Raw genomic sequence first — 126,122 nt, forward strand, 5'->3', positions numbered from 1 at the left:
CTAGGGCACCCTACGCAAGCCCATGCCTCCACTGTATCCCAGTAACCCCACCTAAACTTTTGGACATTAAGGAGCAATTTATCACGGCCAATCCACCTAACCTGCACACCATTGGGCTGTTGGAGGAGACCAGAGCACCCGGAGGAAACCCACACAATCACCCGAGGCTGGAATTGAACCTAGGACCCTGGAGCTTTCAGGCAGTAGTGATAACCACTGTGCCACAGTGCTGCCGCTAATGATTGTCAGAAAAACCCACCTGGTTCACTGATGTCCTTGCGAGAAGGAAATCTGCCGTCCTTACCTGGTCTGGCCTACATGTGACTCCAGACCCACAGCAATGTGGGTGACTCTTAACTGTTCCCCTCTGAAATGGCCCAGCAAGACTCACAGTTCAAGCGCAATTAGAGATGGGCAATGACGCCCATATCTCATTTCTTCCATCGGGCAGGAGATATAAAAGTCTGTGAGCACGCACGAAGAGATTCAAAAACAGTTTCTTCCCCATTGTTACCAACTCCTGAATGACCTCTTATGGTCTGAACTGATCTCTTCACACATCTTCTCTATTGAGTAGTACTACACTCCGATGCTTCACCCGATGTCTGTGTTTATGTATTTACATTGTGCATCTATTGTATGTTTTTCAAGTATGGAATGGTCTGTCTGGACTGTACACAGAACAATACTTTTCACTGTACCTTGGTACACGTGACAATAAATTAAATCCAAATCCAAATCAAAGAATTTAAAAAAACTATCCATTCTTTTATCTTTTTGTGTTCTCTTCTCCTCTGGTAAAGCTTGTTTCAATGTTTTCTACATAAAAGGCACTAAAAGAAAAACCCTAGGACCTTTACACTGCACATGCTACAATCATTAGAAACTGCCGTATGGTCGCCATACCAAAGTTGTCTTTGGTATAACTGGGACTGCTGGTCTTCACACCTGGTTGGAAACAACAATGGATTAAAAATTAAACCTAAAATATTTGGTTGGTGATTGCATTTCGAATCTGTTCAGGCAGATGTCCAGAAACAGTTTCTATATAAGCTGCCTGAAATTCAATTCGAACTGAAGAGATTTTGGAAATGAAAAGGTTAAATTGGACGAACCTGGCTTGAGGCATTACCATGACGACACCTCATCACATGACTGCTTTTAAACCCTGATAACTCCATGTAAGTAGATTAGAACTGTCACATGGTCCATCCCCTCAGGCATCAGATATTATTTCTCAAGAAGACTGAATGTCTCACTTCATGAGAAAGTAATACATTGAAGACAGGAACATGAGGCTATTTATGAGTTACTGATGTAACGTTTTGTTCCTTTATTTTTACTTACTGTTGAATCTCTTTGGTGCATTTAGACAGAGAGCCCTTCTGTGCACGTCTGGACATTGGGCAAAGATTCATGATCATTGAGGCCTCATGGTCAAGCAGTCGACCTACATTTATTGCTGATCCTTGGAACCAATTCGTAAAGAATCAGGATAAGAAATGGAATGCCGGACCACTGCTACCATCTGAACATAGATAATAGAAAAATACAGCACAGAACAGGCCCTTCAGCCCACGATGTTGTGCCGAACCTTTGTCCTAGATTAATCATAGATTATCATAGAATTTACAGTGCAGAAGGAGGCCACTCGGCCCATCAAGTCTGCACCAGCTCTTGGAAAGAGAACCCTACCCAAGGTCAACACCTCCACCCTATCCCCATAACCCAGTAACCCCACCCAACACTAAGGGCAATTTTAGACACTAAGGGGCAATTTATCATGGCCAATCCACCTAACCCGCACATCTTTGGACTGTGGGAGGAAACCGGAGCACCCGGAGGAAACCCACGCACACACGGGGAGGATGTGCAGACTCCTCACAGACAGTGACCCAAGCCGGGAATCGTACCTGGGAGCCTGGAGCTGTGAAGTGACAGTGCTAACCATTGTGCTACTATGCCGCCCCGAGGCTCAGAAATGGGTTCTCGCTACACTCCCCTGGTGCTGACAGATCCCAACATGTGGGTCTTCTGTAGCTGGTCTCAACTCCCAACCTAAGCTTCGCAAATCTGTTAAAGCCATTTGGTCCTTCCAGCAGCCACCAGTTCATCCAATGTTTCAACCCACACACAGTTCCCCTTTAATCACTCCAACTAGGTGATGTCAGCATGTCGTTCCATACTGTGACCAGTTACATCACTGCAGCATGAAATACGGGAGAGAGACGCACTTGGGTCATTCCTTCAGGACCTGAGCAGTCAGACACAAGCAATTCTGACCACCTGTTTGCTCCGGAATATTGTCCCAGCCCCACCTGCCCAGTGCCTCAATCCTGAAGATATTGGACCAGGAAATTCCCAGAACCAGGAGGGTATTAGAATTGAGGGCAAGATTTTATGGCCATGAAGAACTGCAGGCGCCCAATGTCCTGGCCAACATTATTCCAGCGATTAGCTCCATAATTCCTCACAGTGCTGTTTGTCACATCTCGCCGTGATCACATCCCCCTGCGACCCCCCCCCCCCCCCCCCCCCGCCCCCCCCCCCCCCCCCCCACGAGGAACCCGCCAGCTGCCCTCAAAGCCAGGTCCCGCCGGTTTGGACCTTGTCTAATCCACGCCGGCGGGACTGGCCGAAAACGGGTGGCCGCTCGGCCCATCGGGGCCCGGAGAATCGCTGGGGTGGGGGGGGGGGGGGGCACTGCAAACGGCCCCCGACCGGCGCGGTGCGATCTCCGCCCCGCCCAAAAACCGGCGCCAGAGAATTCGGCAGCCGGCGTCGGAGCATAGGGGCGGGATTCATGCCCCCCCCCCTCCCCCCCACTCGATTCTCCGACCCAGCGGGGGGGGGGGGGGGGGGGTCGGAGAATCTCGCCCATAGTCTCAATAATGGAGAATCCAACCCGCTGTCTGCCTGGCTGAGTATATACAGCTCTTTTGTTTTGTGTGATAGATTTCCTGCATCTGAGGTATTTTGTTTTTGATTGCAAAGTTGATTGGGATGTCCTGAGGATGCCATAAGGGGCTGAATCAATGTAAATCCTTCCTTTCTTATCACGGCGAGATGTGACAAACAGCACTGTGAGGAATTATGGAGCTAATAGCTGGAATAATGTTGGCCAGGACATTGGGCGCCTGCATTTCTTCAAATAGTATCATGAGGTACAGCACCTGTATCTACCGAGAATGTTGCTTAGAATCACAGAACGTAAAGGGCAGCACAGTGGCTCAGTGGTTAGCACTGCTGCCTCGCGGCGCCGAGGTCCCAGGATCAATCCCGGCTCTGGGTGACTGACCGTGTGGAGTCTGCACATTCTCCCCGTCTCTGTCAGTGGGACCAGAAGCTCCCGGCAGCAGGAATGGCCATAAAATCTTGCCCTTAATTCTAATACCCTCCTGGTTCTGGGAATTTCCTGGTCCAATATCTTCAGGATTGAGGCACTGGGCAGGTGGGGCTGGGACAATATTCCGGAGCAAACAGGTGGTCAGAATTGCTTGTGTCTGACTGCTCAGGTCCTGAAGGAATGACCCAAGTGCGTCTCTCTCCCGTATTTCATGCTGCAGTGATGTAACTGGTCACAGTATGGAACGACATGCTGACATCACCTAGTTGGAGTGATTAAAGGGGAACTGTGTGTGGGTTGAAACATTGGATGAACTGGTGGCTGCTGGAAGGACCAAATGGCTTTAACAGATTTGCGAAGCTTAGGTTGGGAGTTGAGACCAGCTACAGAAGACCCACATGTTGGGATCTGTCAGCACCAGGGGAGTGTAGCGAGAACCCATTTCTGAGCCTCAGGGCGGCATAGTAGCACAATGGTTAGCACTGTCACTTCACAGCTCCAGGGTCCCAGGTACGATTCCCGGCTTGGGTCACTGTCTGTGAGGAGTCTGCACGTTCTCCCCGTGTGTGCGTGGGTTTCCTCCGGGTGCTCCGGTTTCCTCCCACAGTCCAAAGATGTGCAGGTTAGGTGGATTGGACATTCGGAATTATCCCTCTTTGAACCCGAACAGGCGCCGGAATGTGGCGACTAGGGGATTTTCACAGTAACTTCATTGCAGTGTTAATGTAAGCCTACTTGTGACAATAAAGATTATTTTTTTTAAACTGTGTTGTTGGAAACTTGTTAATTCAGTATCGGAGCCCTGCCACGCTATCCTGTTGCGGAAATAGACCGCAATCAATTTCTTATCATGCAAGAGTTTAAAAATTGCTTTTGGGAAAATAAACAATGGGATCAGCATTTCCTTTACTTGCTGCTGTGGTTCGTGTTCCAACAAAAGGGTAAGGATTTTAGAATGGTTCCCATCTGATCACCCCAGGTTCCAAAGTAGATCGTGGCCTGTGAATTTCTGACTTTCTCCAAATTGCAGAGATCTGACACATCCCTCTTCTGCTTCACCTCCATCGAACTACGAAACACCCCAGGGTATTGTGGATAGACTCCAGAGATTGTTCTCCACTCAGCAGTGAAGGTTAAGAGGAGATTTCATAGAGGTGTTCAAATTCTTGAACACTTTGAAAGCATAAATGAAGAAAAGGGATCAGTTTATTCAATGGTTGGATAGCTAAAGTGGGTGCAGGAAAATATCAACAGCATAGGTTCAAACACTGGATTGGTGGGGAGGGGTACCTCGTGGGGTTTCTCTCCTTCCTCTGACACACGGCGATATCAAGGCAGAATTCCCGATTAGTAACAAGGGGCAAAATTCTCCGACCCCCAGCAGGGTCGGAGAATCGCCTGGGGCCGCCGAAAATCCGGCCCCCGCCGTGGCAGAGATTCTATACCACCCGGGAAGTGGCGGTGGCGGGAATCTCGCCAGTCCAATCGGTGAGGCCCCTGCGGTGATTCTCCGGCCCGGATGGGCCGAAGTCCCGCCGCTGGGAGGCCTCTCCCGCCGCCGAGGTTTGAACCACCTCTGGAACGGCGGGATCAGCGGCGCGAGCGGGCCCCCGGGGTCCGGGGGGGGGGGCGATTGGAACCCGGGGGATGCTCCCACGGTGGCCTGGCCCACGATCGGGGCCCCCCGCTCAGACTCCGGCCCAGTGCCCTGGGGGCACTCTTTCTCCTTCCGCCATGGCGGCCGCGGAAAAGAAACCCACATCGCGCATGCGCCGGTGGTGACGTCAGCGGCAGCTGGCCGCTGACGTCACTGCCGGCACATGCGCAGACCGGTGAAAGCCTTTCGGCCAGCCCCGCTGCCGGGGGCGCCGGTTTTTTGCGCCGGTCTTCTGGTGCCAACCGCTCCGGCGCGGGGCTGGCCCCCAAAGATGGGGAGAATTCACCACCTTTGGGGAGGCCCGACCCCTGAGTGGTTAGCGCCACTCCCCTACTCCGGGACCCTCCGTCACGCCGGGTAGGGGAGAATCCCGCCCAAGGGCAGTACATGAGGAGAGAGAAATACCAAAAACTGTTTCCTGTGGCATAAAAACAAATTCAATTCTGGCCAAAGAAGCAGAGATTGAAAATACAGAGATTATTTTTTACCCAGTGAGTTATTGTGATTTGAAATGTACGACCTGGGAGGGTGAAGGAAGCAGATTCAATAGTAACATTCAAAATGGAATTCGATAAACATATGAAGGGGAAAAAACACTAGGATAATTGGATCACGCTTTCAAAGTGCTGGCGCAAGTTACTTCGAAAATTGGTGGTGCGGTAAATAGTGTGGAGGGTAGCCTGTGATTACAGGGTCAAATGGGCTGATCAATGGCAAATGGAATTCAATTGGGATAAGTGTGAGGTGATGCACTGGGGCAGGACAAACATGATAAACGGCAGGACCCTGGGAAGCACTGAGGATCAGAGAGACCTTGATTTGCATTTACAGCCTTCCCTTATGGTAGCAGAGCAGATGTATAAAATGGTTAAGAAGGCATATGGGGCATGATTCACTGGCCCCCTTGCGTCTGGCGTGGTTGCAGGCACAACGGGTAAATCACGCGAGAGTCCCAAATTGGGTTCCGTGCCAGGTCAATCACTAATCACTCAACTCGCTCCACCGGGCGTGATCAGTCTCCCATGTGGAACTTTATCAAAAGCTTTGCTGAAGTCCAAGTAGACGACGTCAAAGGCATTTCTCTAATCTACACACCTGGTCACCTCTTCAAAAAATTCAATCAAGTTGATCAGACATGACCTCCCCTTCACAAAACCGTGCTGACTGTTCCTGATTAATCCCGGCCTCTCCAAATACAGATTAATTCTGTCTCTCAGAATTGCTTCCAATAGTTTCCCCACCATTGAGGTCAGACTGACTGCACTGTAGTTTCCTGGTTTATCCCTTCCTCCCTTCTTTACAAAAAAAAAATTAGAGTACCAATTTCTTTGCAAGAAAGGGGCAATTTAGCATGGCCAATCCACCTACCTTGCATATGTTTGGGTTGTGGGGGTGAAACCCACGCAGACACGAGGAGAATGTGCAAACTCCACATGGACAGTGACCCAAAGCCGGGATCGAACCTGGGGCCTCGGCGCCGTGAGGCAGCAGTGCTAACCACTGTGCCACCATGCTGCGACACAAAGTATTCATTTAGACCTCTTCCCATATCCTGCGGCTCCACACAAATTACCACTGTGGTCCTTAATGGGCCCTTTTGTTTCCCTAGTTATCCTTTTAGCCTTAATGCCCTTGTACAGCAATTTAATATTTTCCTTTATTTTACCTGCCAATATCCTTTCATTTCCCCTTTTTTCTCTCCCACTTTCATTTTTAAGTTCCCTCTTGCACATTCTACACACCTTTAAGGCGTCTGCTGCTTTGAGTCCTCGATATCTGCGATAAGTCTCCCTTTCTCTCCTGATCCAGTGCTGCATATCCAGGGTTCACGGGATTTATTGGTCGCACACTTTTTTCCTGATTGGAACATGTTGGCCCTGTACTCTCCCTACTTCCTTCTTGACTGTGTCTCACTCTTCCATCATAGATTTACCTAAAAGTGTCTGCCCTCAGTCCACTCTGGCCAAATCATATCTGATCATATTACGCTCTCAGTAACAGCCACCATCAGTTTCCCATACCCAGCTGGATTCTCTTTTGGAGGTTGAGCCTATGATCACTGCCTGCCTTTAACAATGGAATTGCCAAAGGATGCAATTCCTGATACATTGGTTAATTACCCTGGTTCTGGACCACTCCAGTGGCAATACCACTGTGCTATCACCTTCCCAAATTGAACCATTGAAGGGATCGGTCAATGAGGCAGCTGTCAGTGGTTTCCGAGGGACTTCAGAGGGTAGAGGCACGGTTCAGCCACTGCTTTGGGCGCATCGGGTGAATCCCATGAGAGCCCCAAATCGGACTTGGTGCCAGGCACTGGGCCGATTGCGAGTCACAATTGGGCGGAGAATAGTGCGTCAGCCGAAAATCGAGGCTGGAGCTGGGCTCCCACGGAATGCCGCGTCTGGTGCCTCAACAGTGGCTACAACCATTCCACACTATGGAGTGGTTATGCAAATTGCACAGTTAAGGCTGTTGGTTCATCATTAACGGGCCCAACCTGGCATTCTCTGGGTCTCCTGCGAAGGTACTTGAAATTGGGAAATGGGTGCCTTGGCTGCTGGGTGGGGGGGGGGGGGGGGGGGGGGGGGGGGAGGTCAGACATGTTCCCAAAGGGGCAGCCATGAGCTGCCAGTCCTGCCACTGGCTGGGAGGAGGGGGGCGGTTTGTATGCCACGGCCGGGGGAATAATGGAGGGGGGGGGGGCTACGTGGGGTCGAGGCTTCCTCCCACTCTAGGGAGCAGGGTGCGCTACCTCTCCTCCGCGGCACCCAATAGCGTCTCCAGCTCTGCCTCAGCGAACCTCGGTGCCATCCTTCGGGGTGGCATCTTCTTGGCTGGGATGAGAGTGTGTGGGGAGCGGGGTGTTTATCTGTGACTGCAACTTGTCAGACTCTCTTGTGCCAATCCCGACCCCATCGAATCACACACCAGCGTTCGTTGGAATTGCACAAGTTCCACGTGGCCCCGGTGCTGACCATTAGAATGTCCTGAATCACCGCGGAACCGACTGCACTCTGGGGGCTAGAGACACCATTCAGTGCCGGCATCAGCACGTAGTCTCCGAAACGGAGAATTCAGCCCATCATCTTGAAAAAGAAGTTTAGCTCCAACATCGATATGTTGGGATCAGCAGATACCTGCAGTAAATTAGTGATGTAAATGTTACATTATTGCTGTCATATTCATTATACAAACCTTTTTTCTAATAACTTTAGATTACCCAATCCATTTTTTCCAATTAAGGGGCAATTTAGCATGGCCAATCCACCTACCCTGCACATCTTTGGGTTGTGGGGGCGAAACCCACGCAGACACGGGGAGAATGTGCAAACTCCACACGGACAGTGACCCAGAGCCGGGATCGGACCTGGGACCTCGGCACGGTGAGGCAGCATTGCTAACCACTGCGTCACCATGCTAGGTAAGATGATTTCTAAACAGAATTTTAAAATAAACCTTGTCTAAAGATAAACTCAATTTCAAAGAAGGGCATTGTTAGACTCAAATCGTTCACTCTGTTATTGTCTCCGCAGATGCTGCCTGACTAGCTGTCTTTTCCAGCACTTTCTGTTTGTATTAAAGATAAAGCTGGGTATTTATGACGTGGCCACATCAAGCCAGAAAGGCGGTTTGCCAAATAAATTCATCAAAATCCCTCACAGCTGGATGATGTCCTGGCAAAGTTAATTTATCCATCGTACAGCTGGTAAATAACAGGAAAGATTATGCCACTCCTTGGGATATTTTTCCGTATTGGGGACCCTCTGGGCACAATCCAATGGCCATGCTGTGCTGGAAAAGCAGCATGCCCCTGCAATGTGGCTGATAAAGGCCAGGGGACCTCGCCCGCGAGATCGACCCGGCTCGCAATGCCTCGCGAGAGCCAACGTGATCTCGTGAGACGTTGCAATGTAAATGCCGCCATTGAGGCTGGGGTAACTTTTTGCAAAATCTGCACATTCGAACGAGACAGCGAGTCTCACTTTGTGCAAATCCCTGAGGCTTTGGAATTCACCCCTTTGCCTCGGAAACCTTGGCAAGTGCCATTCAGCACTGGTCTCCACATAGGGGGGGGGGGGCAGGCGGGCTCTCAGCTGCATGCCCTTTGAGCAGGGTGGTGCCCTGGCACTGCTCATGCCACCTGGGCACCCTGGCAGTGCCACCTGGCACCAGGGTGCCCTGTTGGCATTTTTTGCAAGCATACAATTGGGCTGGGGGTGCCCTGTGTGGGTGTTGGCATGGTGCGGGGGGGGGGGCTGTGGACCCTCCCATAGTACATTCGGGCGGGGGGGGTTAGGGGTCACGTCAGGGGCCTCGGATAATTTAAAAATGGCGCCCCAATCCCTCGCTACGGTGAGCAGAGCCTCCCAGAGTACAAATGGGCCTTGGCTGTGTGTTCCCTGTTGAGGTCCCTTATTCACTAGGAAGCGCTGTGAGCCGTGAGAAACACATGGTTCAATGCGCTGCCCAGGGGACATTGTTACCAATTCGTTGAGTCGAGCCCTATATGACTGTGAATGATTGTTTTTCTTCTTTTTTCTCAATTTAGGGTCCCCAATTCTTTTGTTTTCCAAAGGGACAATTTAGCGTGACCAATCCACCTACCCTGCACATCTTTGGGTTGTGGGGGTGAGACCCACGCAGACACGGGGAGAATGTGCAAACTCCACACGGACAGTGACCCAGAGCTGGGATCGAACCTGGGACCTCAGCGCCGTGAGGCTGCAGTGCTAACCACTGCGCCACTGTGTCACCCGTGAATGGTTGTCATCCTGTGCTCCTTGTTAAATTTACAATGCAATATAAAATAATTTTGATATTGTACATAGGGAAGATCGATTTTCACTGGTCCATGAAGATGTGACAAGGGGGTGTAGATTTAAGAAGAAAACCAAAACAGCAAAGGCAAAGGTTTGGAGAACTTGTTTTTACCAGATAACCTATCAGAAGCAGCGGTGGGAACAGAATCCTTTAAGATGGAGGGCAGCAACTTTTTGAAAAGGAAAATGTTGCAAAAGGTTTGTGGAAGGGGCAGGGGACTGAGACTAAACTAATAACCCTTTAAGGTAAGTGATATAGGTGCAACGGGCCGAATGGACTCTTCGGCCCTGCGAAGCCCTGTGATTGTAGGAGTCATTCTGGAATACTGCACTCTGTGGGAATGAAAACAGTCTCGTCTTTTCCCGGGATTGAGGCAGATTCAGTACCCAACGGACTGAAGGAAAATACAAAAACACAGAACCCTTTCTATTCTATAAATGAACACATTTATCTGACAGTAAACAACGCTCGTGACTTGAGCCCAAACTAGTCTGCACTCAACACACCAAAAGCCTGCAAATCCAGTCTCAGAAAATTAATAGCTTTGTTGGAAATGTATTTAGTGCGAACCTTGAAATGGCCTCACAGGATTACCCCACAGCAGCTGCCAGATGGGAAAGACATTTCCTAATCTACAGAGGGACCAGTGGGTGAGAGTTCAGTATTTGCGTTGTCACTGTGATTACAGCACAAAGATAATGAGAGTGTTTTTGTGGCAGCTGATTGCTCAGCCCATCTGCCAGTTATAAGGCAGGTTGCAGACGTCAGGGTTGTTTGACTAGGCAATCAAATTCACTTCCAATTAATGTGATTCCAATTAGGGTCGTCCTGTCCCACAGTCCGTCCCTCAAACCATTCACAATGTATATTGGAAATAATCTGATTGGGGGAAAAAAAACAGGATGGAATCTTTTTGTTGGAACAGATAGGATTTAAAGAAACAGTAAACATGTTATAAGCTGCAGTTAAGAAGTCCGTTTGCACACAGAAGATCCATGGACTGAGTCTATCTTAATGATGGCAAGCAGCGAAGGATAAAGCCCTGATTGAACAGCCTTGACCTGATGCAGATCTGATCAAATAATTCTCTGCGAGCTGTCTGTTAACAACATTTGGGGGCCTAATCAGAAAAGGCAAATAAAAACAATTTCAATATGTTTGATTTCACTTTGGGTAAATGTTTGCATTTATTTGACTTGTTTTATCAGAGTGTGGATAGAGATACAAGGTTATACGATTCTGTGTGTCTCTGAAATCAGAGGTTAGCCAATTACATCCTCACCAGCTTCTCTGTTGCTTATATGTCCCAATGTGAGCAAAATCTGGACCAGCAGCAAAATGCACACCTCCAATTGTGTCATTAGGATGGCCTTGCTGCTTTTATAGAGAGAGGGGGGTCGGATCCATGACGGTAAGTAGGGAATGGGCGTGGGGGACTCTAGTGGGAAAAGGCAATGGAGTCGTTGATGTCAGGTCAGGAGACATACTCCTGCTCCTGCCAGCCCCACACTCAGGGAAGTCACTTTCTTTTTTTGATGCAGGTGGTCCCCACACCTGGTTTCTCCTGGGATAAACCACCTCACAAAAGAGAGCCCCCAACAGCTGCTAATTCCTCTATCTGCGTGTGCCAAGGTTGTACCGCCTGTCTCCAGTTGGGTTGAAGGATATTTCTTGTTTGTCCACATCCAATGTGCTGAAGGATGTGCTTCCGCTGGAATTGTCTGCACACTTGCTGCACACAATCGTCTGAGCAGCAGGGGTCCGGGCTGAACTTTCAGCTCGGGGTGGGGGCCAGGATGAATGTGAGTTGACACGGATTTCACGCTGCTTTGCCCGTGCCGAGGAGGTGCCGTCTCTCTCACTTACTGCTGCTTCTTTCACACTGGAGAGTTTCCGAATGGCTCTTCAGCTTTGGGAGTCGGGACGTATGCAAATGTAAAACTTTTGCTTTGTTCTAAGTGTAAAAGGACAACTCATTTTTAAAACGTGGCTTTGTAAATGGCTTCATTTATCCTTGGGAACCTGGTGGGGTAGACGTATTGTCGCTGGACAAATAATCCAGAGATCCAGGATAGTGGCCAGCATGGTAGCACAGTGGTTAGCACAGTTGCTTCACAGCTCTAGGGTCTCAGGTTCGATTCCCGGCTTGGGTCACTGTCTGTGTGGAGTCTGCACGTTCTCCCCGTGTCTGCGTGGGTTTCCTCCGGGTGCTCCGGTTTCCTCCCACAGTCCAAAGATGTGCAGGTTAGGTGGATTGGCCATGCTAAATTGTCCAAAAAGGTTAGTTGGGGTTACTGGGTGACGGGGCTAGAAGAGGTGCTCTTTCCAAGGGCTGGTGCGGACTGGATGGGCCGAATGGCCTCCTTCTGCACTGTAAATTCTATGATTCTGTAATGATCTGGGGACCTGGGTTCAAATCCCACCACGGCAGCTGGTGGAATTTAAACTCAATAAAATATCCGGAATTAAAAGTCTAATGATGACCATGAAACCATTGTAGATTGTTGTCTGGTTTACTAATGTCCTTCAGGGATGGAAATCTGCCATCCTTACCTGATCCAGTCTCACAACAATGTGGTTGACTATTAATGTCCCAGCAAGCCGCTACGAAAACACAAAAAAGAACTGAAACCAGGCGGCCACCCAGCATCGAACCAGGCACCGGAAACGACAACGGTAAACCCAGCCCTGCCGACCCTGCAAAGTCCTCCTTACAACATCTGGGGGCTTGGGCCAAAGCTGGGAGAGCAACAGCCTGACATAGTCACACTCACAGAATCATACCTTACAGACAATGTCCCAGATCCCACTATCACCATCCCTGGGTCCTGTCTCACCGACAGGACAGACCCAGCAGAGCTGTGTACAGTGGTACATAGTTGGGAGGGAGTTGCCCTGGGAGTCCTGAACATCAACTCTGTATCCCATGATGTCTTCATGGCTTCAAGTTTATTGGCAAGGAAACTTCCTGCTGATGACCACATAACGTCCAACATCATCCTCCATGTTACACACCACTTGGAGGAAGCACTGAGGGTGGCCAGGGTATAGAATATACTCTGGGTGGGGACTTCAATGGAACTTTTCATTCCAGATTTTTACTGAATTCAAATTTCACTGTCTCCAGTGGTGGGATTTGAACCCGGGACCCCAGCGCATTACCCTGGGTCTCTGGATTACTAGTCCAGTGACAATAGCACTACATAACCTCCTCCCCATATTGAGTGTGCCTATCACCGGTTTGTGTGGCTCTGCCACCTTGCTAAGACTTCAAACACATCTAGTAACTCAAGACGGGGCATCCATGAGGTGCTGTGGGCCATCCGCAGCAGCAGAATTGTATTCAACCACAACCTGTAACCTCGTGGTCTGACATTTCCCCCACTCTACCATTCCCACCAAGCCAGGGAATCAACCCTGGGTCAATGAAGAGTGCAGGAGAGCATGCCGGGAGCAACATCAGGCATACCGAAAAATGAGGTGTCAGCCTGGTGAAACTACAACACAGGGCTACGTGTGAGCCAAACAGCATAAACAGGAAGTAATAGACAGAGCCAAGCGATCCCACAACAAACACATCAGATTCAAGCTCTGTAGTCCTGCCACATCCGGCCGTGAGTGCTGGTGGACAATTAAACAACTCACTGGAGGAGGAGGCTCCACAAATATCCCCATCCTCAATGATGGAGGAGCCCAGCACATCTGTGCTAAAGACACGGCTGAGGCATTCGCAACAATCTTCAGCCAGAAATGCCGAGTGGATGATCCATCTCGGTCTCCTCCGGAGGTCCCCAGCATCATAGATGTCAGTCTTCAGCCAATACGATTCACTCCATGTGATATCAAGAAATGGCTGGAGGCCCTGAATACTGCAAAGGCCATGGGCCCTGATAATATTCCAGCAATAGTACTGAAGACTTGTGCTCCAGAGCTTGCCAAACCCCTAGGAAGGAGTCATTAACGGTGCTATCAAGCAGCACTGACTCAGCAATAACTGCTCACAGACGCTCAGTTTGGGTTCCGCCAGGGTCACTCAGCTCCTGACCTCATTACAGCTTTGGTTCAAGGACTGTAGCAGTTCAAGAAGGCAGCTCACCACCATCTTCTGAAGGGCACTAGGGATGGGCAATAAATGCTGACCTAACCGGCCACGCCCACATCCTGTGAACATGATTTAATAAAAAGTATAAAAAAATCCTGCACCTGGTGGATGAGCTCTGCAGGTCGGTCACCCGGAGCCCATCCAATTCTCTTCCCGTAACTACTGATGCACTAAGGAAAAGTTTTGTCTGTTTCCATAGCAATTTCCAAATCAAATCCCCGGCCTGTCGCCAGAGGCTTATAGTTTGAGGGATGCCACTCTGCATTCAGAGTGGCTGGCCAGGAGTCTCTCCCGCTCACACCGCCAGGAGTCTCTCCCGCTCACACCGCCAGGAGTCTCTCCCGCTCACACCGCCAGGAGTCTCTCCCGCTCACACCGCCAGGAGTCTCTCCCGCTCACACCGCCAGGAGTCTCTCCCGCTCACACCGCCAGGAGTCTCTCCCGCTCACACCGCCAGGAGTCTCTCCCGCTCACACCGCCAGGAGTCTCTCCCGCTCACACCGCCAGGAGTCTCTCCCGCTCACACCGCCAGGAGTCTCTCCCGCTCACACCGCCAGGAGTCTCTCCCGCTCACACCGCCAGGAGTCTCTCCCGCTCATACCGCCAGGAGTCTCTCCCGCTCACACCGCCAGGAGTCTCTCCCGCTCACACCGCCAGGAGTCTCTCCCGCTCACACCGCCAGGAGTCTCTCCCGCTCACACCGCCAGGAGTCTCTCCCGCTCACACCGCCAGGAGTCTCTCCCGCTCATACCGCCAGGAGTCTCTCCCGCTCATACCCAGAATCCTCCCGCTCATACCGCCAGGAGTCTCTCCCGCTCACACCGCCAGGAGTCTCTCCCGCTAACACCGCCAGGAGTCTCTCCCGCTCACCACCGCCATGGAGTCTCTCCCGCTCACACCGCCAGGAGTCTCTCCCGCTCATACCGCCAGGAGTCTCTCCCGCTCACACCGCCAGGAGTCTCTCCCGCTCACACCGCCAGGAGTCTCTCCCGCTCACTGCCGCCAGGAGTCTCTCCCGCTCACACCGCCAGGAGTCTCTCCCGCTCACACCGCCAGGAGTCTCTCCCGCTCACACCGCCAGGAGTCTCTCCCGTCATACCGCCAGGAGTCTCTCCCGCTCACACCGCCAGGAGTCTCTCCCGCTCCACCGCCAGGAGTCTCTCCGCTCATACCGCCAGGAGTCTCTCCCGCTCACACCGCCCAGGAGTCTCTCCCGCTCACACCGCCAGGAATCTCCTCCCGCTCACACCGCCAGGAGTCTCTCCCGCTCACACCGCCAGGAGGTCTCTCCCGCTCACACCGCCAGGGAGTCTCTCCCGCTCACACCGCCAGGAATCCCTCCCGCTCACACCGCCAGGAAGTCTCTCCCGCTCACACCGCCAGGAGGTCTCCTCCCGCTCACTACCGCCAGGAGTCTCTCCCGCTCACACCGCCAGGAGTCTCTTACCGCTCACGACCGCCAGGAGTCTCTCACGGCTCACACCGCCAGGAGTCTCTCCCGCTCACACCGCCAGGAGTCTCTCCCGGCTCACACCGCCAGGAGGTCTCTCCCGCTCCCAACGCCAGGCGTCTCTCCCGCTCACACACGACAGGAAGTCTCTCCCCGCTCACACGCCAGGAAGTCTCTCCATGCTCCTACACGCCAGGAGTCTCTCCCGCTCACACCGCCAGGAGTCTCTCCCGCTCAGCACCGCCAGGAGGTCTCTCCCGCTCACACCGCCAGGAGTCTCTCCTGCTCACACCGCCAGGAGTCTCTTCCCGCTCACACCGGAGTCTAACCGCCAGGAGTCTCTCACGCTTCACTACCGCCAGGAGTCTCTCACGCTCATCCACCGCCAGGAGTCTCTCCCGCCTCACTACCGCAGGACGTCTCTCCCGCTCTACACCGCCAGGAGTCTCTCCCGCTCACACCGCCAGGAGTCTCTCCCGCTCATACCGCCAGGAGTCTCTCCCGCTCACACCGCCAGGAGTCTCTCCCGCTCATACCGCCAGGAGTCTCTCCCGCTCACACCGCCAGGAGTCTCTCCTGCTCATACCGCCAGTCACTGGTGTGTTACGAAGGATTTGCAGGTTTGGCTGTGTTATATTGGCCGTCAAATCCTGGGTGGAACTTGAACACCAGCTTTATGGCTTAGAGGTAGAGACACGACCCACTGCGCCTCAGGTCCTCCAGATTTCAGACATGGCTACTTAATTCTCATGTAGATTTCCATGTCGCTCATATTGAAGAGAGTCCCCAACAGTAAATTAGCAATGGGGCTGATTCGAGGCACAGAAATCAGTAAATCTAAAAGCTGGCCAGTGGGAAGGAGAGAGGTGTGGGGAGGGTGCGGCACGGTGGCACAGTGGTTAGCACTGCTCTCTCACAGCGCCACGACCCGGGTTTAATTCTGGCCGTGGGTGATTGTGGAGTCTGCATGTTCTCCCTGTGTCTGTGTGTGTTTTCTCCGAGTTCTCCTCGATTAAGAAGCTGCCTCTCCATCGAACAGTTTGAATTGTGGATTTTCCAGACACAATATACAATTGAGAAAGTGAGGAGAGAGATTAGGAGAAATTTAATTCCACAGGTTTTTAACTGGAGGGCTAAATGCTTTAGTTGAGGCAGAGATTATTGCATCTTTTCAGGGAATGGGAGAGATTGGAGGCTGAAGTGCTGTTTACTGTAAACATTGAACCCAAAAGCCAAACTGTCAAAAGGAAATCAGAAGGTGCGTCTACAGATCTGAACATCCTCATGGCCTCTGCTCCAGAACATTGCTTACAACTCAAACAGGCTAACCACAGTCTGATTCACGTTTACTTGACAAGACCATGTTCAGCTCACAGCAGGATGGTCCTAAAATGTCACAATTCCAGCTGTGTTTGCGCTCTCTGGCCAGACAGCAGCAGTATTAAATTACCAAACCCGCGAGCTATTGAAAGCTGAGTGAAGAGAAGAGATTTTTCCAAAGTGGTGAGTTTCCCAGAATTGCCCGATTTATTTCTGAAATAGGATTACAAACATGCAGTTGTTCACTGCCAGAATTACAGATGTTGTACAGCTGTTAAACACTCCAGACAACTGCAGTGTGGAAATAGGCGAGCAACACTGTGTAAGGCTGACCATTCACACTGCAGCCCAGAATTAGGACAACACTCACAATTTGAAACTTGTTAAAAGAGAATCAGTCAGCCTGTCTTTACCCTTTCTGCCAGTAAACAGTCTATCCTGATCTCCTAATATTATCCTGGGCAGCACGGTAGCACAGTGGTTAGCACAGTCGCTTCACAGCTCCAGGGACCCAGGTTCGATTCCCCGCTGGGTAACTGGCTGTGTGGAATCTGCACGTTCTCCCCATGTCTGCGTGGGTTTCCTCCGGGGGCTCCGGTTTCCTCCTGCAGTCCAAAGATGTGCAGATTTGATGGATTGGCCATGCTAACTTGCCCTTAGTCTCGAACAAATGTTGGGTGGGGCTACGGGGATAGAGTGGGCTTAAGTGGGGTGCTCTTTCCAAGGGCCGTTGCAGACTCGATGGGTCGAATGGCCTCCTTCTGCACTGTAAATTCTATGATTCTATAATCCTCTCTTAATCCTGATGCCTGCTGCATCTGGTACCCTGGGCCGATTTAAAACTTCACAAACGGTTAACCCCCACCCTCACTCCCCCACCCCCACCCCCACCCTCCTCCCCCCACCCCCACCCTCCTCCCCCAATCTAATAATAGGTCTGATTGCAAACATGTGTTTTGATAATTGATGGTGTTTTGGGGTTGATCAACTCAATGTATAATCCTAAATAATCTGCAGGACAAGCTGAAGGAGGTTTAATAATTGACAGCTGCTACATTTGGGAGAGTGAGGCAAAATTAACTTTAGGAACCAAGCTCTCCATTTACTAAACGTCAGCACGGAGTTTATAAGATATGATATAGGAGCAGAATGAGGCCATCGGTCCCAGAGACTAAGTTGGGGTTCAGTCATTCAGTCCTTCCAGCCTGCTCTGCTGATCAGGACTGACAGAGTGCTGCATTGTTAGAGGGAGTGTCGATAAAACTGGCCTCGAGCTAAATGCAATACTTTCTTTCTAAAGGCATCTTGATATCCTGTAAAGACAGTAGATATTTTCAAACTACCGATGGGGCTGAATCTTCTGAACATTGGCTCTCACTGTTGGGTTGCCATTCCCGCTATTTACCAACCTTCCCATGGAGCTCCGTATTTCCCAGCCGCACTTCCCAAACTGGCCTCCTGACAAATGTGAAGCAGACCTTCCTGGAGTCCTTCCCTCAAAATGTAGGCGGGTTGAGGAAAACCAAGCCACAGTCCCTTGTTCATGGCACTGGTTAGCATATTGGCTGGATGAGGGCAGCACGGTAGCACAGTGAGTAGCACAGTTGCTTCACAGCTCCAGGGTCCCAGGTTCGATTCCCGGCTGGGTCACTGTCTGTGCGGAGTCTGCACGTCCTCCCCGTGTGTGCGTGGGTTTCCTCCGGGTGCTCCGGATTCCTCCCACAGTCCAAAGTTGTGCAGGTTAGGTGGATTGGCCATGATAAATTGCCCTTAGTGTCCAAAAAAGGTTGGGTGCGGTAGCTGGGTTACAGGGATGGGGTGGGGTGAAGGCTTGGGTAGGGCGCTCTTTCCAAAGGCCAGTGCAGACTTGATGGGCCGAATGGCCTCCTTCTCCACTGTAAAATCTGTGATTTCAACAAAGCTGTAGTGAGAAGCAGGTATGTAAAATTCTGACCCAAATCATTAATCCCTCTCAGGCCAGAGGACTGGCCAGGTGCCAGAGGACTGGCCAGCTGCCAGAGGACTGGCCAGGTGCCAGAGGACTGGCCAGCTGCCAGAGGACTGGCCAGCTGCCAGAGGACTGGCCAGGTGCCAGAGGACTGGAGGAAGCTAATGTGGTCCCACTATTTAAGAAAGGTTGTAGGGATAAGTCCAGGAATCACAGACCAGTGAAACTCACATCAGTGGGAGGGAAACTATTGGAGAAAATTCTGAAGGAGAGAATCTATCTCCACTTGGAGAGGCAAGGTCTGATCAGGAATCGTCAGCATGGCTTTGTCAGAGGGAGGTCATGCCTAACACATTTGATTGAATTTTTTGAGGCGGTGACCAGGTGTGTAGATGAGAGTAGTGCAGTTGATGTCATTTATATGGATTTCAGCAAAGCCTTTGACAAGATCCTACATGGGAGACTTATAATAATAATCTTTATTATTATCACAAGTAGGCTAACATTAACACTGCAATGAAGTTACTGTGAACATCCCCTAGTCGCCACACTCCGTCGCCTGTTCGGGTACACAGAGGGAGAATTCAGAATGTCCAATTCACCTAACAGCACGTCTTTCAGGACTTGTGGGAGGAAACCGGAGAACCCGGAGGAAACCCACGCAGACACAGGGAGGATGTGCAGACTCCGCACAGACAGTGACCCAAGCCGGGAATCGAACCTGGGATCCTGGCGCTGTGAGCAACAGTGCTAACCACTGTGCTACCGCAGACAAGTGGCAGATGGAATTTAATCCTGAAAAGTGTGAGGTGATACATTTTGGAAGGAGCAATTTGACAAGGAAATATTCAATGAATGGCCTGACACTGGGAAGTTCCCAGGAACAAAGGGAGCTTGGTGTGTTTGTCCAGAGATCTCTGAAGGCAGAAGGGCAGGTTAATAGGAGGGTGAAAAAGGCAAATGGGACACTGGCTTTTATCAGTCGGGGCATAGATTACAAAAGCAGGGAGGTCATGTTGGAGTTGGAGAACTTTGGTGAAGCCACAGCTGGAGCACTGGGTGTAATTCTGGTCACCACATTATAGGAATGATGTGATTGCGCTGGAGGGGGTGCAGAGGAGATTCACCAGGATGGTGCCTGGGATGGAACATTTAAGTTATGAAGAGAGGTTGGATAGGCTTGGGTTGTTTTCTCTGGAGCAGAGAAGACTGAGGGGTGATCTGATCGAGGTGGACACGATTCTGAGGGGTGTGGACAGGGTAGATAGGGAGCAGCTGTTCCCCTTAGTTGAAGAGTCGGTTACGAAGGCGACACGAGTTCAAGGCAAATCTCTGCGCAGCAGCTGGCTTTTCATAACGCCGGCTGCAAGCGACTGGGAACATGTCAAAAAAAAATTTGGCAGCATTGTGTATGGGCGCACGATGATTGGCGAGCATGCACAAATCAGGCACACATGCGCAGTGCGGCCGCGATATTTTTAAAAGGTTGCAGCTTTTTGTTTTGCAAGTTCTGTCATGGTTTTTATTCGTTTATTAATTTATTTTAATCATTAAATTTTTATTTTTTTCATTAATTTTATTCATTTTTTCCCCCAAGTTCTGGGGGGGGGGTTTATTTGATAAAATTTTACAGGAGAAAAATGCTAAACTTTGGACAGATGGAGACTCCATACTTTCCGACACCAGAAAGCTTCACCTTCATCCAACAGGTTCCATTGGAGGAGCGTGTACGAGGGCCAAAGGGACCCAAAACCATTTCCTCCATTTTTGTCAGCAGCAAACAAGGTAAGAGAAAATGGTGGGTCGCGCAGGTCGGCCGGCATGGGTCGCGAAGGTCGGCCGGTGTGGGTCGCGAAGGTCGGCCGGCGTGGGTCGCGCAGGTCGGCCGGCGTGGGTCGCTCAGGTCGGCCGGCGTGGGTCGCGAAGGTCGGCCGGCGTGGGTCGCGAAGGTCGGCCGGCGTGGATCGCGAAGGTCGGCCAGTTGGCAAAAATGGGTCCTCGGAAAAAAAGTTTGAAGAACCCTGTTCCAGACTATGGGCCAAGTGCTGGCAAATGGGATTAGGTGGGCAGGTCAGATGCCTTTCATGCATCGGTGCAGAGTCAATGGGCCCCGAAGGCGACAAATTAAGGAAAATTAGGTGACAGATTAGCTTTAGAAAAAGAAACAATTTGGCTAAATAGCAATAAATTATAAATATAGGAGCATGAGTGAGTTATTTTGTATAGTTCAACTTTCATTGAAAGATTTTCTAACCAGAGCAACTGACTTGAGTTATCTCTCCAGGGACACCTGATGGCTGGATGAGGAATTACAACACACACGTTAAACAAACCCACCAGTGTTTAGAACTCTGTTCCAATGAGAGAAACATTTGGAACATTCAAAGTCTCTGAGTCCTAAGGCTTAACGGCTAAGAGCTCGTGAAGGAAAGGTTGTTTATCAAAAGACCTTTAACTGTTAAAATGAAAAAAAAAACAGAATTAAAACTCAGCAAATAGCCTCGAAAGAGAGAGAGCGTGAAAGCAGAGGGTGGACTGCACAGCTACACCATTGGGAAGAGAGAATTAGATATACAGGAAAAAGTGAAAAGTGCTAATATACATAAAATCTCCCCTTGTCTCCAAGCAGGAGTTGATTCCTTCAGGAGAGAAGTAATTAGAATTGGGGGAAATGACAATATAGCTGCTACTTTTAATGTGAACCCTATGGGGATAATTTGAACTTGATCCATTCATTGGGAACTGATGATATTCAGCTGAACGCAGGTTTTCACCCAGTCTGATTTAGTCTCCATTAACATCGATGTAGAATGGAATCAGTGGGCCCTCAAACCAGCAAACCCAATAGCATTGGTTTCCCACCAAGCTCGAGGATAAGATTACTAATTGTTCGTTATTTTCTGTTCCTAGGCAATCCCTCAGGCTTGAGAATGGCTTGCTTCAAGTCCAGTTTGATGGGTTCCAAGATGGGTGATGAATCCAATTCATGATCTGCAGACTTTGCCACATGCGGGGCAGGTGGTGCTGGAAGATTGGGGTAGATAGATTGTTTGGAGGTTTATGCTCTGTTAGGAAAACAAAGGAATTTCTTTTGTTCTTAGTTTTAATTAGCAGTTGAAGATAGGTAGTGAGAGAGAAGGCAGCTCTCACAGCACTGCTAGAAGCAGTTCGCTTTAGAAGGCTAAAGAGGGAATATATCTCTCAGCCTTGCTATAAGGAAAGCCATACCATGTAGTGGTTAAGGAAACAGATTTCGGAAATCTAGGCCAAGTTTCTCCATGTGAGTCCCGCCCCACTACCGCTGTTTGTGCGGACGGGGAATTTGGCACTCAGCCAAATCTCCCATTCACTTCAGGAGGATTGGAGAATCCCGCTGCTGGGAACGGACAGAGATTGCTGCTGCCGGGAATGGACGGAGAATCCCACTGGTGTGAACAGATGGAGAATCCCGCTGCCGGGAACGGACAGAGAATCCCATCCCTAAGGTCCAGCTAGTTAAAGAAAATAGAGAAATGAAAAGAAGTTTCCAAGATGTCTGGAGTTGACAGAACCGAGGAAACTGGGAACTGGAACCGACTACAATTCAGGAAAGTCACAGAGTTGAAAAGGTTCTGGAACATGAGAGGCCAGAACGATATCTGCGGTAGAGCAAAGGTTTGTGAGAAATTACAACAGTTTGGGAGACATTGGGCGCAATTCTGCCAAAACATTTCCAAGTTAATTTGTGGCGGGTGTTTCTGGCAGTTTCCCGTCGGCTCTGCTGGCGAGATCCTCACCGCTATTCAATGACACTGAGTCATGTTTTTGGGCTGTGGGGAGTTTCTCACCGGTTTAGGCCACACCCACTGGGGAGCTGAACACCGAGATCGGACTTGTGGGTCCCTGACATCCCCCCCCCCCCCCCCCCCACCCATGGGCAACGTCACCCCCACACACATAAACATGACCCCACAGCCCCCAAGTGAGGACACTTCACTATGGGGTCCCTGGGGTCCCCCCTTCAGGCCCCCAATCCCCCTTACAGCCCCTTCCTTCCAGGTTCCCCGCGCATCACCCCCTGAATCTCCCGAAGTCCCCGACTCACCTGCCCTGCCCTCCCCCCTTCAAACCACCCCCACCCTCATTTCATTGGCATGGCCCTCTTGCCCCTTGGCACTGCCACCCTGGCACACAGGCAGTGCTCCTGCTGGCTTGGCAGTGTCAGGGGGTCACCCTGCACTTCCCTGACCACCCTGGGGTCTCCGATGGCCCAGGACACACCCCCGGGTGGCGTTCCGCCTGGTTTGCATGGGCCAGCACTCATCGACACCCGGATGAAGCCTCCCTGGGGAGGCCAGATAATCGAGGAACGCCAGTGAATCCGGCGTGAGTAGGTCGTAAGTAGGTTTGTGACCTACTTCCAGGAGCGACGTTTGGTCACACCCATTTGGAGCGGAGTTCTGACTCCGCCACCTTGCGGGACTTTGGTGAATCCCGTGGGGCATGCAGCCTGTCGGGAATCTCGCTGGAAGCCTCTTCCGGCATTCACCGGCTACATTGTGCTCTCTGTTGGGTGCAGAGCAGAGGGCGTGTATTTGACTACAGCCAATCGCGGATATCTCGGATCGTGTTTTTGGGATCCTTAAGGGGGTGGGGGAGCAGCCCCAAGTTGTGGTCCACATAGGTACCAACGACATAGAACATAGAACATAGAAAAATACAGCACAGAACAGGCCCTTCGGCCCACGATGTTGTGCCGAACTTTTGTCCTAGGTTAATCATAGATCATAGAATATTGGACACTAAGGGCAATTTATCATGGCCAATCCACCCAACCTGCACATCTTTGGACTGTGGGAGGAAAGCGGAGCACCCGGAGGAAACCCACGTACACACGGGGAGGATGTGCAGACTCCACACAGACAGTGACCCAAGCCGGAATCGAACCTGGGACCCTGGAGCTGTGAAGCAATTGTGCTATCCACAATGCTACCGTGCTGCCCTGAAGAACAAATTAACCTACACTCCATTATTCTAACATAATCCATATACCTATCCAATAGCCGCTTGAAGGTCCCTAACGTTTCCGACTCAACTACTTACACAGGGAATACATTCCATGCCCCCACTACTCTCTGGGTAAAGAACCTACCTCTGACATCCCCTCTATATCTTCCACCATTTACCTTAAACTTATGTCCCCTTGTAATGGTTTGTTCCACCCGGGGAAAAAGTCTCTGACTGTCTAGTCTATCTATTCCCCTGATCATCTTATAAACCTCTACCAAGTCGCCCCTCATCCTTCTCCGTTCTAATGAGAAAAGGCCTAGCACCCTCAACCATTCCTCGTAAGACCTACTCTCCATTCCAGGCAACATCCTGGTAAATCTCCTTTGCACCTTTTCCAAAGCTTCCACATCCTTCCTAAAATGAGGTGACCAGAACTGCACAGGGTACTCCAAATGTGGCCTTACCAAGGTTTTGTACAGCTGCATCATCACCTCACGGCTCTTAAATTCAATCCCTCTGCTAATGAACGCTAGCACACCATAGGCCTTCTTCACAGCTCTATCCACTTGAGTGGCAACTTTCAAAGATCTATGAACATAGACCCCCAAGATCTCTCTGCTCCTCCACATTGCCAAGAACCCTACCATTAACCCTGTATTCCGCATTCATATTTGTCCTTCCAAAATGGACAACCTCACACTTGTCAGGGTTAAACTCCATCTGCCACTTCTCAGCCCAGCTCTGCATCCTATCTATGTCTCTTTGCAGCTGACAACAGCCCTCCTCACTAACCACAATCCCACCAATCTTCGTATCATCTGCAAATTTACTAACCCACCCTTCAACTCCCTCATCCAAGTCATTAATGAAAATCACAAACAGCAGAGGACCCAGAACTGATCCCTGCGGTACACCACTGATAACTGGGCTCCAGGCTGAATATTTGCCATCCACCACCACTCCCTGACTTCTATCGGTTAGCCAGTTCGTTATCCAACTAGCCAAATTTCCCACTATCCCATGCCTCCTTACTTTCTGCATAAGCCTACCATGGGGAACCTTATCAAATGCCTTACTAAAATTCATGTACACTACATCCACTGCTTTACCTTCATCCACATGCTTGGTCACCTCCTCAAAGAAGTCAATAAGACTTGTGAGGCAAGACCTACCCCTCACAAATCCGTGCTGACTATACCTAATCAAGCAGTGTCTTTCCAGATGCTCAGAAATCCTATCCCTCAGTACCCTTTCCATTACTTTGCCTACCACCGAAGGGAGACTAATTGGCCTGTAATTCCCAGGGTTATCCCTATCCCCTTTTTTGAACAGGGGCACAACATTCTCCACTCTCCAATCCCCTGGTACCACCCCTGTTGACAGTGAGGATGAAAAGATCATTGCCAACGGCTCTGCAACTTCATTTCTTGCTTCCCATAGAATCCTTGGATATATCCCGTCAGGCCCGGGAGACTTGTCTATCCTCAAGTTTTTCAAAACGCCCAACACATCTTCCTTCCTAACAAGTATCTCCTTGAGCTTACCAGTCTGTTTCACAATGTCCTACGAGAGGAGAGGCCATATTGGATTTGGTACTGGGTAATGAACCAGGACAGGTGTTAGATTTGGAGGTACTTTTTTTTGGAGGTAGATGTACATAGGTAGGAAAAGGGATAAGGATGTAAGGCAGAAATTCAGGGAGCTAAAGTGGAAACTTAGATCTAGGACAAACAGAGTTATTATCTCTGGGTTGTTAACCGTGCCACGTGCTAGCGAGACGAGGAATAGGGAGAGAGAGCAGTTAGACACGTGGCTGCAGGGATGGTGCAGGAGGGAGGGTTTCAGATTCCTGGATAATTGGGGCTCATTCTGGAGTAGGTGGGACCTCTACAAACGGGATGGTCTACACCTGGACCAGAGGAGTACCAATATCCTGGGGGGAAATTTACTAATGCTCTTCGGGATGGTTTAAACTAGTTCAGCAGGGGATTGGGAAGCTGAATTGTAGCTCCAGTATACAGGAGGTTGAGAGTAGTGAGGTCATGAGTAAGGTTTCAAAGTTGCAGGAGTGTACCGGCAGGCAGGAAGGTGGTTTAAAGTGTGTCTACTTCAACGCCAGGAACATCCAGAATAAGGTGGGTGAACTTGCAGCATGGATTGGTACCTGGGACTTCGATGTTGTGGCCATTTTGGAGACATGGATAGAACAGGGACAGGAATGGTTGTTGCAGGTGCCGGTGTTTAAAGAATTCAGTAAGCGTAGGGAAGGTGGTAAAAGAGGGGGAGGGGTGGCATTGTTAGTCAAGGACAGTATTACGGTGGCAGAAAGGACGTTTGATGAGGACTCGTCTACTGAGGTAGTATGGGCTGAGGTTAGAAACAGGAAAGGGGAGGTCACCCTGTTGGGGGTTTCTATAGGCCTCCGAAAACTTCTAGAGATGTAGAAGAAAGGATTGCAAAGATGATTCTGGATAGGAGCGAAAGTTGTTATGGGGGACTTTAACTTTCCAAATATTGACTGGAAACATTATAGTTCAAGTACTTTAGATGGGTCCATTTTTGTCCAATGTGTGCAGGAGGGTTTCCTGACACAGTATGTAGATAGGCCAACAAGAGGCGAGGCCATATTGGATTTGGTACTGGGTAATGAACCAGGACAGGTGTTAGATTTGGAGGTGCGTTTTTTTGGAGGTAGAGGTACATAGGTGAGCACTTTGGTGATAGTGACCACAATTCGATGACGTTTACTTTAGCGATGGAAATTGAAGGAAAAAGCATACAAAGTGGCAAAGATTAGTGGGAGACTAGAGGACTGGGAAATCTTTAGGGGGCAACAGAAAGCTACTAAAAAAGCTATACAGAAGAGTAAGATAGATTATGAGAGCAAACTTGCTCAGAATATAAAAACAGATAGTAAAAGTTTCTACAAATATATAAAACAAAAAAGAGTGGCTAAGGTAAATATTGGTCCTTTAGAGGATGAGAAGGGAGTTTTAATAATGGGAGATGAGGAAATGGCTGAGGAACTGAACAGGTTTTTTGGGTCGGTCTTCACAGTGGAAGACACAAATAACATGCCAGTGACTGATAGAAATGAGGCTATGACAGGTGAGGACCTTGAGAGGATTGTTATCACTAAGGAGGTAGTGATGGGCAAGCTAATAGGGCTAAAGGTAGAAAAGTCTCCTGGCCCTGATGGAATGCATCCCAGAGTGCTAAAAGAGATGGCTAGGGAAATTGCAGATGCACTAATGTTGATTTACCAAAATTCACTAGACTCTGGGGTGGTCCTGGTGGATTGGAAATTAGCAAACGTGACACCACGGTTTAAAAAAGGAAGTAGGCAGAGAGCGGGTAATTATAGGCCAGTGACCTTAACTTCGGTAGTAGGGAAGATGCTGGAATCTATCATCAAGGAAGAAATAGCGAGGCATCTGGATAGAAATTGTCCCATTGGGCAGACGCAGCATGGGTTCATAAAGGGCAGGTCCTTCTTAACTAATTTAGTGGAATTTTTTGAGGACATTACCAGTGCGGTAGATAACGGGGAGCCAATGGATGTGGTATATCTGGATTTCCAGAAAACCTTTGACAAGGTGCCACACAAAAGGTTGCTGCATAAGATAAAGATGCATGGCATTAAGGGTAAAGTAGTAGCATGGATAGAGGATTGGTTAATTAATAGAAAGCAAAGAGTGGGGATTAATGGGTGTTTCTCTGGTTGGCAATCCTCAGGGATTAGTGTTGGGCCCACAATTGTTCACAATTTACATAGATGATTTGGAGTTGGGGACCAAGGGCAATGTGTCCAGGTTTGCAGATGACAGTAAGATGAGTGGTAAAGCGAAAAGTGCAGAGGATGCTGGAAGTCTGCAGAGGGATTTGGATAGGTTAAGTGAATGGGCTAGGGTCTGGCAGATGGAATACAATGTTGACAAATGTGAGGTTATCCATTTTGGTAGGAATAACAGCAAACGGGATTATTATTTAAATGATAAAATATTAAAGCATGCCGCTGTGCAGAAAGACCTGGGTGTGCTAGTGCATGAGTCACAGAAAGTTGGTTTACAGGTGCAACAGGTGATTAAGAAGGCAAATGGAATTTTGTCCTTCATTGCTAGAGGGATGGAGTTTAAGACTAGGGAGATTATGCTGCAATTGTATAAGGTGTTAGTGAGGCCACACCTGGAGTATTGTGTTCAGTTTTGGTCTACTTACTTGAGAAAGGACGTACTGGCACTGGAGGGTGTGCAGAGGAGATTCACTAGGTTAATCCCAGAGCTGAAGGGGTTGGATTACAAGGAGAGGTTGAGTAGACTGGGACTCTGGTACTCGTTGGCATTTAGAAGGATGAGGGGGGATCTTATAGAAACATATAAAATTATGAAGGGAATAGATAGGATAGATGCGGGCAGGTTGTTTCCACTGGCGGGTGAAAGCAGAACTAGGGGGCATAGCCTCAAAATAAGGGGAAGTAGATTTAGGACTGGGTCTAGGAGGAACTTCTTCATCCAAAGGGTTGTGAATCTATGGAATTCCTTGCCCAGTGAAGCAGTTGAGGCTCCTTCATTACATGTTTTTAAGGTAAAGATAGATAGATTTTTGAAGAATAAAGGGATTAAGGGTTATGGTGTTCGGGCCGGAAAGTGGAGCTGAGTCCACAAAAGATCAGCCATGATCTAATTGAATGGCGGAGCAGGCTCGAGGGCCAGATGGCCTACTCCTGCTCCTAGTTCATATGTTCTTATAGTGAAACATTTAATATTGCAAGGGCTGCCTGGTAGAGTAAGTATTTTGAAAAGTGTATTATCTAAAATTCAATTACAAATGAAAAAACTTGAACTGGAGATGCAGGAAAAGCAAAAAGAAAGGGAAAGCGAGGAAAAGGAATGAGAGCAAGCTTTTGAGAAGGAAATTGAGAATGTTCAGGAAATTTCACCTCGGATCAAAAAGGAAGGTCCTGAGGGTGGAAGTGACAATTGGAGGTTTAAGTGTTTCCATTGTATCAAAGGGCATACAGCTGGGGGCCTCCAATCCTCTGGGAGACCCCCACGAGTGCCGTTCTGTCCGGTCCCTGTTTGTTGGGATCAGCACCAAATGGCTCTCACCCGAGTTCCCCGGGGGCAAAGGGATTGAATCCCAAAGCCTCAGGTACCTCGAGAATCTGCACATTAGAGAAAGGCTTCCTGCCTCGCTCTGATATGCGGATTTGCCAGAAACTGATCCGCCCATTGTGGCAGGATTCCCTCTGCAATTATTCGTGACATTGAATTGAATCTCACAAGGCATAACGAGCCGGGTCAATCCCGGGAGTGGGGCCTCCGGTTTTCACCAGCCACACTGTGCCACGGACAGCGTGGCTGGAAGGTGGTGCCCTCGATCGGCCTCTCGCCCACTCGGACAGACCAACAATCCTCACATTTTGTCTCCTCGACCTGTTCTCCAGGTTCGCCACTTTGGCTCTTAACCCTTTATTGACCTCCGCACCTTCTCACCCCATCGAGGTGAACTGGTCCCTATGTTACCACAATGTCTCCTCCACCACATTCATCTTCTCCCCTTGCCCCTGGGCCTCAACCGATGTCTTTGTCAATGTAACATCCATCCTCCTTCACCCAATCTTTCAGTGAAGCCATCATCTACCTCTGAAGCACCTCTAAATGTGTGTGTGTGTGGGGGGGGGGTGACATTGCCCATGTGTGTGTGTGGGGGGTGACATTGCCCATGTGTGTGTGTGGGGGGGTGACATTGCCCATCTGTGTGTGTGGGGGGTGACACTGCCCATCTGTGTGTGTGGGGGGTGACACTGCCCATCTGTGTGTGTGGGGGGGTGACATTGCCCATCTGTGTGTGTGGGGGGTGATATTGCCCATCTGTGTGTGTGGGGATGACATTGCCCATCTGTGTGTGTGGGGGGTGATATTGCCCATCTGTGTGTGTGGGGATGACATTGCCCATCTGTGTGTGTGGGGGGTGACACTGCCCATCTGTGTGTGTGGGGGGTGATATTGCCCATGTGTGTGTGGGGGGTGATATTGCCCATGTGTGTGTGGGGATGACATTGCCCATCTGTGTGTGTGTGGGGGGGGGGGGGGGGTGACACTGCCCATGTGTGTGTGGGGGGTGACATTGCCCATCTGTGTGTGTGGGGGGTGATATTGCCCATCTGTGTGTGTGGGGGGTGACATTGCCCATCTGTGTGTGTGGGGGGTGATATTGCCCATCTGTGTGTGTGGGGGGTGACACTGCCCATCTGTGTGTGTGGGGGGTGACATTGCCCATCTGTGTGTGTGGGGGGTGATATTGCCCATCTGTGTGTGTGGGGGGTGATATTGCCCATCTGTGTGTGTGGGGGGTGATATTGCCCATCTGTGTGTGTGGGGGGTGATATTGCCCATCTGTGTGTGTGTGGGGGGGGGGGGGGGTGACACTGCCCATGTGTGTGTGTGTGGGGGGGGGGGGGGGTGACACTGCCCATGTGTGTGTGTGGGGGGTGACATTGCCCATCTGTGTGTGTGGGGATGACATTGCCCATCTGTGTGTGTGGGGGTGACATTGCCCATCTGTGTGTGAGGGGGTGAGACATTCAGAATGTCCAATTCACCTAACAGCACGTCTTTCGGGACTTGTGGGAGGAAACCGGAGCCCCCGGAGGAAACCCACGCAGACACGGGGAGAATGTGCAGACTCCACACAGACAGTGACCCAAGCCGGGAATCGAACCTGGGATCCTGGTGCTGTGAAGCAACAGTGCTAACCACTGTGCTATCGATGGGAGTGGCCCCACCCGACAAACCAGCAGTTGCCACCTTTCCTCCTGTTGGACTCACATCAACACTTGCCGACGGACTTTCGCTTGGCCCCTCCCTTTCCTTTAAATTTAGAGTACCAAATTCATTTTTTCAAATTAAGGGGCAATTTAGTGCGGCCAATCCACCTACCCTGCACATTTTTGGGTTGTGGGGGCGAAACCCACGCAGACACGGGGAGAATGTACAAACTCCACACGGACAGTGACCCAGAGCCGGGATCGAACCTGGCACCTTGGCGCCATGAGGCAGCAGTGCTAACCACTGTGCCACCATGCTGCCGCTGCCCCTTCCTTTCCTGACTGTTCATCTGGAACGTCGATATTCCACCAACTCCTTATGACTTCCCACACTAACACATCCAAAAATGTACCCCCGAGAATGGGTATAAAAAACAAAAACTGCCACCAATGTGCAACCTCCACCCACATGTCGCCAGAGGAGGTCCACGACATCCGCTAAAGTTGACAGGGTCAAGGACAGAGACGTGAACGTTGTCATAGGAATCAAAGTGAAAGTCTCCAATTTTTACATCATTAAGCTGAAATACATTTTAGTTGATCACGTTTTGTCTGGACTGGCATTTTGAGAAGGTGCCGGCAGTATTAGGATCAATGGGAGGGACGGAGAAATGAAGCCCACACCTGTCAACTTTCTGGTGGGGTCCAATCCAAAGTGGAAAAGAGCAGCTGCTTCCATCCCCCCTAAACGAGGAAGATGTTGCTCCGAAGCTGCTGCTCTGCCTGAGGTCAGTGACATTTGTCAAATCAATCTATCCCTGCCAACAATTCATTCAAATGCACAAGACAACATAGCCAGGAGTGATCCTCACCCAATGTGTTCAACCAGCTGAGGTTAGTCATGAAGGCCCCACCTCACCTTCTCAACCTTGCCCCTCGCCTGAGGTGTGGTGACCCTCAGGATAAATCGCCACCAGTAGGCTCTCCCCCCTCAAAGGGAAAAGCAGCCTGTGGTCACCTGGGACTGTGGAGACTTTAACATCCACACTCCTCCGCCAGGGGTCACTGAGTAGGAAACTCCGGCTGGGTTTTAGCTGAATTTAACTTCTCACAAAGGCAATACCGAGAATCAAACCTGACACCCTACAGCCCAATGTCACCCTGACCCCTTACAGCCCAATGTCACCCTGACCCCCCTACAGCCCAATGTCACCCTGACACCCTACAGCCCAATGTCACCCTGACCCCCTACAGCCCAATGTCACCCTGACCCCCTACAGCTCAATGTCACCCTGACCCCCTACAGCCCAATGTCACCGACACCCTACAACCCAATGTCACCCTGACCCCCTACAGCCCAATGTCACCGACACCCTACAGCCCAATGTCACCCTGACCCCCTACAGCCCAATGTCACCCTGACCCCCTACAGCCTAATGTCACCCTGACCCCCTACAACCCAATGTCACCCTGACCCCCTACAACCCAATGTCACCCTGACCCCCTACAGCCCAATGTCACCGACACCCTACAGCCCAATGTCACCCTGACCCCCTACAGCCCAATGTCACCGACACCCTACAGCCCAATGTCACCCTGACCCCCTACAGCCCAATGTCACCCTGACCCCCTACAGCCCAATGTCACCCTGACCCCCTACAGCCCAATGTCACCAACACCCTACAGCCCAATGTCACCCTGACCCCCTCCAGCCCAATGTCACCCTGACCCCCTACAGCCCAATGTCACCCTGACCCCCCTACAGCCCAATGTCACCCTGACCCCCCTACAGCCCAATGTCACCCTGACCCCCTCCAGCCCAATGTCACCCTGACCCCCTCCAGCCCAATGTCACCCTGACCCCCTCCAGCCCAATGTCACCCTCCAGCCCAATGTCACCCTGACCCCCTCCAGCCCAATGTCACCCTGACCCCCTACAGCCCAATGTCACCCTGACCCCCTCCAGCCCAATGTCACCCTGACCCCCTACAGCCCAATGTCACCCTGACCCCCCCTACAGCCCAATGTCAGCCTGACCCCCTACAGCCCAATGTCAGCCTGACCCCCTACAGCCCAATGTCACCCTGACCCCCTCCAGCCCAATGTCACCCTGACCCCCCCTACAGCCCAATGTCAGCCTGACCCCCTACAGCCCAATGTCACCCTGACCCCCTCCAGCCCAATGTCACCCTGACCCCCTACAGCCCAATGTCAGCCTGACCCCCTACAGCCCAATGTCACCCTGACCCCCTACAGCCCAATGTCACCCTGACCCCCCTACAGCCCAATGTCAGCCTGGGCTGTGCATTTATCCAGGGACTGAGTTGTAAGAGGGGGTGGGGAAGGGTTTATCTATAGATAAATAGATACATTTTATCTATGTATTAGATAAAGACGGTAATAGAGCTACCACTTAAACAGTGTAGCTGAGGCAGCATCATCTCAATGGATGAGAGGTAATTGAAAGAAGCTTCAAACATTAACTGAATAAAGCGGATTGTGACCATTGGAAGTAGGTACACATTACATAACTGTTTCTGAATAAAGAGTAAATGGATTGATAGTAAAAAATCTATTTTTAATTTAGAAGCTAAACCGTCACAAACTGTTGTGATAATGGTCCTGCTTGTGGTTGCTAGGACACTTGCATTTCATATTTTATTGGTTATATATTCAGATGACGACATGAATTTGGTCTTTGTCCAAAGGAAGCAAATATAATGGTAGCTTTCCTTTGTTACAACAGGAATACTGATTTGCATGAGAGATAATGGCCAACATTTATAGTAGAACAAACTATTCTGAGCTGGCCACTTTCCAGCAAGTATATTTAGAATTTCAGTAAGTTAACCCTTTACATGCTGCACTAGACACTCCTCAGCTCCTTCAAGAAGACGTGGTCCCATCTAATCGAGGATTTGTCAAACTGTCGCCGTTGTCATTTCAAACGGTTTGCACAATTGCTCTTTTGCACACAGTTATTATTCCTGCGCTAGATGCACATTGTTGCTGAATGTGGGAATGTCAAACAGATTTTGAAGTATCTGCACTAAATGTTCCTCTCTTGTTGGGGGTGGGGGGTGGTTTTGGGTCAGCAGCTGTGGATACAGCAGTTAGAACGCTCCAATACACCCCCTCACCCCACAATCTTCACGTCTTGTAAATCCAACCTGGTATCTATCACCCAATCAGTCGTCCTGGATTTACCTCACTTTGTGCGTTTGTCACCTCCAGACTAACTTTGTACAACGCTCTCCTGGAGAGGAATATCTAGTAATTTTACTGAGATTATAAATATACTTGTTGGCGTGACCAGCTCTGAATGTTTTGTTCTATTGCAAATGTTGGTCGTTATCACTGATGTAAATCAGGATGCATGCCCACCCTCCTTCCCGCTCTGTTCTGGAGTGGAGAAGTTTATTCAGTAACTCTGCAATTCCTTTTCCAAACCTCTCCACCCTTTTTCCTTTCCTTTTTCCTGTAACCTCCCTCTCAACTCTGTCAATCTCATGTGATTGGATCTGATGTCGATGCTCCTGTGAAGTTCCTTTGACAGGCGCTATACAAGTGAAAGTTGTTTTAGTCCCTTCAGATGGCTGGTGTCTTTCTCCCTGGTCAGATGACAAAGAAAAACTGTGGTTCTTAATTTTAAAAGGGCAGGAATGCTGAGAGGTATTTATAATTCCAGGTTTTGTCAGAGTTTCCGAGAAGCCATTTCAGCAAGTTGCTCATCATTCCAATTGCTATTGTGCAAAATGAAAGCAGAAAGTGGAGATTCTCAGCGGCTCTGTGCAGAGACAGAGTTAATGTTTCAAAGTGGAAAATGACTTCTTCCATCCCGAAGCGTCATCAAAATCAAAACATTAGCCCGGTTGCTGTCTCCACAGATACTGCCGACCTCCTGAGTTTTCCATTACTTTCTGCTTTTAACTACAGGGTTCCAGCATAATAATAATCTTTATTAGTATCACAAGTAGGCTTACATTAACACTGCAATGAAGGTACTATGAAAATCTCCTAGTCGCCACATTCCGGCACCTGTTCGGGTACACTGAGGGAGAATTCAGAATGTCCAAATCACCTAACAAGCATGTCGCATTTAGCACACTGGGCTAAATCGCTGGCTTTTAAAGCAGACCAAGGCAGGCCAGCAGCACGGTTCAATTTCCGTACCAGTCTCCCTGAACAGGCGCCGGAATGTGGCGACTAGGGGCTTTTCACAGTAACTTAATTGAAGCCTACTCGTGACAATAAAGCAATTTTCATTTTATATTTCTTGGGACTTGTGGGAGGAAACCGGAGCACCCGGAGGAATGCAGACACGGGGAGAACGTGCAAACTCCGCACAGTGACCCAAGCCAGAATCGAACATGTGCCTTGCCGATGAAATAACTGTGCTAACCACTGTGTTACCGTGCCACCCACATCTGCAGTATTTGCTCTGATTAGTGACAGAGCCACTTTGGCAAAAGTGGTAACAGTTGAAATAATGTAAAGAAAGATGTCAAACAATGCAAACAATACCAGGTAGAAGGAGTTTCTCTTCAACTGAAGCATTGGCTGTAGCTATTACAGCAGCAGGAACCACAATTATACTGCTGACTGACAGTTTCTCAACCACAATATATTTACCAAGCACTAATTAGTGCCATCCAGCAGCTTGAGAGATTTTTAATATTCATAGACTGAATGACAGTGAGCCCTTTTCACCTTCACAAACTGAACGAATGGCTGCTGAGTTTTATTTCTTGGTAGTAAAGAATTTGAGTATTGTTGAAAAGAGCGACATTTTGCTAAAACTACGCGAGTGGTATTTTCCACAAACAGGAGTCCAAAAGGACGTTCTGCCGACCACACAATTCAGTAACGCCTGGTACGAGTCTCCGTGTCCGTGTGAAGCCAGGTACATGCTGTACATCCCAGTGAGTGGCTAATAAAATCAAGTAACTTTATTGCTCCAGTTCTTCAAAATAGGCAGAGTAACTAGCTCGTGTTTGATAAAAGCCAAAACTGAACAATCCTGAGTGCGTGAATGGCTACATTAACTAATTCAAGATAATTAGTTAAACTGGTAATGTGCCTCATTTATATTTGCTAAAAGTGACATACAGTCATACACAAGGACCCATTCTCTGCAAACTAAAGGAATCTGTTCAAGCCTCTTGGGAGCCTCTAGTCCCCTGTTGTTTTCACCATGGCAATGCCTCAGCCAGAGTCAACATGGCAACCAATCAACACCCTTTTCCCTTGTAGTACAATTGTGATTGATTGAAGATTTGTAACTTATGAAAGGTGGAGGCAAAGATCATTGGAGGAAATGGAAAATGGATTTTATTAATAATAATCTTTATTGTCACAAGTAGGTTTACATTAACACTGCAATGAAGTTACTGTGAAAATCCCCTACCTGGTCGGGTACACTGAAGGAGAATTCAGAATGTCCAACTCACCTAACAAGCACGTCTTTCGGAACTTGTGGGAGGAAACCGGAGACAAAACCCACGCAGACACGGGAGATCGTGCACACTCCACAACAGACAGTGACCCAAACTGGGAATCGAACCTGGGACCCTGGTGCTGTGAAGCAAGAGTGCTAACCACAGTGTTGCTGTGCCACAACTGTAGCTATATATTGTAGCTATAATGGCTCCCTTGCTAACTATATGAAATAAAATCTATCTACATTTACAAAGAACTCCAGTATAATGTCAGCTAGCAGCAGGCAATGCAAATCTGATGGCAAAAGGGCCTGTTTCTAATCTCTCCACAGGAAGCTTTGACTGGGGGTATCCACTCAAACGATCATATGAGCAACTGAGTGGCAGCACTGTGGCACAGTGGGTTAGCCCTGCAGCCTCACGATACCGAGGTCCCAGGTTCAATCCCGGCTCTGGGGGTATCCACTCAAACGATCATACTGAGCAACTGAGGTCAGAATGGAGAATGTTGCAAACAGTAAAATGGAGCTACTTGGAGGTTGTTACTTGTGAGGATGGAGCTCTGGGCTCAGTGTGCCTCAGAAAGCTCATATCAAAGCTCCAAAACCTAGGACTCAAGCCCCCCACCCCCCCTGCAACTGGATCCTCACCTTTCTGACCCACAGAACACAATCAGTAAGGATAAACAACATCACCTCCTCCACAATAGTCCTCAATACTGGAGCCCCACAAGGCTGCGTACTTAGCCCCCTACTATATTCTCTGTACACCAGTGTTTTTAAAACTCTTTTTCCAGGGACCCATTTTTACCAACCATCGCGACCCACCATTTTTGCTTTCCTTTATTGTGACAGATTGGTCCTCAAGATCTCACTTGCTTTGTCATTCGATGTTACATTTCTTTATGGGTTGTTCATCAGAGGTCCTGGAGCTCACACCACCACTGCTTTGTCCTGTTGTAGACTTTCCTGAGCCACTCTCTCCAGCAGGTTCAGTTGTATGATCCTGCTTGGGTCTCTGGCCCTCTCTTCCTTATTACAAAAATGATCCATTTTAAATTTTACACTCCTGTTGCTGGTTTGCTGCCGTCAAAATGGAGGAATCGCAATCGTGCCCACAGCCCGTGACGTCAGTGTTCAGGGCCGTGACCTGTTCTTTGCCGTCGCTTCAGGCAGGAAGACTGCATTGAAAAAAAAAATATTCTCCTGGGTCAGTGCATGCGGGCATGCGCAGTGGTGAGCGGGCATGCGCAGTGGTGAGCGGGCATGCGCAGTGGTGAGCGGGCATGCGCAGTGGTGAGCGGGCATGCATGGGCAGCGCGCCCGCATTCTGAAAGCTGGTCGCAGCCATTGTACATTAATTCCTGGGAATGGGAATGTCGCGATGGATGGCTCCGTAACACTCCCAACACCAGCCCACACCCACCCACCCGTGGGTCACGACTCCGACTTTGAAATGATTGCTATACACACACACACAGGCAAAATTTGGTTCCAACTCCATCTACAAGTTTACTGATGACGCGACTGTAGTGGGCCAGGTCTCGAACAATGATGAGTCCGAATACAGGAGGGAGATAGAGAACCTAGTGGAGTGGTGCAGCGACAGCAATCTATCCCTCAATGTCAGCAAAACCAAAGAGCTGGTCATTGGCTTCAGGAAGCAAAGTATCGTACACACCCCTGTTCTGGATCAACGGGCTGAGGTGGAGATGGTTGACACCTTCAAATTTCTAGGTGTGCACATCACCAACAATCTGTCCTCATCCACCCACGTCGACTCTACGACCAAGAAAGCACAACAGCTCCTGCACTTCCTCAGGAAACTATGGGAATTTGGCATATCCACATCGACTATTACCAATTTTTACAGATGCACCATACATAGCATCCTATCTGGCTGCATCACAGCCTGGTATGGCAACTGGTTGGCCCAAGATCAAAACTACAGCGCAGAGGTCTGAGAGATATGCTCAAGTTTCATGTCTCAAGGCTATTTAACTGTGCAAAATAAAAGTTAGAACTCGGACCACAATACTTCCTGCCAATCCCTCTCCTGATCTGTTCAGCTTTGGGTCTGGCAGAAAGTGGCAACCTTAACATGAACTAATCTTTAGAACCCAGGAATATACAAGCAGTTGGAAGCCTTGGTGATTACCCAGTAAAAACTTTAGTTAAGCAGTGGCACTTGTATTCAACATTTTGGTTCACCCTTTGAATTAAATTTCTTCACCCTTAAGAGGTTGCAATCAATTTTAAAACTCCTAGCAACTTTGATAATTTCCGGCTCCATCAAAGGAAAACAATTAATTTGAGGGGTGCACTTGCTGAGATCGAGGCTGTTTGAGATGACTACAACACCACTCCCATAATATTACAGTCAGTTAAAAAATAATTTCAAAAGAAGCTTGCTGGCTTGTAATTTACTAAATCATTTCCTGCAGCAGGACCACACAGGCCCCATGTTCAAACCAGCCAGTGTTAACCAGGATCGCAGCAGGATTGATACAATTAGTCTCAACGCCTCACTTTAGAGACAGAAGGAAAATCATCAAGGAGTCCCCACTAGCTTCCGATTGAAGTGGACAACTGCTGATATTAGGTGAAGACATAGATCAAGGTTAGCTGTGATATCACCCCAAACGATCAAAACATCAGCTGACATTCAGTCAAGGTTCGTACATGAATAGGAGCGAATTGGCATGTTAATCTAGAGCAATAGCCCATGACACTGTACTCAGGCAGGACTTCAAGGAAGGGGAGAACATAGTAATGAACAAGACTTATATTCATTTGAATGCCACCAGACATGGAATTGTACCAGCATGAATACTTTGGTTTACTGATAACACTGACTCAGAGAGATGTGGGTTTGTGTCTGACTACTGGATAGGAACCAAGCATAGGATCTGAAACTCCAGTTGGGTCGAGAGCTAATCCCTGCTACAAGATGTGAAACTGAAACCTGCTCATTTGTTCTGGTGGAAATAAAAGATCCTATTGCACAATATGGAAAGCAATGAGTTCAGCATTTATCATTTAACTTTAAAAGATTAATTTGTCATTTAACTTCTCTGGCACTTTGCTCTGTGCAAATTAGCTACTATTCTTGTATATATAACTGACTGCACTTATAGGGCAATGCATTGGCTGTCAAGTCAATAGCCGTTATCAGTAGGGGGATTGAGTTTCGGAGCCACAAGGTCATGCTGCAGCTGTACAAAACTCTGGTGCGGCTGCTCCTGGAGTACTGCGTGCAGTTCTGGTCACCACATTATAGGAAGGATGTGGAAGCTTTGGAAAGGGTTCAGAGGATATTTACTAGGATGTTGCCTGGTATGGAGGGAAGGTCTTATGAGGAAAGGCTCAGGGACTTGAGGTTGTTTTCGTTAGAGAGGAGAAGGCTGAGAGGTGACTTAATATATTGAGACATATAAGATAGTCAGAGGGTTAGATAGGGTGGACAGTGAGAGTCTTTTTCCTCGGATGGTGATGACCAACACGAGGGGACATAGCTTTAAATTGAGGGGTGGTAGATATAGGACAGATGTCAGAGGCAGTTTCTTTACTCAGAGAGTAGTAGGGGTGTGGAACGCCCTGCCTGCAACAGTAGTAGACTCGCCAACTTTAAGGGCATTTAAGTGGTCACTGGATAGACATATGGATGAAAATGGAATAGTGTAGGTCAGATAGGCTTCAGATGGTTTCACGGGTCGGCGCAACATCGAGGGCTGAAGGGCCCGTACTGCGCAGTGATGTTCTATGTTCTATAAGCGTTTTGGGAGTGAATTAAAGGCACTATACAAATGCAGTCTTTCCTACTAAAAATAGAATTGTGTCAGCACAGCTGCATTTTCAATGTGATGCTTTAAACATTACAAAGTAACAGGGAGGGTAAGACCAGGTGATCAATCAATCCTACTCCGTGCAGAGTGGCTGGAGCATCAAAACTCAACATTCCTGCACACCTAACCCTCAACCCCAAGAATATCCTGGGCAAGAAAAAAAACAAATTACAGCACACTATATTTTCAGATTTGTAGCAAAACTGATTTTGAGACTACATATTTACCAGATGTGATCTAAAGTTACAATTCAAACTCAGTTTCTGTCTATCTATACCAGTCAGTTCTATTTGTGGTTGCTAATCATCCCATACTCCGTGAATCAGTAAAATCACAGTTTAAACCGGCAGATTGATTGATTGATATTTATTGTCACATGTACCCAAGTGCAGTGAAAAGTATTTTTCTGCGGCCAAGAGAACGTACACAGTACGTACAGAGTAGACAAAAGAATAATCGACAGAGTTCATTGACAAATGGTACATCGACAAATAGTGTTTGGAGAGCAGCATAGGGTGTCGCGAATAGTGTTCTCACAGGGAACAGATCAGTCCAAGGGAGAGTTGTTGAGGAGTCTGGTAGCTGTGGGGAAGAAGTTGTTCCTATGTCTGGATGTGCAGGTCTTCAGATTTCTGTACCGTCTGCCTGATGGAAGGGTCTGGAAGAAGGCAAAGCCTGGATAGGAGGGGTCTCTGATAATGCTGTCTGCCTTCCTGAGGCAGCAGGATGTGTAGACCAAATCAAAGCGAGGGTGGTAAGCTTGTGTGATGCGTTGGGCTGAGTTCACTACACGCTGCAGTTTCTTGTGATCTTGGGCAGAGCAGTTGCCATACCAAGCTGCAATGCAGCTGGATAGGATGCTCTCTGTGACACATCTGTAGAAGTTTGAGAGTCGATGCAGATATGCCCAATTTATTTCGGTCCCGTCGGAAGTATTGGGCTAGACTTGCATTTGGCTGCCTTTTTAGATACTGGAGCGGATTTAATTCATTCACAATTTAAAAAAATTGGTTTAAACCACTAACTAGTAAGGGCCTTTATAATCAAACCGGTGCTATCAGTCTAGGCTCAGTGAGTGAACTCCCACCTCCAAGCCAGGTTAGGGCCATACAGCCTGACGCCTGCACCATTTAATAAGATCATGGCTTCTCTTTTTTTTAAATTTAAGAGTACCCAATTTTTTTTTTTTTTACAATTAAGGGGCAATTTAGCATGGCCAATCCACCTGCACTGCACATCTTTGGGTTGTGGGGGTAAAACCCATGCAGACATGGGGAGAATGTGCAAATTCCACACGGACAGTGACGCAGAGCCAGGATTCAAACCTGGGTCCTCAGAGCCACAGTCCCAGTGCTAACCACTGTGCCACATGCCGCCCCTATCATGGCTTCTCTTTGACCTTAACCCCGAGTTTTTGCCTGATCTCCACACCCCTCAATTTTCTTAGTGCCTAAAAGTCCATCAATCTCAACAACCAAAACTATTGGTCTGTACAGGGATCAAAATGTCACCGCGGTACTATTTGTACCATACTCTAACCAACTGAGCTTAACCAGCCTCAGACTCAAGGCAGAGTCCATAATCTAGGCTGACATGTCAGTGAAGGAGTGCGGAGCTCGGCGGCTCCAACTTGCCCTCAGTTGGACATAATGATTCCACAGTACAATACAGAAGTGAAATAGAGGTGTCCTAATCATTATTTACCCCTCAACCAATATTAGTAACTGGTCGTTTATCTCATTGTTGGATCTTGCTGTACACAAACTAGCACTTGTCTATAATACAGCAATAGTCAATATCCAAAAGAACATCATGAGATGTGAAATGCTTTGAGATATTGAGGTCATAGGACACGGGCAACGCAGATTCTTTAATCAATGGAGATGAACGGTGACACATTGTCACTGGCAACATCAGCTATAATGGAAATAACAGCTGCTGTGTTGAGCTGTACCAGAGCTTCACCTGGTGACAATACTCCGTGCAGCAGTGCTAAACATCTGGTTTGAAGCAGGTATTATTACAAAAACCAAACCGGACTCTTACCAGACAAACTTGTCTTCATGAGAGGACAGGTAAATAGCTAGAATTGGTTCAGTTGGGGAAAATGCAAGTATAAGCATGAACAAACCTGTCAGCATTGGAAGGATCAATTCTAAAGATTGTTCCATTGTATGTTTAACATTTAAAAATAATTTCTTAGTTGTTTTCAAAATGAGTGGTACAAAATGGTAGCGTTGGCAAATTTCAAGCTGTTGTCCCAGTGCAATGAGAAGTTGATTCTTTTAATCACAGGTTTGAAACACTCCCCTATTCTCTCTGGAAGTAATTATTAACACCCACAGATAACAGTGTGGCAGGAGGTTATTCAACATCAAAAGCAGTCCAACCTTGTCCACAGGCAGGTTTTCAGTAGGGGTCGTTATTATGTGGATCAAAATCTTCACCTGATCCTCTTTTCCTACAATGGAGTGGTGAAGATAATCTTTTAAAGAATCATACATTTAAGACTTGGGAGTTAAGGATCACCACACCCTGCTTCAGGTAGATTTAAGTTACTGCAGCAGGATTGGAAGAGTCGGAACTTCCTCAGGCATTCCATTGAGCCAATTGTTATCCGTCAAATAACTCCATCAGACAGACGGGCCAAATCCTGCTCCTATTTCTCGTGGTCTTGGATTATCTGTCATTAAAGATGGTCTGTGGCGCCCTGTTGTGTGCGGATTGGCTGCTGTGTTTCCAACACAGGTCTGCACGTTGAAAGTAATTCTTCAGTTGTGAAGAAAAATCAGTTTTGGCAATTCATAAATAGCAAGTTCCAAAAGATATTCAGAACTCAAAAGGATTAATCTGTGCTGGTTCATTTTAATGATGTGCCTCCATTGCGAAACACATGCCTTGTTGGGCTTTTTTTTTGCTTACCATGGCTCTCTCTGGGGCCTTATGATATATAAACATAAGCTCTTTTCTGTTGTCATTTAGAATGGTCTGGAATATTGGTTAGAAAAATGTTAGAAAGGGCATGTGGCAGATAAACAAAATGTGGGCTGCTGAAAACACTAAAAATACAAATATATGCAACAGTTGGAAAATCCCCAAAGACTGTCAAGCTTTGTAATTAAAGCAGTAATATGACCCGAATCTGTGGCATTTTCACAATATATTATACAACGAGGTTCTACAGCAATAAAGGCTTTAGTTTTCCATTTCTTTAATCAGCATCATCTTACAGTAAATACCCTCCGGTAAGTAACATATTACTTCTGCCTGGTCTTGTTTGTGTAGAACCGATTTGAGATTTGTTCTGACACAGCTCTGTGCTGCAATAATTAACAGTTGAACCATAATGACAGATTACAAAGCAGTCACTCAATAGATAAGAGGATTTATTGAACATTAAAATGCCAAAATATTCCCAACTGCTGTCTCGTTAATGTAATTAATCACCAATATTCTTCAGGCTTGCTTTCAAAATAAATTTATTTCCTCAATTCCTGGAGGCTTTTGTACAAGTGCAAAATTAAGTCTGTTCAGGTAGCTCCTGATGCGACTCAGTAGTGTAGCACTCTGAGTGGAAGCCATTTGCACCCATACCCCAGTCACAAGTGGTCCTTGCCGGAAGCATTGATCCACCTATCTCTCTTCTGAAAGGATGATCGACTTGAAGTTTAGTGTTGCTCCCTTTCTTGCAAAATAAAGGAACAAAACTAGCGGCTGGGTCAACTCAACATCCACACAGCAAATGAAAAGAGACAAGATACTGGAAAGGAATCAGAGAGATAGGATTTATGATTATTTAGAAAAACATAGTTTGATTAAAGATAGTCAACATAGCGTTGTGAGTGGCAGGTCATGCCTCACAAGCCTCATTGAATTCTTCGAGGATGTGACGAGACACATTGATGAAGGTCGGGCAATGGATGGGGTGTATATGGATCTCAGTAAGGCATTTGATAAGGTTCCCCATGGCAGACTCATTCAGAAAGTTAGGGGGTGTGGGATACAGGGAAATTTGGCTGTCTGGATACAGAATTGGCTGGCCGAAAGAAGACAGCGAATGGCAGAACATAGAACATACAGTGCAGGAGGCCATTCGGCCCATCGAGTCTCCTCCAACCTACTTAAACCCTCACTTCCACCTGTAGCCACCTGGGTTGGCCACTTCCCGACTTTAAAATGGAGATTCGCTAAGAACGCAGGAAAAATGGACATGTACAGGGAAGCAAGCAGAATGCAAAGCTTCCTGTATATTAAGACTCGCAGAAAGCAGACCGCACTGAAACTGATGACCACCTGCATATTGATGAGCGATCCCCGGGAACAATAGCAACAGTTAAGATCGAGGCAAAGCCAGACTCCTCGGCGCCAGCAGGAGCCAAAACAAAAGAAGCCAACGGACACTTAGGAACCGCCAAGCGATCAGGGAACAGCCCCAGTATTGGGGAAATCAAACCAATCGATTGGAACACGGTCCAATCAGTTGGAACCAGGTACGGGGTCCGCCCAAAGGGGCGCGAAGCCTCAGGGCCTATAGAGTCCCCAAGTTCAATTCGGTCTCTTGGCAAGTCTTCTTAGCAGCCCTCAAAGAACTCGACCGTGACTCTCAACTCGGAGACACTTGCCTAGCAGCTACACCAACAAGTGTCCAGTCAACGCACGCTACGAGATAGGCGCTCCTAACCCTTAGTCCATACCAGCTGGAAGCCTGCAGTCTCAGGATCGAACGAGAGGCCATTGTTCCCTGACCCAGTGGGTTCCTTTTCCAAAGCTAAGTATTGGCCTTTAGTGGTAGAAATAGTCTAGTTCTGTAGTATTTTATGCATGAGTAGCGATTGACTGTGTATATAATAAATGTGCTTTGATTTGAACCTTACTAACTGGTGTATTGAGTTAGCATAAAGATACCTGGCAACTCTAGAGCAAGGTTATAAAACAGAGCAATTAAGTGTAAAGCACACTTAGCAAAACGAGCAACACACCCTATCCCCGTAACCCAATTACCCCATCTAACCTTTTTTTTGGGTCACTATGGGCAATTTAGCATGGCCAATCCACCTAACCTACACGTCTTTGGACTGCGGGAGGAAACCGGAGCACCCGGAGGAAACCCACGCAGACACAGGGAGAGCGTACAGACAGTGACCCAGCAGGGAATTGAACCTGGGACCCTGGTGTTGTGAAGCCACAGTGCTATCGACTTGTGCTACAGGGCTGGTAGTGGATGTAAAGCATTCCGCCTGGAGGTTGGTGACCAGTGGTGCCCCACAGGGATCTGTCCTGGGACCTCTGCTCTTTGTGGTTTTTATAAATGACTTGGATGAGAAAGTGGAAGGGTGGGTTAGTAAGTTTGCCGATGACACAAAGGTTGGTGGAGTTGTATAGTGTTGAGGGCTGTTGAAGGTTACAACAGGACATTGACAGGATGCAGAGGTGGGCTGAGAAGTGGCAGATGGAGTACAACCTAGATAAATGTGAAGTGATTAATTTTTGAATGCGGAATACAGGGTTAAAGGCAGGATTCTTGGAAGTGTGGAGGAACAGAGGGATCTTGGGGTCCACGTACATAGATCCCTCAATGTTGCCACCCAGGTTGATAGGGTTGTTAAGAAGGCATATGGCGTGTTGGCTTTCATGAACAGGGGTATTTAGTTTAAGAGTCGCGAGGTTTTTCTGCAGCCTTATAAAACCCTGGTTAGACTATGCTTGGAATATTATGTCCAGTTCTGCTCGTGTCATTATAGGAAGGATGTGGATGCTTTGGAGAGGGTACAGAGGAAATTTACCAGGATGCTGCCTGGACTAGAGGACATGTCTAATGAAAAAAGAGGGGTGATTTGATAGAGGTGTACAAGGTGATGAGAGGCATGGATAGAGTGGATAGCCAGAGACTTTCCCCAGGGTGGAAATGGCTGTCACCAGGGGATATAATTAAAAAAATATATATAAATTTAGAGTACCCAATTCATTTTTTCCAATTAAGGCGCAATTTAGTGTGGCCAATCCACCTACCGCGCACATTTTTTTGGGTTGTGTGGCCAAAACCCACGCAAACACGGGGAGAATGTGTAAACTCCACATGGACAGTGATCCAGAGACGGGATCAAACTTTGGACCTCGGCGCCATGAGGCAGCAATGCTAACCACTGCACCACCGTGTTGCCCTCGGGGGGGACATAATTGGAGGAAGGTAGAGGAGATGTCAGAGATAGGTTCTTTACACAGAGTGGTGGGTGTGTGGAATGCACTGCCAGCAGAGTCATTCGGGACATTTAGGCGACTGTAGGATAGGCACATGGACAGCAGTAAATTAAGGAAGCGTAGGTTAGATGATCTTAGATTAGGATACGTGGTCACCACGACATCGTGGGCCGAAGGGCCTGTACTTTGCTGTACTGTTCTATGTGCCGAGCATTTTAGAATGTAAGGCTTTGTTTTCCATTCCTCGGAAAATGGCAGGTGCAGACCCTGTCACTCCAAGGTCAGCAATGTTACAGCATTGCTAAGAGTAGCCTTAAATGCAGCAAATTAGATTTTTGGAACCTTAAAGCCAAACTGTAGAGTTTGCTTGACTGACACATTTCTCCCTATTCATGCATACTTACACGATTCATGCACACGTACACAATTCCAAGCAGCTTTGGCACAGACTCATCACAGATATTCTCCAAGTGCAAGCAATGGTGGTGTTTAACCCAGCAACTAACTTCCTAACACAGGGAACTAATAAAACTCGACAGTTCAACTAAGATCACCCAACCCAATAATGAAGCTTGCTAGGCGCTGAAGTGTCGAGTAGGAAAATGCCACCCTACGGTAACAGGTCTACCGATTTGTCTGGGCTCCACGAGCGAGCCAGGATGGTTGCTCATTCATCATCAGTATCCTGGAGTACTCCTGATTCGCCTGCTTTGGAATGAATTGGGAGAAAATTCCTTCGCTAACACGCTAACTTTAAGCTAAATTCTCCATCTCCAGGGAACAATTATTATTTGATCCTCAGGCAAATGGCCAGTGATGATTAGGATTCTTTTGAAATAGTCAGCAGGCAACGAGCATGATTAGCACAACTCCGTCTGAACAACGTGACTTCATTGGCACATCTTTCTAACCAACAGCACGGACATACATCACAACGTTGTACCATGGCGGAATTTTCCATGCAAGAGGTCCGGAGCCTTAGCTGCTTGCTGCTCTCGCAGCGGCTTGCCGCTCTTGTAGGTGTTCATTCAATTTTTATCCAGATAAATTTACATTCATATAGATCTGACCTTCAGGACCTGTCAAGGTAATTACCTGCAGTTCCAAATCGATAATTAGGTCTTTGCACAGTGTAGTCGGAGGGCTAGCACAGAACACCTTGTACTGTGTCAGTTACCTTGATTTCATAACTGTTCCTCGTATGTTCTAATTATTACAGCCAAGTTTCTTTATTAATTGTGCAGTCTTATACAGCACACGAGGGCACCCTGTACCATCGATAAGTCAATTTCTCAAAGTGGTGAGTGTATCTCGTTAAGAGTGTAGGCTAACAGGGACTCCCAAGTCCCTTATAATGCCACCTAATAAATCACTGACTCCAAGCTGCTCGGCTCAGAAGTCACAGGGAGCTATTTATAGCTCAGTGCAGCCAGGATGCTGGAGTTGAGAAGCTGTGGCATTGCCAGTTAGAGCTGGAATTGTGCCGGCAGTTTGAGGCAGGACTGTAGCTTTGCGAATCTCATGGAACACAGTCTCAGAAGTGATTGAATCATCATCGACCACAGTTTACCTGTTTATTCATATATACCTCGTTAATTCTGAATGTTAAATTATAAGACTTACATTGTAAATTGTTTTACTTTTCTGACTATTGCATAATAAAGTTTATATTGTTTATTTAAAACCGTGGAATCTTGTGATTTTATTCTTAGTGAGTAACTGGGATTTCAAACTTTGTGCCTCCATAAAGAATTAGTTAACAGTGCACAATAAGGTGGTCTACTGGCAAAGTAGCAGCCAATAATGATAGCTATTTCTTCCAGTTGATGATTCTTCAGTAGTTGTGCGTGCGCTTTACAATGTTGGAGTAAAATGACAGAATTACTTTGTCAAAGTTTGTTTTTAAATTTTCAGTTAAATACATTTAATATAATGTTGCAATAAAGAATTTTTGTCATTGTTGCAAACAATAATCGCTTCAAAATAGAGAACAATCCAGTGGCATAAAGGGAAAATGACATGTAGTGACCAAAAGTACTTTAACACAACTGGTTAACATTTACATTCAATCCCACTCTGTTTGGCTCCCATTTTACCACTTTCGACAATTGCACCATTTTACCTTTGCATGTTTATTATCTATTCAACATTAAAAGGTATGATTTTAGGGGTGAAACGTCTAAAGTGCATCACTCTTGGGCATGCTCTGGGAATGCATATAGCAAAACTGCACACTCCATCTGTGTTTGCCCAGTTTTGAGAGACACATTCCCAGTTCTCACCAGGGAGTGAGACATTAGGATTCTTATCCCCTCACTCCTCTATCACCTGTTAACTACTAATTTAACGTAAAGATTGAGAGATGTGCAATAAATTTATAATTGAAAATACATCTTTACCTTAGAACCAATGTCCTAGTTAATGATTTCTATCATCTGATAACGGGCATATCCACATTTATAATCATCATGCACATATTATGGAGGCATTAAAAATATAAACACCTGCAAGGTACAAACAGCATTAATGCCCAGGACCAAGAAATTAATCAAGGGTCTTCTGTTGGTGTAGAAATTAGTTTGTGATATTAGCATGTAAAAGCTTAATTTTAATGATTCTTAGGCTGCTTGTTAGAAAAAAATTTAAAGTACCCAATTCTTCCCCCCCCCCCCCCCCCCCCCCCCCCAATTAATGGGCAATTTAGCGTGGCCAATCCACCTACCCTGCACATCTTTTGGTTGTGGGGGTGAGACCCCCACAGACACGGGTCGAATGTGCAAAATCCACACAGACAGTGGCCCGGGGCGGGGATCGAACCTGGGACCTCACTGCCGTGAGGCAGCAGTGCTAACCACTGCACCACAGTGCCGCCCCCGGCTGCTATCTGAACAGAGATGTCAACCTGTTTAAAACAAACCAATGAATTAAATTAGCAGATAGGAGAGTGCCTACTGATGCATTAAGTGATTGTTTGCTAGTATCACAGACAATTTATAGTCTGCATATATTGTCATTCAATTTGGCGAATCCCCCTCACCCCCAGTTGTCCAATTGTTCCCCCCCTTCCCATAGATGTCAAGCATGCATGGAATTCTATGCCACCAGCACCAACTATACTCTGGTATCTGAACCTCATTTGTGAACCTAAAGGGGGAGCATCAGGCTATTCAACTGTGAGGAGCATCACAACCTAACTTGACTCTTCCCTCACTCAAAGTCCACATATTTACAAATTCTGCCAAATAACTGGATAATGACCAGGGAAAGGCTGTTTTTCTTTTCCTTTGCTAGCCAAATGGCACTATAAAGTTACCTTGACTCAGACTGGGATTCAAATCTCGTATCTTTCCTGGATTGTACAGGGATTCTCGGTACTGGGCCTTCCTTCTCCAATTTCTTAACAGTTCCAGATATTAAGAGTATTCAATCCTATTAATTACTGATATATTTATAAATTAGTGGAATATCAGCTTTATTCATTTGCTCCAGGTCCTAGTGTTTGTAGATGGTGAAAATAACAAAAAGGTTAATTTAACACAATAGAAAAAGTAGTAGTGTGGATTTGAAACTGATTTACTGCACGCCCTCACAGATAATCATTATGTTGGTTATGTTACCGCCATGTTTACCATTCTGGCGACCTTGCAGAATAATGTACTGGACATCAATCCTGTTGGGTGTCAGTAAATATGAGATGGATTTTTGTTTTTTTACCCCTCCAGTTTTCTCCTTTCCTCTCCTGAAAGCATCCACTCATGCTGGGTCAGTTCTACATGCACTGGCTGCCCTCACCTCATCCAGCACAACATTCATCACTTCTGAGCCTAGAATGCAAGCACTGACCTTATTGGGAGGGAGAAAAAAAAAAGAGACAAGTTGGAAATCATAGTCAAGCCTGATCCTGTTGTTGCCCAGCACCAACACAACATGCATACAATAACTAGCAGCAGTCACTGGATAGCAATCAGGAGTGGAAGCCCTAGCTGATTTTTTTCTTCTTTCCTTCCCCCCCACCGGGCAGTGAGATTTCCAGCTCCTCTACCTTATCTCAGCTGAGATCAGCTAACTCAGCACAAACTCAGACTCACATGTCGGACTCTCCTAGTCTGTATGGCTCAGTTTTACACTGTGCAGTTCACTTATCCACACTGAACCATCAAGAGAAGTTTCTTTGAGATAGATCTCAGAATCCATTTAATCTTGATTGCTCTGGACAGTTTACGATACAAAAGGCAGGCCACAAGCAGCTACACTGAAACTCCAATGGATCTACCAAGTTGCTGCCAAACAGCTGAGGAATAGTTCAGTGCCGTAAACAATCTCAGAGCACCAGGTCCGTGCTGTGAAAGGCACCCACTGAGTTGCAATTTGGTCAGATTCTGCTAATCCAGACATTTGCAAATGTACCCCAATGAACACTGAAAAATCCTGACCTGCGGCCGCAGGAATGGCAGAAGTAATGCGCAAACACCAAGTTTAAGATTTTGGTACACTGAGCTGGCTACTAAACTCACTTTACATTCACAACCTTAACCACATTTATAGAATAAATTTCAGCAATTTTCTGACATAAAATATTTCTTCCCCCCCACCCCCGGTTGTATCTTTCACAATCATGCTTTCATTGATTACTGTCTCAGGCATTCTGTTCAACAAAGATTCAATTCTATGATGCTCAAGTTGTACCATTTCTAACACGCATTACCAATAAGCCACAGGTCAAACAGTTTAACACCTGTGACTTGCTGACAGGATACAATATCCCAAAGTCCTCCATATCCCTCAGTGTATGTTTAAAAGGAGCCAAGAGATGGCAGTTCATATAGGAGTATTGTAAGGGCTATGATACATCACAAGCTGATATCAATATGACAGATCAACATTCTCAGTATTAAAGGGATGAGGAAGTAATTTGGAATCTTGTTCCTTTAAGAGCACAGCCTTACAATGCAGTTATGTTGGTCTTTTTGGCCAATTTTCTATCCCTTTCCAAATTAAGATTATCGCCATTTTAAAGCTGCTACCCAAGAATGACTCAGCATAATTTGAAAAATAAACTTCAAAAATACGCTATAGTACTTTTTAGCCAAGACGATCAGAGGGATTACATAAGGTGGCCTGCCTCTTAAAAGGGACAAGTTTCACATTATTCTGGTATCATCCCTACAAATTCTTATACAAATAGAAAATTAACAATTTACTATGGTTGTAAGTAATTAGCAATATTCTCAAGGCTAATTGCTGCATCACATCTGTCTTCTATGTTTTACCTGCACTAGCACCCAACGTGAATTAAAAAAAAAACATCATGGTTGTGTTTGTATTTTTGATGCTATCCAAAGTTCTCCTGAAAAAATAGACTTTCCAAAATGTTTGTTCTTGGTTCCATTCAATTCCGTTGCACATTTACCAGTTCATACGAGATAAATTTTCGGAGCCGCTCCAGGTACTGACTGTACAGTTCAATGTCATTGTGACCGGCTCCCTCCACCCACAGTGGCTCCACTGCTTTCATGCAGCGCTCGTATAACGCCAGGCCATGGGAGAAATCAATCACCTCATCCTCAGTGCCATGGATGATCAACACAGGAGATGTGATTTTGGAGATTTTATCAATGCTGTAAAATACAAGAAAATGAATAGTCACAGCATCAAAATAAAATACATCTTCCTTCATTCAGTGTGAATAACAATGGATCAATTCAGACCGATAGAAAGAAATTAATTTTTCCAATTTTGTCTCTTTCACTTACGGTTCTTGCTGGATTTCATTGATCTTGCCCAAATGTACTCTTCATCTAGCTAAACACCGTTTATGCGATAGTTCAGAGAACTGTGCATTTTGCCTGGTGCTGTGCTGGCCCAGATGGATGGGCGGGCAGGTATTAGCATGTGCTGCACAGATACTCTCCAGACTACAACCATGGTTTTGACCCATAGATCACCATTATATAGATCACCATTATATAGATCACCATAGATCACCATTATATAGATCACCACAGATCACCATTATATAGATCACCACAGATCACCATTATATAGATCACCACAGATCACCATTATATAGATCACCACAGATCACCATTATATAGATCACCACAGATCACCATTATATAGATCACCATTATATAGATCACCACAGATCACCATTATATAGATCACCATAGATCACCATTATCAGAGACAAATATCTGAGCCTCTGCCAGTTACCCAGGTAGAAGCCAGAATGTAAACAATGAGAAGTAAAACATGCCCTTTTTTCAACGTAATTTTCAACATCAGATACTTGAAAGGTTAGTAGTGAGGCGGGCAGCACAGTGGTTAGCATTGCTGCCTATGGCGCTGAGGACCCGGGTTCGATCCCGGCTCTGGGTCACTGCCCGTGTGGAGTTTGCACATTCTCCCCGTGTCTGCGTGGGTTTCACCCCCACAACCCAAAGATGTGCAGGTTAGGTGGATTGGCCACGCTAAATTGTCCCTTAATTAGAAAAAATAGTTGGCTACTCTAAATTTTAAAACAAAGTTACTAGTGAGGCAAGCCAAATGTAGGGAAAACCGCTGTGTATTTGAGTCCAACTTATCTGCAGGAGAAATAGGTGGGGTAGGAGTTAAAACATGTTCCGTATTTTAGTGCGTCTGCTTTCTTTATATGTATGCATTCTGATGACATTTAACCGTAAGATAAGCTCATGTCTAACATCTGTACAGCATCTCACCCAAAAGAGCACAGTGCTAATGCATCAAATAGGTTATTCTTCGAACAGCAAACTTGCTTTCCCTGCATAATGAATTTGTTTGCCAGCAAAACATTTGTTTTGGGCGATTTTCTCATTCCTCCCAATGTTCCTGTTCAAACCAGTTGGATTGTGCCAGTAAAGAGCACAGCAGCTGGAAACTCATTCTTAGGTGAGAGCAGTGGGACTCCAGCAAACACCTACAGGCCATGTTCACATGGAGCAGGTTGCATATCCACAATCCAACCATGTACTCAAAACACTCTGAGCGCTGACACTGGCACTATAGACTGGCAGAAGGTAAATCCATTGAGACATCTCAGGCACGACCTCCATGTTGCGACGTAAATGGCCACAAGTAATTGGAGGGTTATAACATTGCTCAAAGGAGTCAACGTGGTCACATACATGGTCGAGATTCTGCATTCACATGAATCCAGCCACTACAATAAAGTGCAATGCATTTACTGCAGGAGTATTCTGATTGAAAGAAAGACAGAGAGAGAGAGTCATTCACACTGATAAACAAGAGATCAGGGATCTGACGAGGTCAGTGTAGACTGGCTGTTGTAGCTGGTGTTGAGGTCAGTGTAGACTGGCTGTTGTAGCTGGTGTTGAGGTCAGTGTAGACTGGCTGTTGTAGCTGGTGTTGAGGTCAGTGCAGACTGGCTGTTGTAGCTGGTGTTGAGGTCAGTAGACTGGCTGTTGTAGCTGGTGTTGAGGTCAGTGTAGAATGGCTGTTGTAGCTGGTGTTGAGGTCAGTGTAGACTGGCTGTTGAGGTCAGTGTAGACTGGCTGTTGTAGCTGGTGTTGTCAGTGTAGAATGGCTGTTGTAGCTGGTGTTGAGGTCAGTGTAGACTGGCTGTTGTAGCTGGTGTTGAGGTCAGTGTAGACTGGCTGTTGTAGTTGGTGTTGAGGTCAGTGTAGACTGGCTGTTGTAGCTGGTGTTGAGGTCAGTGTAGACTGGCTGTTGTAGCTGGTGTTGAGGTCAGTGTAGACTGGCTGTTGTAGTTGGTGTTGAGGTCAGTGTAGACTGGCTGTTGTAGCTGGTGTTGAGGTCAGTGTAGACTGGCTGTTGTAGAAACCATTTGCATGCAAGCTCAAAGCAGCAGCTCATTCGCAGCAATAGGCGGCGCTGTCCCAGTGGTGGCCCAATATTGTACCTGGTCTCGGGAAGGTGGGGAAGTTATGAGACTGCGTTTCTGCTGAAACAAAGGCAGTAGAGACCGACTTCCCAGACACGCCAAACCGACTAGAGGCTCAATATGATGAATCCTCCAGCTCCCTGAGGAACAGGAAATCCCAGGGAATATTCATCCCTCAATGATTTTTTTAACCTCCACCTCCGGGAAGAACCTACTCATACGAGTCCTTGTTAAGTGGGCCCTATGTACCACTTTTAGCTGCGTCAGGCTGAGCCTTGCGCACGTGGAGGCGGAGTTGACCCTGTGCAGTGCTTCGCTCCAGAGTCCCCAGCCTATTTCAATCCCCAGATCCTCATCCCATTTCTTTCTTGTAGCGTCCAGTATGGTGTCAGCCCTTTCTACCAGTCGGTCATACATGTCGCTACAGTTCCCTTTATCTAGGATGCTTGCGTCCAGTAACTCTCCCAGTAATGTCTGTTGTGGCAGTTGTGGGTACGTCCTTGTCTCCTTTCGTAGGAGGTTTTTGAGTTGTAACTACCTTAGCTCGTTCCCCCTGGCTAGCTGGAATTTCTGTCAGTATTCCAGTGTTGTGATCTTACCGTCCGTGTATAGGTCCCTGACAGTCAGTGTCCCTCCGTCTTGTCCCCACCTTTTGAAGGTGGCGTCAGTCAGTGCTGGTGTGAACCTGTGGTTGTTGCAGATGGGAGCCTTGTCCGACATTTTGGTCAGGCCAAATTGCAGCCGTAGTTGGTTCCAGGATTGGAGGGTGGCTATCACCACCGGGCTGCTGGAGTGTTTTTTGGGTGGGGATGGGAGTGCTGCTGTGGCGAGGGCCCGGAGGGAGGTCCCCATGCAGGAGGCCTCTTCCGTGCGCACCCACTCGGCTTCTGGCACCTTGATCCATCCCCTTATTCGCTCGGCCGTTGCCGCCCAGTGGTAGAATTGTAGGTTTGGGAGGGTTTGCCCTCCCCTTGATTTTGTTTTTTGTAAGACCTTCTTTGGGGTCCTCACATTCTCCCCCCCCCCCCCCTTGAATACTCATCTCCAGATATAATGAGCTTCTGGTGCCTGCCATAAAGATTCGAGAGCAGCCGTATCCCATCAAACCTAGAATGTCAAATTCTGATGGTGAAGTGATGCAAGGACTACTCTTGGGATTTTACAATTGCCATCATTTGCTTCTGCTTGACTCTCCCAGCCTACAGTTCCACATGACCGCCCTGATCTTTGAATGCAGGATGGGCTGGTTTAGCACACTGGGCTAAATCGCTGGCTCTTAAAGCAGCCCAAGGCAGGCCAGCAGCACGGTTCAATTCCCGTACCAGCCTCCCCGGACAGGCGCCGGAATGTGGCGACTACGGGCTTTTCACAGTAACTTCATTGAAGCCTACTCGTGACAATAAGCGATTTTCATTTTCATTTTCTGGGAACATCTCGATCTGCTACCGTCTTGATCTGCTACCGTCTCCCAATACAGTCCTGATTTGGGAATGTCGCGATCTGCTACCATCCTCCGCCACCGTCCTGATCTGCTACCGTCTTACACCACCATCCCGCACCACATTCTCCGACTGCCAGTAGCAAATCTCAGCCAAGATAAACTGCTGCACTGATTTAACCTTCATCCTCTGTGATCTTCTCCTGGCTTCTGAGCTAAAGTGCTTCATCAATTTTATTTTAGGATTCAGAGTATGTGACAACAGTAGACGCCAGCATATAATTTACAGGCAACATTGTGGATAGCACAATTGCTTCACAGCTCCAGGGCCCCAGGTTCGATTCCCGGCTTGGGTCACTATCTGTGCGGAGTCTGCACATCCTTCCCGTGTGTGCGTGGATTTCCTCCGGGTGCTCCGGTTTCCTCCCACAGTCCAAAGATGTGCAGGATAGGTGCATTGGCCATGATAAATTGCCCTTAGTGTCCAAAATTGCCCTTAGTGTTGGGTGGGGTTACTAGGTTATGGGGATAGGGTGGAGGTGTGGACCTTGGGTAGGGTGCTCTTTCCAAGAGCCGGTGCAGACTCGATGGGCCGAATGGCCTTCTTCTGCACTGTAAATTCTATAATAAAATATCCGTCAGGAGACAGCAAGTTTTTGAAGAGTTGGGCAAAGGAAATAATAGTGACAGCAGTCAGAACATCACCAGGCTACAAATTACCGAGTGATTTTAATGGAGGGGGTTACCTCTCTAGTTTAAAATTCACTTACAGTAGGAAACAGAACTATGTGAAAGCACATATATCACAAAACAGTAATATCAAGGATCACAGTTTAAATTTTTTTTTTTTTTTAAAGACCAATCCACCTACGCTGCACATTTTTGGGTTGTGGGGGTGAGACCCACACAGACACGGGGAGAATGTGCAAACTCCACACCCGGGGCTGGGATTGAACCCAGGGTCCTTGGTGCCATGAGGCAGCAGTGCTAACCACTGTCCTGCCATGCCACCCTCAGGGTTCACAATTGATTGGTTCAATCAGCTAAATCAGGGCCTCATAATGGCCCAGATTATTCATTCTGTTTGAACAGTCTGAAAATATACACGTTCTTGTGCAGTATTGCTTAATTCTTTCAAGTAGGTCATTCATTTATTATGGTGGTCTCCAAACATTTGTGTCAGAACCCCCTGCAACTCTCAAACATTACAGCGCAGGAGGCCATTTGGCCCACCGTATCTGCTCCAGCTCTCCAAACGAACATTTCAATTAAATGTCATTCTCTTGCATTCCCCCATAATCCTGTACATTCATCCTCATGCTTCACATGCTTCACATGCCAGGATGACTGTACGTCTGAAAACAGGGGGAAAAGCTCAAATCTTATAAAATCATAAATCTAGTGACCTTACTGACAGACAAAGGCCTACAGCTAAAAACCCAAATAAACCGTAGCAGTATATACCTGCTGATTATGTAGAAAGAAATGGTCATTATTTACTGAAAGTAAAACAATAACTGCACCAATATAAAGTGTGTACAATGCTGGGCAATTCGACATAATGGTGTTGGTTTCTGTGGGAAATATGTCAAACAGGGCTAGTGGGTCCTACAGTTCCTTCTAGTAGGTTTAGGCTACACACTGTAGCAGGCAATATGCATATATGTCTGATGTTTAAAATATTAAAATGAATATGTTTCATAGTTGACGCATCCTATCAAGAGGTTTTTAGATTTTAGGAGTAACTGGATTGCTCTTTCAAATGGTTAGCACCATTGGGCCATCATGGGCCAAATGGTTTCCTTCTGTGCTGTGCATTGCATGATTCTATAAGAGGACATGTTCCCAGCGCTCATCATTGTGCCTAATCTGGGCACATGGACACGAGAAGGGAACCAGGGATGTCTTATCCTCCCTGGGAGGAAATGCTTTGGCTCCTCTCGGCATCCATTTGGACCGTCCACATGCAGCCGAGAGTCGTGAGCTTTGCCCTAAACACAACTCCCCTTTGTATTCCATCCCTCAAAATCAGGCCAACATTCTGTCAACTGCTCAGATTGCTTTCTGTACCCGTCTTCTAGCTTTTAATGATTTGTGTACTAGAGACACATAACTCAATAAAATAATTTTAAAATATGATTGCTTATCCCAACAAACAGTCACCAAAAGGAACTTTTATATTGAAAAAAATGACTGATTCGGCCCCTGTTACTGTTCTTGGGAATATTACAGGTCTGACTGTGGTTATTTCATGGGCCTCACTTTTTTTAAAATGCGAGTTGGATATTTGAGTCGCTGCCGCATCGCTGATCCATAGGAGTCCAGAAATAATAGGAATGCAACAGAAAGCCTCTCTGTCCGATCAAGGTCAAAGCTGGAAAGGCTGTTTCAAGAGAAGCAACAAATCGCCACTTGGGATTGAGGGACTGAGACATCACACTGTGCATTTTATAATATAAATTTATCATACATGATGTACACACAAATCCTCGATCTATATATATATATATATTAGATATCCACATGACTATTTCTAAAATTTAAAAAGCTAAACAAAGATCCTTACAATGGCTTAAATGGCATCTGTCTGTGATCCCAGAACAAAAGAATCTACTTTACAGTTTTGGAAATCTCACACCCCGTCATCTCGGAGGACCTACTAATGATCACCTAGGCATTTCACAGCCCAACTTCAAATGGAATTACATGGAAGGCCTTTTGTATTTGATAAACCAGGCTGACCAACAGAGACAGAATGTCTCCTAAGAAATGGGCTCCCAAATATTCCTTTTAACTCAGAATGGCCAAGACATAATTGGCCTGAAAGGCAATGCCAATTACAAAACACTGGAGGTCAAGTCACATAACGAGGCCTTTGGATTGATGGGCTGAATAGCTCAATCTGTTATTTAACATTTGACGAACAGGCCATCCCAAAAGGAGGTCTGGACCAGGTTGGACTCTTGGCCGCATCTGCACTGCTTCTGCTGGAAGTCTGTACCATCACCTACAAGACTGATTTATCCCCGCATGCCAATATCATGTGTAATCAACACCACCAGAAAAGTGAATTATCCAGCATCGGGTTGCAGCCCACCGACCTGCGTGAAGGAATGCCCCATTGGACTTTGATTCTGGACTCTGGAACTCACATGTACCATATTTGTTTATGTGGTCTCTGCATTGTAAATCCTTCTTTTCTCTGTCCTCTCTGTACTAAGTGTGAAGGCGACATTACAACCCTCCTCCCACATTGTGTGTGTGCGCAAATAAACTAACCCTTTGAGTTCATTCTATACAGTTTGCTCTCGGGCTTTTAATAGAAAATTAGATCACACAAAAACAAGGGGTTGGGAAAATATGTCACCCTTATAAAGGGGAAATAAATTGAAACACCTTTATGCTTGGGGATGGTTGGGCAGAGGGGAAATCAGCGCTGTTTAAATTGACCCCCTCCCTGTATACAACTGTAATTCAGAACTCAAATTTGGGATCACCCATTTAAATTTGATCAGAGCCCAAGACACGAACCAAATCTGATATAAAGAATCCAAATAGGGAAAACCCGGGGGCCGGTATTCATTTTAAAACACAAGCAACTTATCACAGCAAATTCCTTTCCCCCAAGAAAATGGCAACTATTTATGTCCAGATGTGGATAAAACAAGATGTGAACAGTGAAACATTAGCCTTTCTTAGCCGAGAGCAACTGAAACCGATAGCTAGGGGATGCTGTTAACGGTATCCAGTGAAGTGAAGAGAAGCAAACTGATACAGTTGTTGGTAAATTTGGGTCCCACATAGAACTGGTAGATGAAGGGATGAACTATGACACATCCGCTTCCAGAGAGAGCGAGAGAAAGAGCACACAAGCGCAAGAGAGCACGAGCGAGCGCATAAGCGAATGAGAGAAGGGCACAAGTGAGCGTGAGAGAGAATAAGAGACTGAGAACTTGAGCACAGCTGCTCATTAAATTCTCGCTCTCTATCCAGAAGCAGCCCTATCTTCCTAACTCAGGTGTATTCAAGTACGCAAAATTAATTCCCAAATTCGGAGAGAATTATGCAAAATAAGTTGCAGGACAGCTAAAATGGCCATCATACACTCGAACCTTTTTAACTCAGACAGTTGTGAAGGACTCTTCCGTGTCGACTCCTGATGTGTTCATGAATTATGAGCAGACCAAGACTGCTATCCTATATTTTAGTCCCAGAAGCATATTGCCAGCAATTCCAGAATACCCGCAACAAACCTACCAAACCTATCTAGATTTCCATAGAATCCCAACAGAGTGCTGGAGAAGGCCATTCGACCAATCGAGACTACGCCGACCCTCTGAAAGAGCAGCAATCCTAGGCCCACTCCTCCACCCTACCCCCGTAACCTCACCTAACCTGCACATCTTTTGACAGTGGGAGGAAACCCACGCAGACGCGGGGAGAACGTGGAGGCTCCGCACAGACAGTGACCCAAGGCCAGAATTGAACCCGGATCCCTGGTGCTGAGAGGCAGCAGCACTGAGCACCAAATTTGTATGGCTGAAGCAAATCCTGTTTTATGGACAATGGTCCTAAATATTCCACACAGACATGAGGGATTGAGTTGATATTAGGATATAGAGAAATACAGCACAGAACAGGCCCTTCGGCCCAGGATGTTGTGCCAAACATTTGTCCTAGGTTAATCATAGAATTTTGGACACTAAGGGCAATTTATCATGACCAATCCACCCAACCTACACATCTTTGGGCTGTGGGAGGAAACCCACGCACACACGGGGAGGATGTGCAAACTCCACACAGACAGTGACCCAAGCCGAAATCGAACCTGGGTCCCTGGAGCTGTGAAGCAATTGTGCTATCCACAATGCTACCGTGCTGCCCTTAAGAACAAATTAATCAACACTCCATTATTCTACCATAATCCATGTACCTATCCAATAGCCGCTTAAAGGTCCCTAACGTTTCCGACTCGACTACTTCCACAGGCAGTGCATTCCATGCCCCCACCACTCTCTGGGTAAAGAACCTACCTCTGACATCCCCCCTATATCTTCCACCATTTACCTTAAATTTATGTCCCCTTGTAATGGTTTGTTCCACCCAGGGAAAAAGTCTCTGACTGTCTACTCTATCTATTCCCCTGATCATCTTATAAACCTCTATCAAGTGGCCCCTCATCCTTCTCCGTTCTAATGAGAAAAGGCCTAGCACACTCAACCTTTCCTCGTAAGACCTACTCTCCATTCCAGGCAACATCCTGGTAAATCTCCTTTGCACCTTTTCCAAAGCTTCCACATCCTTCCTAAAATGAGGTGACCAGAACTGCACACAGTATTCCAAATGTGGCCGTACCATGGTTTTGTACAGCCGCATCATCACCTCACAGCTCTTAAATGCAATCCCTCTGCTAATGAACGGTAGCACACCATAGGCCTTCTTCACAGCTCTATCCACTTAAGTGGCAACTTTCAAAGATCTATGAACATAGACCCCAAGATCTCTCTGCTCCTCTACATTGCCAAGAACCCTACCGTTAGGGTATAGGGTGTATTCTGCATTCATATTTGTCCTTCCAAAATGGACAACCTCACACTTGTCAGGGTTAAACTCCATCTGCCACTTCTCAGCCCAGCTCTGCATCCTATCTATGTCGCTTTGCAGTCGACAACAGCCCTCCTCACTATCCACAACCCCACCAATCTTCGTATCATCTGCAAATTTACTGACTCACCCTTCAACTCCCTCATCTAAGTCATTAATGAAAATCACAAACAGCAGAGGACCCAGAACTGATCCACTGGTAACTGGGCTCCAGGCTGAATATTTGCCATCCACCACCACTCTGACTTCTATCGGTTAGCCAGTTCGTTATCCAACTGGCCAAATTTCCCACTATCCCATGCCTCCTTACTTTCTGCATAAGCCTACCATGGGGAACCTTATCAAATGCCTTACTAAAATCTGAGTACACTACATCACCTTCATCCACATGCTTGGTCACCTCCTCAAAGAAGTCAATAAGACTTATAAGGCAAGACCTACCCCTCTCAAATCCGTGCTGACTATCCCTGTTGATTAGGGATTGAGAGGCAGCAGCCTGTCAGGGATTGACAGTGTCTTTCCAGATGCTCAGAAATCCTATCCCTCAGTACCCTTTCCATTACTTTGCCTACCACCGAAGTAAGACTAACTGGCCTGTAATTCCCATGTTATCCCTATTCCCTTTTTTGAACAGGGGCACAACATTTGCCACTCCCCAATCCCCTGGTACCACACTTGTTGACAGTGAGGACGAAAAGATCATTGCCAACGGCTCTGCAATTTCATTTCTTGCTTCCCATAGAACCCTTGGATATATCCAGTCAGGCCCGGGAGACTTGTCTATCCTCAAGTTTTTCAAAACGCCCAACACATCTTCCTTCCTAACAAGTATCTCCTCGATTGTTGGAGGAATTCAAAAAACTGCTCACCCTCCAACCAGCGCATGCCGTTACTGCAGAGAATCCTGACAGCCAGGGATGAAGCAGTCACAGCACATAGCTACGATCTCATCTATAGATTGGACACTCAGACAGACCCTTTCCAAGGCAGTCCCTTTCCAGCACATTCCCATGACATTTGGAAAGATCAGCAGAAGCCACCTAGGTTAGAGCTCCCATACTCAGAACAAGGGAGGGGGCAAGGAGTCCTTCTGCAGCCCAAAAGGAAAACCTCAGAAGCTGGCGTATTCCCATCATAATAAAATAGGCCATTCCAGAATGGAGGAAAACCTGTAATCTAACAGAGATCCATATTAGTCCCCGAAGGACACCCCATGGGTAGGGAGACAGAGACGCTGAAGATACTTACTCCTTGAAGGGCAATGCACTGTGGCTGAGCCAGACAAACTCCCAGATAGCACCAATTGCGCCCCCCCCCCCCTCACACCAATCCTCCCTGAAGATCAAACCCCCCCCCCCCCCCGATCAGTGCAGCTGCAGGAGGACCTGTCGGCAGCCGTCCATAGGTGTCCACCTGGAGTGGATCTTGTTTCAGGTCCTGCCATGGTATAAGCTGTCCCTGAACGAGCAGTAGCCGGGATCGATTTCCTCCTCAGAAATTATGTGACTGGCAGCAAAGTGCTAGCTAGCAAGAGCAAAGAGGCCTAATGTCAGCCAACTGAAATTTGCAGGAGTGCAGAAGGGCAAGGAACGTTTAAGAGGGCAAAAGATTCAATAAGCTGCTTGTTGGTATGAGGAAGTACAAATGCAGTGAGCCAAATAATTGGAGCTATTTATTAGAAAAGAGGCAGTGTACAGATTATTTGTTTAAAATTATGAGAAAAGGTTAAATGTAAGAGATTAGAACAAAGATCAGGAGAAACAGTTGGTTGTGAGGCTGCAAGAATACACAACCAGAATTAGGAATGGAAACAAGCACCATGGCACAATCTACCCGAATGGGATCAGAGTCCCATAACCAGCACGTTTAGCCGGGTGTTTCCTGGTGCTCAGAGTGCCAAGAAACCCCAAGCTATTGATCGGGACTCTCTTCCCAATCGGGTAGACTCAGGCCTCAGTGGAGAACTCCCCGATGAGGCTGCACTTAATCCTGTTTCCTGGCACCCAAGCTTTTGGAGCGCTGCTCCTTCAACAGGTGAAGTTACGAAGGAGCAGCCCTCCCAAAAGTTTGTGATTTGAGATAAACCTGTAGGACCTGACGTTGAGACACTTCTTACTGTGTCAATCCCTTCAGGCAGCCCCACCCACGTTGATTAACTTCTGGGTCAGGTTAAACTCTTTGTCTGGTAAGCCATAAACCTGCCCCTCCGATGGAGCACGACTATTTCTCAATCCAATGGTGTGCATGCATCAGTTGACACAGCACACGCCAACTCATTGCTTTCTAACTCGGTTATTGCAACATTCGGGTTTGTGATTTCCAGAATCCCACATATCACTCTCAGCAGGGTGCTTGGAATATCTAGCCTAAGAATTTTATTGACACTGAGAAAACGTTACAGTATTTTATCTTTTCCGTTTGAGGAGGATCAATAATTTAATTGATTGATTTGATTTCTTGTTTTATAAATTTAAAGTACCCAATTTTTTCATTTCCCAATTAAGGGGTAATTTAGCGTGGCCAATCCACTATCCTGCACAACTTTGAGTTGTGGGGGGTGAGACCCACGCAGACACGGGGAGAATGTGCAAACTCCACACAGACAGTGACCCAGGGATCGAACCCGGGTCCTCAGCGGCATGAGGCAGCAGTGCTAACCCATGCCACCGTGCAGCCCACCATGAAATCATTGTTGACTGTCGTAAAAACTCATCTGGTTCACTAATATTCTTTATGGAAGGAAATCTGCTGCCCCGACCTGGTCTGGCCTACCTGTGACTCCAGACCCACAGCAATGTGGTTGACTCTTAAATGCCCCTTAAGGGCAATTAGGGATGGGCAATATATGCTGACCCAGTCTGCGCTGACCACATCCCATGAAAGAATAAAAACAATATACAGTTGGTTCTACCATCTGCAGTACACAGTTATGTTTACATCATCACAAGTGATTATCCATAACCATCACTTCCAGACATTAGAATTAGATGACTCAAGTTATCACAATAAAGGGACATGGTAGAAGTTAACAAAGAATCAGCTCAGCATGCAAGTTCAGTTGAATCATGGCAGTGGGCACTTACTTGGGGAATGCATCAAAGCAGTATGTTTTCTTGGTGTCTGGGAATGCCACCCGCATTCCTGAGGTCAGAGGAGAGTGCAGAATAACAGCAGCACACTCATACCGCGAAGCCAAGTCTACAGTCGGAACCGTACCAATACTCTGCCCATACAAGATAATGTTTTCAGGACTGATTCCATATCTGTAAAGGAAAAGAAATCAAGCACGTGAGAGGCACTCATCGCTTAACAGGTCCCAATAATCCAGTCTTCTAATGCTGTATTTGCATCCAACAAGTGTCGTTCAGATTAATGCCTATCACAACTGACGTCTACTGAGACAACGCAATAGTAATTACCGTTCAAAACCAAAAGTAAACAGATATCTGCAACGTAGTTTTAAAAAAACATGTTATGTAGAGTCGGCAGTGGCAGTGTGGTTAGCACTGCTGTCTTGTAGCACCATGGATTCTGGGCTCCATTCCGGCCGTAGGTGGTTGTCTTGCGTGGGTTTCCTTCAGGTGCTCCAGTTTCCTCCCACAGTCCAAGAATGTGCTCGGTGGGTTATGGGGATAGGGCGTGGGGATGTGACTAGTAGGGTGCTCTTGCAGAGGGTCAGTGCAGACTCAATGGACCGAATAGCACCCTTCGGTACTATAGCAAACCTATTTTTTTTACTATTTTAAAACTTTAAAATAATAAATTTAGAGTACCCAATTCCTTTTTGCCAATGAAGGGGCAATTTAGCGTGGCCAATCCACCTACCCTGCACATCTTTGGGTTGTGGGGCCGAAACCCACGCAGACACGGGGAGAATGTGCAAACTCCACATGGACAGTGACCCAGAGCCAGGATCGAATCTGGGACCTCGGTGCTTGAGAGGCAGTAGTCCTAACCACTGCGTCACCGTGCCACTGTGATCTCAGGTGTCGCCAGAGTGCTTTATTTTTGAGGTGGCACCAGTGATTTGTAAGCTACCACAGTATCCAACATGTTCATAAGTCTCCATAAATTGAACAGGGGTGAATGACCAACTAACTTGTTCCCATGGTACAAATTGGTGAACTGCTGACTAGGGCACAGGGAAAATTCATTGTTCTTCTCAGCATTGTATTATGCAAGCATTTATGTCCATCTGAACAGACAGAACCTTGGTTTAATATCTCAACTAAGACAACATCAGCTACATTCAGTGTGCACAATGAGCCAAGTTTATAATTAACGTGCACAACTGTGTCAACAACATCAAGACCCAATCTCAGTGGCACTCAGCATGACGTACATAAATAGGATTTCCTGTTTTCTACTCATGCTGATAGTTTGGTTCCTGGGTAGGAGATACTCCTTGTTGCAGGGCAGTACGGCTACGGATCTTGGGCAGAGGTAGTGGAATGAAATAACAGTCAACAGCACAGGAGGCCATAAAGCCTATGATGTTTGTGGCAGGTCTCTACAAAGGTAACTCGGCTAGTCCCACTCTCCCGTACTTTCCCCACAACTCTGCAAATTTTCTCTTCAGCTGCCAATCCAATTTCTTTTGAAAGCCATGATTGAATCTGCACCCACCATACACAGGCAGAGAATTCAAGATCCTAACCATTCAGTGTAAACGTTTTTCCTTTTGTCATTGATTGCTCTTTTGCCAACAACCTTAAAATCAGTGTCTCCTGGTTCCCAGTCCCTTTGCCGATGGGAACAATTTCTTTCCAACCACTGTTTAGATGCAAATTCAAGCATCGCTATGAAGCATCTCTATGAAATCACTTTTCAGCCTTCTCCAAGAACACATCAGCTTCTCCAATTGATCCTCTGAACCCTAGGTCCCTCATCCATGGAATCATCCTATGGTAAATATTTCTGCACCCCCTTCAATGCTTTCACATCTTTCCCAAAATGTGGTACCCAGAATTGGAGACACTCAGTTTGAGGCCATGTCAGCGTTTTCCATACGCCCTCTCTCTCCCTCAACAGCCACCACATCGGTGTCACGATTTTAGAAAGCACAAGTGAACTGCACCGTTGGGAACTCGGCCCATCGGAGGCGGAGAATCGTGGAAGCCCTGCAGTGCCGGGTCGTGCCCGCTAATGATATGAAAATGGTGCCTCCTGTACATGCAGAGTGAAACGCATTGACGCCGTTAGAGGTGGCACAGAATCGCGATTTTGGCATCAGTAGCTATTCTCCGCCAAATTGCATTTCCCAATTTCGGCGTCGGCTAACAGAGAATCCCGCCCAGGAGATTTGACTTCACATGCAACCAGAAAACCCTGAACTGTGCACACCACATACAATAGTCTTTAATCCCTTCATCCCATTACAATTACTGACTACTTCTGTAAGAAGAAATTACTGATGTACACCCTGAATTTCTCTTTCACTAGTTTGAAAGAGCTACACTTTTGTCTTAGTTGCATGGTTTATCTTGAATGTGCTGTTCTGGTTTTGCTTTCTCTTAATTGTGTAATATTTCCTGTAGTTCTAACAGACCACCCAGTCACCTCTTTTCAAAACCAACAAGCCCCGACATTTCTAGGCTTTTCATAATTCAATCCTCTGGCATCAGCCTTGCAACTCTTCCTTGTATCACCTTCAGAGCTTAGAACAATTTCCCTGTGAGTTATTACAAGTTACTGAACAAACAACGTTGTGATTTCCTGCCCTAAAACTACAGCAGCTGATATTTATTCAGACTTTTGCCAGTTTCTATATTTTAAAAATAAATTAATTTGCTCAGCATGAAAACATTTTTTGGGGAAACGTTAAAAGTTGTTTGGTGATTGAGTGAGTAATCGGAGAGTGAAGGCCGTGTTCATTAACCTTCAAACATATCCCCATAGATGTTCTATTCCTTATCAATTTGATCATTTAGGTGCATTAAAATCACCTTGCATTCTGCATATGATCATGGGGTCAAGTTCCACTCCAGAAATCTGAATGTAAACTAGGCTGCTGACACCTTTCAGTACAAAGGGAGGTGCCATATTTAATTGAGATAATGGCCCCAATTTTGTGTCAGAATAACAGTGAAGCAAAGCTCACCCTTATTGTGAAGCAAATCAGAAGTAGCTTCTCAAAAAGCTATGCTATATTCAAATCTTACCGACATATATTGAACTGAAGGTGCAAGAGTACTTATTTCCTTTGTTCCCATTTCGTTGGCTATTCTATTATTTTGGTCCGTGGACCCATAATTGGGACATGCATTTAAGCAGAAGACTCAAGGTTGAAGCAGCCTGCTTGTCAGGACATTGTTCCCAGACTTTGTTTCTGGAAAGGAGAAGTCAAGCTTCTCAGCACCAAGTGGATTTTAGGAAGTGGGTTTGGAGGAAGCTGGATCGATTGGATAACTGGCAACCAGTGGGATGGCCAGAAACAGTGTTCTGCCTGACAACAGTGACTGGATCCTCGGAGATAACTGGGCCGAAGCACTTAGACCATGGAAGTGAAAGGAACTCTCTCTCTCTCTCTCTCTCTCTCCCTGCTTGCTGACGTGAAACAACTGCTTTATTGTTCTGAAAGCAGTGAGTGTACAGCACATCCTTTTGCTATGTACTTGAAATGATGCGGAGTCTGCAGAGAAGATAGACAACCTTGCCAGAGAAAACCACCTCAAACCCGAAGGAAGTATCAAAATGAAAGCTGAACTTTGAAGAGAGAACTAACCGGAAATTAACCCAGTACAAAGCTCTTTATCTTTTTAGTTTATTAATATTTTCTTCACCTTTCCACCAGCCTTTTCAGTGTGTGTGGATATACACACAAAGTTAGGAATAGGGTGTTGGGAAAGGAGTATTGGATAATCAGTCACATTTTTCTGTCAGTTTAATTATAATACTGTACATAAAGATTACTTGTGTCAAAGCTACAAACCTGACTATTGTAGCTTCTTGGGCTCAGCCAAGGACCTTGCGGTATTTTAAATAAAATCTAATTTCACCAGTGTTGCGTGTTATGGGCCAGGGTTTAGAGAACCCCAAAGTGCATCATGGTGTTCACCTGACCCACAACTTTTAATAGATTGTGGTACAGGGAGCACACGGCCCATTCTACAAGTGTGGCACCGCAGAAATGGAAAGGTTTTTTTTTAAAAGCAAAACAATTTTATTCTACGAACTCAAGTTAACCTTTTCAAAACATAGTGAACATCTTAGCAACCATTAATTCAAATACAACCCCCAAAGCATACAACACTAAGTAAACCTTTAATCTTTCCTTTTAACATCCATAAGACTTAAAAAACATAACCTTTAACAGAAGCAAATCAGGTCAAAAGTCACTACTGAGAGCAGTTATTAGTTTTAAATCACCAAAGGGTTAATTTACATTCTTTAGATTACAGAGAGACTCGTACACTTTCTGGCTGTGACTGCAGCTATCCAGCTCTGAAAACGAAACTAAAACACACCCTGCAGCAAACAGCCCAAAACAAAAGTAAAAGGATGACAGACAGACCAGCTCCTCCCACTTTCTGACATCACTGCAGTAGTAAACGCCCATTTCTTAAAGGTATTCTCACATGACATGTGACTCCAGCTGAAGTGGGGCTGGAATTGACTGTGCAATAGCCTGGGGTGTTGTGACAAAAGGGCATTAAGTAGCAGTACCTAACCTGGTAAACAATCCAGAGTACTGAGGCATTCTGATGGCATTCAGGAGCAAATAAATGTTTTAAGATTGTGATGATCCTCAATTACTGCAACAGAACTTCTCTGGTAATTTTACAAATGTGAAGCTCCATTCGTTTAGAATTTAATTATTGGAGAGTTTTCTAAAAAGTTAAATTTTAAAACTTCTCACTTATATTGTTCTCTCAAACCTATCTTTGTGCCCTCCTCATTTCACTCTTTCTACATGATATCACCATAATTAAGCGGGCAGCAAGGTAGCATGGTGGTTAGCATAAATGCTTCACAGCTCCAGGGTCCCAGGTTCGATTCCCGGCTGGGTCACTGTCTGTGCGGAGTCTGCACGTCCTCCCCCTGTGTGCGTGGGTTTCCTCCGGGTGCTCCGGTTTCCTCCCACAGTCCAAAGATATGCGGGTTAGGTGGATTGGCCATGCTAAATTGCCCGTAGTGTCCTAATAAAAAAGTAAGGTTAAGGGGGGGGGGGGGGGGGTTGTTGGGTTACGGGTATAGGGTGGATATGTGGGTTTGAGTAGGGTGATCATGGCTCGGCACAACATTGAGGGCCGAAGGGCCTGTTCTGTGCTGTACTGTTCTATGTTCTAATTATATGTGAGAGAGAGAGAGAAAGAGAGAGGGGGGTGGGGAACAGGGGGGTGTGAAGAGAGAGAGAGAATGAATAAAAATGCATACTCAGTTAGTCCAATTAATTTACAAAAAGGCAATCTGCATTTGGGCAGGTCAAACGAGGCAAGGGAATACATGATTAACGGCAGGACCCTGGGAAGCAGCAAGGATCAGAGGGACCTCAGTGTGCACGTACACCCGTCCCTTAAGGTAGCAGGGCAGGTGGATACAGTGGTTAAGGCGGCACATGGTATACTTGCCTTTATTAGCCGAGGCATTGAGTTTAGGAGTAGGGTGGTTCTGCTGGAACTATGTAAAATGTTGGCTAGGCCACAGCTAGAGTATTGTGTACAATTCTGACATTCACATTATAGAAGGCATGTGATAGCACTGGAAAGGGTGTAGAGGAGATTTACCAGGAAGTTGCCTTGGCTGGAGAGTGTTAGTTATGAAGAGAGATTGGATATAACAAAGAACATAGAACAGCACAGTACAGGCCCTTTGGCCCACAATGTTGTGCTGACCACTTATCCTAATCTAAGATCAACCCAACCTACACCCCTTCAATTTACTGCTGTCCATGTGCCTGTCCAAGAGTCGCTTAAAATGTCCCTAATGACTCTGACTCCACCACCTCTGCTGGCAGTGCATTCCACACACCCACCACTCTCTGTGTAAAGAACCTCCCTCTGACATCTCCCCTACACCTTCCTCCAATCACCGTAAAACTATGTCCCCTTGTGACAGCCATTTCTGCCCTGGGGAAAAGTCTCTGGCTATCCACTCTCTCCATGCCTCTCATCACCTTGTACACCACTACCAAGTCACCTCTCTGCCTTTTTCACTCCAGTGAGAAAAGCCCTAGCTCCCTCAACCTTTCTTCATCAGACATGCTCTCCAGTCCAGGCAGCATCCTGGTAAATCTCCTCTGCACCCTCTCCAAAGCATCCACGTACTTCCCATAATGAGGCGACCAGAACTGGACACAATATTCCAAGTGTGGTCGAACCAGGGATTTATAAAGCTGCAACAAAACCTCGCGGCTCTTAAACTCAATCCCCCTGTTAATGAAAGCCAACCCTCCATACGCCTTCTTAGCAAACCTATCAACCTGGGTGGCAAATTTGAGGGATCTATGTACATGGACCCCAAGATCCCTCTGTTCCTCCACACTTCCAAGAAACCTGCCGTTAACCCTGTATTCAGCATTCAAATTCAACCTCCCAAAATGAATCACTTCACATTTATCTAGGTTGAACTCCATCTGCCACTTCTCAGCCCAGCTCTGCATCCTGTCAATGTCTTGTTGTAACCTGCAACAGCCCTCGACACTATCTACAACTCCACCAACATTCTTATCATCGGCAAACTTACTAACCCACCCTTCCACTTCCTCATCCAAGTCATTTATAAAAGCCACAAAGAGCAAAGGTCCCAGAACAGATCCCTGTGGGACACCACTGGTCACTGACCTCCAGGCGGAATACTTTCCATCCACTACCACTCACTGACTTCTTTTGGTCAGCCAATTCGGTATCAAGACAGCCAAATTTCTATGTATCCCACACCCCCTAACTTTCTGAATGAGTCTGCCATGGGGAACCTTATCAAATGCCTTACTGAAATCCATATACATCACATCCACTGCCCGACCTTCATCAATGTGTCTCGTCACATCCTCAAAGAATTCAATGAGGCACGACCTGCCCCTCACAAGACTGGTTGTTTTCCTTGGAGTAGAGGAGACTGTGGGGGGGACGTGATTGAGATGTGTAAAATTGAGAGTCATAGATAAAGTAGACAGAAGAAACATTTCCCCTTGGTGGAGGGATAACCAGGGGGCACAGATTTAGGGTAAGGGGCAGGAGGTTTAGAGGGAATGTGAGGATAGACTTTTCACCCAGAGGCTGGTGGGAGTCTGGAACTCGCTGCCTAAAAGGGCGGTGGAGGCAGAGACCCACATAACATTTAAGAAGTATTTAGATGTGCACTTGCGGTGCCAAGGCAGACAAGACCAAGTGCTGGAAAATGGGACTCGGAGAGTGAGGTGGTTGATTTTGACCAGCGCAGACACGGTGTGAAGGGCTTTGTCTGTGCTGTGGATCTCGGACTCTCTGCTGTTGGTTATTTCTGATGGAATCAAAAAATGACAGTTCCTGGGATGGTGGCTTTTGCTTGGAAGAGCTGCAGGACCCAATAATTAATCTCAGCCACAAAGAGAATCTGTTCACCAGATAGGCAAGTGGATTCCACAACTTGTTGACACCACATGATGTGAGGAGTGTTTTTCTTAACAATAAATTTTATCTAACTGCTGAGCCTGTCGGCAAAATTCTCTTATCTGGTGAATAAAATGAAACCAATTTAGGTCATTTTCTCTTGCACCATGGAATACTTCAAGAAATCAGTTGTCAAAACAGACTTCTCGAGCAATCCTGTTGATAGTAAAAATGGTGTAAAACGTTGAGCATAATTTCCAATCACAATGCTGGCATCGACTTCAACCAAAACATGTTTACTTAAGGCTAAAGAATTAGGGCCAGAATCCAGCTTCTGACCAATGTTATAACAGCAGCAAACTTTATTTGTGCCAAGAACACAGGGCTATAAAATAAAAACATTTTTCTAACTCTAATTTATGAGAACAGCAAAAACTCAATTACCCATGTCTTACAGCAGAATAAAATTAATTTGAAGTCGTTGAGTCTTCAATAGAAGATTGATCTAGTTAAAAGACTGGTTTGTGGGTAAAGGGACAGGGTGAGGACAGCGAATAATTGGAAGAGCAGTCTGTTTGTACTCAAAGGTCAGGTACAATCTACCAGTAACGTTTGGAAAACAATTGTGTGGACGTGATTAATGAGTGTTAATGGAATCATACCCCAGCAGCGTCATCCCTTTCAAACAAGGAGAAAAGGGAGGGGGGAGAAAACTAGCAGGAAGGGGGGTAGGGATTGGATGGGGAGATCAGCCACTAGTGTTAAGTGATGTGTAACTGGCAGTAATAACAAAACTGTAACCAAGCAAGGAGTCAACGCCTCAGGAGAGAAATTAGGAAGGAAAAATAAACAGAGCAGGCTGTGTTACTTCATTCCACAGTTTAGTCCCGTGGTACACATGACAGCTGGTAATACTGCACCAGTGCCACCAGAGTTATTGGAGCCCTGCCCTTTTCCTGTGCTGTCTCGTGCCCTGCACTCCAGCAAAGCGGCATCTTGTAGAATAGTTATAGAGGTAGCACAGAGGCTTTGACCTCAACAATCGGGTTCGTACTTTAAATTATTCCACATTTCAACAGCATGTCATCTATAATCCTTGCATTAATATTGCAGCCCAGTTCAGAGCTGTTCTTTCCCCCCAGCTGTTGCTGTTATGATACCAAACTGAACAATACAACCAAATCAGCTCTGCTCTCCTCTCCTGAAAGCAGTCTTTCCCGGGAATATAGTTCAATATCCGTCTCAGTCACCCATGAGTATTTCCCCACAACCACCACCATTTTGGCTGCAGGAGCGGAGGCATATTGATGGCAACCTGACAGCTTTATCACAGCTATATATAATTCTATCCTCTGCAGAACATGCAGGCAGCGCATGCTAGATCTTTGTCACCAAGTCAGCTTTCTGTTATATCTTTCTATGGAAAACAAAGTCTTAGTTTCAATGTGATGGTGTTATGGCAACACCAGGCCTCTGACCCCGATTGCCCAAAAGGCAGCAGACTTCAGAATAGAAAAACATTCCAATACAGCGTAGTCCCTCCGTGCTTCAACACTAATGATTCTACTATTTTAACAGCCCTAGTCCCCATGCTGAATTTGACTTGCGCTCGAGTAGAATAGTTTCAATTTGTAACTATCTTATATTGAATTTTAAATGAAACAGCCATTTACGATGTTTGACACGATTCTGGATCTTCAGTCAGGAAATATTCAGCTTCGGTCATGACATGACCAGTGGTCCAAAAACATGCATGTTTCAGATTCACCACATGCACAAACCCTGGCTCAATTATAGCAATTTTGCTAGCAAATTACATAGTCAGGCATTCATCAGAATTAATTGAATACAATCTAAACATTAAATATAAAAGACTTATTGCATACTTTAAAAAAAAGTATTTTATTCCAAACGTATTCAAAAAATACAGAAACATAAATAATCCGGGGAACACTCCCCAACTCTCAGTTTTACGATCTGTACAAGTTTAATCCCCTCTTCACCCTGCCCCTCGCGACAAACAACCCCTTGAACATGGCCACGAAAAATCCCCACCGTGCCTCAAAGCCCTCTGCTGAGCCCCTCAATTCAAGCTTACTCTTCTCCAGCCAAGGAAGCGGTACAGGACCCCGAGCCAGGCCGCCACCCCTGGTGGCGTTGTCGACCGCCATTCAGCAAAATTATTCACCGAGCACCCAGAGGTGAAAGCCACAATGCCAGCCTTGCTCCCCTCAATCAGCTCCGGCCTCATCCCCCACGATCTTTGCTAGCATCCCGAACACTCCCGCCCAGTATCTCTCGAACTTCTCACACCCCCAAAACATGTGCGCATGGTTTACTGGTTCTCTCCCACACTTCTCACACTCATCTGCCCCTTCCAGGAAGAACCCACTCATTCTCGCCCGAGTCATGTGCACCCTGTGTACCACTTTAAACTGGATCAAACTATCCTCGCACATGAGGAGGTCGAATTCACCTGCGCAGTGCCTCACTCCCCACCCTATCTCCCTCGCTCGCATTTCTCTTTGATCCTCGCCACTTACGTACCCCAGACACGCCAATCCCAGGGGGAACTTCTCCACATCTTCAACTACAGTTTCCCATCAAAATTCTCCCACTTACAGGTAAAAAGAGCTCAGATCTACGCCTTTGAGCTGCCGTGTGTGTAATCACTCACTCCATGGCAACCACTGGAAGTCGACTTATTGCATACTATACAGTTTAAAGAATCATTGCTATTTTGAGTGTGCTGGTAAAGGTGTTTGTTTGACATGATATAATTTAAGGGAATCAATAATTACTTCCTAATACAAACGCAAAAGTACAACTACACATTTATAAACAGGAGGTAGAGCCAATAATTGCGCCACTCAATTTGGATGTCAACCACAGCCCTGGCTAACTTAGCCAGAATCAGCATTAGCCCTGCTCTAGACTGCTGTAACTGTCTTCAGTGTGCAAAGATTGGGGATGGGTGGGGGTACATCAATCTGCCAGGATCGCTATCTTACGAAAAATGCATGTTGGGTGATAAACTCGCCCTCACCCAATCTAACAGACGGCCGCTATTTTCAATTAATGGCCATTTGGCCATGTTTCGGGATCAGCAGGGTCCATGGAGTGGCTTGGAGAAGGTGCCACTTCTCTCAAATAGAAGAGGACTCAGATGAATGCAGAGCTGACTTCCGCGGCAATGCGGAGCTAAGCCGCACGTTCGGCAGCTCCCGCTTTTTTTGCACTTTCGGGCTCTTTTAAGAGCCCGCAACGGCACTGTTTCATCTTTTCCCACGGGGGGAAACACAGCCAGTGTGCCCAGCAGCCGGTTGATGGACTGGACTCGCAGTGGAGCGGTCCAAAAATCGGTTTTACCTCAGAGAACAGCGAGAGGCAGAAAAGGCAAGATGGCGGCAGGCAGGGAAGCAGCAGCGTGTGGCAGCTGTGGGCGCGGGAGCAGCAGGAGCTGCTTCAGCGCTCCTTCAAGGAGCTCAAAGTCGAGATTCTGGAGCCGTTTAAGGCCTCACTGGACAAACTGGTGGCGACTCAGACGGCTCAGGCCGGGGAGATTCGGGAGCTGCGGCACAAGGCTTCGGAGAATGAGGATGAGCTTTTGGGCCTGGCAGTGAAAGTGGAGTCGCACGAGGCACTGCACAAGAAATAGCAGGCGAGAATGGAGGAGATGGAGAACCGCTCCCGCCGGAGGAATCTACGGATTTTGGGCCTCTCGGTGGGGTTCGAAGGTTCGGATTTGGCGGCCTATGTGGTCTTAATGTTAAACTCGCTGATGGGTGCGGGGTCGTTTCGTGGTCCCCTGGAGCTGGAAGGCGCCCATTGAGTGCTGCAGTGGAAGCCCAGGCCGAACGAACCACCCAGGGTGGTGCTGGTCCGTTTCCACCGCTTGGTTGACCGGGAGTGCATGTTGAGATGGGCGAAGGAGAGGAGCAGCAGGTGGGAGAACACGGACGTTCGGATTTTTCAGGACTGGAGCGCGGAGGTGGCGAGGAGAAGGGCTAGCTTCAATCGAGCGAAGGGAGTGCTCCACAGGAAGGGGGTGAAGTTTGGCCTTCTACAGCCGGCTCGCCTCTGGGTCACGTACAAGGACCGCCAGCTCTATTTTGACTCTCCGGAGGAGGCCTGGGCTTTTGTCCAGGCTGAGAACTTGGATTCGGACTGAGGGGAAATGTGCTTTGCTTGGAAGCTTTGCCCTCTTAGGTATCCTTTCGCCCATAGTGGCTGTGTTGGCTGATGGTTGTTTCCTGTTTGTTTTCGCCGTTTTTGCTATTTTAGTTATGGTTATTTGGGTTCTTTCGGGGTTTCTTTGGGGGCTGTTGGTTATTTATTGTGGTGGTTTTTTTTGTTTTTTCCACTGGTGGGTTGGGGAGTAGTTTTGGATCCCGATGGGTCATGTGTCCGTCTTTTTCACGCGTGTTGGGTCAAGGGGCGGGGCTCGGGTTGGAAGAGCGGGCTTTCTTCCCGCGCCGGAGGAATTGGGGGCGGGGCCGGCGCTGGGAGGGAGGGATGGGCGGCTGTGGGGCGGGGGGGGGGGGGGGTCGTGGTTATGGCGGGAGTAGCTGGGGTCAGCAGAAGTCAGCTGACTCACGGAAGCATAATGTTGGGGGTAACGCAGCTAGGGGGGGCCCTAGTTTTGGGGGGGGGGTGGGGGGGTTTGGGGAGGGGTTGCCGGGTTGTTGCTGCAGGGACTGTGAGGGAATGGATGGTGAAGGGGGGGGGGGGTTTGCCACCGTGGGGAGCGGGCCTGGGGGGTTCCCTGGGCACATGGCGGGTTGAGGAAGGGATATGGCTGATCGGCGTAGAGGGAAGGGGACGGCCCCTCGGGTTCGGTTGGTCACATGGAACGTGAGGGGGCTGAATGGTCCGGTGAAGCGATCCCGGGTCTTGGCTCACTTGAGGGGGCTGGGAGCGGATGTGGCTATGCTCCAGGAGACGCACCTCAGGGTTACGGATCAGGCGAGGCTAAGAAAGAGTTGGGTGGGAGAGGTGTTTCACTCGGGGCTTGATGCAAAGAACCGTGGGGTGGCAATTTTGGTGGGTAAGAGCCTGTCGTTCGTCGCATCCAAAGTGGTGGCGGATAGTGCAGGTCGATATGTGATGGTGAGTGGGAGACTTCAGGGGGAGCGGGTGGTCTTGGTTAATGTTTATGCCCCCAACTGGGATGATGCGGGCTTCATGTGGCGTATGCTGGGCCTGATCCCGGACCTGGAGACAGGGGGATTGATCCTGGGTGGGGACTTTAACACGGTGCTGGATCCGGCTCTGGACAGCTTGATGTCTAGGACGGGCAGGAGGCCGGCAGCGGCCTCGGTGCTGAGGGGGTTCATGGATCAGATGGGAGGGGTGGACCCTTGGAGGTTTTTGAAGCCGGGGGGTAGGGAGTTCTCCTTTTTCTCCCATGTTCATAAGGCGTATTCCCGGATTGTCTTTTTCGTGCTTAGCAGGGCGCTGATCCCGAGAGTGGTGGGGGCAGAGTATTCGGCGATAGCCATTTCTGATCATGCTCCACCTTTGGTGGACCTGGAGGAGGGGAAGATCAACGCCCGCTGTGGAGGTTGGATGTGCGGCTTTTGGCAGAGGAGGAAGTGTGCGGGCGGATCCGTAGGGGTATAGAGGGGTATCTGGAAACCAATGACAATGGGGAGGTGTAGGTTGGGATGGTTTGGGAAGCGCTAAAGGCAGTAGTTAGAGGGGAGCTGATATCTATTAGGGCGCACAGGGAGAGGAGGGAGAGGGTCGAGAGGGAGAGGCTGGTGGAGGAGATGGTCAGGGTGGATAGGAGATATGCAGACACCGGAAGAGGGGCTTCTGAGGGAGCGGCGCAGTTTGACATTATAACCACCCGTAAGGCAGAGGCGCAGTGGAGGAGGGCACAGGGGGTGGTGTATGAGTACGGGGAGAAGGCAAGTCGGATGTTGGCTCACCAGCTCCGGAAGCAGGAGGCAGCTAGAGAAATTGGGGGAGCCACGGATGCAGGAGGGAACTTAGTGCGGGGTGGAAAGGACATCAATTGGGTGTTCAGATCCTTTTATGAGGGGCTGTACCAGGCGGTACCCCCCTGGGGAAGCAGGTGGGATGGACCGCTTTTTGGATAAGCTGGAGTTCCCAAGAGTAGGGGACGAGCGGGTGGAGGGTTTGGGGGCCCCAATTGAGTTGGAGGAGCTGGTGGAGGCGCTGGGAAGTATGCAGACAGGGAAAGCGCCGGGGCCTGACGGGTTCCCGGTGGAATTTTTTTTTTTTTTTTTAAAATAATTTTTATTGAATTTTTCAAAATACAAACATTTTAACCCCCCCTACATTTACATTTAAATTATAACAAAACAAAGTCAAACCCCCCTACTTAACAAGAAAGAGAAAAAGAATCCCCCCCCCCCCCCTACCCGCGCATCCCCCCCCCCCCCCCCCCCCCCCCCCCGCCGGCGAACCGACAGTCAGACCAACTTATCATTTCTAGCAGCGTCCTCGGGCAGGCCTTGCCCGTGCCACCGCCGCTACCGTACTTCCTTCGTCGTTTTCCCCCCCTCCCCCCCCCCCCCCCCCCCCCCTCCCCCCCCTCCCGCCCTCCCCTCCCCTCCCGGGTTGCTGCTGTCATGGCCTCAGTTTCTATCTCTGATCCAAGAGGTCTAGGAAGGGTTGCCATCGCCTGGAAAACCCCTGCACCGACCCTCTCAGGGCGAATTTGATCCTTTCCAATTGGATAAAGTTTGCCATGTCGTTTAACCAGGTGTTAACACTCGGAGGCCTTTCGTCCCTCCACTGAATCAGGATCCTCCTCCGAGCCACCAAGGACGCAAAGGCTAATATTCCAGCCTCCCTCGCCTCCTGTACCCCCGGTTCCACCCCAACCCCGAAGATCGCAAGTCCCCATCCTGGCTTGACCCTGGACCCCACCACTCTCGACACCGTCCCTGCCACCCCCTTCCAGAACTCCTCCAGTGCCGGACATGCCCAAAACATATGTGCATGATTCGCAGGGCTTCCCGAACATCTAATACACCTGTCTTCACCCCCGAAAAAACCGACTCATCCTTGTCCCCGTCATGTGGGCTCTATGCAGTACCTTAAATTGAATGAGACTTAGTCGCGCACATGACGACGACGAGTTAACCCTCTCCAGGGCGTCTGCCCATGTCCCGTCCTCTATCTGTTCCCCCAGCTCTAACTCCCACTTATCTTCAGCTCCTCTACTGGTACCTCCTCCACCTCCTGCATAATCTTATAGATGTCCGAGATCTTCCCCTCCCCGACCCAGACCCCTGATAGCACCCTCTCACTCACCCCCCTGTCGGGGAGCGCGGGGAACCCCGCTACCTGTCGTCTGGCAAATGCCTTCACTTGGAGGTACCTGAACGTGTTCCCCGGGGGGAGCCCAAATTTCTCCTCCAGCTCTCCCAGGCTCGCAAACCTCCCCTCTATAAACAAGTCCCTCAGTTGTCTAATACCCGCCCTCTGCCAGCTCTGGAATCCCCCTCCTGTGTTTCCCGGCGCAAATCTGTGGTTCCCTCTTAGTGGTGCCCCTATCAGACCTCCCACTTCCCCCCTGTGTCGCCTCCACTGCCCCCAGATCTTGAGGGTGGCCGCCACCACCGGGCTCGTGGTATACCTCGTGGGAGGGAGCGGCCATGGTGCCGTTACCAGTGCCCCTAAGCTTATGTTGCCGCAGGACGCCCTCTCCATGCGCTTCCAGGCTGCCCCCTCCCCTTCCATCATCCACTTTCGTACCATCGATGTATTTGCCGCCCAGTAATATCCGGAAAGGTTGGGTAACGCCAGCCCTCCACTATCCCTACTCCGCTCCAAAAAGACCCTTCTAACTCTCGGGGTGCCATGTGCCCACACATACCCCATGATACTACTCGTTACCTTCTTGAAAAAGGCCCTGGGGAGGAAGATGGGCAGACACTGGAACAAAAACAAGAACCTCGGGAGGACCGTCATTTTAACTGACTGCACCCTCCCTGCTAGCGACAGCGGCACCATGTCCCACCTCTTAAACTCCTCCTCCATCTGCTCCACCAGTCTGGAAAAGTTCAACTTGTGTAGGGTCCCCCAGTTCTTTGCCACCTGCACCCCCAAATACCTAAAACTTTTAACTGCTCTTTTGAAGGGGAGCCTCCCAATTCCCTCCCCTTGGTCTCCCGGGTGTATTACAAAGACCTCACTTTTCCCCAGATTTAATTTATATCCCGAAAAGTCCCCGAACTCCGCTAGTATCCCCATTACCTCCGGCATTCCCCCCTCCGGGTCTGCCACATACAACAACAAATCATCCGCATAGAGCGAGACCCGATGTTCCTCCCCTCCCCTTGTCAGTCCTCTCCACCCCCCTGAACCCCTCAGTGCCATCGCCAACGGCTCAATCGCTAATGCAAAGAGTAAGGGAGATAGGGGACATCCCTGCCTAGTACCTCGATGGAGCCCAAAATATTCTGACCTCCTCCCGTTTGTTACCACACTTGCCATCGGAGCTGAATAGAGCAGTTTTACCCACTTGATAAATCCCTCCCCAAACCCAAACCTTTCCAACGTCTCCCACAAGTATTCCCACTCCACCCTGTCAAATGCCTTCTCCGCGTCCAGCGCTACCACTATCTCCGCCTCCCCTTCCACTGCTGGCATCATAATCACATTTAACAATCTCCGAACATTTGTGTTAAGTTGGCGTCCCTTCACGAACCCCGTCTGGTCTTCATGGACTACCCCTGGCACACAGTCCTCTATCCTGGTTGCCAGGACCTTTGCTAACAGCTTGGCATCTACATTTAAGAGGGAGATAGGCCTGTAGGACCCGCACTGGACCGGGTCCTTGTCCCGCTTCAAAATCAAGGAGATCAGGGCCTGCGACATTGTTGGAGGCAGAAACCCCCCCTCGCGCGCCTCATTGAAGGCTCGCACCAGCACTGGACCCACCAAGTCCACAAATTTCCTGTAAAACTCCACCGGGAACCCATCCGGCCCCGGCGCCTTCCCCGCCTGCATCTGGCCTATCCCTTTAATTAGCTCCTGCAGCTCTATCGGCGCCCCCAACCCTTCCACCAGCTCCTCCTGTACCTTTGGGAACCCCAATTTGTCGAGAAAGTTCTTCATTCCCCCTCTCCTCTTCGGCGGTTCAGACCTATACAATTCCCTATAGAAGTCCCTAAAGACCCTATTCACCTCTTGCCCCTTCTGCACTACATCCCCACCCCTCCCTCTCACTCCCCCAATCTCTCTGGCTGCATCTCGCTTACGAAGCTGGTGTGCCAGCATCCTGCTCGCCTTTTCCCCGTACTCATACGCCGCACCCTGCGCCCTTCTCCACTGCATTTCCGCCTTCCTAGTGGTCAGTAGGTCGAACCTGGCCTGCAAGCTACGCCGCTCCCTTAATAGCCCCTCCTCTGGCGCCGCCGCATATTTCCTATCTACTTCTAGGAGCTCCCCCACCAGCCTCTCCCTTTCCTGCCTCTCCTTCCTCTCTCTGTGTGCCCTTATGGAGATCAGCTCTCCTCTAATCACTGCTTTCAAGGCCTCCCAGACCGTCCCCACCTGCACCTCACCTGTGTCATTCGTACCCAGATAGTTCTCAATGCCCGTTCTCACCCTTCTGCACACCTCTTCGTCCGCCAACAGCCCTACATCCAGGCGCCACAACGGGCGTTGGTCCCGCGCCTCCCCCATGTCCACGTCCACCCAATGTGGTGCATGGTCCGATATCGCAATGGCCGAGTACTCCGTGTCCTGCACTCTCGGTATCAGCCCCCTGTTCAATACGAAAAAATCGATCCTAGAGTACACTCTGTGGACGTGGGAGAAAAAAGAATACTCCCTCGCCCTAGGCCTACCAAATCTCCATGGGTCTACCCCTCCCATCTGCTCCATGAACCCCCTTAACACCTCTGCCGCTGCCGGCCTCCTATTCGTCCTGGAACTCGATCTATCCAGCCCAGGGTCTAACACCGTATTAAAGTCCCCTCCCATGATCAGGCCCCCTGCCTCCAGTCCCGGGATGAGGCCCAGCAGGCGCCTCATAAAACCCGCGTCGTCCCAGTTCGGGGCATACACATTTACCAGTACCACACTCTCTCCCTGCAGCCTACCCCTCACCATCACGTACCTGCCCTCCTTGTCTGCCACCACCTCTGCCGCCACAAACGACACTCTCTTTCCCACCAAAATCGCCACCCCCCGGTTCTTGATATCCAAGCCTGAGTGGAACACCTGTCCCACCCACCCCTTCTCAGGCGGACCTGATCTGCTACCCTCAAATGAGTCTCCTGCAGCATTGCTACATCAGCCTTCAGTCCCTTCAGGTGTGAGAAGACCCTTGATCTTTTGACCGGCCCATTCAGCCCCCTTACGTTCCACGTGATCAATCGGGTCGCAGGGCGACCCGTCCCTACTCCCTGTCGATTAGCCATGTCTTGTCCCTTGCTCGCCCCGGGTCATCCCTTCTTTTCTGACCCGCTTCCCATAGCGATGGCCCCCCCCCCCCTCTCCCCCCCCGGCTCTCCCCTTCTCGTCCCTGGTCTTTCTAGCAGCAACCCGGTGTCCCCCCCCAGTCCCCTCCCCTTCCCCCCCCCCCACCCCCCCCCCCCCTGGCTAGGACCCCTCCTAGCCGCGATGTACCCCACATCGTACTCCCGAGAGTCAGCTGGTCTCCGCTGACCCGGCTGCTCCTGCCACATTCCGACTCCTCCCGGTTCACCCCATCTGCGCCCGTGAAAGATCCCCTTAAAACCCCCGAGAAAGACCCGCATAATCAACCCGCTCCCCCCCGTCCCGTCTCCCCAACTTAACGATATAAATACAAATACCCAATGGCAACTAAATACATAAATACTTAACTACATACTTAAATAACAAAATAATTAACTAACTATCAACTAACCGCGTGCCCAACCATCACCCTCCATCAAACAGTATAAATAACCGCAGATAACCATAACCCGAAAAGAAAAAAAAGAACCAAAAAACCCCCCCAAGCACCCAAAGAAAAAGGGTAGGAGGGGTAAATAACTAAGGGAAATTGGAAACGGGAAAAAAAACACCCCATAAGAAGCCAACGACCCACAATAGAGATTTCAACAGTACAAATATACAGAAACACCCAACAACTCGAAACCTTCAAAATATTCAGAAAAGTCAACCGTTCGAGAAAAAACACCCCAAACACTCCACGAAACTGTTACCCAGTTCCGACCTGGCCTGAAAAAGAAAAGGGCCACTTGCACAATCAAGAGTCCCCCGGCGGCTACGACCGCCGGTGCTCCCAGGTTTTAGTTCGTGTCCAACTTTTCCTCTTGTACAAAGGTCCAGGCCTCCTCTGGGGACTCGAAATAATGATGTTGGTCCTTGTAGGTGACCCACAAGCGCGCCGGTTGCAACATTCCAAATTTGATCTTTTTCGCGTGTAGCACCGCCTTTGTCCGGTTGTACCGGGCCCGCCGCTTTGCCACCTCCGCACTCCAGTCCTGGTACACCCTTACCGTCGAGTTCTGCCACTTGCTGCTTTTCTCCCTTTTAGCCCACCTCAGGACTTTCTCTCGATCACTTAGCCGCTGGAACCGCACCAGCACCGCCCTCGGGGGCTCGTTTGCCCTAGGCCTCCTGGCCATGACCCGGTATGCCTCTTCCAATTCCAGGGGCGCCGGACCGGCCCCTTCCCCCATCAGGGAGCTCAACATCTCCGCCACATATCCCGGGAGATCCGACCCCTCCAGGCCTTCTTCCAGGCCCAGGATCCTCAAATTTTTCCTCCTCATCCGAGTGTCCAGCTCCTCGAAGCGGCTCTGCCACTTCGTGTGGAGTGCCTCGTGCGCCTCCACCTTTGCCCCGATGACTGTGGCCTCCTCCTCCCTCGCGGCCATCTCCTGCTGCAGATCTTTAATCGACGCCTCTTGGATCGCCTGGGCTCCCACCAACCTGGTGGCCGTCGCGTTCATGGACTCTAAGAGTTCCACTTTCATCTCCGTGAAAAAACGGAGGAGAGCGGCCTGCTGCTCCTCCGCCCATTTCTTCCACTCCTCCGGTGCACCGCCGGCCGCCATTTTGATTTTCTTCCCCCGCTTTTTTTGGGGAGCTGCTGCCGTTTTTCTTGCCGCTCCACTCCGGGTACCGACCATAAAATCGGTCTAGTTCTCCTCAGGGGACCTTCCCCCACCGGGATTCGTTTTTTCAGCGCCGTTGGGGCCCTCCAATTGGCCCAAAAACACCTTTGTTGCAGGAGCTTCCAAATGTGCGGCTTAGCTAGTCATAGCCGCAACCGGAAGTCCCCGGTGGAATTTTTAAAGCAATTTTCAGATTTGCTGGGCCCGCTGCTGGTGAGGACCCTGAATGAGGGGGGGGGGGGCTTTGCCCTCGACGATGTCCAGGGCAATTATCTCTTTGGTCCTGAACAAGCGGGACAAGGACCCCCATCAGTGTGGGTCTTATAGGCCGATCTCGCTCCTTAACGTAATTGTCAAAGCACTTCATAATGATAGATGTCATTAGGACATCTTAGTCGTTCTTCTTTGGCATCGGTATGATAGTGGTCTTCTTGAAGCAGGTAGGAACCTCAGAATGGAGTAGGGAAAGGTTGAAGATGTCTGCGAACACACATACTAGTTGGTCTGCGCAGAGTCTGAGTGCACAACCAGGGACTCTGTCAGGACCCATTGCTTTCCATGCATTCACAATCATGGAGGCTGATCTGACGAGCTGGTGTCCGAGGCTGTTGGGACAGTTGACATTTGCTCGGCTTCCTGCTCGAAGCAAGCATAGAATGCACTTTCATCGGGGAAGGGTGCTCTGTTGCCAGAAATTCTACTCGACTTCAGTTATATTGTTTAAACCTTGCCACAACCGGCGAGAGTCTGTGTTGTTAATCGTCACGTGAGCTTAGTCACTTGAGATTTACGGGATGTGAGCATCACTAGCTAGGCCAGTATTTATTGTCCATCCTTAGTTGCCCTTTAGAAGGTGTTGGTGAACTGCCTCCTTGAACCGCTGCAGTCCTTTAGGTGCAGGTTCCCCACTGTGCTGTCAGGGAGGGAGTCTCAGGGAGGGAGTTCTAGGATTTTGCCCCAGCGGCAGCGAAGGAACGGTGATAAATTTCTATGTCAGGGAGGTGAATGACTTGGAGGGGAAACTCCAGGTGGTGGGGTTCCCAGGTATCTGCTGCTCTTGTCCTTCTAGATGGTAGTGGTAGTGGGTTTGGAAGGTGCTGTCTAAGGAATTTTGGTGAGTTAAACCATGGTTTTCGGTTGGGGAACACACATTACCGACTTTGGCATGGTGTTTCTGCTGCCTTCCTGGGAGTCTCCTATGGCAACCAAGCTGCTGAGGGTCTGGTATCAGGCATACAAACTGCATGCCTTGTCCAGCAGTGCTGGTTTTGAGTGATAAGTCCCTTGATGTTGGACTTATTGCTTGGGCGAGGGCACTGCCGCTGGACCACTTTTCGTGCCACCAGATTTGGGGATCTTGCAAGCCATTGCTGGTATTACTTCAGTGCTTTGAGGTGCCTGCTATAGGTTCTCCAAGTTTTCGAAGTTTATAAAGGGCAAGAATGTTTGCAAATCATGAAACTGGTAGTGTTTCTGAGAGTCCACAGACATGGATCAATGTTTTCAGATTCACATGGAGTTTGGGCTCCATGCAATACTTAGATCAATGGGCAGAATTAGAAAACCATAAATCAGGATCAGACCTGGAAGTGAAAATTTCATATTAGCGGCTGAGCCAGCTTGGGACTGGTGCCCTGCTCAAATGCAGTTAGCATCGAGACACAGCAGGAAGGCAGCAGAATCAGAGGGTAAATCATTCACCATATTTCAACTGGTTCACCTGGTTTCCATCAGGTGTGGGTGGTGTTCAAATTTGTGACCTAATGTTGTCCTCATCAAGATCCACACACATACATTCTTGTACATTGCCGGAAATAATGTAGACCAGAACATTACCTGATTTTTCCGTTGCTTATTCCAGGCATGCTGAAAGCAATTACAATGTCTAACTAGTGTGTCCATTGACAAGCCAATTTAGTACCAAGAGATCAAATGTGTAACCTACCTATGTAGCCACCTGGGGTGGCCACGTCCCGATTCCAAAATGGACATTCACAAAGAGTACAGGGAAAATTGGACAGTACTAGGAAAACAAGCAGGTGCAAGATTTGCCTGTGGATTGGAACTTGCAGGTCCCAGACAGAACTGATGCTACAAGCCATTAGCATAGTAATGAGCTCTCTCCGGGGACAAAAGAGAAACATTTAAGCAACCGGTACCAGGGCAGACTCCCCCGCGCCAGTGGAGACTAAAACAAAGGCAGGCCAACGGTCACCTAGGGCCCGCCCAGCAATCGAGGAACGATCCCTTTATTGGAGAGAATCAATACAAATGATCGGGACATGGTCCAATTAATTGTGACCAAGTTCAGGAACCGCCCATAAGGGCGCGAAACCCTTTGGGGTATAAAACAGAGTCCCAAGGTCAGTTCGCTCTCTTAAGAACTCTTGAACTCTTCATCTTCACCTTGTCATTTGGCTCTCAGCGACGAGAGGCCGCCAAGCACCAGCCAAGTAAGTCTATGGTCAACGCACGCTACGAGATAGGCGCTCCTAGCTACTATTCTATACCAGTTCGAAGCCAGCATTATCAGAACCGGACAACGGCCATTGTTCCTCTGACTGAGTGGGCGCCCCAAGCCAAGTATAGGCTTTTAGTAGTAGTTGTAGTTTAGTGAGTAGAGTTTGTGCATGAGTAATAATTGACTGTGTGTGTAAATAATGTGCATCGATTTCAAACTTACTAACTGGTGTATCGGGTCATTGATCAGTATTTGGTTTCGAACCCTGTGGTGGTATCAGAAAGATACCTGGCGACTCTTGAGCAAAGGTAATTAAAACAGAGCAAATTAAGGAAAGCATAACGAGCAACACCTAGTACCACACCTGACGCAAACCTTGACATTAAATTTAAACAAAGAGTGATTCCAACCTTTGTCTTCTAGTTTCACATGCCTCTGTATCTCCTTCCCTAATCCTCCCACCCCAACCCCTCAAAGGTGAAATACTTCATTTTTAATGTAATGGCATGACCAATAATAAAACAAGGGACATGGATATGGTATTGTCCAACATACACAGCAGCCCAAAACTGGCTCACTTTCTCAGACAAGATTCTTTTTCCTTGTTTCAAGAACTAAGATTCAGTCGCTTACACCTGATACAGGGAGGGTGAGAGGGTGGAGATACAACAGTTTTCACAACCGTACAGATTGACTCTGGCCTGCGAGCCACACAGCTAGTACCTGACTTTGTGGGCCTGATGAGATATTTTGTCAGGCTGTGTATCCACTCCCTAATCCTTCACGCTTCCTCCCTGCTCAAAGTAATTCACGTTAGACACTGGCTGGAATTCTCCGGCCGTTGGGATTCACTTTACCCGCTGGGCGCGCATCCCGCCTGCGGGTTTCCCAGTGGCGTGGGGTGTGGCTTCAATGGGAAATTCAGAATCCCGCCGTGTTGCCAAGAAACAAGAGGCTGGGCGATTGGAGAATCCTGCCCATTGTATAACCTACAACTTACCTACACCGATTGCTTTTTAAATGAACTATTGTCGCACTGCTAATTCTTGCAAAGAGAGATGGAAATGTCACAAAAGTAAAAGGGAAAGCTGTTGTGCAGCGTCTTGGCTGCATTTAAAGTGCTTGGAGACAAATGCTAGATTACACGACATGAACAGGCTTCAAAAAGGTTCAGTGGGGACAGAATTGAACAGCTGCTGTTCCTGAGGGCCACAGCTAATTTAATCAATTCAGAACCTTTTACTAAATAATTAGTCGCAGGTAAGGGTAATGTGAATAGAGAGTTGACGGGCCTGTCTTTGACTTTTATTGCATCACTCATGCTGACTATAATTTGGTAATTAATTTCCCCATGAAAAACAAACAGCTTGTGTGTCTGTAGCTGACTGACAAGGGAGCCATTTTCTATAAATGTGCATTATCACCATACTAAAAAAGATGACAGGGCTGGTGCTGAAAGGGATTAGTGTTTCCGTTTAACTCTCACTTCCATGAGATTCAAGTATCTTCTGTCTGATGGCCATGGATATTTCAGGACAACTGAGAATTGCATATCAGCCTCTTTCTACATCTGCAATACTCTAAATGCCTGGTTTGGCTTATTAACAGCATTAGAAGATGTACAGAAAACTGTACTAGTAATCCTCAAGAGATCAGAGCTCAGTTACCAGTCCCCTTCCAGTTTCCAGGTCATTTCAGAGAGAAAAACAGAAAAGGTTGGTGATATATCCTTTCTCACATCACTTTCATGCATCAATTTGAGTTCAACATCAGTAACTATGAAGTGCATCCAGGTTTCATATCTCCAGCTCCAAGAATAAGGAGAAACAAAAGGAATTGCATTTATAAGCATCTATAACATAACAAATCTCAAGGTGCTTCACATACAAGGTTAGAAAACAGCACACAAAGAGCTATTGGGTAGGTGACCAACAGCCAGGGCAAAGAGGTAGGTTTTAAGGTGTGGCTTTGAGGAGAGGTATAGAAGGTGGAAGAGGGCCAGGGAGTGGATTCCAGAGTCTAGGGTGCAGAACTATCTCCAATAGTTTGGCTATTTAAATGAGGGATGAGCAAAAGGCCATAATCAGAACAGCACCGAGACCTCGGTGGGCTGCAGGAGATATGAACTGCCATAGAGATTTGGAAATAAGGATGGGAATTTTAAAATTGGGCATAGTTGGATCAGGGACCATGTAGATCAGCAAGCACAGGGAGAAGTAAAGTAGGGAACAGTTACAAACCCAACCTTAAAAATAATGTATTCTTTGAACTAACAATATGAGTAAGAAAAACAAAAATCATTCACACTGTGACTGTGGTATCCGAATGGAATGTTAAACGTGCACTCAATTCTGGGCCATAACTGGAGCAGCTATTAATCTGCGAGAATGAAACTATACCGCAACAGGGACTGGAAAGGAATAAATGAGAACATTAAAAATGACACCACTGATATAACAACCGGGTCATCATATGACACAACACTGGTAACAGTGCCCCAAGTAACTGGATGGAAAATTGGACTTGCAATCTTTTTGGTGTCAGATATCTGGACGGGCCAGGTCAGTGGAACAGCGAGATGCTATCAGCAGCTTCAGGGACTTGGTACTAGACACCGGCAGCAGAGTTTGGGTGAAGTGAAAATATATTTAGGATTAGAAAAGGTTCTCAAAATTGTGTTTTAAAAAACACTTTCAAACAAGTTGTTTTTATTTAACCGACAAATGGAGTTCAGAACCAACAGGTGGAAGGGGAAGACAGTACTGTCAATGCCCTCGCCTGCTCTTATAGTCATGCCCACTTTGCTGCATTGGGGGATAGCTAAAGAAGCACCTCAGGGGAACTTAGTGTGTTAGCAGCAGCAAAATGGTCACAACTACAGGGAATGCATGTGTGATTTAGCAGCAGCCAGTTCGCAGTGAAACTCTCCCAAGTGCTTGCAATTGCAAACAAAGCTTAATTTTGGGATCAGCTGATAATTTAAGTGCCACGGAAAGAGCTTTAAGACCTAACAGTATTTCTGATTCCAACTGTTGCATGTGATCAGTTTTTGTTCGCTTACACTGTGTGCCTTTATGTTCAGGAAGAAATGGATATAATCGGAAATGCCCTGTCATCTAGTTTCTTAAAAGTCATAGTCACTAAACTGAATGTTCAATCGCAAACAAGTCAAATCGATTCCAAAGGAATAAACAAATCCGGATTGTAAAATATAAGACTGCTTATGACATTCAACACTAAAGGAGCAGACACTTCTTTAAATTCCAAGACACATTCTCGAGCATCATCCCCGTACCATAAACAAGCCAAGCAGCATGCCTTAATGACTATCATCCAGTGGCTCTGACATCCATCATCATGAAGTGCTTTGAAAGGTTAGTCATGGCACGAATCAACTCCAGCCTCCTGGATTGCCTTGGTGCACTACAGTTCGTCTACCGCTGCAACAGGTCCACAGCAGACGCCATCTCCATGGCCCTGCACTCTACCCTGGAACACCTAGATAACAAAGACACCTATGTCAGACTCCTATTTATTGACTACAGCTCAGCCTTCAACACCATCATTCCTACGAAACTCATCTCCAAACTCCGTGGCCAGGGCCTCGGCTCCTCCCTCTGCGACTGGATCCTGAACTTTCTAACCCATAGGCCACAATCAGTTAAGGATAGGCAACAACACCTCCTCCATGATCATCCTCAACACCGGTGCCCCACAAGGCTGTGTCCTCAGCCCCCTACTATACTCCTTATACACCTATGACTGTGTGGCCAAATTCCCCTCCAACTCGATTTTCAAATTTACTGATGACACCACCGTGGTGGGTCGGATTTCAAACAATGATGAGGCAGAGTATAGGAATGAGATAGAGAATCTGGTGAACTGGTGCGACGACAATAATCTCTCCCTCAATGTCAACAAAACGAAGGAGATTGTCATCGGCTTCAGGAAGCGTAGTGGAGAACATGCCTCTGTCTACATCAATGGGAATGAAGTAGAAAGGATCGAGAGCTTCAAGTTTTTAGGTGTACAGATCACCACCAGCCTGTCCTGGTCCCCCCATGCCGACACTGTAGTTAAGAAAGCCCACCAACGATTCTATTTTCTCAGAAGACTAAAGAAATTTGGCATGTCAGCTATGACTCTCACCAACTTCTACAGATGCACCATAGAAAGCATTCTTTCTGGTTGTATCAGTTTGGTATGGATGCTGCTCTGCTCAAGACTGCAGGAAATTACAAAAGGTTGTGAATGTCGCCCAGTCCATTACGCAAACCAGCCTCCCATCCATTGACTGTCTACAATTCCCGCTGCCTCGGAAAGGCAGCCAGCATAATTAAGGACCCACAAACCCCGGACATACTCTCTTCCACCTTCTTCCGTCAGGAAAAAGATACCGAAGTTTGAGGTCACGTACCAACCGACTCAAGAACAGCTTCTTCCCCTACTGCCACCAGACCTTTGAATGGACCTACCTCGTATTAAGTTGATCTTTTCTCTACACCTTACTATAACTATAACATTATATTCTGCAGTCTCTCCTTCCTTCCCTATGTACGATATGCATTGTTTGTACAGCATGCAAGAAACAATACTTTTCACTGTCTACTAACACGTGACAATAATAAATCAAATCAAAATTAAACATTGATAAGACCAAACCCATTATTTCCCACTCCATTCCCAAGCTACAGACCCCATTCCCCATTCTACAGACCCCAAACCAGCTGACAGTGCGATGCAGTGCCCGAGTTAAGAGCACTTTTCTACACAACACGAGGGGGGAACCCAAATGACATCAATAGTTAGCTTCTAGATGAAGCGTTTTTGCAACAATCCTAGTAAAAGATGGTCAAAAAGATGCTGTGTGCCCAATGATGCTGAACATGAGAAAATATCTAGAGCAAAATCCCCAAATTGTGATAACAGCACTTTTACCTGAGTAAGTAGGTCACATGTTCAAGCCCCATTACAGATTTGAGTACGTAATCTAGACAAACTCTTCCACGGAACAAAAAAGTGCCGTCCTTTGAATGGGATGCCAAAACCAAGGTTCCGTTTGCCTGTTCAGAGGGATATTAAAGATTCCACGATCCTACTCAAAAGACCATGGAGCCATCTCAGCACTCTGTGGACGACATTTCTCAAAACAACTTTACCAGAAACAGCTGCAAAATGGTTTGCTTTGTTTGCCCATTGTTTATGCTTCATGAGGTTTTCCTCAGACATCTTTGGGATATTCTGAAGATTGGAGCCCCACAAGGCCATCAACCTGAAATGTCAACTGTTTCTGCCCCGATACTGCCTGACCTGCTGGCTATTTTTCAGCATTTTCTCTTTTCATACCAGATTTCTAGCATCTATAGTATTTTGATTTTGTACAGGTATTTCAGCACCATCACTTGTGGGATTATACAGTTGGCTTACAATTCATGTCTTCTGCAGTCACCTGCATTGTATCCACCAAATGTGCCAAAAGCATAATGGACCTTAGAGCTGACAAAAAATTAGCAAAACTGCAAACTACAATAAGATGAGAAATCGCAATGTGAGTGAAAAACTCCTTCAATGCTCAGTAAAACATCTGATAAACACACCTGGTCCTCAATGCCTGCCATGCAGCATCAATGTCAGCATACAGATTTTTCTCAGAAGGTTTTCCATTGCTGACTCCATACCCTGAGTAGTCATAAGAGAAGATGTTACAGTTGATTCTGGTGCCTAGTCCAATGTAGAAGCTGCTCATCTGACCCAAGTCCACTGCATTCCCATGGGAGAAGAGAAGTGTGAACCTGGAAACAAAGAAAATACATTTACAAACCGGTCAAGTCAATTTATCAATGCCATTATTGAGGCAAGAAATCAATAAAACAAATTTCACTACTTGTAAAGAAAATTGTTTTCTCGTTTTGAAAGGAACCTTATTAAAACAGTGAGATTTTCCAAAAATAGATTTTGACGAAGAATCATACCTACGTATTAAAGACCAGAAACAGGTAATTTATAATATTTTACACCACTAGGTAAGGGCTGTCACCCGCCCAGGAGCTGAACACGCATCACAAGAATACTGCTGGAAGCAACTCAGGAAAAAAAGACAGGCATTAAAATCTTACTTATTATTTATAAATATATTGAAGCTGGGAAAGAAAAGGTCAATCTGCTGCTGGTCAATCCAACTGGATTCTGAAAGTCTTTTCACTTTCCAATTTGATGTGGAAGGCTTTGCACCAAGAGAATGGATGGACGTTTGGAAGACCCACTGGAGGGACCATGAGCATGGGCAGTTGGAGCAAGGACATATTATAATTAAACTTTCAGGAATACATTAGGACCTGCACCAACATGATCCAGTAAAGGGATGTGCAGTAGTGGGGCTGCACCATGGAGCTCATCTATTAATTCGGCTTAAGATCCACATAACTGAATGAAAATCCACCCAATTAACAAGATTCCATTTTGTAGCTGCCAGATTTAATCGCTTATTTGTATATGGCAATAAAGCACTCATGGCAACAGCTGGCCACTGATGGAGTGAATACATTAACCTATTTTTCCTAAATACGTACATTCAAAAGATTAGAAATTTGGTTTGCTTCTGACAAATGCAGCACTTTTATTGCAAAGCTACACAAGCTGTGCAGTATAATCAAAAGGTCTTTAAAGCTAGTTTAACCTCAATCTTCAAGCTGCAATGTAGTTCATAGTTACTGATGCCATATTGTAACAGAAATAAACCTATTCGTGGAGCCACTATGAATGCCAGCAGCCAACTAGACTATTGTCTCTTCTAGTTCTGTATGTTCCTGTTTAAATGTTCAACTAAGGCTCACATTTAAAATTGAGCCTTTGAGTCAACACATTTCATCAGGTGCCCGAGTCACCTGAAATCAAATTCAGAAAAACTGTTACACATTTATTTGATTCAGACACAGTTAGATACAGAGCTAATCTCTAAAAGTTTAACTGACAAGGAAGATTTTCAGACAAGTCCCAAAATAACTTGGGGACATGTAAATGTTGCACCATCAACAACTTGCATTTATTTAATCCTTTTGATGTTGTTTAAATCTCTCCAAGGGGCTCCCCAGAATCTTTACCAAAGTTTGACCCCAAAGCTTGGGCAAGGTGGTCAGAAGTGTGTGCAATGGCTTTAAGTTCATGTTAAAGAAACAGACAGTAAAGGAGGGGATTCCAGAGTATAGAGCCTGGGTTGCTGTAGGCACAAGATGGTCGGTTGATGGGTTTGCCCAGAGGTGGAATTCGTTCATTGACTTCTTTAAAATCTTTAAAGATTAAAAATGGGGAAGGCAAGATGGGGAGGACGGGTTGGGTGTTAATTAGTTACTTATTATGGTGCCCCTGATTGCTCTTATTTGCGTATTTGCCGTTTATATAAATGCCTTCATAAAAATATTTTCAAAATAATAAAATAATCTCTGTCCTGGGACAACAATGCAGGAGTTCCTCGGGGTAGTGTCCTGGACCCAACCATCTTCGGATGCTTCATCAACGACCTTTCCTCAAGCAATATGGCAGAAGTGGGGACGTTCAGCACCATTCAGACATTGAAGCAGTCCATCTCCAAATGCTGCAAGACCTGGACAATATCCAGGCTTGGGTTGGCAAGTTATATTCACGGCACACAAGTGCCAGGCAATGACCATCTTCAAAAAGAGAGAATCAAATAATTGCCCCATGACATTCAATGGCATCACCATCGCTGAATCCTCCACTATCAACATCCTGGGAATTATTCCAGTGACCAGAAACTGAACTGGACCAGCTTTGCAAATATTGTGGTTACCAGGGTAGATCAGAGGTTCGAATTCTGCAGACTGAAACCAATCTCCTAGCTTCCTGTATGGTGCACAAGTCAGGAGTATGATGGCATGCTCTCCATTTGCCTGGATGAGTGCAGCTCCAGCAACATTCAATAAGCTTGATTCCATCCTGGACAAAGCAGACCACTTGATAGGCACCCCATCCATCCCTGCCAACATTCACTGTCCACCACTGACGCACAATAACAGCAGCACCATCGAATAAATGCACTTCAGAAACTCACCAAGACTCCTGTGGTAGCACATTCCAAAGCCACAGCCTCTACCACCTAGAGAAGGACAAGGGCAGCAGATGCACAGGAAGACCCACCACTTGCAAGTTCCTCTCCAAGTCACAAACCATCTGGAGTTGGAATGATGTCGCCCAGGTCAAAACGCTGGAATCCCTCCCTAACAGCACTGTGGGTGTTGCTACAATGCATGGATTTCAGTGGTTCAAGAAGGTAGCTCACCATCACCCTCTCAAGAGCAATTAGGGATGGGTAACGCTCTAAACGAGCCAGCAACACCCACATCCCATGGACTTTCAAAAAAAAAAAAGAGAATGGAACCAAGTAAGGGCAGTCCAAGTCAGTTGAATGACAGGAGAGGTTTGAAGAGGATGATATGGACAACCCTGTCAAAGGCTGACGGATTGCCAAAAAGGAAGAGATAATTTCCAGTTACCCTCAAGGTTCATGACTGGCAAATATTTGAAGGCGACCAACATATTCAAAGGCTGGAGAAAAAAAATGGAGCTTGGAGATGGGCAGTAGTTTGCAAGGACATAGGTGATCACAGCTGTTTTTTTAACTGGACACATGGTGATGGCAGGTTTGAAGGGGTGACACAAATCTGTTAGTGATGGATCAGTTAGCATGGCAGTTAAGACGGGAGTTTGGGTTTTCTGTTTCCTATTCAGCAGCAGGCTGGTGATATAGTATTGAATCATGAACTGGAATACATTTGGGTTTCATAACTTCAGGAGAATATAAACACAAATAGAGGCAAACTGAACTGTGCTCCACTTAGTGATAGCGTCACATTTGTGTCTGATGCAAACTCAGGATGCAACACTTTCCTTCAGAAGGATTTACTGCTCAAATGCTTCATTAATCATCTTAATGTAATGTATAATCAGTGAGTTAGCTGCAATGTACGCAGAATTAAAACATTAAAATGGTAAATGTATTTGAATTCACAGACTTCCCAAAGACAAAACTCAAATAGACAAATATATCCTGCAAAGGAACTGTATTACTGTAATATCCAATGAAATGGATGTATTGTGACTGTCAATGCACCAGGGGCAGTTTCTATAGCTAAGGCTGTTTACAATGCTCCTGGATTGCCTTTGAGTCGCCAAGGTTAAAGAAAACTAATTTCCCAGAAACTCTGGTGTGCAACATGGGAGAAAAAAATAAAATCATTGGGGCACTTTCTTCCCCCACTGGAGTCACAACAGGACATCAGCATTCCTGGGAAGTTTCCCTGCTACAAGCATGTTCTAATTGGTACATGACAACTGGAGCAGTTTGTGAAGCCCAGAAGATTGTGTATAGCAGCCACCATTATTGACCTATTTCCAGGACCGCTCGCATTTCTGGTAACCAATTGTAGGAACTAGGGCAGAGTAATTGAAAGGGGGTCATAATGAAACAGCCTGGAATGGTGGCCATCCTATAACACACAATAGTAAAGCCACAATGACAATGGAAAATAAAATGCACCAGTAAAATTATGTTGATTTTCAGGGGACTGTTTGCAGTTTGCTTTCTCAATATTCAACATCAGGTTCAGAGTGAAAATGCAGCACGGCGGCACAGTGGTTAGCCCTGCTGCCTCACGGTGCCGAGGATCCAGGTTCGATCCCAGCTCTGGGTCACTGTCCGTGAGGAGTTTGCACATTCTCCCCGTGCAGGGTAGGTGGATTGGCCACGCTAAATTGCCCCTTAATTGGAAAAAATTAATTGGGTACTCTAAATTAATTAATTTTTTTTTAAAGTTCAGAGTGAAAGCCCCAATTATAGAAGCCATTCATTAGACAGTTTGTATAGTTCCAAACGAATAATACAGCTAGCTGCAAGCAGGGACTATGCTTTATTGGATTTTAATTCTTTTATTACCAAAATTACCATGCAAAGTCTGACTGTACATTGTACTTACTCCGTATACTTGAACCAAATTAATAATACTCTCCCACCCAAATTCAACAGGAATGAAAAACTCAGCTCTTTACAAAAAAATCCTAACTGCAGGAGGCTCCAGCACAGAACACCAGGCTTCAACTCCTATTTCTACCATGAGTCAGCTTCCTTCACAGGAATATCAGTAAAAATTTAACACTCACCACATGCAAATTATGACCATTCTTACATCAAAACCTTTTCCATGTTTTTGATGATTGCAAAATGGACGCTCTTTCACTCAAAGGACTGGCCACCACAACATGGAAAGGGAACTACAGAACTGGAGATTATTCCAAGCTAACTTTTGACATCATACATTAAAACAGTACTCACACTAGGCATGTGAACTGGTTTGGATCAAATTTTAGGCAGTTAGAGTAACAGATCACTTCCGGAATCTGACGGACTTATTATCTTGGACAGTGCATATTAAATAGTTTAGATGTTCTCAAACAGATAACTTGGCACAAGCGAGACTTCAAGTTCACACTGTTTTAACACCTCAAAGTTAACTTATTTCTGATGCAATTAATTTGCACAGAGGGAATCAACAATACAGTACCATGGGAACAGGCCTTGCCCTAATTACATGAACAAAGAAAAGAAATCTGCTTATTGAAATCAGGATCAGAGAGAGAGAGGCTCCCAGTTAAAGACAGGGCTAGCGAGAACATCGGGAAGATCCCAAGGTTGGTGAGGATTTAATATAGACCGTGAAACAGTGGTGGCCTCTTGGCCTCGCTGGGTACCCGAGAGACCATGTGGAAGCTTGAATACAAGCAGGACTACTGAAAGAAGTTTGAAATCCTGGCTGTGGCTCCTTGAAGTCACCCGAGAGGAAGCATTGCTTGGGAGAAGATTCCAAAGTGTGTCCTTCGAGAGTGGAGTTTAGAAATTCTCATGTGAATGTCAGTGAAAGCAGTTGACTTGGTGTGACAAGCATCTGGGGGATTTGGTGAGAAAGTCACTGAAGTTATTTGGATGGCATTTGTCACTTGGTTTCAGAGTATGGGGTGTCTGATCACAGTTTGCCTATTGGTTAACATGGACTGTACTTACTGAGAATACAGTATTACAGAACATTTTGTAAATTGTGTTATCCTTGTGTATATCCACAAAGGTAGCTGGGGCGAAGCAGTAGTGTATGATAGTTAATCTTTGTGTTTAATAATTATTTTATTCTTTTAGCGCAGGTTTATCAGCAGACCAGCGACACTTCATCCACGTCTCTAAACAAAAAATAAGTTAGGATCTATCGATCTGGGTTCCACTCTGGGACCTGACTGTCCTGTAGCATCAGCTGGAATCACAACACATCATAATAAGCCAACTACATAAGGCAACTATCAAACGTGCATGCAGGCCAACTACCCACCGTCTCTCTGAAGGGGCCGTCAGATACAGTGAGGAGATTTCATTACCGGTCAAAACACCATCAATATTTTTCTTGGGGTCTAAAGGAGGGAAACACATGCCTGGCATTCTAACCATCAGTCTCACAGGTGTTTCCCTACTATACTGCCCCACATTACATTCATTATCTATATCCAAAACACAAAGGTGTGACGATACCGTTACTGACTATTTGAAGCCAGAAATCTGCTTTGGTCAAACACTAAAATATTTCCATCACTAAAATGAAAATTTTCAAGGCACAGTGGTTTCCATTTGGACTTCCACATTTGGTTCACAGCTGCTCTGTTACAGAAATGGGTGAAAGGTTTCAATGTACGCAAGTGAAAGAAAAAGCTTGAGTAAAATCATTGAACGTTCATTTAAAGTGACAAAAGACAGTTATTTGGATTCAGTAACGTTTCAAGTGTTGTTTCGCTTGCAGGTAACGATTCAGCAACGTGCAAACCTGGACTCCGTAGTGATGGAAATATTTTAGCGTTTGACTGAAGCAGATTTCAGGCTTCAAATAGTCAGTAACGGTATCGTCACACCTTTGTGTGTTGGATATAGATAATGAATGTAATGTGGGGCAGTATAGTAGGGAAACACCTGTGAGACTGATGGTTAGAATGCCAGGCATGTGTTTCCCTCCTTTAGACCCTAAGAAAAATATTGATGGTGTTTTGACCGGTAATGAAATCTCCACACTCTATCTGACGGCCCCTTCAGAGAGGCGGTGGGTGGTTGGCCTGCATGCACATTTGATAGTTGCATTATGCAGTTGGCTCATTATGGTGTGTTATGATCCTCTCCCCACTAAAGTCAGAAGTTCATTGGATCAAATCCGACTCTAGGACTTGAGCACAATCTAGATTGGAATTTCCGAGCAATATTGATGTGCTTCACTGTCTTATGAATCAGATACTAAACAAAGTGATTTAGTATTCCTTCAATGAATGAGAAGGTACCACAGGGAAGAGTGTAGATGGAGTTCTCCCAGTGCCAGAGTCAATATTTATTCCTCAACCATCACAAACAGATTACCTGGTCATTTATCTATTTGTGGGGTCTTGATGTGCGCAAATTGATTGTTGCCTTTTCCAGAATGACTACATTTCAAAACTATTTAATAGGCTGTAACGTGCTTTTGAATGCTTTGAAAGACAGTACGTAAATTAAGCCTTTCCTTCAAGGTGTGATAATGTTCCAAAGCTTTCATAGGATTGACTGCAAATTAATAACTTTTTCCAGTAAGAAAAAAAATCAGTGTTTAACAAAACTAAGATACAGCCTTTCTTTGTTGAGAGTTTATTGACTTTGTCCCGTGTCAACACCCAACCACACACAATGTCCCAGCTATCCCCTATTGACATGCTTTGACAAAGACTCACCTGGACTCGAAACATTAGCTCTTTTCTCTCCCTACACATGCTGCCAGACCTGCTGAGATTTTCCAGCATTTTCTCTTTGGTTCCCTATTTACAAGTGTTCAAATACCCATCACCTGTTTTCCCTTAATGAAATGAAATTAACAAGCTTCAACAATGCAATTGATAAGACATTGGCACAATGTATCAAATCTTGAGTCGTTTAATAATTAATTTTGTTCTGACACATTGGGGTGTTTTTACGTCAGAGGTAGTGCAAACTATCACCATATGGAAGGACAGATGAACAGACTGGAACAAACCTACCAAACGTCTACACAGCTGCAGTGTTAGCACTTGATACAGTTTGATTTAAGAATCTCAAAAATGAAGAGAAAGCAGACACTGATCCCGGGGCTGTGTCACTGAGGTTTTGTTCCAGAATTGTTTTCATGGTCAATATCACAAAGTCAGTTAAGACTCTTTCACAATGTAGTGTACAAACACACCTGTTGAGCCTTTATGAAAAGCTGATCCACCTCATAATCAGTTTGATGAAAATATTGATTTTTAAATGATTCACAATTATCTCATTTCTTCCATTGAGGCACATTTAAAATATGGGTGACGTGGATAAACTGTAGCTTAACAAGATCCTGAACATATCACCTGACACAATGACAGAAGGTAGAGGTTCATTGACAACCTGGCCACTCGATGTACCATACAGAGTTTGCACATGGTTGTTGCTGAGCAAAAATGCAATCTTACTGACTACTCCCGCAAGAGTGCTACCAATTAACACAAGTAAACACTTTTGAGTTATTTGTGATAGATTCCTCTGCAGGCAAGCTTTATAATGCAGCAGTAGAGTTCACAATTTCCCCATTTTGGCCCAGGCATGCCCGAGAGACTGGCACACGTCAGTCATGGGGAAACTGCATTACAGGGACCTATTAAGGTTGGACACAACCCACCCCATCATAGGCCAGAATCAAACTTCAGCCTCAATTACACACGGGGTTTGCAGAGATTCTTTATCTTTGCCACGAGGAATCCCTTTCCTCCAGATGCAAGGACCAAAACCGTTTCACAAGGTGACCTTCCTCCCAGCCTCTGGAGGGCATACTCTGCTTCATTATTAGGCCCAATTTCAGACCAACAATGCAATTCACACATGGCTTCCTTGCTAATACCCCTGGAAGTAAACAGGGAATGCATGGTGTGAATGATATAGCTCTTAGAAATAAACAGCTCCAAAAGTGAAGATCCTTGATCTGAAATGTTAACTCTTTCTCTCTCCACAGTATTTCCAGCATCCGCAGCATTTGGATTTTGTTCAGGACAGTTTATTGAGAGCGGCACAACAACACAGTGGTTAGCACTGTTCACAGCACCAGGGTCCCAGGTACGATCCCCGGCTTGGGTCAGTCTGTGTGGAGTCTGCACGTTCTCCCCGTGCCTGCGTGGGTTTCCTCCCACAAGTCCTGGAAGACATGTTGTTAGGTCATTTGGACATTCTAAATTCTCCCTCTGTGTACCCGAACAGGCACCGAAATGTGGCGACTAAGGGCTTTTCATAGTAACTTCTTTGCAGTGTTAATGTAATGTGACAATAAAGATGTTAAAATTGAGCACTTAAAAGTCCTACCATAAAATCTGATGCAATCATATCCTCACATACAACCGGAAGGATAATGGGTGTGACTGTGTCACTGGTAGCCATTATTTACTATTTTTCATTAAAGTTACAGATACAACAGGTACATGCAAACGATAGCTGCACCTTGTTTTCCAAACTCATTGGAATTTTAGATTTTCAGATAAAATGTGGAAGCACGCCACTTGCATTGCAGTACAAACAATTGAAATTGTAATGGTGTATAAATCACTGTTGCTTTAGAGATAGTGGGGTTGGGAGGGAAAGAGAGGAGAGAGGGCATACGAAGAGGGAGGGAAAGATAGATAAGAAAGCAAAAATTTACATTAATATATCACTTTTACCCTCGAAAAGCATCTCAACTTGGTTCGTAGAGATGCAATTAAATATCGATCCCAAGTCAAAGGAGGAGAGATTGGGAGGTGCCACCAAAGAAAGTTTGAAGGGTCTTAAATGATGAGAATATACTATGCTTTATTCTGTACACATATAGTACACTGCATCAGAAGAGGTCATCAATTTTCACTGATGAAGCATTTCAATATGTGTGATTTTCGCATATGCTAGTGTAGAGATCTGAAACTAAAAATAACAGTACACAGAACACAAAACACTCAGTTCATCACTTTGGAGTGTTTCAAACAGGGAGCCTGCTGACATTTACATTTCCTGCTATTCCAGATATTCCCAAAGGTCTTGCTTTGTCAATCTAAAAAGAACACAATCTGCATGGTAAGCTTTATTCTGCGAGTATAGTAAGAGTGGTCTAAACTGCATACAGTTGTTTTACTGCCCACAGCAGGTGCTGTAGTAAGTATTCTGCAGTTATAACGTTTTATCATAGAATGTACAGTGCAGAAGGCCATTTGGCCCATCGAGTCTGCCCCAGCCCTTGAAAGAACACCCTACTTCAGCCCACACCTTCATCCTGCAACCCAGCAACTCCATGTAACCTTTTTGGACACTCAGGGCAATTTATGAAATGAAATGAAATGAAAATCGCTTATTGTCACGAGTAGGCTTCAATGAAGTTACTGTGAAAAGCCCCTAGTCGCCACATTCCGGGGCGCCTGTCCGGGGAGGCTGGTACGGGAATCGAACCGTGCTGCTGGCCTGCTTGGTCTGCTTTAAAAGCCATCGATTTAGCTGAGTGAGCTAAACCATGGCCAATCTACCTATCCTGCACATCTTTGGACTGTGGGAGGAAACCGGAGCACCCGGAGGAAACCCACGCAGACATGGGGAGACCGTGCAAACTCCACAGAGTGACCCAAGCTGGGAATCGAACCTGGGACCCTGGCACTGTGAAGCAGTGCTAATCACTGTGCTACCGTACTACTCATTTTAGGTGGAAACTGGCACCAAAATATGTCTGCTTGGTGTGAATCAAATATTGTGATTTAGATTTAACTGTGTATATTATTCCATCAGGCCCCCTCCTATTAATCTCTACAACATGGGCAGGGCAAGCAGACAGAGATTCCTCTGCTGACTCCATGACTAAGTGGCAGGAAACCCAATTTCTTCAACTCAAGTATCATAACATTCCTATTAACTTAAACAACCAAACAAACCTTCTGCATCCAATCCATTCAGTAACTCAAGCCCGGGACTGAAATATCTTAATTAGCACAGGGCTAAATTGCTGGCTTTTAAAGCAGACCAAGGCAGGCCAGCAGCACGGTTCAATTCCCGTACCAGCCTCCCCGAACAGGCGCCGGAATGTGGCAACTAGGGGCTTTTCACAGTAACTTTGTTTGAAGCCTACTTGTGACAATAAGCGATTTTCATTTTTTCATTTTCAAGTCAAGATACTCAATTAATTAACTTGATCTAAAATTCACTGAAAATGCAAACTTTAATCACCCCCTCTAGATCTCCAAATTCATTGACCAATAACTTTTGGAGCACTTTCATAACTGAAAATATCTGATTATTAGAAGTATCATTCAAATTTAAACACTCCCAACCAACAAACAAATAAGTATTTTGAAGTTGGAACAGTCTGACTGTGTGAGATGCTGACAAATGAGATTTCAGAGAAACCAAAGAAAATAGTTTGGCTTGAAAATGAGTTTGGTAATGAGTGTATCAGCATAAATCTGAAAGGCTAGTCAGGTATACATGCTGAGCATGTATTTTTGTGATTCAAATAGATCGTATAGGCAAGTAGGAACCAAATTGTGAGTCAAGTGAAGGATAGCTGAATGAGTATCCATTGGGTTTGAGCAGCTTCTACCAAAAGCCTAACAAGTGGAGTGCACCTTTACTGCAGCAGAGTAAAAGCCACTTAGTCTTACTTCAATTGTTGGTGAACTACGAGTATAGAATAGCAAATGAAATTAAACAGTTAGTGAAAATAAAGTATAGAAACATTTACAATGCCCAAAGCAAGTGTTTTTCCAATTCTGTAAATAAAAGTTACCTCATGCAGAGCTGTTATGCTGTGACCAATGTATTAGATTTAGATTTGTCATGTGTACTGAGATGCAGTGTAATGTATCGTTCTGCATACAGTCCAGGCAGATCGTTCAATACATGATAACATAGAACACAAGATAAATACATGAGGATACAGAATGAAAATACGTAAGCATAGACAACCCCAGACTTTTGGTTTATTGAAAAGGCCACTTTACGCACAGCTAATCATTCCCACTATCCCCACCCAGAGACCAAACTCACTAGTAATTAACCCTGGCGGTATACAGCTCAAAAATGATCCAAACACACAAAGCAAGTTTGGAACAATGAAACTTACAATCGCACAACCATTTCACAATTCAAATTGCAGAAAGCTGAAAGGTATTCCACTGACCACAGCACTGGCAAGCCACAAGTCAATAAGTGGAAGAAAAAAAACACTTCAAAGATCCACACTTTGCTGTCCTGATATCTGTTGCTAAATTTAGCTATGTAAATATCTACAGCCCTGTATGTATGAAATACATAATCATGCTGAGCTCGCATGGCACCTTCAAACCTGCACGCACTAGGTAGTGTGAATGGGGTTGCATCATTGCATGTGACAGTCATGGGCCATTCACTACATCAGCTGACCAGGTTTTAAACTTTCACTCTCTATTTTGCAATGGGACCTGTCATGTGAGAATACCTTAACAAAATGGGTGTTTATTACTGCAGTGATGTCAGAGAGTGGGTGGAGCTGGGCTGTCAGCTTTTTACTTTCATTTTAGGGTGTTTGCTGCAGGGTGTGTTTTAGTTTTGTTTTCAGAGCTGGATAGCTGCAGTCACAGCCAGAAGGGGTATTAGTCTCTCTCTCTGTAATCTAAAAACTGTAAATCGATCCTTTGGTGATTTAAAACTAATAACTGCTCTCAGTAGTGACTTAAACCTGATGTGCTTCTGTTAAAAAATTTTTTTTAAAGTCTTATGGATGTTAAAAGGAAAGCTTTAAGGATTACGTAGTGTTGTATTCTTTGGTTGTTGTATTTGAATTGATGGTGGCTAAGATGTTCACTGTATGTTTTAAAAAGGTTAACTTGAGTTCATAGAATATGTGCAGGTTGGGTGGATTGGCCATGAAAAATTGTCCAAAATTCTATGATTAACCTAGGACAAAAGTTTGGCGCAACATCGTGGGCCGAAGGGCCTGTTCTGTGCTGTATTTCTCTATCTAAACATTGTTTTGCTTTAAAAAATACTTTTCCATTTCTGCTGTACCACACCTGTAGAGTGGGCTGTGTGCTCCTCATACCACAATCTAGTAAAAGTTGTGGGTCAGGTGAACTCCATGATTCACTTTGGGGTTCTCTAAACCCTGGCCCATAACAAACCCCTCTGCATACCTAGCACCAGCTGAGTATCCACTCTCGCCTAGGACAACGCTCAGTGTGGTCAGGACAATAATCATCAACGTTTGATAATCTACCTCGTGTTTTTCAAACAATTTTTCCCCAGGATCCACCTTTGCGAACCAGTCGACTTTCGCACCCCACTCCACGTTCATTTAGCTTTAAGGCAAAAGTCCTCACGATCTCACTCAAATCAGGTTCACAGGAAGAGAGGGCAATGCACATATTAGGTGCAGACTTCAGCCAGTTCCTTTGCTCCGTCTCTATGAAAATGGAAAATCCAACCTCGCACATGTAGGTAACCGTGAAGGACAATAGCAACAAAATGCTTGTTGACCCCCAGGGTAGAGGGGTCAATTAATAGGGGGCATAGGTTTAAAGGTGCGAGGGGCAAAGGTTCATAAGAGATGTACGAGGCAAGTGTTTTTTTTTTTTTTTATATACACAGAGGGTAGTGGGTGCCTGGAACTCGCTGCCGGAGGAGGTGATGGAAGCAGGGACGGTAGTGACATTTAAGGGGCATCTTGACAAATACATGAATAGGATGGGAATAGAGGGATACGGACCCCGGAAGTGTAGAAGATTTTAGTTTAGACGGCAGCATGGTTGGCACAGGCTTGGAGGGCCAAAGGGCCTGTTCCTGTGCTGTACTTTTTTTTGTTCTTTGTACACAGCACTGGATACTCCTAGGAGATGCTACTCCAGAATGCTGACTGCCTCATGAATTTTGACATGCTTTTAATGTGCTGTCACAGGTCAGCTCTAGCAGTGTAGTATTTTAACTTGGAGTCAGTTCTTAAGTTAATAATTGACTCTGGGGTCTCAACTTCAAAATTAATTTTTCACCCACCACTTCTTATGGGGCTGGTTTAGCACACTGGGCTAAATCACTGGCTTTGAAAGCAGACCGAGGCAGGCCAGCAGCACAGTTCAATTCCCGTACCAGCCTCCCCGAACAGGCGCCGGAATGTGGCGACTAGGGGCTTTTCACAGTAACTTCATTGAAGCCTACTCGTGACAATAAGCGATTTTCATTTCATTTTTCATTTCTTTCAAAATCCGAAACTTCTCTCATTTGCCAGTACTTCCCTGCATATAACATATATGGGCTTTGCATCCTTATTTCCATTATCACAAATTGACAAAACCGGGGTGAGAGTGGAGCTGCGCTGAGTGGCGGTCTTCAGGGTATCAGACAAGCCAGAATTTCATATGGGGAAAAGGGTTGACACCCTTGCATTTACTTCCCAATTGCCCGCCAGAGAATCGGCAGTACCACTGACAGCTGCAGGCCTTTTATTTAAAAAAATTGAGCGTCCAATTCATTTTTCCAATTAAGGGGCAATTAGTGTGGCCAATCCTGCACATCTTTGGGTTGTGGGGGCAAAACCCACGCAAACACGGGAAAAAAGTGCAAACTCCACACTGAATATGACCCAGAGCTGGGATCGAACCTGGGACCTCAACGCCGTGAGACTGCAGTGCTAACTACTGCGCCACCATGCTGCCTGACAGCTGCAGACCTATTGGAATTTCTCCATCTGGAGAAGATCAAGTACACCATCCAACGGCTGGAAGAAGGCTTCCACAAAACGTGGAGGCCATTCATCAGCCTGTTCAAAGACCTATTCGGAGCTAAAGCCAACGGGATGGAACAGATGGTGGTGGAATCTCACGGGTACCACCAGGGCTGCAGAAAGCGGACAGGAAAGAAGGAATCGAGGGGAAGCCAAGGAAACACCAATTGGGAGCCCAGGGAGAGACTGACATGGGGACCAGAGGGTCCCTCACAAAGCTATAGGAATAAAATAAACACCAGAATAAGCCATCTACAGTGAAAGAAAGGACCTGGAGACAGGGTTGGCCAAAAAGGAACCTAAAATTCATAACCGCTTCTTCCATTTCTTGTACAGAATAAAAATGCAAACTTTAATAAAAATATTTTTTCAAAAAAAATCAACAAAACCATACCTCTTGAATTCTTTTTACTGCTTTATTCCAAAGTTACGTTTGTTCTTTGTAGGCTGTACACCAGAGGCCCTGAAGCTCTGTAGAGATAAACACTAGCAATGTTTCCCAAATCGGAAGCAGCACCACTCTGTGATTTAGCACCAAAAGCAAATACAAGGTGCTATCACCAAGAAAGCACAACAGCGCCTATACTTCCTCAGGGAACTAAGGAAATTCGGCATGTCCACATTAACCCTTACCAACTTTTACAGATGCACCATAGAAAGCATCCTATCGGGCTGCATCACAGCCTGGTATGGCAACTGCTCGGCCCAGGGCCGCAAGAAACTTCAGAGAATCGCGAACACAGCCCAGTCCATCACACGGACCTGCCTCCCATCCATTCACTCCATCTACACCTCCCGCTGCCTGGGGAAATCGGGCAGCATAATCAAAGACACCTTCCAACTGGCTTACTCACTCTTCCAACTCCTTCCATCAGACAGGAGATACAAAAGTCTGAGAACACACACTGACAGATTCAAAAGCAGCTTCTTCCCCGCTGTTACCAGACTCCTAAACGACCCTCTTATGGACTGACCGGATGGATACTACACGCATGTATTCTTCACTTGATGCCGGTGTCTATGTATTTACATTGTGTACCTTGTGTTGCCCTATCATGGATTTTATTTTAATTTTATTTTCATGCACTAAATTATGTTTGAGCTGTTCGCAGAAAAATACTTTTCACTATACCTCGGTACACGTGGCAATAAACAATCCAAAATGTCAAGTGTACATGCAGGGCACGTGACCGCTCTCTGGACCTGGAGACAAACCGGTTAGCATTACTTTTACACAATTTTTACAGGTTTTCAAATTTCTGTTTTTTCATAAGCTGTGGATGTCACTGGTTGGGCCAACATTTGTTGCTCATGCTAATGCCCTTGAACTGAGTGACTTGTCCCCTTTTTGCTGTCTCCAGGTCCTTCCTTTTACCGTAGATGGGTTGTTCTGTTATCTGTTTTATTCTTATAGCTTTGCGAGGGGCCCTCTGGTCCCCGTGTAGGTTTCTACCTGGGTTCCCCTCTGGTGTTTCCTTGGGTCTCTTCGCAACCCCCCCACTCATTTCTGTCAGTATTTCAGAGCAGTCAACCACTTAAAGCAGTCACATGTAATAATCTTTATTAGTGTTACAGGTTACATTAACACTGCAATGAAGTTACTGTGAAAATTCCCTAGTCACCACACTCCGGCGCCTGTTCCTGTACTGTGCCGCACAGGTTAGACCAGGATAACAGATTTTGGTCCCCAAAGAACATTTGTGAACAAGGTGGGTTTTTAAAAGACAATTGGACAAGTTCCCATGTTGGGTGCTTCGTTTTCTTATGGATGGCACGGCAGCACAGTTTAGCACTGTTGCTTCACAGTGCCAGGGTCCCAGATTCGATTCCCGGCTTGGGTCACTGTCTGTGCAGAGTCTGCACGTTCCCCCCATGTCTGCGTGGGTTTCCTCCGGGTGCTCCGGTTTCCTCCCACAGTCCTGAAAGACGTGCTGTTAGGTAATTTGGACATTCTGAATTCTCCCTCTGTGTACCTGAACAGGCGACGGAGTGTGGCGACTAGGGGCTTTTCACAGTAACTTCATTGCAGTGTTAATTTAAGCTTACTTGTGACAATAATAAAGATCATTAATAATAAAGATGATAGGTTCATGGTCCCCATTACTGTGACTAGCTTCCAATTCTAGATTTTATTATTTGAATTCAAATTCAACCAGTTGGGATTTGAACCCATGTCGCCAATGTATTGGAGCAGCCCTACTTTTTAGTTTAGACGGGCAGCACGGTCAGCGCAAGCTTGGAGGGCCGAGGGGCCTGTTCCTGTGCTGTACTTTTCTTTGTTCTTTGTATTAGCCCAGGCTTCTGGATTCCTAGTCTAGTGATATTGCCACTACACCACCACCGCACCGTGTAATTTGAATGGAATCTGCAATAAAAGTATTTAAGGAATTGGCGTGATGTCATCAGCTTGTAGGTGTGCTCAGGGTTAAAAGGTCTGCATCGGGATCACAATCGCTGTGGTACCATAATGGACGTTTCAGATTGTGACATCCGAGCAATTCCATTACACCCCCCCTCAACTCCATGTAATGACTCATTAAGTGGGCAGCTGAGTTTAATTTGATGCTAGCACTCATTAATCATGAAGTTGCAGTCTCCTCGTGCATTTGCATTGCTTACAGACCCACTGCACTGGGCACTGCGTGGGTACCAGTTACAGGGGTGGTGCTGCTAATTAAAGGGCTGAGTCATCAAGTTGAAGGGGGGAAAATGAGGGGGTGGACTTAGTGTCACAGCAACCTGAAACTGTGCACAGTTACCACGGTAACAGCTCCCTGATGCGGGGATGATCTCTGGGAGCAAGCAGTAGTAAGATTTCTAACGAAGCCTTGACAGGACTGAACGCAGTGAATAACATATAAAGTGAATCATACTGGAAGTGTCTTGAATCAGCCACAGAGATCAGCACCGCTCTGTTCATGTAACAGGACATGTCAGGCACACAGTAAAACTGAAGGGTTACATTGCTCTTTAGATTAATCTCAGGAAGGGTGGCATATAGAACATAGAACAGTACAGCACAGAACAGGCCCTTCGGCCCTCGATGTTGTGTCGAGCAATGATCACCGTACTCAAACCCACGTATCCACCCTATACCCGTAACCCAACAACCCCCTCTCCCCCCAACCTTACTTTTTAGGACACTACGGGCAATTTAGCCTGGCCAATCCACCTAACCCGCACATCTTTGGACTGTGGGAGGAAACCGGAGCACCCGGAGGAAACCCACGCACACACGGGGAGGACGTGCAGACTCCGCACAGACAGTGACCCAGCCGGGAACTGAACCTGGGACCCTGGAGCTGTGAAGCATTTATGCTAACCACCATGCTACCGTGCTGCCCTGGATATATCTGTCACCATCTTACCGGAAGAAATAAATTAAAACTGACCAAGCAGTCACCTGCGCTGGGACCTGCTGCTGAGATTCAAGAGGTGTCTTAGCATCATGCATAGTTATATATTTAGAACACTTTGATTCAAGAATGCCTGGCACTGGCGAGGAAAGATGAACAGTTTAAGGAAGAGTGCAGCACTCCTAAAGGACATGAATAAAAAGATTAGCACATTACATTCCACATTGGTTTAGGCTTCACAATGATGTGAGCAGCACGGTAGCACAAGTGATTAGCACTGTGGCTTCACAGCACTAGTGTTCCAAGTTCAATTCCTTGCTGGGTCACTGTCTGTGCGGAGTCTGCACGTTCTCCCAGTGTCTGCGTGGGTTTCCTCCGGGTGCTCCGGTTTCCTCCCACAGTCCAAAGGCGTGCAGGTTAGGTGGGGATTGGCTGTGATAAATTGCCCTTAGTGACCAAAAATGGTTAGGAGGGGTCATTGGATTATGGGGATAGGGTGGAGGCGTGGGCTTAAATGGGTCGGTGCAGACTCGATGGGCCGAATGGCCTGCTTCTGCACTGTATGTTCTATGAGCAACATACATTCATCAGGGTTCTCAGAACAGTGCCCCACGGAGATGATAATAGTTTCAGTTAATCCAACTGATTAATTTAATACACAAACGTAAATCACTGATCGATGGAGAGGGTGGGGAAAGTACACATTAAACTTATAGAATGCACAACTCAGAGACAGGCCGTACTGCCACTTTCAGCATTTACTCTCAAAGTCAGCAAACAGTTCCAGTCACATTTCCTCATGGTCGCAGGAATTATTTTCTACGTTAATGTTAATTAACAGTATTTCAAAGAACTTCAGAAATAATGACAGATAGCCCAATCAACTAGTGGTGCCATGCTGCAGGGCAACGTCAGCACAGCTACAGAACTTCATCCTCCCTGTCCCATAAAATTGCACAAGGTCATAAATCCATTTTGGCAGGAGAGAGTGCCTTTAAGAATTGGATGTTTAAGAAATGTACCTTTAAGAAATGTAGCTGATCACATTACTGAAATTATGTCACGGGGGGTGGGAGGGGAGCTGAGCTCACGTCTGCTTTTTGGGAGTTTTTAGTTTCAGTTATTGAAGAAAGCTTGGGTGTGGCTGTGAGCTGCATTGCTGGTGATCTCTGCCATGAAGGACTAACTCTTAATACTTTGGTGAAATCGGAATTGTAAAAAGGTCTCAGTATTGAATATAAATCTAATGTGCTTCTGTTTGAAGGATTTGTTAAGTCTTTTGGATGTGTAATGGAACAGTTTGCAGGATTGGGTAGTGTTGTATTATTTTCGGGGTTATCTTTGAAGTAAGGGGTGTTAAGAGATCCAATGTTTATTTAAAAGGTTAATTTGAGTTCATGGAATAAGCACTGTTTTGTTTTAAAAACCACGTGTCCATAATTGTAATACTACATCTAGGGAACAAGCCATGTGCTTCAAAGGCAACAATCCATTAAAGGTGGGTGTTGGCTGAACTCCATGATACATTTTGGGGTTCTGAAAACACCTCTCCCATAACAATTTCACTACTGTATCGAGAATATGAGCAGCGTTCCCTTCATTTCAGGAAAATAATGCAATATGACAGAACTCAAATCAAAATAACTCACCTGTGCCATAAGCATTGTTCTGAATATATATCAGCCAGAAGTTGTATACAAATACTCCACATATTCTCTGTTTCCTCCACAGTCAAGACTACATGTCGTTAGATTCTCTACTTTGTATTAAGACTAACAGTTTATCTGAAGTCCAACTCTTGGGCAGGTTTGCATTCTATCCTTTACATAGTTACTTTGTGTCACGTGAATGCCATCTGTTACAGTAAAATTAAAATATCTGAAAAAGCTTTTTTAAAAATAGAAAATCTTCAATTCCAGTTGAAAGGATAGCAGGTGATTGTAAGAGCCAAGACCTCAGCGGCAGGGATGCCTCCTGTTGTGACACAGACCATGTCAGCCCTCTGGGACTTCACTCGTAAACAAACTTCCCATGACAGCCCAGGAATCTGATGTTGGCACAAGAGTGCTGCACAGCCAAGGCCACTCATACCCTCACCTCCACTTCCCAGCAGGAAGTACGACACAGCAACAGAACATTCATAGGAACAGGAACTGGCCATTGACACCTCATGCCTGCCCTGCCATTGAAATAAGATCATGGATGATCGGATTGTGGTCTCAACACCACTTTCTTGCCGACCCACTCATACCCCTCAATTCCACATCAATCAAAAAATCTACCTCAATGACCCAGCCTGCACTGCGCTCGAGGGCAAAGAATTCCGAAGATTAATGACCCTCTGCATCTCCATCTTGAATGCGAGATTCTTTATTTTGAAGCTGCCACCTAGTTCTAGATTCCTCAATGGAAGGGAAACATCATTTCGGCATCTACCCTGCCAAGTTCCTCAGAATTTTATGTTTCAATAAGATCACGACTCCATCTTCTAAACTCCAATGAGAATAGGCCCAACTTGCCTTCATAAAACAACCTCTTCCATCCCAGGAATAAACCGAGTGAACCTGCGCTAAACTACCTCGAATGCAAATATAGTCCTATTTAAATACGACAATTTTGACCATCTCAATTTTCTGCTCTGCCGCAAAATTATTTTTTTCTTTTCAAAAATAAGTAAATTTAGAGTACCCAATCATTTTTTCCCAATTAAGGGACAATTTAGCGAGGCCAATCCACCTACCCTGCACATCCTTTTGGGTTATGGGGGTGATACCCACGCAGACATGGAGAGAATGTGCAGACATGGAGAGAATGTGCAGACATGGAGAGAATGTGCAGACATGGAGAGAATGTGCAGACATGGAGCGCGGTCCTCGGCGCCATGAGACAGCAGTGCTAACCACTGCATGACCGTGTCGTCCTTCTATCTTCGTAACCTAACCTGCATATCTTTGGATTGTGGGGGTGAAACCCACGCAGACACGGGAAGAATGTGAAAACACCACACAGACAGTGACCCAGGGCCGGGATCGAACCTGGGTCCTCAGCACCATGCCGCCCTCCCACAAAATTGACAGCAAAACATGCTTTGCCACAAACCAGGCAGTGCTAATATCCAGTAACACACAAACTATTACAATGGAAGCGGAAAACCAAATGTGCCGCAAGGAGTGCAAGGCACAAAAAGTGTCTCAGAAGAACAAAAATACCCACGGTTCTATCAAGCCAGTCACTTCAAGACGAGCAAGGAGGGGACATGAGAAGTCTTTGGCAGGTAGGATCAAGGAAAACCCAAAAGCTTTCTATTGGTATGTCAGGAATAAAAGAATGACTAGGGTAAGAGTAGGGCCAGTCAAGGACAGTGGTGGGAAGTTGTGTGTGGAGGCTGAGGAGATAAGCGAGATACTAAATGAATACTTTTTGTAAGTATTCACTCAGGAAAAAGATAATGTTGTGGAGGAGAATGCTGAGACCCAGGCTATTAGAATAGATGGCATTGAGGTGCGTAGGGAAGAAGTGTTGGCAATTCTGGACAAGGTGAAAATAGATAAGTCCCCGGGGCCTGATGGGATTTATCCTAGGATTCTCTGGGAAGCCAGGGAAGAGATTGCTGAGCCTTTGGCTTTGATTTTTATGTCATCATTGGCTACAGGAATAGTGCCAGAGGATTGGAGGGCAGCAAATGTGGTCCCTTTGTTCAAGAAGGGGAGTAGAGATAACCCCGGTAACTATAGGCCGGTGAGCCTCACGTCTGTTGTGGGTAAAGTCTTGGAGAGGATTATAAAAGATACGATTTATAATCATCTAGATAGGAATAATATGATTAGGGATAGTCAGCATGGTTTTGTGAAGGGTAGGTCATGCCTCACAAACCTTATCGAGTTCTTTGAGAAGGTGACTGAACAGGTGGACGAGGGTAGAGCAGTTGATGTGGTGTATATGGATTTCAGTAAAGCGTTTGATAAGGTTCCCCACGGTCGGCTATTGCAGAAAATACGGAGGCTGGGGATTGAGGGTGATTTAGAGATGTGGATCAGAAATTGGCTAGTTGAAAGAAGACAGAGGGTGGTGGTTGATGGCAAATGTTCAGAATGGAGTTCAGTTACGAGTGGCGTACCACAAGGATCTGTTCTGGGGCCGTTGCTGTTTGTCATTTTTATAAATGACCTAGAGGAGGGCACAGAAGGTTGGGTGAGTAAATTTGCAGACGACACTAAAGTCGGTGGAGTTGTAGACAGTGTGGAAGGATGTTGCAGGTTACAGAGGGACATAGATAAGCTGCAGAGCTGGGCTGAGAGGTGGCAAATGGAGTTTAATGCAGAGAAGTGTGAGGTGATTCACTTTGGAAAGAAAAACAGGAATGCGGAATATTTGGCTAATGGTAAAATTCTTGGCAGTGTGGATGAGCAGAGGGATCTCGGTGTCCATGTACATAGATCCCTGAAAGTTGCCACCCAGGTTGATAGGGTTGTGAAGAAGGCCTATGGTGTGTTGGCCTTTATTGGTAGAGGGATTGAGTTCCGGAGCCATGAGGTCATGTTGCAGCTGTACAAAACTCTGGTACGGCCGCATTTGGAGTATTGCATACAGTTCTGGTCGCCTCATTATAGGAAGGACGTGGAAGCTTTGGAACGGGTGCAGAGGAGATTTACCAGGATGTTGCCTGGTATGGAGGGAAAATCTTATGAGGAAAGGCTGATGGACTTGAGGTTGTTTTTGTTAGAGAGAAGAAGGTTAAGAGGTGACTTAATAGAGGCATACAAAATGATCAGAGGGTTAGATAGGGTGGACAGTGAGAGCCTTCTCCCGCAGATGGAGGTGGCTAGCACGAGGGGACATAGCCTTAAATTGAGGGGTAATAGATATAGGACAGAGGTCAGAGGTAGGTTTTTTGCGCAAAGAGTGGTGAGGCCGTGGAATGCCCTGCCTGCAACAGTAGTGAACTCGCCAACATTGAGGGCATTTAAAAGTTTATTGGATAAGCATATGGATGATAATGGCATAATGTAGGTTAGATGGCCTTTAGTTTTTGACTTCCCATGTCGGTGCAACATCGTGGGCCGAAGGGCCTGTACTGCGCTGTATCGTTCTATGTTCTAAAGCAGCCCATTATCAATTTCTTTACTTTTGGCTACTGACCTTTTCTTGTTCAGCGATCACTCGTTAAGAGTATGATTGTCCACCCAAGAACTCATGGTTCTTGTGTGGCTGAGGAGCCTGATCCTAGAACCACATTTTCAGCCGCACACTTGACAGGTGTTTCCGGGAGGTGGGATCGGTCCTTGGACTCTAGTTCTCAGTTTTTCTTTCTTAGGATCCTTTTCCGGGGCTTCTCCTGCCGCTAGGTGTCCCTTCAACTAAGAGATTCCTCCAAATGGGTTTCTTCTGAACAATGGTCTGTCAGGGGCTGACGCAAAGAACGAAGAAAAGTACAGCACAGGAACAGGCCCTTCAGCCCTCCAAGCCCGTGCCAACCATGTTGCCCGACTAAACTACAATCTTCTACACTTCCTGTGTCCGTATCCCTCTATTCCCATCCTATTCATGTATTTGTCACGATGCCCCTTAAATGTCACTATCGTCCCTGCTTCCACCACCTCCTCCAGCAGCGGGTTCCAAGCACCCACTACCCTGTGTGTAAAAAGAACTTGCCTCGTACATCTACTCTAAACCTATGCCCCCTAGTAATTTCCCCTCTACCCTGGGGAAAAGCCTCTGAATATCCACTCTGTCTATGCCCCTCATAATTTTGTAGACCTCTATCAGGTTGCCCCCCAGCCTCCGTCGTTCCAGTGAGAACAAACAGAATTTATTCAACCGCTCCTCATAGCTAATGCCCTCCATACCAGGCAACATCCTGCGAAATCTCGTCTGCACCCTCTCTAAAGCCTCCACATCCTCTGGTAGTGTGGCGACCAGAATTGAACATTATACTCCAAGTGTGGCCTAACTAAGGTTCTATACAGCTGCAACACGACTTGCCAATTCTTATACTCAATGCCCCAGCCAATGAAGGCAAGCATGCCGTCTGCCTTCTTGACTACCTTCTCCACCTGTGTTGCCCCTTTCAGTGACCTGTGGACCTGTACACCTAGATCTCTCTGACTTTCAATACTCTTTAGGGTTCTACCATTCACTGTATATTCCCTACCTGCATTGGACCTTCCAAAATGCATTACCTCACATTTGTCCGGATTAAACTCCATCTGCCATCTCTCCGCCCAAGTCTCCAAATGATCTAAATCAGGGGTGGGCAAACTTTTCCGTGCAAGGGCCACATTCAGAGATTCACAATTTTAAAGGGCCGCATAGTATATTAAGTAAAATAATTAATATTTTAAATAACCAAAATAAAAGGTCTTTCAAGAAAAAAAAGCACATTTATTTGAAAAACAAAGCAACTCAGTAAGTAACAGAACAATGTCAATGAGAATGATGCATCTGACTGCAGTCATTTACCAGTTTGTTGAAATCAGGTGTCAAGTTGCTTGTGCTGATCCTTAACACTGACAGAAGCACAGCCTGGCCGAGTCAACGATAAAAACGCGCGCAGTGGGGTGGATGAGTGGGGCTGCCTTATTGGTCGGTTTAGTTGGGTGTGCGACCAATAGGAGTCCAGGTTACAAACAATAATAAGGCTTATTGTTTGTAACCTGGACTCCTATTGGTCGCACACCCAACTAAACCGACCAATGAGACAGCCCTACTCATCCACCCAACTACGTGCGTTTTTATGCGGCCCGCCAATGAGGTGCCCGGAATCATAACCGGCATTTTTGAAAAGCCGCCGGGGAAAAGCCGCTGAAGTAAATGCGCTTATTCAATAAGCGCATTTACTTCAGCGGCTTTTCCCCGGCGGCTTTTCAAAATGCCGGTTATGATTCCGGGCACCTCATTGGCGGGCCGCATAAAAACCTTTGTCGGGCCGTAGTTTGCCCACCCCTGATCTAAATTCTGCTGTATCCTCTGACAGTCCTCATCGCTATCCGCAATTCCACCAACCTTTGTGTCGTCTGCAAACTTACTAATCATACCAGTTACATTCTCCTCCAAATCATTTATACATACTACGAACAGCAACGGTCCCAGCACTGATCCCTGCGGAACACCACTAGTCACAGCCCTCCAATTAGAAAAGCACCCTTCCATTGCTACTCTCTGCCTTCTATGACCTAGCCAGTTCTGTATCCACCTTGCCAGCTCACCCTGATCCCGTGTGACTTCACCTTTCATACCAGTCAACCATGAGGGACCTTGTCAAAGGCCTTACTGAAGTCCATATAGACAACATCCACTGCCCTACCTGCATCAATCATCTTTGTGACCTCTTCGAAAAACTCAAGTTATTGAGACACGACCTCCCCGTCACAAAACCATGCTGCCTCTCACTAATACGTCCATTTGCTTCCAAATGGGAGTAGATCTTGTCTCGAAGAATTCTCTCCAGTAATTTGCCTACCACTGACGTAAGGCTCACCGGCCTGTAGTTCCCTGGATTATCCTTGCTACCCTTCTTAAACAAAGGAACACCATTGGCTATTCTCCAGTCATCCGACAACGCATTTCTTGAGGGAAGCCTTCAAGGTGTCTTTATTGAGCTTCCTTTTGTCATCCTCTTGTGCGAGAGTCTTCGTCGAGCTGGATGAAGATTTGCTTTGGCAGTTGAGACTCTCACATCCTAAGTACATGGCCGATCTAGCAGAGTTGGTTTCGGATGATCACAGCCTCGATGCTGGTGCTCTTGGCTCCTTCAAGGACACGGGTGCTAGTACACCTAGTCTTCCCAGCTGATGCAGAGAATCTGTCTCAGACAGCGTTGACGGTACATCTTTGGGGCTTTTGGAGGTGGCTGAGCCACAAGTTCCAGACAGCATTTCTCTCAGGATCAATGGAACATTCAAGCTTCTTCACCATGGCAAGGTAGCAATCCATGGAAAGGCTACTGAAAACTAGCTGATTAATATAAGCTGATATCCTTTATTTAATGTCTATTGTGCATAATGTATCCACATTGACCCAGTTTTGGTCGATGGGGGAGCACTCACTCATTCTGTTATATGAGACAATTAAATCATTGCCTGCAGCATTACAGCAAAATAATGGCAATTATATTGTTGATATTCATCAACAGAATCTTGTCCTGCAATTTGGATCCCTGCAAAGTTCCAATATTTCACATTATTCTGCCACTGTATATCTGAAAAAAAAACTGAGCCAGACCTCTGTACACTTGTTTTCAGCAGTAAATGATGTCGGTGGATTGGCTGCATTAAAATACCAAAACCTGATAAATATAGGTCATTTCATGCCCAGTTAGGATGCAAATGCTTTGAATTGGAAATTGTCTGAGATTCAGTTGAGCATGCCCACTGTAGTGGAAAGGGGCCCACTGTAGTGGAAAGGGGCCCACTGTAGTGGAAAGGGGCCCACTGTAGTGGAAAGGGGCCCACTGTAGTGGAAAGGGGCCCACTGTAGTGGAAAGGGGCCCACTGTAGTGGAAAGGGGCCCACTGTAGTGGAAAGGGGCCCACTGTAGTGGAAAGGGGCCCACTGTAGTGGAAAGGGGCCCACTGTAGTGGAAAGGGGCCCACTGTAGTGGAAAGGGGCCCACTGTAGTGGAAAGGGGCCCACTGTAGTGGAAAGGGGCCCACTGTAGTGGAAAGGGGCCCACTGTAGTGGAATGGGGCCCACTGTAGTGGAATGGGGCCCACTGTAGTGGAAAGGGGCCCACTGTAAAATTGGACCACTGTTGGAAAGGGATATGGGTGTTAAGAATAAGATCAACTGTGCCATCTCATCATAAGAATTTCCAACCAACATATCATACAAATTCATATAAAAATCTCAATTGGAAGAGGCACCATAGGACCAGCAGAGGTGGGTCTCCAGCTTAGCAATGAGTCAATATTCTCCCACAAAGAGGATATTGAAAATACTCCATAACTGAAATCCGTAACTTCTATTTTTTAAGAATGGTATTGAGCAGAGATATACAATAGATAATATTACTGACACGTTAATCAATTTTACATTTTCTCAACTGTACAGCTTTGCGACCAAACTTGCAGCTATTTCATCTGCTGTATTGCGTCAAACTTTTCAAAAACATTGGTCTAAACTGGCAGTAGAGCATTCCTCCCCGATACCTTTATGCAGGCTTCCACATACCCATTTACTGTACAGCCTTCTTGACAGCTAATGGTCATGAGCTCCAATGCGACCCTGAGCATCCCAATAAAAAGGGTCAAATTTCCCAATGGCGGTGCAACTTTACAGCAGTGAATCTCAAGACGGCTTCCAATTGAAAGTGGGCAGCACGGTGATGAAATGGTTAGCACTGTTGCCTCACGGCACCAAGGACCAGGGTTCGATCCCTGCCCATTGTCCGTGTGGAGTTTACACGTTCTACTTGTGTCTCATCCCCACAACGCAAAGATGTGCAATGCAGGTGAATTGGCCATGCTTAATTGCCCCTAAATTGGACAAATTTTTTTTTAAAGTTTCAAATTGAAAGAATTTGCATCCTAAATTAGGCATGGAGTGTTCTATATTCCTCCAGTTTTGATGTTTTAGTGCAGCACTTTTATGCTTTAAATATTTAAGCACACTTTATAGCATGTGTTTTCCAGCTTCCATTTCCAATAGTTTCTACGTATCACTGGAGTTAGGATTTTAATCTGAGCTTCCATTACAAGCAGCAGAGAACCAACAACTTGATTTCAAGTTGGACACAAGTCACCCAGATCAGAAAAAAATTAATGCAAAACACAAGTTGAATAGAAGTACTGAAATTCCTTGTCAATCCTCTGAAAGCTAAACTTAGAATTGAGTGCTGTGTTCTTGATCATGACAGCCTGGTATTTTAAGTCTGGTTGGGCAGCCAAAACTACAAGTATTTACTATGAGTAATTTATGTTGTTTCCTCTAGTCCTTCAATATTAATAATTCTTCCAAGAAGTTCTTCCTGCATCCTAGCCAAGGTTGTTCCCTCACCAATTACTACCAAGAAAACAGATAAACTGGACATTTATTTTATTGCTGTTTCTGGGATATTGCTGCAACATTCATTGTAATTTTAAAGTCACACATTTGTAAACCACTGGATATAATGACTTAAATACCTAGAAATGTATTACAAGTATTGTTTTTATGCACCCAATAGAAACCTATCAATCCATGTTTTTTGGTCAAGGAATGCAGATCAGCACCATAAACACGACCAAAAAATATCCAGTACTCAATTCTCACTGAAATAACTCCCAAAAATAGACAGACTTGTGAAATAAAGTACAATATATTCAGAAAACCTCTGCTAAAATTATAGCTATAGTCTGACATCTCAATTCTAATTTGCAGTTTTCCAAATCTGTGTGCATGTGCCCACATAAGTGAATTTAAAAGAAACAATCTGTCCCTTTAATTTTTAAATTAAAATGGTGAACAGTGTTCCTCCACATGCCCAAACCCCCATTAATACCATTGCTCATAGAATTTACAGCACAAAAGGAAGCCATTCAGGCCATCGCGTCTGCTCTGATGCTTGAAAGAGCACCCTACCTAAGCCCACACCTCCACCCTATCGCCGTAACCCAGTAACCCCACCTAACCTTTTTGGACACAAATGGCAATTTAGCATGGCCAATCCACCTAACCTGCACATCTTTGGACTCGCTCTCACGCAGCCCCTTCCCCAGTTCAACCTTGATCTCCAGTCCTTGAAATCCAAGGGACGCAGACGTGAATGGATATGGTGGACAGCTGGTTTAGCCATTCATCACCAGATCCAGCCACATCAGGTCTTACTCTGGTCTTTCAAAACTGCTCACTATTGCAGGATCACCTTGAATATAAAGACAACTCCGATTTCTTTTCACAACAGAAAAGCAGCTTAAATCCTCCCCACTGTTCCTGACACCATGTGGGTGGAACTTGTGGATTTGTGTCACTAAGGTACTATCAGCTGCCTTTGCTGTTTCACTCTCACAAAGGCTCTGCTCAGCCTGGAATTTTTGTCTAGTTTCTCTCTCATCCCACCTTATAAGTTATCGATGAGACTGCCTCCTGCTCCTTAAACAGTATTCCCACAACTGCTCAACACCAACTTCCCCTGAGCCGCCCATGTTATGGACAATGGCTCTCTCTGCCCCCTCCTTCAAATCAGTCATCACATCAAGCCACAAAATTAAAACCTCAACTTTCCTGTCATTGTAAACTATCAGCCAATCCCCAAACTCCTTTTCCTCTCTAAAGTCCATGAACGTGTTGTCATCTCCCAAAATCAGTTATACCAGAATCCCAGGTTTGAATCCATCCAATGAGGTTCCTGACCCTGCCATGGTACTAAAATCACTTCCACCAAAATCCAATGCCACTGAAAAAAGGTAAACTACCCATCTTTCCACAGTAACTTCATTGCAGTGTTATGTAAGCCTACTTGTGACAATAAAGATGATCTCGTCCTTGAACCTGGCCAATCTCACAAATCTCCTCCAACATCATCCAGCTGGATGGGACTGCATTATCTATCCAGCTTCGACAGCGAATTACCTGAAATAGCTCCTCTTCCCACTCCAACGTTACTTCATGTATCCCCTCAAGATTCACTCTTGGCTCCGCTAGTTCTCATCTACATGCTGATCCTCGGCAACATCATTTGGAAAGAGTCCGTTTCCATATGTGCACCAACGGCAACCAGATCTACTGCATCATTACTCTCAACACTTTCACTATTTGTCAGACTGCGCATCTGCTACCATTTACTGAACAAACCAAGGATTCCTACAATTAAATATGGGGATGGTTGAACTGTTGTCTCGAATCCATCCCTGTCAACAGTAACACTGAATGGCACAGCTCACAACCTCGGTGTCATATCAGAGACTTGGATGAGCTATCATCCATGTCTCCGCATGGGCCGCACTGCCCGCCCCACCCCGCCTGGGCCGCACTGCCCACCAGACCTGCACTGCCCGCCCGACCCCGCCTGGGCCGCACTGCCCGCCCGACCCCGCCTGGGCCGCACTGCCCGCCCGACCCCGCCTGGGCCGCACTGCCCTGCCCGTCCCCGCCTGGGCCGCACTGCCCTGCCCGACCCCGCCTGGGCCGCACTGCCCTGCCCGACCCCGCCTGGGCCGCACTTCCCGACCCCGCGTCGGCAGCACTGTCCGCCCGACCCCGCCTGGGCCGCACTTCCCGACCCCGCGTCGGCAGCACTGTCCGCCCGACCCGCACTGCTCGACCCCGCCCGGGCGGCACTGCCCGATCCCGCCTGGGCGGCCCTGCCCGACCCCGCCTGGGCAGCACTGCCCTATCCCGCCTGGGCAGCACTGCCCGCCCGACCCCGCCTGGGCAGCACTGCCCGACCCCCGCCTGGGCCGCACTGCCCGACCGACCCCGCCTGGGCCGCACTGCCCGCCCGACCCCGCCTGGGCCGCACTGCCCTGCCCGACCCTGCCTGGGCCGCACTGCCCGACCCCGCCTGGGCCGCCCTGCCCGCCCGACCCCGCCTGGGCCGCACTGCCCGCCCGACCCCGCCTGGGCCGCACTGCCCGCCCGACCCCGCCTGGGCCGCACTGCCCGCCCGACCCCGCCTGGGCCGCACTGCCCGCCCGACCCCGCCTGGGCCGCACTGCCCGCCCGGGCCGCACTGCCCGCCCGACCCTGCCTGGGCCGCACTGCCCGCCCGACCCCGCCTGGGCCGCCCTGCCTGCCCGACCCCGCCTGGGCCGCACTGCCCTGCCCACCCGAGCCGCACTTCCCGACCCCGCTTTGGCAGCACTGTCCGCCCAACCACACCCGGGCTGCACTGCCCTGCCCCGCCTGGGCAGCACTGCCACCCCGACCCCACCTGGGCCGCACTTCCCGACCCCGCCTGGGCCGTACTGCCCGCCCGACCCCGCCTGGGCCGCACTGCCCCGCCCGACCCCGCCCGGGCCACACTGCCCTGCCCCGCCTGGGCCGCCCTGCCTGCCCGACCCCGCCTGGGCAACACTGCCCTGCCCCGCCCACCCGACCCCACCTGGGCCGCACTTCCCGACCCCGCGTCGGCAGCGCTGTCCGCCCGACCCCGCCTGGGCTGCACAGCCCGCCCGACCCCACACTGCCCGCCCGACCCCGCCTGGGCCGCACTGCCCGCCCGACCCCGCCTGGGCCACACTGCCCGACCCCGCTTGGGCCGCACTGCCCGCCCGACCCCGCCTGGGCAACACTGCCCTGCCCCGCCTGGGCCGCACTGCCCTGCCCACCCGAGCCGCACTTCCCGACCCCGCGTTGGCAGCACTGTCCGCCCAACCACACCCGGGCTGCACTGCCCTGCCCCGCCTGGGCCGCACTGCCCGCCCGACCCCACCTGGGCCGCACTTCCCGACCCCACGTCGGCAGCGCTGTCCGCCCGACCCCGCCTGGGCCGCACTTCCCGACCCCGCGTCGACAGCGCTGTCCGCCCGACCCCGCCTGGGCCACCCTGCCCGACCCCGCCTGGGCCGCACTGCCCGCCCGACCCCGCCTGGGCCACCCTGCCCGACCCCGCTTGGGCCACCCTGCCCGCCCGACCCCACACTGCCCGCCCGACCCCGCCTGGGCCGCACTGCCCTGCCCGACCCCGTCTCCGCCTGGGCCGCAAGGCCCGACTCTGGTCACACTTGATTATTCCAATGTAATCCTGAGCAGCCTCCACGTTCTTCCCCCTCAAACTTAATGATCATCCAAAACTCTGCCGGCCATGCCCTCGCTCACACAAACTCCTGTTCACCTATCACCCGTGGTCACTGATCCGCACCGTATCACAATTCAATAACTCCTCAAATTTGAAATATTCCTCCTTATTTTCAAATCTCTCCCTTGCTTCGCCCCCTCCCCATCACTAATCTCCTCCAGCCACAAAACCCTCCAAGATATCCATGCTCTCCAATTGCTTTGTTCTTTCATGAGATGCGGGTGTCACTGGCATTTGTTGCCCATCTGTAATTGGCCTTGAAGCGAGTGTCCTTTTTGGCCGTTAAGGGGCAGTTAAGAGTCAACCACTTTGCTGTGGGCTGAGTTAGACCAGGATGGCAATTACCTTGGCAGAAGAATATTAATGAATTAAATGGGTTTTTACAACAATCAACAATGGTTTCATGGTCATTACAGAGAGTTGCTTTTCAGTCGAGATTCATTGATTGAATTTCAATTCCATTCCAATGCCAGGGTGGGATTTGAACCCCCAACTGTCCATCAATACTTGCGCCTTTGGATTACTGGTCCAGAGATACTGCTGTTATGCTACCCTCCCCACAGTGTAGGTGACAAGGGACACTTCTTTAAGGAGCTTCCACCTACAATAAGCAATTAGGTTTCCAGTATTTTCTGTCCTCCAGCCTTGTAATATTTTTGTTTTATTCCACTGCAGGGCGTGTCAATCCGAGTCATGTGGTAGATTGTGTCCTCCTGCGCAATCCTGATTTTAATCATTCCACCATCGGTGGCAACGCTCCCAGCTTCCTCGGCCCTAAACTTGGAATTGCCACCCTACAACTTTCCAACGCTCTTCCTCTAATTTGCTCCACAAACCTTTCTCTTTGGCCAATGTTGGGGGTTATCTGACCTAATCTTCCATCAAATTCCTTTTTAAAATTTTGTTTGTTTGGTGGCTCTCCAGTGAAGCACCTTCAGACAGTTTACCACATTAAAAGCACAAAATAAATAATTATTGAAGAGCATTGGCCAAAGTTATAATCCAACATAGACACTGTTTCTTCATCAATTCATCCAATTAAGACTTAATTTAGCAATTCAATGGATACTCTTTCTGCATTAAAAACATTAGTAATTGCATTTTTTTTAAAATGAAAGACTCAAGGGGACCAGTTCCTTAAAATAGACTTGTTTAGGTTCTGATTCAATTCAGGGGCTGGTTTAGCACAGGGCTAAATTGCTGGCTTTTAAAGCAGACCAGGGCAGGCCAACAGCGTGGGTTCAATTCCCGTATCAGCCTAGTTGCCGGAATGTGGCAACTAGGGGCTTTTCAGAGTAACTTCATTTGAAGCCTACTTGTGACAATAAGCGATTTTCATTACCATACAATAATTGCTTAATTGGAATGTTGGGAATGTTTCTTGATCATGGGATGAAAGAGCTTCCCTTAAGCATTTTCAGTGGTAATATAATGGAAGTTACATGAATACCGATAGCCCAAAAGGACAAATCAGTTATTGACTGTTGCTAACAAATTCAGTGCAAGAACTGTTCAAACATGATTTAAGTCAAGAGATATATATTCCACACTGAAAGTGCAACAGCAACATATTCCTCAGTAGATCTCAGCAAGCAACACCATAACTCATTTGTACAACGTTAGCCTCTATTGTAGATCACTCGCCACTGACCAATCTGAACACAAAACTGCATTCCAAGTCAGATCACATCACTTCTCCACAGACAATTTCCAATATCAGCACAACCTTGTATTGCCAAGGTTTTATGTAGATTTATTATGTTGTTGAAAGTGAACAAGTTTCAAATGACCAGTTTTTCTGAATTAACATTCACAGAACTCGAGGGGACACTGGATTTATCCAGTAAATAAAGAAGCCACATCGACCAGCAGACTGATTGTTGGGCTGAGCTCAGCCAAGACAGTGACCAACAAATTACAATTGGCCACAAACCCCGAATGAGTGGGGAAATGGTTTCCACGCCTGTGAATAATATCCGTTTAAGTGAGGTACTCTTGTCCATCAAACCACAATGTATCAAGGAATCAGTACCTTCAAAGAAGAGGTGGAAAAAAATTCTTGCCAAGTATTTGCCAAGCAAACAATTTTAATCTTTCGAAAACCAAAGAGAAAATGCTGGAAAATCTCAGCAGGTCCGAGAAAAGAGCTCATGTTTCAAGTCCAGGTGACCCTTTGTCAAAGCTGCTTCTTTCTAAATCTTTCAAAACTAATTAAGTTATGCCATTGTTAGAAAAGGCTTAAAATATACAGATTTTAAACATCTAACCACAGCTGGTCTATTGTAAATAAAACCTACAATATAATCATAAAACTAATTTACAGTAGGCAGTTCTCAGTCACATTTGTCAAATGTGCGTTGGTTTACATAGAACATAAGAGTGCAGAAGGAGGCCATTCGGCCCATCGAGTCTGCACCGACCCATTTAAGCCATCACTTCACCCTGGGGGGGGGGGGGGGGGGGGTATTTCCCGGTTTGGGGGGGTGGGGGTATTTCCAGGTTTTGGGGGGGGGGGTATTTCCCGGTTTTGGGAGGGGGGTATCTCGAGAGGGGTATGTACGGGGGGGGTGTGTGTTTCTTGGGGGCGGTGTATGTTTTTGGGGGGGGGGGGGTGTATGCTTCTTGGGGGCGGGGGCCCGCTTCTTGGGGGCGGGGGCCCGCTTCTTGGGGGCGGGGGCCCGCTTCTTGGGGGCGGGGGCCCGCTTCTTGGGGGCGGGGGCCCGCTTCTTGGGGGCGGGGGCCCGCTTCTTGGGGGCGGGGGCCCGCTTCTTGGGGGCGGGGGCCCGCTTCTTGGGGGCGGGGGCCCGCTTCTTGGGGGCGGGGGCCCGCTTCTTGGGGGCGGGGGCCCGTTTCTTGGGGGCGGGGGCCCGTTTCTTGGGGGCGGGGGCCCGTTTCTTGGGGGCGGGGGCATTTCCCAGTTGGGGGGTATATTTCTTTGGGGTGGGGGGTATATTTCTTTGGGGTGGGGGGTATATTTCTTTGGGGTGGGGGGTATATTTCTTTGGAGTGGGGGGTATATTTCTTTGGGGTGGGGGTATATTTCTTGGGGGGGGGGGGAAGAGAGGGTATTTCCCAGTTTTTGGGGGGGGGGAGAGGGTATTTCCCAGTAGGGGGGGGAAATTTCTTTTGGGGAGGGTATTTTTCTTGGGGGCGGGGGGGGGGGGTATTTCCTGGTTGGGGGGGGGTATGTTCCTTAGGGGGAAGGGTATTTCCCGGTTTGGGGGGGTGGGGCGAGAAGGGTATGTCCCGGGGGCGAGGGGGAATGTCCGGGGGTATTTCCCAGTGGTGGGAGGGTAATGTCCCGGGGGGGGGGGGGGGGGATGTCCCGGGGGG

General features: G+C 47.2%; 1 protein-coding gene and 1 long non-coding RNA gene across 2 annotated transcripts in view; one reads left to right on the plus strand and one right to left on the minus strand.

The window, feature by feature from the left end:
• The window catches only part of LOC119953274, a 5,218-nt gene extending 3,565 nt beyond the window's left edge, over window positions 1–1,653 (plus strand). The window contains exon 3 of the long non-coding RNA XR_005457981.1: window positions 1,373–1,653. This is a non-coding gene — a long non-coding RNA (uncharacterized LOC119953274). The remainder of the gene's footprint in view (window positions 1–1,372) is intronic.
• A 47,509-nt stretch (window positions 1,654–49,162) lies between these two features.
• On the minus strand, window positions 49,163–109,189 carry LOC119953106 (alpha/beta hydrolase domain-containing protein 17A-like). Its single transcript, XM_038776955.1, has 4 exons — window positions 109,113–109,189; window positions 91,492–91,686; window positions 63,893–64,072; window positions 49,163–51,503 (listed from the first exon to the last, which is right to left on the minus strand). Exons 1-4 carry the CDS (start codon window positions 109,172–109,174, stop codon window positions 51,275–51,277), a joined length of 666 nt encoding a protein of 221 aa, XP_038632883.1. The 5' UTR covers window positions 109,175–109,189; the 3' UTR covers window positions 49,163–51,274.
• Between the last annotated feature and the right edge of the window lie 16,933 nt (window positions 109,190–126,122).

This window comes from Scyliorhinus canicula, chromosome 18 (genome assembly GCF_902713615.1).
Source record: "Scyliorhinus canicula chromosome 18, sScyCan1.1, whole genome shotgun sequence".
Lineage (NCBI taxonomy): Eukaryota > Metazoa > Chordata > Chondrichthyes > Carcharhiniformes > Scyliorhinidae > Scyliorhinus > Scyliorhinus canicula.

What these genes read in the sequence shown, in the direction of transcription:
- LOC119953106 (XM_038776955.1), bottom strand. Translation starts at nt 109,174, where the DNA reads ATGCATGATGCTAAGACACCTCTTGAATCTCAGCAGCAGGTCCCAGCG. An exon ending in CCAGCGCAGGTGACTGCTTG is followed by an intron (nt 91,687 to 109,112) that starts GTCAGTTTTAAT and finishes CTTTGTTTCCAG; the next exon opens with GTTCACACTTCTCTTCTCCC. An exon ending in TGGCAGGCATTGAGGACCAG is followed by an intron (nt 64,073 to 91,491) that starts GTGTGTTTATCA and finishes TTTCCTTTACAG; the next exon opens with ATATGGAATCAGTCCTGAAA.